Here is a 119,500-nt window from a genome sequence, read left to right as displayed (position 1 = left end):
GCTTTTTTTCAGGGCTTCGTTGTACAGTGGCGCTGCGTTGTGGAATATGTCTTCGTTTGAAGACAATGTCGATATTTGCGAAATCGGAAATACCATCACTAATCATCCGAGAGGAAAAAGAAATAGAAAATACCTCTTAGAAGGGAGACACTGCATTTGTTGTTGTATAAGGCAACCGTCAAGCATGACAACGAGGAAAAGTGCTACTACGGGCTGGCGGGGGGTACCTTCAAAGACAGATATAGGAATCATGTTAAATCCATCAAGAATGAGAAATACAAAAACGAAACCCAACTCTCAAAATACATCTGGAGCCTGAAAGAAAAACGCGTAAACTTCACACTGACATGGGACATCCAAAAAAAGTCAAACTTAACTCTAAGAAGGAGCGGCCTGTGCAACCTCTGCCTCGATGAGAAGGCCATCATCATCCGAAACAAAAACGCACTCAATAAAAGGTCCGAGCTCATATCCAAATGCAGACACCGGAAAAGAAAAATCATCCAAGCGTCAAACCGATCCACCGCGCCACATGAGCACAGAAACACACCACTTTGTCAGTCTGCCTGAGGATCGCGACAGCGTGAAACCGCCGGTAGCAGACAAGGCACCAAAACACAGGTACGCCTATATATATATATATATATATAATAGTGCGATCTCAGATTGTTCCTTCCTAAACGTACGCGGTGCCTCATTGTGGGTCATAGCATATAGCGAAAGAAATTAGACTTGAGGTGGACGTTGCTCTCGATCTTGTTCTCCTTGTTAATCGAGCTTTCGGCCTGTCATCAGGCCTTCATCAGGATCTACCAACAGATCATACATTGCAATTGTCTAAATGGCATAATGTGCCTGATATGTAGCACAATATATTTATTCATTTATTTATTTATTTATTCAGTTTTCTTTTAGCAGGGTAGCCCTTTCAGCTCACTCGGAACTGCTCTGCCAAGGGGCCCTGCATCACGGACAAAATACAATTTGAGTAAAAAAACACAAAGTTACCAACACGGTAACAAAGAGGGAACATAAAACACAAGATATAAGTTCATATAGAGCGTACACGAAAAAAAAAATGACTGTACACAAGCCAATGAAACAAAATGAAAAAAAAAAAATACAATGAAATCCGGGAAAGAAAATAATCATGGTATAAGAAAAGACCTCACTTACACACACACCAACACGCACACACACACACAAACACACACTTTCACCTCTACACCTTGACACCGGCACGCACCCAAACCCGTACACGCACACATACATACACACACATGCACACACACACCCGCACGCACACATACCTACACACACCACATCCATGCCGCCATGCGCACAAAAGTACACAACTATATTAGACTAGTGTGATTTTCGAAAAATGTGACTGTGGAGAAATTTTAGAGTAAATGTTGGTAACAGGACCTTTTTTTTTTTAACAATAATTTGAGTATGCTGAATTAAAAAAAAAAGAAGAAAGTTCCGGAGCGAAAATCATAGTAAAAGACCGTTTAAGTTGCATAAACAAATCGGCTGCCAAATCATCACCTTCTTTCATTGTCACCACGTAACCATGCACGTAGTAATCCCTCGTCAACGTGTTCCCCAAACAATTCAACTGCAGAAGAACAGAAGCTTGTCCTGTTTCACTTTTCTTTTCTTTTCTTTTTTTTATAGTTATTCTGCGAAATCGGAAATACCATCACTAATCATCCGAGAGGAAAAAGAAATAGAAAATACCTCTTAGAAGGGAGACACTGCATTTGTTGTTGTTGTTGAGGGCGGGGGGGGGGGGGCAGGAGGAATTATTTCCAAATCGCCATTCTACTACCACTTCCTCCCAGGGTATCCTGAATCCGTCCTACCCATTTCCCCGATGATGTTTGTTTGTTTGTTTGATTCATTTATTTATTGATGTCGTACCTCGTTGCTCTCTCTCCCTCTCCCTTTCTCTCTTTCTCTCTCTCTCTCTCTCTCTCTCTCTCTCTCTTAGCATTAAAGAAAATCCTGAAGTGGAGAAGACTTTAGAAAAAAATATATATATACATACATTGCGAGTTTGAACCAGGAACATCAACTGCACTGCATAAAATGTGTTGCCTTATTGTTTACGATGAGTCTTGACAAAGATTTTCTTTATCATCATTCTGCCAGTGTCATCTTTTAAAAAAAGAATATAAGGGCCCATATCCCACCGAATTGTAGTTGCCATGGAACTTGATGAGTTTAGGAATAAAAACGAAACGAAGCGGGAACGATATTAAGATCAAAATGAATCAGAGATATCCAAGAGGAGGAGGATGTGTCAACCCTGGTACCAAAAAAAAAATAAAATAAAATAAAATAAAAAATCATGTACTTAATCCACACCCTTCCATCAATAATAGTATCACATCAACGAGTCTGAAGTGAACAAAAACAAGGAACTAGCTGTATATGTTATCATTATTCGTGTTTGTAGTACACTACCGAAAGAGGGGAAAAGTATCTTGCTATTCGCTTGCATTATTATTTGTTGTCCTTTTTCCTCTGAAGGAAGTATGAAGTGAAAGTGACATTATGGTTTCATTGGAGGGAGCTTACATAATTATTTCAAAATATGCAATACCCGTAACTTAGCGTGTCATCCCGGATAAATCAAATGTGTCTATAAATTGGCGAGACTAGTTGTAGTCCTCTATAGTGCAGAGGACAACTCATCGGGGTCACATATTTTTCCCGTCAACTTCTGATCCCGTTACCCAACAACCTTCTCAAGGGTCTCTTCAGCTGTTGCACGTCGCCCAAAATTTGCAATGGCAGGTAAGTGTTCAACAGAGTGGTTTTAATTGAAATGTTTTACTTCCGCCAACAAGTGGATTTCATATATGTGACCATGCATCATAAAACCAACAAAAAGTCGCACCCCCCCTTTTTTTTTTGACGTGAGGTCTCAAAAAAGGTGAAACTGGTCATCCAAGCCAATATTGGGTTTTTTCATATTTTCTGAAAGAGCTACCCTTCTTCTACATTACCCATAAGTTTGGGATCGTGAAATGAATGGAAAAGTGCATTTTCAGCAGGTTTTCTACAACCTTTTTTTTGTAGAGAAGCGAGATCAGGTATAATCTTACGTCTTAGAGGCCCCTTTTCATGTCTTGATAACCCTTTGCACACTATTCTCTTTCAAGTCTAGTAACTTTTGAAAGGATATAGCTACTGCCTTGAAAGTTGGCAGTGATCATAACCAGAATGTGTTAGAGCATGTTTAATTTCAGCCTAATGTGATAATCTCTTCATTGCTTGCTCCGGTGGTTTACACCCTGTTTTTGTCCCATTCATCACACAGCTAGCTCGGTTTGGTGAAGATTAACCGCTTGAACAGACCCTGTACTTCAGAGCCTCTTTTCTCGTTTCACACTCCTTTTCCAGAGTGTGTGCATTCTTTCCAATATTTAGCTAAGTTAGGAGTGTCCATTTCACTTGAGTTATACAACATTTTAAAGCTTAGAGTCTGCTCTTTCAGAATCTGCCCTTAAATAAAAATCTGTGTCTGGCGACTTTTCGTTGGTTTTGTGATGCAGGGTCACATATATGCGGTACTCCTAGAACTTCAGCCTCGTTCAAGTCCTTATTACATTGCACGATTCAAGAAGGACAGGGGTTTTTAGTTCTTCGGCTTGATTAATAGATACAAAACATATGTTTTCATTTCTGTTGCCTGTTTTTGTTAAGTTCCAACTTTTAAACAACAATCATAGGTAGATTGTGTAGACATTAAAAAAGTGTGTGTGTGTGTGGGGGGGGGGGACTTTGTTTGACTGAATGAAAAGATTGTTTTTTAATGTTCTTTTGTTAGATTTTGCATGGTAGGTAGTAATAGTATAAGTAGATTCTATTTCAATGATGACTGTAAGTTCAATTAATGCAGGCAGTTAATATTAGACACATCAGTGAATTCAGCTTGAGAGAAAATTAGACAATCCGTCTAAAATGTAGCTAGAATAATCTCATTCAATGCATTTTACGTTGCAGTCATTTATACAGCTATATACCATCATTGCTGTATTAACGCTTACAACAACGCGTAATGTCACCATGGTCACAGGAATATGACTGTCATAGATCACTGTGTTGTCACTATTCTAACTTTTCTTAACTGTACTATCGTTGTAAATAATATCCTTTCCTCTGTCGTAGATATTTTATTTTATTGAAGAACGCATGGGAACACAAATTTAAGTCGAATACAAAATATATTGCAGTGATGATAATTAGAGTGAGAAAGTCATACGTTCAAGTGTATAAAATATATGTAATTCTTTACAACCGGAGGTTGCTAACAAACTAAAGATAAGTCATGCAATAGAAAAGGTAGGAATAATACTTTTCAAGAAAAGGTAAAATCAAAGATAAATCATTGTATTGGTTTCAGCCAAGAGCGTGGGGTATAGATCTACGTGATTATCCATAGCTTTTTAACACATTGCAAATCCAACTGAGACAAAATTACTTTGTAAGCAATGTATCAACAGTGTGTGTATAAATGTACAACGATAATGTAAAAACCAATACAATCAAATCAAATCAGATCAGATCAAATCAAATCAAATCATATCAAATCAAATCGAATCGAATCAATAAATCAGATCAATAACACTCCGCAAAATGGATTTTCTTCTTTCATGTAATGAGCATTGTTAGTGAGGCTAAGTGATTATGAAAATGCCCTAACAAAAAAGTCCTGTGGTACTTCCTGTGGTACTTGTCGGTACCACACAATGTACCACATACTTGTAACGTTACCACAGGAACTGTGTGGTACTGTACCACAGGCTTGTACGGTACTCCCTGTAGTACTTGTCAGTACCACACAATGTACCAAATAAATAAATGTTACCACAGGAACTGTGTGGTACTGTTTTACAGGCTCATGTGGTACTCCCTGTGGTACTGGTTGGTACCACACAATGTACCACACAAACACAGGAACTGTGTGGTACTGTGTCACAGGCTCGTGTGGTACTCTGGGATGTACCACAGGGCAGTACCACAGGACAATACCACAGGAAAGAACCTCAGGACAGTACCACAAGACAGTATACATACAAATTGTCCTGTGGTATTTTGGGACGTATACCACACGACAGTACCACTGGACAGTACCACATGAATTGTCCTGTGGTATTTTGGGACGTACCACAGGAGAGTACAACAGGAAAGTACCACAGGATAGTACCACAGGACAGTACCACACGACTTGTTCTGTGGTATTTTAGGACGTACCACAGGACAGTACCACAGGGCAGTTCCACAGGACAGTAACACAGGAAAGTATCACAGGATAGTACCACAGGACAGTACCACAGGAATTGTCCTGTGGTATTTTCGGACGTACCACAGGACAGTACCACAGGACAGTACCACAGGATAGTACCACAGGACAGTACCTCACGACTTGTCCTGTGGTATTTTGGGATGTACGTGTACCACAGGACAGTACCACAGGACAGTACCACAGAGCAGTACCACTGGACAGTACCACAGGAAAGTACCACAGGATAGTACCACAGGACAGTACCCCACGACTTGTCCTGTGGTATTTTGGGACGTACCACAGGGCAGTACCACAGGACAGTACCACAGGAAAGTACCACAGGATAGTACCACAGGACAGTACCACACGACTTGTCCTGTGGTATTTTGGGACGTACCACAGGACAGTACCACAGGGTAGTACCACAGGAAAGTACCACAGGATAGTACCACAGGACAATACCACACGACTTGTCCTGTGGTATTTTGGGACATACCACAGGACAGTACCACAGGAATTGTCCTGTGGTATTTTGGGACGTACCATAGGACAGTACCACAGGATATTACCACAGGACAGTACCTCACGACTTGTCCTGTGGTATTTTGGGACGTACCACAGGGCAGTACCACAGGACAATACCACAGGGCAGTACCACAGGACAGTACCACAGGAAAGTACCACAGCATAGTACCACAGGACAGTACCACACGACTTGTCCTGTGGTATTTTGGGACGTACCACAGGGCAGTACCACAGGACAGTACCACAGGATAGTACCACAGGACAGTACCACACGACCTGTCCTGTGGTATTTTGGGACGTACCACAGGACAGTACCACAGGGCAGTACCACAGGACAGTACCACAGGAAAGTACCACAGGATAGTACCACAGGACAGTACCACATGACTTGTCCTGTGGAATTTTGGGACGTACCACAGGACAGTACCACACGAATTGTCCTGTGGAATTTTGGGACGTACCACAGGACAGTACAACAGGAATTCCTGCGGTAATTTTTGATGTATACCACAGGAGAGTACCACAGGAACTGTCCAAAATCCCACAGGAAAATCATAATATGGTGATATTCCACACAGAAGTACCACACAGCAAATTAAATTCGTAAGTACCACAGAAAAATGCTACAGGATATTCTTTTTTTTCTTTACATTTTATACCAGAGGACTATCACATCAGGAGAATATCAAACAGCAGTACCACACAGGAGTACCACACAGGAAAATTGTAAGGCAGAATCAACTGAAATTTATAGCAAAAATGCATACAAAAAAAGCACATATTAATATTCCTCAATTAATTGATAGATGAGTTGTGCTGTGAATTATAGCCATTGATTTGCCATTACTTATCCTGTCCTATACTCCTACAGTACAAGCTGTATTACCTATTTAGTGAAAGTGCTGATGTAAAGCATGAGAAATTTCATAAGGACTTCTGTGGTACTCCCGTGGTACTCCTGTGGTACTCCTGTGGTACAAATTTTTACATAGCTCATGAATATTCATAAAAAGCACTCTAGATTTTAGAAAATACATATATGACTTAAAAAGTCAAAGTATTAATGATGGAACTTACTTTGAACTTTAGGAAAGATTGTCTTGTTATGTTATTCCCAATATCATAGATATTGTTATGAAAGTGTAATTTCATATCTTGATAATAAAGCACAATCGAGTTAGTAACCATGTCTTAATGCTTTACGGATAGACGGCCATATTATATATATATGTACTGATAGGGTCGATGGCTACCTAGGAATAGAATATGACTATATAGATCTATTATATGACTAGATTGGCATTTTGCCATTAGACTCTCGTTTGAGGTTATATGTTAGGAGTAGGACAGGTTATTAAGTAGGGCCATGTTTGTCCTGAAATCCATCACTCACCTATCAGTAATATTCCTTGATATGTGGCTAAAATTCTCCCAGATTTTTTTTTTCGATCTATCCTGTGTGGTACTCTCCTGTGGTACCATGGAAATGCTGTGTGGTACTGCCCTGTGGTAATGCTGTGTGGTAATGATCGACCTGTGGTACTGTCCTGTGGTACTGTCCCAAAATACCACAGGACAGTTCCTGTGGTACTGTTCTGTGGTACTAGTCCTGTGGTACTGCCCTGTGGTACGTCCCAAAATACCACAGGAATTCCTGTGGTACTGCCCTGTGGTATGTCCCAAAATACCACAGGAATTCCTGTGGTACTGTGCTGTGGTACTGTTCTGTGGTACTAGTCCTGTGGTACTGCCCTGTGGTACGTCCCAAAATACCACAGGAATTCCTGTGGTACTGCCCTGTGGTACGTCCCAAAATACCACAGGAATTCCTGTGGTACTGTGCTGTGGTACTGTTCTGTGGTACCGGTCCTGTGGTACTTTCCTGTGGTACTGCCCTGTGGTACATCCCAAAATACCACAGGAATTCCTGTGGTACTGTCCTGTGGTATGTCCCAAAATACCACAGGACAGTACCACAGGAATTGTCCTGTGGTACTTTCCTGTGGTACTGTCCTGTGGTACCGTCCTGTGGTAATTACCACAGGAGTACCACAAGACTTTTTTGTAAGGGTGACAAAGAGAGAATGGAAAAGACTGTTATAAGCATAAAAATAACTCTGAAATGTACTCTTTCTGTATGACAAGATACTTCAATAACCATGGAAACGATGACCGCAAAGTCCGAACACGTGATAGGCACAGTCGGGACAGCCCCTGCCCAGTACCCTCTACAACAGACCACTCTGAGTTCAGCCTACCCGGTCTGCACTGGTACAGCACCAAGTTATGTTCCCGCTAGCACGGCGGCACCTCCTGCGTATCTCGGTCCCTCGCAATTTGGTGATGCTCAGGTAAAGAACACATTGACTTAATTGTTTAATCCGTAAACCTTCTTTGACTTTCTTGCTCTCTCTCTCTCTCTCTCTCTCTCTCCATCAAGCTCTCTCACACACTCACGGTCTCCTACCCATGTAATTTTATATGACAAGTAAAACGCCCATGGACAGATCTCATTTAAATTTTGATTCATATTTAAATGAATTACAATCAACATTTACATTTCTCCAGAGATTTGATATGATATCACTATAATTTATTCATTCTATCACAAATGGAAGCAAGAGAAAATCACTTGTCTCAGTATGAGTAGACTTTAATTTTCTGGCGAAACAGAATTGCCTATTAATTATTACACATGAGGGGTAAAGAGATTATGACACACAAACACACCCACCGGCTGCCCACATGATTATACGCACAATATTATGTATAATACCTCACAATGGTCACATTATACCAAAGTATTACTCGTATTCACTTTATTCTATTATCCTGTTTTGTTGCAAGTGAGATTAGATTTTGACATACGGTCATTATATGTGTATAACTTATCTGAAACAGTGTTCCACTGTCTCACGTATCCTTACCAATACTTTGCTTTCTGCAGAGCGTTCCTTATAGTACCACAATATCCCGTCAAGCATACCCAGAAATCAAGGACTACACTATTCTAGCAACCATTGTCACGGTGTTATGCTGTTTTCCTTTCGGAGTCGCCAGCATGCTGAAGGCGATAGAGGTAAGTTTTAGTGCTCGTGTATACCCACATTATCAACATTTCCCTTTCACCAAGGCCTTGATTGGCAACCATTGCCAACCAAAGTCTTGAAGAAGGGGGAGGCCCTTGAAATTTCGACAACAGAAATAACTTAGCTAAACGCAGTAATGTCTTTTAAAACGCAATAATACATTTTATCTATGAAAATATCCGTCCGTCAACTTTCTTCAACTTTCATGTTATGTACAACTATAAATTCATGTTATTCTCTTTATGTTCCTCTGCGCCTCAGGCCACTAGATTGATGGCGCATTACAAATGTATGTATATATATATATATATATATATATATATGGTGTATGTGTGTGTGTGTGTGTGTGTGTTCGTGAGTGTGTGTAATGATATTCTTCATTGGCTCTGAAATTACATGAATTTGAAGCTATGAAGATGAAAACATGCTTGAAAAATATACGCTAGACACCTACGGGAAAACACAAAACACTGCAGATATATCCAGACCACACATAAACCCCATAAACATAGTAGTGTTTGATTATAAACCATTTCGTAAACCGTTTTATTAGGATTGTGATATTTATTCCTTAGTCCGTTATTAGTGACAGTTTCTCTGTCATGTACCCTACAGGCAAGATACAAGCAGCAGATTGGCGATACCGAAGCTGCCTATAAGGCATCCCGTCAGGCATTCGACTGGTCCATTGCCGGTATAATCTGTGGCATCATCCTTACTATCATCGGGATTATTGTTTATATCATTTACGCGTAGTCGTCAGCTTTCCGGAGGGATGTTTTAAACGCGTTTGTTTATTTTGTGGCCTCTAGAGAACTGTAAAAACCTGTATATATTTGTCTTTTATTTTTCAAATCACGAACAGAAGTGATATATCAACTACTTGCAATGATAAAAAGAAAGAAAACGCAAATCGACCTATTCCTTGCTGTTACTTCTGGAAGTGCAAGAGATATGTTGATTTGTATTTATATAAATATATATATATATATACATATATAATATAGTTATAAGAAGAATGAGTCTCAAATACGCCATCTGTAGATCCAATAAGAAGGTTTTTATGTGAATAAGAACTTCTTGGTATATCTATACAGATGGCGTATTTGAGACTCATTCTTCTTATAAATAACATTCGAAGTCCAACACGAGGAAAATTCCAAGACATATATACATATATATATATATATATATATATATATATATATATATACGGGAATGCATTACATGAGGGCTCACATGCCTAAGGGCAATAGTAAAATAATTACTTTTGTGAGCCCTAGCCCATGTATTGCTTCCCAATTTTGTTTCAGACGTAAACAGTGTATGTGTGTTACTGTATCAATATCTTATTTTCATGTGATTATATTTATGTTATCGTTTATTGTCATTGTCATTTGGCTAAATAGATAATAATAATAAATAATATGTATATATATATATATATATATATATATATATATATATATAGTTGAGACCAAGTAGATAATGCATATATATATATATACATATATATATATATATATATATATATATATATATATATATATATATATATATTATACATGTATATAAGAGCGCGCGTCTCTGAGACACAATCATGAGCGTCGTATGGTTCGAGCCCAATTAAGCCCGACACGTTTGCCCTTCAGCAAGGCACTTTGACTGTCCACATTGCTGCTGTCTATACCTATTCAAGAGAATAAATGCGTATCTAGATGAGAATGTTGGTCTCTTGCTTGTAATGTATGAAATTTGGAAAAATTGTTATCATTAGCTAATACAGGACGGTAAAAGCATTTTCCCATATATCAGACTTAACATTTTGTTCTTTTTTATTTTGGGTGATTTTAAGGCAAGTGTTATATATATACAGCTGAAATATGAGATTTTTGTCATTTCTGTAAAAGAAATGAATAAGGCATTGTGAGAGTTTGACATCATCAACTTTTTGATTTGACTATTCATAACAAATGGTCAAGAATATTTTTTTTCTCGAAAAATTTTTGCATTTTCAAAATGTCATAACTTTCTTACTTCTTATCCGACTTTGATCATTTCGCACTATTTTGCAAGGAGATTTTTTTTCTTATTTACGAAAATTTACGAAAGTTTGGAGTGGATTACTTCTTTAAGCCACCATCACATCCAAACCCTGCCAGACACGCACCACTGCACATACCATCCTTCCCTGTATATCACATGATTCCCCCTCATACCGCCACAGAAAGCCACAACACAACACACACGTCTGCCCAGCAGGTAACTATACACTTAAGTATAGTTTATAGTCATGTTTACTTATTTCTGTTTGCCGTTTTCCCATTATATGATAATGTTCGTGTACAGTATAATAAAGACATGCCCATTATAATTATTCATGTGTTTGAATTTACAGTAACTGTTCTATCTTCCATCGTTTTATGTTTTGTTATTGCCAGATATGTTGCCAAATATGTCCCGAAGTCGTTAGTTTATGCTGAAATCACACTCAATTGATTATGTTTATTACCCCATAAACAGTATAACTTTTTATTCTCAAGACTTCTATTCCATCTATGTTTGTATGAATAGTCAATAAAGCTTAGAAAGACCTAGCATCATGCGACATTCATTGTCTTCAATTGCCACAAAATACTATTACATAGGTCTCCATATATATATATATATATATATATATGTATATATACACAGCGTATATGTATTTATAAAACACTTTATGTATGCATATTATATGTAATGTAATTTCGTAAGGTATGTATTACGGAATAGGCTACTGATTGATAGAAATGAAAGCCCTTGTAATTTACGTGTATATATCAGTGATACATTGTGCAGTGTGTCTACCGCAACATTAATGTAAATTGTCTGGACTCCTGAGTGACGAATCAAAAATCGCATCGTGTTAATCTTCCACTGCACACGTACTTCCTCTCATGGCTACAACACGTCACTACTCGCTACAGTTCACCGACACAGGTCATATCCCCGCCAATAGGTGTGTGAAATAAAAGTTGAAAAACATTTTTTCGCGTGTTCATACATGAATCGGCTGTCATTTAATGAAGACAATACTTCAAGGTATATACATACAATACAATACATACAATCACATCGGGGGGGGGGGGGGGGATTGGAGCGATTACAAAGTGACGGGAAGTTTCAAGAAAAGACAAGTGCAGAGTGCACGACCATCTGAAAAGTGTGGCTAGTCGTATGAACGTGCCATCACACACAAACTATCTATGGATGTGATTATGAATATAGCATGATTGTATTGACAAGAGACATTATGTGCGTGAGAGACAGAGACATCACCAAAGACGGATACATAATGAGGTTAGAGTGAATCACAAACCTTTGATGGGCGGACGTAAATGTTGAGTGAAATGATTTTGGTGTAAATATGTGCGCGTAAACTAAATGAATTGAAATTAAAGCATGAAGACGAATTTTGCTAGAGTGTGATACGACGAATACATCTTACATATCACGTGAATGATTTGATCTTGGTAGAGGCAAATAGAGAAAGATACATCTAATAGTTTATGGATAGCAATGATAAGCAGATGAGAAATAGAGAAAGGGGAAAGAAGATTGTCTCTTTTTTTCCTAATTGCAAGACAGACTGATGACGAGATAGCCATGTAGAAAAATTAAGGGAAAAAGACTAAGAAAGAGAGAAAGACGGTTTCTTTTGAAAGAAAATATTTTGAGTTCCATGATCCACACTTATTGACATGAAGTATACTTTATATACACACATACATTGTTCGTAGTTTTAACGAGTAGAACGAGTTGGGCGAAAAGTAAAATGTACAGTTTGTTCACAGGATATACCTTCTTTAGTTTTCGAATAGAGTAAAGGACGTTGGCCCTATATACTAGAACAGTGTTACACAAATAAGCTGGCCAATTTACTGGTATATTTCTGCGATGGATGTATTTTCGGTTATCGTGACTAAAATTATGTCTTCGTTAGTTTCAAAGTGTATTTTGAAGCCACTGTTGTCTTTCTTGAATTAAATCGATGTAGAACTTTCCTGTGCAGGGGTTTACACAAAGCTGGCGACTCGCGTGCAAAAAGTTAATTTGACTCTAACCATGATTGCTAATATTTTTGTACGATTTCAGGGTTATAATAGTGCTGCATTAAAGGGGTAAACCTTATCGGGCAAAGCGTCATATAACAGACATGCAGTGTTGATTCTATTACAGATGTCGAACCACGGGTCTTCAATGCCACGCAGAAGTCCATGTATTTTAGAACATCCGTCACAACGACAATAAATATTATACTTATGCCTGTCCAAGGCTAATTTTTTTTTTAATACTATTGTGAAAGAGAGTCCTATTAACGTTAACTTGGCTGGCACTTTGATGAAAATGAAGACAGGGTGTCTTTTTTTGCCACGTCAGCATTGCCGTTACATTGTGTCTGTAACTTCTCCGAAGCAACTGTTATTCCATGTCATGAGACGTTAAAAATAATTCAGACGAAATTTTGAAGAGTAAAATACATCGGCAAGACTATGAGAGGTGATACGATGTAAATTTGTCGTTCTTCAATTTACGGATTTGATTATCAAGTGACATTAACACAATTGTACATGACATCTACGTATATTTTTATAGAGTTTCCAGAGTCGGTACTATCAGAGTCATTCATAAATGTGTAGGGGGCTCGGTATTCACTTTAATATGACATGTTTGATACATGCGATACAATTTAGACACAAATGTATCAGTTACACAGCATGACAATGAATGAGCTTTAATAATAAGGTACACATCAAATGAGTTTTCAGTCTGATAATTTCTACTAACACGATGAGGCACAAATAATAAAAACATTACCTATACCAGTCAATGTAATTTACAACCTGCAGATAGGACAGCAAATAAAGAGAGAATAAAATAAAGAAAACAGCATGAAGAAATAGTAAAATAATGAACTACTCGTTCATCAATAAATGCAACAATAGAAAAGAAGTTATCAGTGACGCAAGAAATGATAGTTCGCTAATCATTCTATTCATTTCTTGCTACCTGAACGTAATAAACGACCTCTCCCCTCCCCCTCCAAACTAAAAATTTGAGTAAATAACCTCCTCCCACCTAAAGATACTGTAACCTTCTTATCTCTAGCATATTTCATAATGTAACCGCCTTGATGCAAACTATGTGGTTAAGAAAGCTCAGTTACCTAAAGAATTTAATTATTGGCATTTTGCTAACGTATTCATCACAATGATAAAGACACTGCCTCTTTTCTTCTTCCTGTGATCGATTTTGACTACATTTTTGTGGATAAATGTTCCTAGGAAGGAGAGAAAGAGAAAGAAAAAAAAAGGAGAGATAGAAGAAAGAAATGGGAGAGAGCAAATGAGGGATATATATACAGAAAGAAAAAGGAAGGCGGCTCTCGTGTGTGACAGAATGAGAAGTAGGAAAATTAGTATGTGTGCATGTGTGTGGTTTATTGAAATGTAACACAAAATGCCCTTTTGGAGGTTGCACTGAGCATGCGCAATGAGAAAGGATAATTTGAACCATTTATGCCCTCTTTCTGTCTTCATTTGCAGAAAATGTTCATTTCCGTTGGTATGACATCAGGAATGATACTTTTAGTTAAGAATGGGAGGCAATATTCCTATACTCCCTTTCTGACTTCATTGATCAATGCTGCATACAATGCGCTATGAATGCCGGGACTGCATATTCCTGTCTTATTGTAAGGAAGGGGGTAGGGGATGTTAGATGACCACCCGTGGTCTATGGGCTTCTCTTATTTCTGCTCCCTTTAGGCGGGGAGGGGGGGGGGGGGAGGTTTCAAGTGCAGAATGCGGGATTTAGTGGGAGTGTATTTTCAAAGACAACATATGTATTTCTGTTTATTTTCTGTAGCAAGAAGTGGGAGTTAAGTCTGAAACCAAATAAACATACATGTAAACCCAAATTCATGCGGCCTATGTATTTTCAATGTCGACTATAAAACTTGCATAACAACATTTACTTTTATATGTCATCAATAAGTACTCTGGGAAAGGGTGATTTTTGTCTTCAGTTGGCAATGACATAATAATATACAAAATGCTTCTGATCGTGTTTTCCCATCTCTGACTGGTATTTTAACTATAACTCAGGGACAGGCGATGAACTCAGGAATACACGATCCATTCAATTTTGTTTTACGAAGGAAGAATTCTTCAAAATAGATTAAAAAAAAAACTGTTAAAAGAAGAAATCTTGTGCTATTCCAAGTGTTTCGTGGATAGGCAAGTAACAGGTAAGAGTATTGAATACTAATTCATAGAGCTATAACTCGTGGACGTCGAACGAGCTATTATGGGCTTCAGCTAGTCGGGTTCCCCGCTTTACCTTAACAAGGTGACGGCCCTCATCAGATCTGGGAGAGGCATTCCGGGAAGGTGAACCATCGCTTTGTTGCAGTTCTCCGTACCTAGGTGACGAAGCACGTCCAGCGTCGGCGACGTCGACATCTGCATGAGATTCCTCTGGATGTTGTACGCGTACTGAAGGCGGAACAACCCTGAGAGGCGGAAGCTCGCGTGGTGTCGTTACTTGTACTTGTGGCGCAAAATGTTCGCTGGCGCTCCTCGAGTCGTCATGTTCAGACGTGCGCTCCGTTTCAATTTGTTCGTGCGCGCGTAGGTTAGATTCGGTGAGAGGTACAGACGAGCACGGCTGCGCCTCCGCGACGTGTCGTCTCTGATCCGTCTTTTGCTTCGCTTCGTCGTACAGGAACGTGCTCTCCGTAACGCTCCCGCCCCTCAGCGCTGCTTTCAACGGTGGGTCGTTCAGGCGCACGTAGTGACGTAGATAGGACCGCACTGCACGTTCGCCTTGCTGCATGGTATAACATTCGAAAAGGAGGAAACATCAACTCCAATGCACAGTCCATTGGTGATTTAGCTGTCATAACCAAAGCTAGCTGAACATCGTTATTGATAATGTCCACAGGAAAACTTTGGGGTTATGATAAATGAGGATGTTTGTTTAAGGTTAAAAATCTTTAATATCATTGTTCGCTCTCCAGCACTAACATATTTGTTTCTCTCTCATTTTATTTATTTTTTTTCATGTGAATGGAGGGGGATCGGTGAAGATTTCTTTGTCTGAGGGACATTTTATTCGACAATTTCCAAACGAGGACAAGCAGATCATCATTCAAAGTGAATAAAGACAATGTGATGGAATTTAGTCGATATAGTAACAAGATCATGGCGCAAAAAACAGATTATACGTTCATATTTTGAAAAAAAAAATGTCACTGTTGATGTACTGTTCTCAGATCTAGTCGTGTACGCAGCATTCAAGCTGTAGTTATACCAAATTAGGATATTTGATAAGTCGGAATTATTGGTACTTTATAATAAAAAGAATAATAATTCTGAAACGCTCAAAGGGACTTGTTGCCTCGTTGCTGTCCTCATACTAAATCTTGCGTGATTAATTCCCATGGCAAAGATGGCAAATTCAAAATCCATATTGCAAAACTAAAAAAGAGAGAAAGACAGAGAGATAGTTGAAGATATATCATTTTATACAGTATATATATGTATATTTGATTATATTATATATTATATATACATATATATATATATTATATGTTATATGTTATATATTATATATTATATATACATATATATATTATATATATTATATGTTATATATTATATATATATAATACATCGTATTAAAAAAGACAAAGAGAGAGATGAAGATGACTTTACTTGAATTAGAAACTGTTTGTCTCCGTCCTCGAGTTTAAAATCCGTCGTTCCAATGTAGACTGTGTCGATCCCAATGGTGCGCTCAATGTCATCGTCCTTCGTGGACGAAACAAAGTGAAACAAAACTGATTACATCGAAATTTGAGTTAACACACTACATGCATTCCAGGCATGTCTTGAACGATGTATGTTGCTCACATGGGAACAAACGCATCCATAATCTCATGTATTACAGATTCATCATGTGTGTGCTTGTATTTCTGGCAAGGCGATTTTAGTTGTAGGATAAATTTTAAGTAAGCAGACGTAATTTCATTGATTCTGACAACCGCAAAAAACACACACAAGAAACTTGATATTTCCTTTATTCTGTTTTTGCGCATATCAATTCTCTCAGATTGTCCATTTTGGTACTGTTGCTTCAATTCCGTCCAATCGCACTACGCAAAGCTTCTCCAATCACAATTATGCTACCAACAATCAGTTTTTTGGATTACATTAATAGTACAGGAACGATCTGTCATTTTAACAGGGGATTGAAGGGACCGGAAACGTCCTGTAAGTCTCTTAGTAGTAGTTTAATGGTAAACTCCAACATATGTCCAAGAAAGGGAAAACAATTATTGAGACAAGCTTACCGAGTTAAACAATCGCTTTACGTTGACCAACAGCGTGTCCGTGAGAGCTGCGAAGAAATCCGAAACCTTGTTGATGTCGCGGCGAGAGTAGCCCTGAAAGTTTGTCTGGATGGCCACGCCGTTCTGCTCTGCGAACGTCATCAGCTCATTGAAAGAAATCTGAATTTTAGGGCAGGGAGACGAAAGACAGAAAGGGAGATAGAAACGTAAAGAAAGAGAGGGGGATCGATGAATGCTTCCGTTCTCTAGCCTTCTCTATAAGAACGCTTTTTCGTCATTTTCATTCAAACAGTGGGATTCTCAACAGCTATTAGAAACTACCGACCTAGAGTTCATTTGTATGTATCAATTTTATTATGTAAGTGTCACAAGTATTATAATCAAGGTGAATCTACAAGTACTACGGCAAAGTTTTTTTTTTTTTTCTGTAAAAAGTATTAAGGACACTACCTTCGTGTCTACTTTTAAAATTACTTCTAAAATTATGCGTTTGTTGGTTCGTTTTGCATTCATGTGAGTGAACTTATGGTAAGAGTATCTCCATTCGCAAGAACGCCTTGCACTGGTTTATAACAGTGTATCTTCCTCTATATGTAATTATAATCATATCTGTACCTTTCAAAGATTGAATCTCCACAGTAATATAGGACTTTGATCTTTTCTACTATAATGTAGTCGTAACTGAGTTGAGGTTTCATAACGCTAGATGGCCCTCCAGCAAATGATGATGATGATGATTATCATTATTATAATAATGACAACAATGACATTGATAATAACAATGATAATAATAATGACAATGATAATAATGATAACAATAATATTATTCGGCAGCAATTAAAGAATAACAGTGCACACTTAAAGCAAATAGAAAATTGAGGTGAATGTTGTACAGTAGTGGCAGTAAGAGGTAAGTAACATTTGCATCTTCCATACCTCGTCGTCCTCGTCACAGTTCAGAAAGTCGAAGATGTCGTCGACCTCATAGTTGGCCCCGAAGAGGTCCCGCCTCTGGTCCTCGTTAAAGACGTCGCCGCCCTTGGCGAAGGCGTCCTTCAGCTCCTGCCTCGTGATCGTGCCGCTCCGGTCGAGGTCGCAGTCGCGCAGGAGTTGGAGGAAACTGGACATCGCAGCCGTGACGATGTGGTGTTCGCGAAATGCCGCGTCTCTCATCTCCTTCATCTTCATCCGTTGTCTGTTCAATGAGCAACAATGATAGCATTCAATTTCAATTTATTTTCATATTTCTCACAAATAGCACAGGAAAAAATCAAATGAAACAATACAAAAATTGTACAAGACATAAATTAGATGAAACTTCACCGGAATGTACAACAGTTTGTCTCGGTATAAACACAAAAGTCTGTATACATCTGAGCTGAGCTATGGTCATAATGCGAGAAATGTGACCGGGGCCTGCGTAAAAGCAAGCTTGTACAGCCGCAGGTCCCGTGATAAATCAGATAAGGGGAATTATGAAATACGGATATTTTTAGACCATACCATGACTGGGGGAACCGATTAAAACAAAGACAAAAGATGATCAAATAATAATGTTACTAAATAAAACACAGATATTCATCTATTCGTTTAGAAAAATCATTTATTATGAAACCTTTTTTGGTTTATCTCGTTTTAAATCACGGATGGAAGACTGTTTTCAGCTCTAAGCTGGCTTCAAACAAGGCTTTGATTTTTTTTTAAAACAAAGCGAATGTTTACAAAATAATTTACATAGAATGAAAAGTATTTAAAACTCATCTAAGATCAATAGTAACATGGAAAATGTTTACAAAAGAAATTGAAGTAAGAATTGACCCAGAAAACACACACTTACACGAGTAATTCATAACAAAAAAGTTAGAAAACATTTAAAAATGTATCACAGTGCAAATGATGCTCTTCTACAGAAGAAGAAGAAATAAGAGGTAACGAATTTAAGTGATACACGAAAGGGACACATGGTACGACAAAGTAGTAATGGACCGAGTTAACTGTGAGCGAGTATTTCAGTAAACAAAAAAAGCTGACTTTAAGATGGAAGTTGTTCGAATAAAAGCTGTAAGTAAGCATGTAGTGTTACGCACATTGATTCCTAGTATTCAAAATGCTAATGTAAGTACAATTGTAGTAATGACAGAAGTAGTGGAAATGATCACTTAAAATCACACCACAATTAACAAGATTTGTTCATTATATCAAATTTATAAAGAATATTTATGAAATGACCATGCAGAAGTCTGAAGTGCTTTATTGTCAGCAGAAAGTTAGATCTTTTCTTTATTGTGGCTTTGTAGCTACCGGGAACAGAAAAAAAAAAAAACCCCGGAAAGATTGATGTGCGTAGTGCCTAAAAGAGCAGTATATTATATAATCCCATGTCATAAACAAAGACATAGTGAAGAAATTAAAGAGCTATAAGGTTAAAAGGAAGGAAAAAAGTAAAGCAGGAAAAAAGACTCTGAGACGGAAATATGAAAAACCGTGCAGAAAATAAAAACGTGATAGCACCAATGTCCTGGTAATGAATGCCGCACTTACTTGGACAACTTTGTGGTTGGTCGCATGGATTTGCGCACCTTGCGCTTGAGGAGTTTCGCCACCATAATGTCGGGTTCATCGCTGCTGTACTGGAAATGCAAAAAACGAGAAGATTCCATAATTACTTTGTAATGTGTATATATATCTATATATCTATATATCTATATATATATATCTATATATATATATATATATATATATATATATATATATATATATATATATATATATATATATAATTTTTAAACTGTACATCGTATCGTACTTTACTCTGCATTACTTCTCCAATTATGTCGAAAGTTCATCGCGTTTATATTCGGCTTTTCTATTGTAACGTCTTGCGAAATAGATCAGTGGCATGTTGGTAAGATTTCGGACACTCCCCTTATTCTTTTCTGCATGGTATCGTCGCTTTAATGTTTTATATCTCTCATGTCTGTATGACAATATTATACATCTGCTCTCCCATTGATGGTATAATGAAGGCTATGAATATCGCAGGGTTTATAGACATGCAATGATGTCGGTCCACATTAACTTTGCGATCTTCTGCGCCACTATCAGAAATGATATGATTTTTTTTTTAACATCATGGTAGCTTCTTCGGGTTTTTTCTTCATCAACAATTTTTTTTTCTTTCAAACACTCTATTCTCTACTGCAATAGTGTGAAACGGTTCGTTACTACTTGTTTCTTTCACCTTTTTTTTTTTTTTTTTTTTGCATAGAAAGTTCCTTATGAGGTTCAGAGTCACGGGACTCGATCTTACCAGCAGTAGACCTATGGTCTTCGGGTTCTTGGTGCCGAATCTCTCCTTCTTATCCCAGAGTCGCCCAATGTCTTCCAGGGGACAGAGCCTCCTCAGCATGCTGTCCTCGGGATCCATAGACAGCCACCAGCCTTTATCGAGACAAAAATAATAGAGATCAGGATGCAAGGATTTTAGTAGCTTATAACAGTTTGTCAGAAAAATATCCGACCAAATCGCTTCATGAAATGCCCCCAGAAGAACAGTCTACTTTTCACTTTGATATATCAACGACTCAAAAGCTAATAGTAAGTTGATATTTGAAACACATCACAAAATGTCATGAATCAAAACAGAACGAGTTAAATCATTTTGTCCCGGTAGTACATTTCTTTTTCACAGAATACAGCTGAATAAGACAATGCTCACTACGACTGAACTGCAATTTTTCTCTTATTTGCTAGCCTTATATTATCAAATCAATGGAGCCCCATTTAGCATCATACCGTACACGTATTATATACAATACATCATACTTACCGTCAAAAGCATGGATTGGGTAATTGCAAAGGACGCCACCATCGACGTAATAATCAGATGAGCCGGACTGCCTGCTTCTAACAGCACCGAACAGACCTATACACAGTATGAGTGGAAGAAACAATAACATTTTCCTTCAGACATCCCAAAGCACTATAGGACACACATACACACATACACATGCTTACATACTCACTTACATACATACTATTCTAAAAAAAATCAGGGATTCACGATATATTTTTGTCTAATGATAGAAGGAAAATTAAGTATACTGGGTGTAGGCCTACAACTGTACATTCATGAAACTGGACACAAAGTAGTATTGTATGTGTTGCAGGTGAACAGTCAATGCTTGATCGTTAGTGCCGTTAGGCACCACAGAAAAACCTGTTAGAGAGATATCTTCGTCGCGACGATGTCGCATTGTGCATGTTTGATGATTTGCATATGAACAGGCGTCACGTGCATATGAATAAGCAACCGTGCATATGAATACACGTACTTTCTATTCATACCTTTGTTTATTCGTCCCGACGATAAGCGACGATAGAGAAAGGATTCCCTTTCACTAATCGTCGCTCTTCGTCCCGACTTACTAGCTATTTTCAAAGTTCGGCTTCTATTGTGCCTTGCGTTTCTTTTTGTTAAAAACGTCGCATATCGTTCCCGACGAATCATTGTTCAACCGTCGGGAAACGTCCTGACTATATGGCTTCATTTCAATGCCGTTCGTGTTCAAGTTTATGTTTTGTTCAGCTTTACTTGTCACAGCATAAAGCCCGTTATCCGTGTGATCTAAAACGTCGCATATCGTCCCGACGAATTACCATTACTGGCATAACAGGCTGACATTCCGTCTTTTGTGCAAATGGTAGTTACGGCGATGTGAAAGGAGACTTGACCGCAGTCGATAGACATTGAATTTGTATTATCTTGTCTTTACGCGTAGGAAACACGGCGGAGAGATTTTGTCCGGTTTACAAACGAAAACTTGACCATCGTTGCAAAACTTATTTGATGGTCGCCGTTCGTTGTCAAACTCCGACAACTTCTGTCGTATTTTTTGCTGTAGAATACATTGATTTTTTTTTTTGGTATTTGACACAACATTGAATCAAATATTTGTATTTTAACAACGTGTTTACCTATTTATTCTGTTGCGGCATTTACTTCCGCTGGTCGTTGGCCTTCGCGTGGTTGTAATCATTGTTAACGTTTATGTCGTCTTGTAAAATTTTAGAGCGGGCGGAGAGATTCTGTCCAGCGTTCAAACGGGAATTCGACTGCAGAACTTGTTTCAGCTGTCAATCCCTGCTGACTGTTCTCATTGTTTGTTATGCTAAAAAAGGGATATTGATTTCATGTTGTCAACATACCAAAAAATGTCAGCTGCATTCGCCTTTTAACCTTACTGTAAAGGCGGATTTTTTTTCACCCACTTTGCGCAACCAGAAACTAGCGCAAAAAGAAAATTATGCGAATGTTTTCACTTGTCATTATGTTTCAGGAGATGATGTCTTGATTTCGGTAAAATACGAAACTCTCTTTCACGGCCGAGTGCGAAGAATTGGTCACTAAGATGGTTGATGGTAGCTACGACGACTTGTAAGGAAACTTGACTGTTATCGAATTAATTGTTAAGCTTCAGGTGGAGAGATTTTGTCCGACTTCCAAACGGGAACTAGACTAACATTCTTATACTTATTTCAGCTGGTTGTCTTTCTTTGTTAAACTCCGTTAACTTCTGTCATTTTTGTAGCTGCATAGCATACATTGATTTCTGTGTTCTTTGACACATCATTGAATCAAATCTGTGTATTTTAATACCAGGTTTACCTTTTTACTTTGTTGCGGCATTTACTTCAACTGGTCGTCAGCCTTCGTCATGGTTGCAATATAATTGTTAAAATTTATGTCGTCCTGTAAAATTTTAGAGCGGGAAGAGAGATTCCGTCCAGCTTTCGAACGGGAATGCGACTGAAGAACTTGTTTCAGCTGTCCATCCCGCTTTTGTCGATCCCTGTTAACTGTTCTTATTGTTTGTTATTCTTAGAAAAAGAAACAAAACAAAGAAAAAATTGATTTCATGTTGTCAACATACCATAGAATGTCATCTGCGTTCGCCTTTTAACTTTACTGTAAAGGCGGATTTTTTTTTTTCGCCCACTTTCCGCAACCAGAAACTAGCACCAAAGGAAAATTATGCAAATGTTTTCACTTGCCATTATGTTTCGGGAGATGATGTCGTAATTTCGGGAACACACACACACACACATACAAAATAAACCCCGCACACACACACACACACAAACACACACACGCACACATACACACACACACACACACGGAACTCTTTTTTTCACGGCCGAGTGCGAAGAATTGGTCGCTATAAGCCCCTTTTACACTTTCACGGATTGCATCACGGTCCGCCGAAAAAAAAAATGAGCTTGCTTAATTTTTCATCCCGGACATCACGGATGGAAATCAATACAAACTCTTCCTTGTCGGCACCATCTACTCCGTGTTGCATCCGTATTCCTTTCTTGTAGGCACCGGCTACTCCGTGTTGCCTCCGTGAAGACATCGGAAAGTCCGTATTAGCATCGGCTCCATCCGGGATGAGAAACTCGTGTATACTTTGCGAATACAAGCTCAGAAAGTCAATGAAATTTGCTCACATCTTCACCCATCAGTACAGCCAATCGACTCCTCTATAGTAGGTTTATATCGCATGAGAATCTTCAGTGACCCACACACATCTTCTTGCTGTTTTTTTTTTCTGGGGGGGGGGGGGTTGATTTGTCTTAGTTTGTTTTGCTTTGTTTATGTTGTTATGTTCCCGCAAAATGAGATTTAGCAACAAAGAGATATGCCTTTATGATGTCGACAAGCAGATGCGTATGTAATCTGCTGTAGATTTTCTGGTGTGCTTGTTACATATTACTTAGCTCTGGAAGCATGTCGCCCAAGAATGATAAAGTATCAAAAGAAAAAGTAAATGTAATGTGTCAACTTTTTGGGGATATCCGCGTAAACACCGCGAAGGGACCCAGTTGCATCCGTGCTCTTCCTTGATATCCGTGTTAGCTCCGTATCGTTTCCGCTGTGGTCCGCGTTCATTCCTTGTCTGTCCGTGTAGGCACCGTACTTGTCCATGTAGCTTCCGTACTTGTCCGTGTAGACAACCAGTTGGGACCGCATTCACACCGACATTGAAAGGAAAATTGATATTTTGCATGCCGGAACACCACGGATGACGATCCGTGGTCATCCGTGAAGCAATCCGTGAAAGTGTAAAAAGGGGCTTGTGATGATATTAAAAGATGGTAGCTACGAGTTGTAAGGAAACTTGACTGTTATTGATATAATATTGTTTGGCATCAGGTGGTGAGATTTTGTCCGACTTCCAAACGGGAACTAGACTAACATTCTAATACTTATTTCAGCTGGTCGTCGTTCTTTGTCAAACTCCGTTAACTTCTGTCATTTTTGTTGCTGTAGAATACATTGATATTTGTGTTCTTTGACACGCCATTGAATCAAATCTTTGCATTTTAACACCGGGTTTACCTTTTTATTCTGTTGCGGCATTTACTTCAACTGGTCGTCGGCCTTCGTGATGGTTGTAATATAATTGCTAAAATTTATGTCGTCCTGTAATACTTAAGAGCTGGAGGAGAGATTCTGTCCAGCTTTCAAACGGGAATTCGACTGCAGAACTTGTTTCAGCTGTCCTTTTCCGGCTGAGTGCGAAGAAATGGTCGCCAAGAAGGTTGATGGTAGCTACGACGAGTTGTAAAGAAACTTGACTGTTATTGATATAACAATACATTGTTAAGCTTCAGGTGGAGAGATTTCTCCGATTTCCAATGGTTTGTTTCATTTAACACATTAAAGATATTTTCTTTCAGTTACATGCATTCTTTCAAATGTTGGGGTAAGTTTACAATTATGAATGAGTATCTTATGCTTTGAATTGCACCATGTGCCCATTTCTATGCAAGAGCCAAATTTTCCTTTTCTTGAAGTTGTTGGACACCTCAGTGTCTATATAGAATAGTTATTTCAGGTTAGAGAGGCGCATCAATTTTGAACTTTGTGTTTGATAGGCTATTGTCATCTTAAAGACGACTTATAATGTCGCTCAAATCGACTGAATGGAGCAAGCCCTCTTACGATGCATGCTCGGATCTACAAAGACTTTATGGTCTAGTGCTCCGACATACCCAACAAAGAGACGGGACGAAAAGCATCGGTGTCTGTTTTCTCTGTTCTGTCCTCACCCTTTCCTCTATTCTTCTATCATCCCTCCTCTTCCATCATGTCCTCGCCTATCATATTATAGGCTAACACTAGAGGCGCCTGCCCCCGGGAAAGGCCGAGACCTCACCGGCGTCGGCGGGCGGGTCCTCTACCTGCTTGCCGACGGGAACGGCGTAACCCTGCATGTCGGTGCAGGAGTATAGGCAGGCGATATCTTTTTTATCTTTTTCTTTCTCTGTAAATATCTCGTTTGTAAATATTGATACATACATATATATATAATTATATTATAATAATAATAATAATAATAATTATTATTATTATTATCATATTATTATTATTATTATTATTATTATTATTATTATTATTATTATTATTATTATTATTATTATTATTATATTTTGTAAATAATTAGAAGTAGTGTAGGTTTTTATAATTGAATTTAAGTGTATATTTAAATTGAATATATTTTTTGGAGTAAATTGCCCACCCGGCACACCCGGCAGAGAGCTCCACAAAACTAAAAGAACAACAACAACTACATGGGTGGTACACAGGATGTGGTTGCTTAGGCGACGCTTTCTATTGTCGGGATGGGGATGATGATGTAGGCGACGCTTTCTATTGTCCGGATGGGGATGAAGAAGGTTCTTTTATAACGTGAAACGTTCAGCGTAGCAAACTTAATCTCCTGAAAGTAGATAGCGGCAGTCCATTCAAAAAGAAACTGCCGCGTACTGTTGACGTGCTTGTACATTATACGAAAAAGCTATTCTTGCTTTTTGTGATGACTACACGCTGGCACAGCGGTATTCACACTGTTGCTGATCACTTGATGATCTGACAATTAACCTACATGTTGCATAATATTCCAAATGGGCCATTGGAAGTTTGACGGAAATTTGTATACATTGCTAACCATTCTCCTTTCGTCCGTGTATATGAATTCGTCAACATAGAATGAAATTTGAAGATTTGGCACCTAATATATTTGAACCGAATTTTGGAATATGCTTCAGGTTCTCTTCCTGCAGATGTTAATCACACAATGTCGATCAAATTATAAGACAGTTAATCTTTCTGAAGTGGTGGACGTACAAAATTTTCATGTCAGTGATCATCCTAAGAATGATGTGTAAAGAAGACGAAGTTTACCCTTGCCTTTGGTTTTGTATTGTTTTACCGCTTAAGTTGCAACATGCGAACACAAGGTTTTACTGTAATAATACTGTAATAATTGCGTGCATGATAATTTTGCAAATTTCCCGAGAACCAAGAGATTAGCATGCGAGTGGAAGTTCTTGCCTACACTATATGCATTGAATGCCAGCGACAATAATCATAATTTATTATTCCACGGATACTTTAATGATATTAAGAATCGCAAATCTTCAGTATTGCAGGGATGAGCCATAAAAATCAAGCATAATCATGACTGTTTTATGCCAAATACCATTGTTTGTTTGTTGTTGTTTTTTTTTTTGGGGGGGGGTTGTGTTTTTTTGTGTTTTTTTTTGTGTTTTTTTTTTTTTGGGGGGGGGGGGGGGGGGCGAGGGCGCCGTGGCACGGTGGATATTTAAGCTTCACGACTCCAGTCGAAGGACCCGAGTTCAATTCCTCCCGCAGCGATTACGTCTATTCCGTCCTATAGGTACTCTATATAGGGCAATAATGTCAGGCGGGCCCTCTTATAGCTAGAGCACTGATAGCATTGAAGAGGCTACTCTAAATAGAGAATACTTTTTTGCAATTATCATCATTAATATCGTTATTGTTATTGTTATGATTATTGCGTGTTTTTTGTTTTTTTGTGGGGGGGGGGGGCTACTATTGCTAAAATATCATTAGTCTTGCATGAATGCGGTTAGGATATGTTCTACCTCCTATCTCTTTGTAACATTCATCTATCATCTTCACAACAAATTTCAAGACATCATTATGTTTCTGTCATGTACTACTGTAAAAGTTGATATTTTCGCGCGACTAATACTTTCGCGTTTGGCCGGGTAAGAAGAGATTCGCGTATTTTTAATTCCGCGGAATAAAGACATCACGCACAGGAACATACAGCAAGCAAAAAATATTCACGTGCTTTTATTTTCACGCTAGTTTCTGGTTGCGCGAAATTCGCGGAAATTTCAACACAGCGAAAATTTCCACTTTTACAGGTAGTAACTAATTAGTAGGGATATTCATTTCACTTTGAAATACTGCGATAGTAATTGACATAATCAGACAATGATTTTTTTTTTTTAGTATGACAGGAAGGGCTCATCGTGAATCCAAAACCCACAGAGAAGTGCGATTTGAAATGGCTGAGATATAGGTGCCCGCCTTTTACAAGGATCGCTATGTTTCACTTTGTTTCTGGATATCTCTACCATTTCAGAACCGATCTTCACCAAATGAAATTTGATTTCCTGTCAGAATTGTATGCTCTTTAATATTTCTTTCTTTTCAAAGTACGTTGTGTCTGTAAAAAGGCTAATAGCTGAATCCTCATCTCAACCAATTATACTATTTCATGCTTAACACCAGTCCTTGAATATACTTCTCTGCCCCTCGAAAAAAAAAAATGCGGACAGTTTATCAGCATGTAGCACATTGATTTGATGAAACTGCAATACTGAGGCTGTACTTTTTTACATGTTTAGATTAGTTTCTTTTTGATAGCAGCGGAATAGTGTGCGATGAAAGCCGACTTATGGATGTTATCATAATACGTTATCGAGTCTTATACGATACACTGTTACCTGTAATCTTTAATTATAATTTTGCGATTTTCGTCTTTTACGTTAACTTTCAGTATATATAATTATTATGTATCAAAATGGACATGCGCCATTTTAGATGTTAAATAGAGTTATTCTTGACTTTAGATATTAAATAGAGTTATTCTTGACAACGGATTGTTACATTAAACATATTCAAAGTGCTTTTTTTTTCAGTACCATGCATTCTATCAAATGTCTAGTAAGTTTACAACTAAGAATTAGTATGCTTAGAATTGCACCATTTGCCCATTTTTATGCAAGAGCCAAATTTCCCTCTTTTTTGTACGCGGTGGACACCTACCTCAGTGTCTATATAGAATATGAGAATGATAGTTATTTCAGGCTAGAGGGGCGCATCAATTTTGAACTTTGTGTTTGAAAGGCTATTGTCATCTTAAAGACGACTAATGATGTCGCTCAAATCGACTGGAGCAAGCCCTCTTATGATTCATGCTCGGATCTATAAAGACTTTATGGTCTAGACATTTCCAGTAGTATACGCGAAAGAGACGGGACGAAAAGCATCGGTGGTACACAGGATGTGGTTGCTTAGGCGACGCTTTCTATTGTCGGGATGGGGATGAAGAAGGTTCTTTTATTATGTGAAACGTTAAGCGCGTGGCCATCTTAATCTCCTGAAAGTAGCTAGTATTATAATAGGAGTCCATTCAGAAAGAAACTACCGCGTACCATTGAATTGTATATCAGAAAAGCCTACAACCTGTTTCTTTTCTCGGACGAAACGCTATAGCAGTCCTGCTTAGCGACGGCGTTCACGCTCCATCTCACGCACTACCATGAGAAGGAATAGCGATACCACGCATGATACATGAAAACATGTTTAAAAGGCAAGAAAACTAATGAAGTTTAAAGTTGACTTCTCCTTCCTCTTTCAATGAAAACAGAATAATTGAATAGATCTATTGAAGCGGATTGTCACTGCTGCGAACGATCGCCACAGCATCGTTAGCCTTGCGAGCAAATCAAAATCCTAATACTTTTATTTTTGCCTGATAATATGAGTAGTAACCCTTTAAAGGACTCGCAAATTCGACGTTTCAAACAGTATAGTAAAACAATAATATGTATTTCAAAAACATTTGGATGCGTTGGGTGTTAGCATTTAATAGCATCCATCTGCATTTTATTTTCCATCCGTATTGCACACAGAAACGCAAGCAAACATTATACTGTGAATACGCTGTAAAGCATCGTATCATGATTAAAAGTGTATTCATTCTTCTTTTATTTTCAGCCTGCTTGAAGTAGTAGTCAAACCATGTGATCAGTCAGGCAGCCAATGTATAAAGATAGTCGTTACTCAATATTCGTTTGATTTGTTATTGTGTGGTTACGATTACGAACGTTGGTTATGAGTCCGAAACACTCGTTCATATTGAACTACATGTATAAAGGTCAAAGCTGTTTCGATAGTATAGCTCGGTACGAGTTCAAAACGCAATCGAAATCATCAGAATGCTATCATAGGCGGAAATTATAGCTGTGGAAAACTTGTATTAAATATAGGTCAATAAAGATTGCCATATCCAATCTCCGTAAAAAGTTTTGATTCATGCCATCTTCTGAGCATTTTGAGATATTTTGCTTGTGTTTTGATTATGTTACGATTTAGGTTTGAACTATGAAAATTGAAAGGTGTGGTTACCTCAACGATGTCGCAGTTCCATTAACCATGATGGGTAAAGGGAACTCATGACTTTATAAGACTAATCCTTGCTAAATTGAAGATCAGTTCTTTAAACCATCACTTACGTCTTGTAAATAGATACGTCTGTAATCATAACCAAAATGCCTTAGGAGACAAAAATCATCAAACGTTTATAAGCGTCATCCGACAAATTTACAATTGACAATGCGAATGTATGATTGCCCCATTTGCATGTAGCTGTAAGCTATCTTTAAGTTGAAGTTAACTTCCCACCTTGAGAAAAAGAAAAAAAGTCGGGTTTTCGCTAGAGGTACTTATTAGGAAACGGTATAAAAACAATTGTCTACTATACATCAAGAGATAACCTATACAAACATGAAACACACGCATATTCTGTTCGTTATATGCATGGATCTGTTTATTTGTTTGTTTGGTCATTATTTTAATGGCAATGATCTTGTTTTCTTAATGGCATCGGTCTTGGTCGGGGGAAAGATAACAAAAAAAAAACAAACAAACGTATCACTCTGTTATCAGATCAGGATGATTGCGAGAAGGGTGTACATGTATTCCCGCCTTTTTTATACAGCAAACAATAAAAGCTTTGTATGCTATTATAAAAGCCTGGAGGCAAAAGGCAGTTTCAACGTTCAACTTATAGTAACCATAGTTTATCCAGGGCTCGACACTAACGGTGGCCCGGTGGCCGGGGCCACCAAAAACGCGCATCGGGCCACCAAAATTTCAGAAAGGAAGACTTTGGTGGCCCGATCGGGCCACCAAAAAGGACGGATGTTTGCCTTTGGGCCACCAAAAATAAAAGTTAGTGTGGAGCCCTGGTTTATAGGACATAAAGTAAGTTAGCGTCTCACTGACTGTGGTTCTTTTGTTTGGCAAAACATGAACACAAAGGGGGTCTGAATTTTTTTGTACATAGTACTTGTAGCAGACATTTATGCCGATTCTCCAACAGCATCGCTCCATTACGTCACTTCCTGCTATCAATGGCGAAGAAAGGATGATGGCTGCTTGATTATCCATTCCTTGAGATTGCAGGAAGCTCACCCTTTCTTGTGTGTGTGTTTCGTTGTGTGTGGTTCTGTGGTACTCAGTTACAAGGCGTGAAGGTCCGAGTCTTTTCATTCTGATCACACATTTCAATACAGGCAACTGATTCGAGTTTCGCAAAGCTGTTGAGGCAAATTCTTTGCACACTTGATCTCTGAACTGTCAGGTACACGTATATACTACACGAAAAACATTCTTATGAACAAACACATTTGTGTAGCGACAAAGCTTTCTGTCATTTTCTCAAATAGGCCCTATACTTCTAAAAGTGTTCAGATGAAGAGATTTCACAAAGAGAACACGAGTTAAAATGGGCATCAGTTATTGTTCCGATTTCTCTCCCTGCCGGCAATAATTTATTTAATAAGTCTTTGGACTGGGAAAGTACACATATATATTTATTTGGCGAATCAGCGGAGAGTTGTCGTAAGTTCGCTATTTTGTGTTTTAGCTGTTATAAAATATCTCACATTATATATATATATATATATATATATATATATATATATATATATATATATATACTGAGTATATCCATAATTATATATATATACATATCGTACTTTGTGTCTACACTTTTCGAACGCCATTGTGCGTCATGCCAATCACCACTTCATGAAATGTGGCGCGTGTATATCGCCGATCAGAGTCTTGCTCAGCTCATCAGTATTGCGCAATTCTAAAGCCCTCGCCGCCGCACGCTCTATGCCTTTTGTCTTCAATGGGGTCAAGAGCAATGCTCATTAGCATCTTATGCTCTACAACGGAAGCGGAGCCTCGATCGGGCTAACCTTTTGTCAAGGCCCTCTCGCTGTATGGTGAAGAAAGCCCAAATGTAGCTGAGTGGGGTTGCGCGCTGGCGCGGTCGGCTGGGCTCGCTTCGCTTGCCCATTACAGCGAGAGGGCCTTGACAAAAGGCTACGATCGGGCAAGAACAATAGGTGCAAAGCGCACCGTAAAGTTGATGGTTGGAAAAAAAAAATGTCTCAAAGCAACCGTGATTTGGGACACTTTGCTAATTTTTCACACTGAAATTTTCCGAACAGATAAATAAAACACCAAGGAATCATTATCCGTCATAAAATAACTTCCTATTATTTTGACCCCCCCTTCATTTGGCTCATTACAGGAAAACTCCACGTGCGACATAGTACTCATTTTGAGAGAGCGCCATGTGCACCGAATAGACGTCACCTACTAGGTTGCAGCGTGAAAAGCTTAAACTTCTTTAGACGAGTATGGGATCATTTTCTTTCTTTCTTTCGTTCTTTCTCTACATATGTAAAATAACAGAGAATGTGCGGAATCAAACACAAAATCCTTACGTTTTGTTTTCCGTTACCCGACTATTGCAATAATGTCGAAAGATAACTTTTCAACGAGAAATGACAGTGTTTGAGACAGAAAAAACAACACAAAAAACGGGAAATAAAGATTTGTTGGATTTTTTTTTCATCACTGGGTAATACTGTTCCGTAGAATCTTTGGTTAGAGGGATTTAGCATTGCATGCTGGCCAACGCGGCTCTAGCTGAAAGTCAGGGATCGCGGTGATCGAACAGCAATTACTCGTTTACCTTCCTGTATATCAAAACATCCTTTGAACTACTGCGTATTGAAAGTAACTTGTAAAGGATGGAGAAAAAGACAGTTTGTTTTGAACAAAACAAGCACAAGTGTGATGATGGCACAATACCAATATACACACCGTCTCGAATAAAGAGAATCAGGCGCTAGTGTGGGGCCTATTTTCATACCCATGGGGACTTATCAAATTAAACAATGTACCAACTTGCACCAAAATAACAAGAACGCTAAATATAGAATTTCCGATCACCTTCGTAAATTTGAACCGAACCCGTTATCGCGAATTACGGCAAATTGCATGGAATCGATCAAAACAACTCGTGACTAGCTGTTCGATCTGAAATTGAAATTAGCCTCCTACACTCTTAAAAAGAAAAGGGTAAATCAACATTTAAAAGGGCTGAGGAGTGACAGCGTTTTTAAGGTAATGTTGCATTCACCCTATATAAAAATCCAGCTGAATCCAACGTTAGATGTGCTAGATACAGCTAGAAAAAGGGTGAATACAACATTTTGAAAACGCTGTCACTCCTCGCCCCTTTTAAAACGCTGTTTTATACCCTTTTCTTTTTAAGAGCGTAATGCTACGTATTTTGGTTGAGCAACCGCCTCGACAGACCAACGGACATTATGCGCAATATGTAATCATACAGCCAACCTCACTTTCAGATTGTGTACGTGGCGGTCGTCGCAAAGCGAATAACTTTGGAGCTGTATTTGTTTATTTATTATCTATCTTTTTATGGCATTCAGTTACATATATAAACCATCCATTCAATCCTAGATTTGAACTACTTTCTCGATGTTTTCCTCTCTATCTGTCTTTCGGTGTATGCAATGCTGAATTTCGTGTAGGATATTATTTTCTGCTATTACTTTTCGAACAAGAATCCGCCTTAGGGCTGGGTTCCACTGCCGATCAAATCTGCTTGTTATGATCTATAGTCCGACAGAGTGTTAAAAAATATCGTGTATAGGAGGAAGCCAAAACCAATGTCGATCAAGGGAGATCGATCACATCCAGATCGATTCCGATCGCGTCCTTGTCGAGAGAGATTTGATTGGCAGTGGAAATCCATCGTTTCCATACTTGACTATTAAAAGTCGTCATGTATAGTGGCTATTACAGGGCCTACAGTTCGGGACCTGGAGTCAAACTTTCGTTTTATAGGCCTATACTGATGGTGTTACGCGTGCATTGATACATAATAAAAGCATTTCCTTCCTTTGTACGTTAGCGTGGGGACGATTAGTGAAGTTCACCACGATAATAATGAAAGGCTTGACCGTCAAAAGAAAGATGACCCTTTCCCAGGAACAATGAAAGCAGTGACCAGCTGTCTTGAAAGACACCATCCTGGCGGAACAATACAAGAAGAATCGAATAAGACACGCTGATTCAACACCACACACAACGAGACATGTTTTAGACACAGCTCGCAGAGGGTGCGCTCGCTTGTGAGTTGGGGTATCCCTCTTGCCAACTAGCTAAGAAATCATGTAAGCCATTTTAATAGTGTAAAATTTGTATGAATTTTACATACTAATTTTGGTGCAAACACCACACATCACGGACAGCTTCTTAGTGTAACTGATTAGGCCTATGATAACACAAGCAGTTGTATGGGCATAGTATTCGCGCTGTTACGTCACTGATAGGTAATCACGGGACGGAGACACTGATTTGGTCTATCAACAAACATCAATAAGAAAAGCTATCTTTTTCGATTCTCTTATTAGATAGAATGATGTGGAATCGGGTTCTTTAGTGTGATCACTGTAAAGGTAACATGCCTAACTAAGACTTGACTCATTTCAAAAGAGCGCGTACCCTATTATGTGATCCCCAAAATTCATAAAGAAAGGGGGAATGGAGTAGGGGATATAATAGGCTTTACCAAACATGCCAAATGGAGCAGCATCGCGCTGTCGACGATGCTTTTAACACATGTCCGAAATCATTAATTTTCCTTCAAAATATATGCAGCTGAGAGTGATCAATTTCACTAACATAAAAGTCTTAATCTCATTTCGTTCTGTCCCTTCTTTTTCATTAATAGAAACCATAATGATGAACGAGGATTCAAATCCTTAGGTTGTGGCATTTCTATTGCGTTTGACGGTAAAATTGCGGTATTGTGAAGGTTTCCAATTGGTGGGACATATAATTCGCTGTAATTTAGATCAGCTGTAGAACGCGGGCATCCAATATTGATCATTATTTTAAGAAATATTTGTGAAAGATCGTGAAGATATCTTACGATACTCAAATTTACATAATCATACTACCAAATACCCAACGTCGAAGAGCTCTGCAAACTTCATAGTTGTGTTGATGATATTAAGCGATGGTCTCGCGATAATCATTTGAAATTGAAATTGAATTCTGTTAAATCAGAATTGTCAGGCGGGCTAGTTTTCTCACAAAAATTTATCTCCCAGTCCGTCAGAGATCTAGGAGTTATGGTAGATAAGCATCTGAACTATAAAAAAAAAAAAAAAACAACCGAACAAATAGAGTAACACACACATCAAGAACTCATGTCGTTCTGCTGCTTCAGGGGTATTTGTAAAAAATAAATTATTAATATCCGTAAGTTATCGGAGCAGTCTTCCACCGAACGTCTAATTCACGCATTTGTTACTTCTCATCTTGACTACTGCAATTTCCTTCTTGTTGGTCTCCCTGCTTCGAGTATTGCACCAAATTCAAAATTCAAAAGACAGCTGCAAGGCTTGTAACCCTGACAAAAACATCTGTCCAAATTACTCCAGTTATCCAATCCCTCCACTGGCTCCCCATACATCAACTATCACCTTTAAAATTGTCCTTATTGTTTACAATATAAATATTATGGATTAATCCTACCTCCCTTCCGCTCCTCCACTTCAGCCTGTTCTCTCTCTTCTCTCCAATTATCACGTGGTCCCGCACATACCCGCTATGGTAATATAGGACCTTTTCTGTATTTCCCCACCCCTTTGGAATAAACTCCCTCTCTATATTCGTATAGCTGAAAGTGTTGATAAATTATGTTCAAATCATTGTTGAAAACTTGTCTGCTTACTCAATCCTAATTTTGTTGTTGTTGTTGTTGTTGCTGTTATGTACATAATGCTGTATCTTAATTATACCTCAATATTTTTAATGTATATATCGGGCATCCTTTCTGTTTATAAGATTATTGGTGCTATTCGTTATTCCCAGGTTCGCTATTCCGAAGGGTCATTAATCTGAAACACACAAATTTCCTATACCGAGGTTCGTTAATCCGAAAATGAAAAAGGGTTCGTTAATCCGAACATTGTGGCGTTATTCCGACGGTTCGTTATTCCGGAGATTCGTTAATTCGAAAATGAAATTCGGAATAACGAAGCTTCGGAAAAACGAATCTTCGGACTAAAGAGTCTTGTGAATAACGAATCTTCGGACTAAAGAGTCTTGTGAATAACGAACCTTCGGAATAACGAGCTGTTACCAAGATTATTGGACATTGGCAGGCTATTATGTGCGATGCGTTGTAATGTGCTGGATTGTAAGCAAGAGTAAATATGTTAATTTTTCTTAATTGAACGACTTCACGTACATTAAAGTGTAGAGAGTTATATATGCCTACGCATGATCATCTTGATCTCAGTGGCCTCAAAATATAATTTAGAAGACATCCCAGTGCATCTGTACCAAATCTGTTAATCCAAAAATTACACGAAGGTTCGTCATTCAAAAAGGCGAATTATCTATTTATGCCGAAAAATAAACGTATGGCTCATCCTGCATGATTTAGAAAATGAAATAAAGTCTCATCCACAGTTACAAAATAAGGAGATGTAGTTGAAAAATAAACAAAATGACCGGATTTCACAGCACACTCACCCGAAAGAGGAATACGTATCACACACGAAACCGCTTTCATCAATATTGGAGCATTGTACTATGCATGGTGAATGTATGCTTTGCGTGAATCCAGTTTCCGAACACAAAAGCTATACTCTTGATAGCTTAGTCAGGGGAGCACAATTGACTGAAAAAAAAAAATCATATCAATGAGATACTTCAACAGACTAAATAGAGAAACCACAGGCCTGCTTCTTAAAGAGTTAGTATTGATATTATACGCCCGATTTATTTAGTGCTCCACTGTGAATCGAGCGTAAAATACAGTTTTGGTTATTGCTGAAAGCAAAACAGAAGAACACTTCGAATCGCAGCGTTTATTATTATATAATTATGCTTTACTTTAATGTAGCTTGTAGATACATGTATAGTACTTCCCGTGTCCGAGGCACTCGGATAGAGGTCATGAACTTCATGTCCAGTGTTATCATTTTTAGTATGTCGGTGTAGTTCATTCTTTTAATGCTAGATTTCATCAGCCCCACCCCCCCCCCCCCCATGCTGACTATGATATCAATACCCACCTTCACATGTGCAAAATAGCGCGTTATTGAACATGCTCCAATACTCGAGGTTTTTTCCAACTTCTCAGACAAAAGAGCGTACACGCGAGGATTGTACACTTTTTGGTTCAGACGCTCCAGCCACCCTCGGAAACTTGAGTTTTTTTTTTTTTTTTTTTTTTTTTTTGCAACCGTTCACACGTACAGAAAATAACCCGCTAATTGCCAATCGTTGAAACTATTGTTTCCGTGCCTCACAGTGGTGTGGAGAGCACGCTGTTGTTAATGATGGGAATAAAAGAACTCAATGAAGTTTCTAAACCCGACCGTTCAAGTACTGCCGGGGCAAATACCGCGCTCGTTCAGAAATATCAGCAAGATTTCTGAGGTTATGCATCGCGCTACTGGTTCGCACTAATTTTCTGTTGTGTGTGTGTGTGTGTGTGTGTGTGTGTGTGTGTGTGTGTGTGTGTCCACATGTGCAAAAGACTGGAGTTTGCTAAAGGGTAACAAAAATTGAGTTCTGTAATTAATTTGTGTACGTGTGAACCCCCTATTACAGGTATGTTGTAAGACTTTTGTTGGACTTTCCTACAAAAAGAGGTTTGATTCTAGCCTGCTCGCTTGCTGTGTTCTATCATTTACTTTGCAGTAACGTGTCTGTTTGTATTGCTGGTATGCCATACGGAATATTGTACCATGAATCCACCTTCCTGGGGACCGTTTCATGAAACTTTATGTCAGTGATTTACACTGACAACTGTTAAAAGCTACTGAAATCCTTGCGTCTGATTGGCTGATAGCAAATTTGTCGGTGAAAACCTCCGACGAACTCGTTGATGAAACCCCCCCCCCCCCCCCCCGGTTGATCTACTTTGCGATTCGTTTGCTTTGTATACGCCCTTGAACGGGTGGCGGTTTTTTCCTCTCTCTCTCTCTCTCTCTCTCTCTCTCTCTCATGTCAAAAAAATAATGATAATATAAAAAAGGTCCCGAATGCCGAAGAAAATATCGCTTTCCTAGATGCCGCTGCAACAAGCCGAAGTTTATAGTGTAAGAGCTATACCTACCCAATTACACAACAGTAGGCTTACATAATATCATGGCAACATTATTGAAACTTCTTTCGATCTCACACTCATAAAATCTGCGTACCACTGCGTGTGAAAATTAGAATGAACATAACGGACATATCAACTGAGAAGTTCCTCTAGATACTGTCTTCTTCCCGACTTGGCGATCATCATACAGTAAAAGACGTGACTTTATTTGTATCGAATGTAAACTGTTTACTGTAAACGAAAAACACTATACGGAGTGCCTCCTCCGTTTATTGTCTTTGCCGTAACCATGGAGCTACTACGAAACCAAACAAGAAGCACGCATGGACGGCGCGTTTCATTGAACTTGATAACCACGTGTTTCGCACTTCGGCACATATTGCACTGCGCGAAACGTAGCGATTACCGTACTTGTGGCGGACTTACTGACTTTGGTCAAGGAATGAAAATGGAATACATTAAGAAAAATATTATGATATTGAAATACCGACATCATGAAAATGTTTGGAAACAACGAATGATGGTGGAGTATAGAAATGAAAATGCCAAACAAAGATTTTCATTCGCTCATAGGGAAGCTCTCTAGAAGAGATGAAAGCATCTCCCCTCGTATGGCAGTATAAGTTTCCCCAACAAGCTGAGGTTAGTGAGGTATACACCAGGGCTCGACACTAACGGTGGCTCGGTGGACCGGGGCCACCAAAAACGCACGTCGGGCCACCAAAAAAAGTCGGATGTTTGCCTTTACTTTTGGAAATGGACAGCGGTAACAGTCGACTCCGTATAAGATGCTAAAATAAATGTCAGATGTTGTTTTTATTTTTGGAAATGAATAACGGTAATATTCGACTCCGTACGGTACTAAAATAAATGTCGGATGTTTGCTTATACCAAGGATGCTTATACTTTTGGATTTGAATAACGGTAAGATTCAGCTCCGTACGGTGCTAAAATTAATGTCAGAAATTCGATTTTGCGTTCGGAAATGAATAACAGTAATATTCGACTCCGTACGGTGATTAAATAAATATCGCATGTTTGCTTTGACGTTCGGAAATGACTACTAATGATATACAACTCCGTACGATGATCTAAATGCCGGATATTTGCTTATGCGTTCGAAAGTAAATAGCAATAACATTCAGCTCTGAAAGATGTTAATATAAGTGTCGGAAATTTGCTTTGACGTTCGGAAATGAATAACAATGATATTCAACTCCGTACGATGATGAAATAAATGCTGGATGTTTTCTTTCAAGCTCTGGACTTGTAAACAGATAATAATGTACGTTCATCACTTTTTTTTTTCATGATTCATTCAAGAATTTCGGGAGTCTGACAGCCATCGGATCTCGTTACGATGTTTTTGTATTGTCTACAGACAAGTATGGCAAACATAAGAACAAGGCTTCATAGAAGATGAATTACCCTGGTGGCAATCATTGAACGACAATTTCAATTCAATGGGCAATCGTCGGGACCACTCGCGATGTTAGAAAAAATAAACACCTCAGCATCGAGCAATTTCTATTATTGAATGAGCAATCGTCGGGACGATGTGCGACGTTTCAAACTCATACCAAACGGTGATTTAAGTTCAATGGGCAAGCCTAGGGACGATGCGCGACGCTTTAACAATTACTAAACGCGTCTCTGACCAGTGATTCAAGTTGAATGGACAATCGTCGGGACGATAAGTGCGACGTTTGAACAATTATGGATTAACAAACTCGCCGCGGAACGGTGATTAAAATTCAATGGTCAATTGTCGGGACGATGAGCGACGCGAAACCATCACCAAAACCTTTACAAAACGGTTAGTCAAGTTGAATACGCAGTCGCCGGGGACGATGTGCGACGTTTGAACAATCACTGAAACGCTTCGCCGATCGACAAAAGACCTCCTTAATTGATTTGTCGCGACGAAAAGAGACGACTTCGTTCCGACTCGTCGGAACCATCTTTTGTTGATATCTATAATGAGCCAAAAATAGCGCAGTAATGAGCACATGAGGCCCAAAATTTGGATCGTCGGGGACGATTGGCGACGATCTTTTGTCTCATATCGTCGCGACGAAGATATCTCCCTAACACAGTTTTTCTCTTGTGCCTTAGTGCAACGAAAACTGGATGTACAACAATAACATTTACTTTTGTAGCTCAAAATCCATGACAATAAAGAACTTTTTTTTCAAGTTTGAATTGTACGGCTGTAATTACTCATCGCTACTTAACTCTGTTTTGCTACTATCATTATCATTGTATTATCGTAATCTTGTTCATGATTAATGTTATCATTATCTTTGCTTCGCATGCCACGCTTTTGTTGACACACAAAATCGTGTTTGTAGACTGAACAGTTTGATTTACGCATTACATGTCATGACATTACGATGGCTTGTGTACACAGAAACAGACAAGCATTAAAGCACACATACACAAATGCATAATGTACACCAATGCACAAAATTTAATAAGGTTCGTCGAGAGGTCCTATTTACCTTTAGGAGTAGTGATTTCCAAAATGTTCAAGATATCACATTTGATGCATATGTGTAGGTTGTTGTGTCACAAAACATCCTACCATATAAAATTATCGCAATTAAGCCTAGAATATAAGGAGGGTGTTTTTCTCAATAAACCGTAACTGTAGACGGCTTAGTCTGGAAACATTATTATTATAACTATTGTTCACATTTTGTGTATGTAACAACACTTAACATCGATTATATGGATTAAAATCTTTACATTGGTTGTTTCTATCCCTGACTCACATTCTATAACTATTTTACAGCACTAATGGTGGGTTTTTGTTTCATCTGCATTATGGTAAATTATGCCTTCAAAGCTAAAACATAGTACTTGCAAGGACTCAAAATCCATCTCCCATCATTTGGAATTTACTTGCAATGTAAAAAAAGTTCTATCAAGGAACTTGTCTGGCAGACGCGATTTGCCGTGATAATGAGTTATTTTGTAGTATTTTCAGAAATAATAGTAAAAGTCGGTATACCGACTTTCATTGCTGAAGCGCCCTCCCCGCTCAGTTGTGGATAAGTAGAAGGCTGCTAAAGTACGTGATGATCGAATCATTATTCACTCTCGCGCGCAGTGGATACTGCTATGGGACGATGTATTGTAATCGATGTAATCGAATATAAAATATGACGCACACGCAGTAAACACGATCGGATAAGCTCTGAGATTGTAATACTTCCGGCGAAGCTTTTTGGTTGATATTTCGTATTTTGTCGTTACTCACCTGGTGTTACATTACAGCGTTATATCGTACATTTCTTATGCATTTATGTACATTTTAGAGCAAAAATCGACAAATTCTGCAGCCATACGGGAACTTTGTTTTCACTTTAAATCCCTGATAGATTGTAAGGAAGGTACCAGGTTCCCGTAATCAATATTAATTGGTATAAGTCAGTAGTCTAAAAGCAGTGGCTGTCAGTCGGATCGACAGTCGCACGGTCAAAATGATTAAAACATTTAGAAAACACATACACACACGCGCGCGCGCGCGCACACGTACACACGCACACACACTCAACTATTACAGTGATCTCACCCGGGATCGCCAGTGACATCCGTACTGCAGTCCTTATTGGCATGTTGGGTACGGTCTTCACGTGGCAGTATTCGGCGCTCATCAGAGAGAGGTTCGTCACAACTATACACAGCTCTATGTTCTTCGCTTTGTACAAATCACGGAACGTGGCGTCCGCATCGCCAAGCATCTCCTCCAGTCGGTCGCCGAACCATTCGAACAGCGCCCTCGCTGGATGCCAGCCGAAGTGGCGTAGAAGGTTCGGCAAAAGACTACAGGAACCACACTGCGCATCTGGCAGACAAGAATAGCAATACAATACTGTCAGCCTTGAGAAAAATAATTGCGTCGTGTATAAGAACATCCCTATAGAGAGCGCGAGGGGCATATCAGTGAGTCTGAGGCACACGAATACCAAATGAAAATTTTACCCCGAAAGCACAGCTCATCTAACGAATCCTATACTCGAGAAACGGGGCTTTTACTCTGATTGTAGTTAAACAACAGGTCATAATATTATGTTTATCCGCCAGCGGAGCGACCTAAAATAAATGTCCTCATATCTGGTCACACAACTATAAATTATAAATTGTTGTTATTGTTATTATTATTATTATTATTATTATTACTGTTATTACCATTATTGTTATTATTATTGTTATTATTATTATTATTATGTTATTATCATCATTATTATTATTATCATTATTACTATTATTATTATAATCATCATCATCATCATCATAATCGTCATTATTATAATGATGATGATGATTATCATTATTATTATTATTATTATCATCATTATTATTATTATCATTATTACTATTATTATTATAATCATCATCATCATCATAATCGTCATTATTATAATGATAGTAATAATAATGCTCTTCTTTATCGGGGGTAGCCTTTACAATGTTGCCATTATAGCACTGCTCTACCAGAGCCCCTGCCAGTATTATTATACCCTAGCGTTGTCCGATACTCATTCATACACCTGGGTCGAAAGAGACCTGTTGGACGTTATTTTTGCCCAAGGATGTACAGGCACTTGACGGGATTCGAAATAGGGGCCTCTATTGAAACACATGAGTGCTACCCACCATGTCACAGTGCCCCCCCCCCCCCTCCCCCCCCCCCCCCCCAGGTGGTGTGTGCATGAGTATGAACATTGTAACTTCGCAGTTGGATGCTTTCATTAAAATGCAATATGCATTGTAGTCATACTGTGTCATTTCGACTTAATCTTTCCCGCCCTACCAGTTTAAATTCACCGTCAATGATAATGGATACAAAATGAGACACAAACATGAATAACTAGGCATTACCTAAAGACAGAACGGCCTTTCCGGTGGGTTTGAGATATTTGGGAGTGTTTTGTATACAAAACTCGAAGCCTACATGTACAAGTAGCTAACATGTGCTGGATATGAAGAGGTAGAGAATATATATGTGAGACGCATACGTCAAGAGTATCCACTCATTGTTGTACTCTGCGAAAATGACTTGAGTTATTACTCACCAAGAAAAACTTTTCTCAAGTTCAGACCCAGAAACGCCTCGATCTCGTAGGAGTCGTAGCCAATCGCAAGGAGAGTTGCCCACATGGCACCCGCACTGGCTCCGCACAGCCGTCGAATGTTCTTCCAAATTCCCACCCTTTCAAACTCCTGTCAGATGAAAATAACAACTTGATCATGTTGCAAACTTTGAATTCGACCAATAGACAGCGGAGAAATATGAAAATTGCTGTTTATCTTTTTGTCTATTTTGCCATTAAACTTGCTGTGGTTTTCAATACCATGACATCGTCTGCAAAATATTTATCTAGTCCGTTTGAATCTCATTATAAGAAAAGACGGATGAAGCTCGACTGAAATTAGAATCCATTTGTCTGGTCAATCGACGACAATAGCTTATAGAAAAATAGAACATTGTAGATATCATAGAGAATATTTGGGGGTGCATGAATGGACGACTATTTATTTCGTTAAGTTTCCATACTAGTACAATGCAGAGATCTGCGAAACATCTCACTAAATAAGTGCTAAAAAGTTTATGTTATTTCTATCTAAGCATCAACCAAGCAGCACGTCAATTTACTCGGATACGATCACCAAGGGCATAATTTTGTCTCATAATTATCTCTAATAAGTTTCCACTTTGAAATAAAATTATGAATGGATAAATAGTGTTCATTTAGGAAGAAGGACAAGAAGGTAAAGACAGAGTAGAAGAAGAAGAAGAAAGCCACGAGGAGGAGGAGGAGGAGGAGGAGGAGGAGGAGGAGGAAGAGGTTGAGGAGGAGGAGGAGGAGAAGGAGGAGGAAGAAGAAAATAGGGAAATATGAGGAGAAAAGTTGCAAACTTACCCTAACAGCTCCTGCATACGCGAGGCCCTTGTTACCTCCTCCTTCGAACACGACGTTCTCGAAGGGATATTCGAAATCCTCGTACTGGATGAGCTCGATAGAGCTGTTGTCAGTATACCAGCTGGCATCGGAGACGGACGCATTCGACCTCAGCGACTTCAGCGATGGAGAAAGATTGTTCCTGAGGTCGAGGGAGCTGTTTTTTAGTTTCTCCTCCATCTTCGTCTTGTTGGTGAAATCGAAGCCCTCGTACAACTGGGGGTCGAGAGTCTTCCTTCGCTTCTTCTTCCCCTTGTCATTGTTGGTCGCGCCAGGCCGCGACGCCGAGGCGCCCTGCTTCGGCACTTCGCGGTGATCCCCGCCAGGTTTGCTGTCTGTGGTCGGGGTGCTTTCAACCTTGGAATGTTTCGAGCCCATTCCGTGGTGATTTCTAGCCTTGGTCTACCGCTGAAGGAGAAACATCCTGCTTCTTAAAATTTTGTCCGTTCTCTTATTATATGTCAGCAAGAAGAAGTTGTTACTTCTTATCTGTGTACATGAGGCAAGTCTGACGAAATGATTTGAAGGAAAACGCACAAAGATTCAAGAACGTTGTTTACACCGTACAGGCATGGGACTGAAAGCGTATCCAAGGCGCTGTCCTAGATTACATGCCGTCACAGTTAGTGGCCGCTTCTCTCCTTTATGGAGTATTGTCCCTTGGGGTTAACGGAAGAAGGGACTGTAAGAATAGCCGGGGGATCGATATATCCTCGACCGCCTCTTTTTCGGCAATACAATGAATATTCATGAAAAGGGCAGGACAGAGTCCATTGTACTCTCTCTCGAATCAATTCATGCGAAGGGGTTGTCGTAGAGAAGGCCTTTGTGTTCTAGGTAAATGAGAAGGGACTTTCGTTCCGGTGAGATAGGTAGACCTACATACAAATGGCAGGTGGATGCAGTTAAATGCAAGTTCTCATACCATCCTCATAAGATCAACTAAGTGCTGCGCCTCACTATGTTCATCACTCTTCGATATCAGAGTGGTGTCTCCTCACAGTGCGCATGTTATGATATTGCAGTCTTCTTTCAAACTGATATTGAGTGAGGAATATTATTGTACTGACATTATATAATTATGTGCAAGTCTGTAATTTAGGGTGCTTTTTAGATAGAATAACGGATGCATAATTAAATAATATGGCTTATGGAGCATCTCGATTTGTCACACAAACAGCTAGGTTTCCTTATATATATATATATATATATATATATATATATATATATATATATATAACGAAGAAATAAATAAACTAGTAATGCATTATTTCGCCAATAAGAATGAGTTTATGAGTTTATTGAGCAACTCAAATTTTCGGTGGCCTCCACCTTCTTCAGGAGTCTCGACGGAGAATGACATTGACATTGACATTCCCCGTCGAGACTCCTGAAGAAGGTGAAGGCCACCGAAAATTTGAGTAGCTCAATAAACTCATTCTTATTGGCGAAATAATGCATTACTAGTTTATTTCTTATTTCTTCGTTATATTGGAGCCAATACGTGAATTCGCAACATGTTTATATATATATATATATATATATATATATATATATATATATATATGCATATATATATGTGTGTGTGTGTGTGCGTATAAATATATGCGTGTGAGTGTGTGTGTATTCTATATCATGAAGGCGCACACATATATGTAACATATACATACACACACATACAAACAAACACACTCGCACAGTACGTTTGTATAAGAAATCCGTGTCTACGACGATAAATGACCATAATCTCGTCTTGCTGGCTAAGGTTTAATGACAAGACTTCCTCACACAGTCACCCACGACAAAGAGCCCATTCCCAAATAGAGATAAAAAGATTAAATGGGGCGGACAAACGAATAAGTGGAACAAACAGAAAAAACACTGTGTTTGTTCTTCCCTGTAAACAATAATATTAGATTGTAAATGGATCTGTTAACTTTTAACATTTAACTTGCTCTTCATGAAGAACGGAGTTATAGCAGTTTCCTAGAAAGGTGAAATAGTTCATTTGCAAACTGTTTCAGATGAAGGCACTAAGGAACGTTATACTTGTGTAGGATCTCCGTTGCCATAGCGACCAGTCTCCAAAACACCGTACATCTTTAGATCTCTTCTCTTACTCATGATCACAACGTACATTCTCTTAGTTAAAACGCCAAATTCACGTGATTCAAAGCTAAAATAGGAAGTATTTTCCTTCTTTTATTCAAATTATCAACCTGTTCATTCAAAATTACAACTTTCAGTAAGACCGTATAGAGAAAAAAAAAACGGTTTGATCTTATCAAATGGCATAATCCATATACAATAATCACACTACATGCTTGTTTGTGTTTTGCATTTTCAGAGTAATGTTATCTAGCACAAAGACTATACAAGTCATAATTATTTTTCTCTTTTAATTCTTAACTAGAAAAAGGGATCTCAAATGTTTTACCGAGCAACATTGAACAATACATACTGTTGCCCGACTGACGATGTTATACCTGGTATACATTCCACCTGTTCTGAATTGCATTGAGCCCAAGCATGCATTGTAATTGTATGGATGCAATCGATCTTTGCCATTTAATACCCCGCCTCATTTCTACTCCATTAGGCTGCTTGTAGTGATTGGGTTACTCTACACCATCGACACGGTAACTTTGGTGAGCACCTACGGCAATAAATACAACCGCTGACGTTGTTTGTTATCTAAATTGCAAAGGTATAGCAACATTTTGCTGTGTGAGGTGTATTGAAATACAGTACACGTGCGAAAAGATAGAAACCATGTATCAATAAAAAAATATCTGATCACAGTGAAGTGATAAACATGACCTGTGTACTATTTTAGCAAGTTGAATCAAGACCTAGTTTTATCAACAATCTGAACACACTCTGTTTACCGTTTCGAATGGAGAATTTGTTTTATTCACCCGTTGCTCATTGTTATAACGATGTTTATGAATATACTTTTAATATCGAAATTAGAAGTAAACATGCATGAAGAATTGACTTGTGTATAGACCTTAAAACGTTATTTTTATTGGAATTTTAAGGGCAGATGATATTTACTTAAGAATTACCATTGATTGTCATACTTTGTAATATATATATACTTATGATTGAATTTGTGATTTACTTTGTGTTATGTTTTGTTGAATGAAAGAAAAAAAATGAAAATGAAAATGAAAATGAAATAAATAAATCAAATCAAGAACCATGGGCCAAGCATGGCGTCAAGTCGTGTTCTATTACACTGTTTACCAGTGCTTCCAAGTCACGATTTGGTTCAAAACATCAATGTCCTGTTTTCTTTCCCTTTGTAATCTCCAAAATTGTTGATTTTTGTTTGTTTGTTAGTGTGCCCACAGTGTTTGTTAGTGTTAGAGGGGCCCACACACTACAAGCAGAGGGGCCCACACACTACAAGCTCTGTCTTTTTAGTGGGTCCCTCCATTTTTCGCACGGTATACATGTACTTCACTTCGATCACTTCTGTTGCTTTTTTACTATACAATGTATGATTACTATATAGGTCCTCAATTATTGTACAGTCTATTCATTTCACTATGTTCTATTTACCTTGTTCTCTGTTATCAAAAGAAGTGAAACATATGTTATGTCGAAAAATGAAATAAACTTTGAATTTGAATTTGAATTTGCATGCTGATTATATGGTTTCCTCACAAAACATCCCTCGACCCGTCGCTTTACATAATCATTATTAACCTCAAACAAAGAACACTCTTAAATATGAACTTTACAGTACACCTATGTTGATATGGTAATTTTCCATGTATATACATTATATATATATATATATATATATATATATATATATATATATATATATATATATATATATATATATATATATATATATCATTAGATATCTGGGTCCCGTTTTATCAAAAAATATAATCAATTATGATTTTCCTTAACACACGAGCTGCCATAGGCTTATGGTAGAAATCAACTACTGTACATAATCAATCATAACTCTTCATAAAACAGGGCCCTGGTTTATCAGTTTATAGTATGAGGTAGAGTGTCATGCAAACGTAACGATTTTATTATCATGGTCATTGTCGGTATTGTTTTCTACGATGGCCGTAAGTAATCACTCTCTTAGGTGTCACTAGCATTATTGCAACCACAGTTGTTTTCATCATGACAGCATATCTGCGGTGTTAATATTGCAGAAGCATTTTGCTCGATTGACTCCCTTGACGCCTGTGCATCCTTTTGGTGAAAATTCATTTCATTTCTACCTATTTCAACTCAACTGAAACAGATAGATATTTTGAGACTCAAAGAAAAACAAAGTGAATTCCTTTGTCACATGGTTGCTTGGCAACAGTGTGTCCTAATCCAGTGTATCCCGATCGTCGCTCGGCTGAGGTTGATTCCAATGGCTGGCGCCAAGTCGGAGCACAAATCGTGATGGCAGCGGAAAATATCTGACCCGGAAGGACTTTGGCAGAAGTCACCGATCATCCACTGTCGCTGACCCATGTCGGGAAACTGCAAAGGGAAAAGGGACATAATCGACTAGAGTCTATGACCCCGTTTACAGTGCGAGGCTCGGCCGCGGCCGAGCCGCGGCCGAGCCCAGCCCCGCTTCAGTGTAAACGCGCAAAAGGCCAAATGCGAGGCCAAAATTGGCCTCGCATTTGGCCTCGCTCTGGAGGTGGTCTCGGCCGCGGCCGAGCCGCGGCCGAGCCCTGCCGCTTCTTGGTGTAAACGCAAACTGGGCCAATTGCGCGGCCAATTGCGCGGCCAATTTTAGTCTGGCTTCCAAACCCTCTGCCTGTATCTTTCGCTATGCAGGATATTAACCCCCTCAACGTCGAAAACTAGTATAGTTTAAGGTGGTTTTGTCCTGCAAAGGATTTTTTCCTTCGGCAAAGGCCTTTGCCCGAACGGCGACTTCGTCGCCACGGAATTCATTTGGCAAAGGGTCTGAAAACCAGACAATACCAAATTGCGTTTGTTTACAAGCAGAGCACCACTACGACAAAATATTGAAAGGTTTGAATCAAAAGCGCGGCCGAGCCCAGCAGTGTAAACGGACAAAATTGCGAGGCTCGGCCGCGCAATTGAGGCCGGACTCGGCCGCGGCCGAGCCGCGGCCGAGCCCGGCCCCGCACTGTAAACGGGGTCTATCTCATCGAGTACACACTTCCTAGAAGGTTATTGCTGTCATCTCATTCTTGTTCTTGTTCAGGACATTTTATACACTACGAGAATAATGTAAGATGCAGATGGAACTATAATGGCTCATACAGTGAACTCCCATCATAATGAACACGGTTATGACGAAATTCCGGTTTTAACGAAATGAAAATCCGGGTTGTAACATTATCGGTTCTATGTTTTCTATTGTTTATTTGTTCGGTTATAACGATATTTCGATATAACAAAATAAAACTGCCGGTCCCGATGACTTCGTTATAATGGGAGTCCACTGAAACAAGGGGTCTGTTATTCCCGCGCAACAACTGCAATGTTCCCATATGATTGGTTGTTATCTATAGCTATCTTACGATTGTCATGGCGATTGCAACCATCAAAGGACCGTATGTTGCAAGCGATAAAGGTGAGCTGGTTTTTGAATGGCAATAGGAACATAAAGAAAATCACTATACGTGCAGGTGCACGTTAACAAGTTAAAGTTGGCCAGATTACAAATGTATTTATGCGCTTTTCTCTGCCTAATTTCCCCGGCAACGAGCAAAAACTCTCTCGAGATCTTGCCAGATTTACTCCGATCTAGAAACAAAAAATACTGCTGCAATGAATCTCACATACAAACGTACAGAAAAGCTATTAACCAAGGGAGTACAATGCACCAACTTTGAACATCATCAGTATTCTAGTCTACGGACAATTTGACGTGACCCGACCTGGAACAACTGAATGATGTCGGAGTGACGATCTATTCCGAGCCATGGTGACCAGTAGATCGTCTGAGATCGGCATATTTCGGTGGTAATCGGCGAACTGAGGTACACGGTCATCGGAATTCCGTTGGGAATGCGAGGGAGGTCCGATTCACTTCGGTGAAGAGTTCGGAAGCGATCTAAGATGACCAATTCCTGCTCGGCTGTGACGTTCACTACCTTTCTCTGGTAGGTAGTGTCGGTTAGGAGATGCGGATTTTCTTGTAACCTGCGAAATGCAATTTTGGTAATCTACTACGCTAATTGCTGAATTATATTCAATCTGTTTTGGTTGATGTTCAGTGCTATCAAGATTGCATTATGATGCATTTATGACTGCAATATGATAATGATTTCACTGCTCTCGCACCAAATTTACTTACAAGTACATGTAACTACGTTGACTATGCCAGACTTAACACCTATGACTGGCAATAAATGATTGTAAGTCGGCCTATACGTAGTGGAAGAACAATCTTTCTCCTTCCCCTGCTTTAAACAAGGTTGGTAGTCTAGTATACATAAACAAAACATAATCTTATACTGATGGCCAAAATTGAAAACAAGATTTCAGGATTATAGAAAGGAAATCGGTACCAATGAGGAAATTATCATCTTCTATGTTCTATAATGTTATTTGGTATGTAGGATCATAATCAATATTCTTCTTGGCTTCTGTAATGCTAACGTTACACGATTAACACAAACCTTTGTAATAATTCCTGAGTTTGATAATCGGCAATCTTAGCCCTTTGTTCAGGTGACAATGTGGGAAATCCTTCCTCGTCGCAGGAGAGGCACCGATCGACCGCGAAGCACTGCGGACACGACCGGCAGCAGGCGATCACGATGGTGGTCAATGACGAGATCGACGAGTAGACTCCAATAAGGGTGACGAGTCTCACCGGCGATATCCAAACCATTTCACAAAAGTCTCTGAGGAGGACACACGCTCTGTTTCAGCGCAGCATGAACAGCTAGATGTCAGGACATGACGATGATTTTGAGCACGATATCCTCTGATGTGTATGATAGACCTGCAAAACGATTATGCTCATGTTCCTTTCTCATCGTCAGTTCAACTTCATTTTGTTGAGCCAGTCATACAACGCTCACCTACAGTCATAATCCATGGACACCAAGCGCTTTGTCAATGTCGAGCAGACTGCAGGCTTGTCCGAAATTTTAACCCTGGATGTTTTCTCCGATAGCGTTTTTTCTTTGAATATATCGCAGAGAAATACAAAAATGAACACTTGCAACCTACGCCAGGAAGAACTGACATCCGTTTGTGTTTCTTCAGTATCTGTAATTTTGGTAAATCTTCGTGAATGGCCGCTTGTCCCCGCACTGTTTAAAATTTTTAGTTTGCCTGACTGAGCTACCTAACGCAGAATATTCATGTTACCGTAAGAAATCGTCGAGTAGGTCTCTTCAACCGGGATACAACATCAGCAGTTGTATTGGTTATGGGCCAAATAGACAGCTTACAGAAACTATTACTCATATTACTCAGTCTATACTTATGTCGATACCGTGTATCCATCAGCGAAAGGCTATAAAAGCAAATTATAATTTTAGACCCAACATTTTGCTTCAATAATACAATATTCGCTTCTGTTCAAAGTACAACAATACAGCTGTTTATATACCTCTCCACACTGAGTGTACGCACAACACACAATTTCGAAGATGCACGACTATTTACCGGAATACTCTTATTGTCGGCATGCTAGAAAATGTAAAATTTTACTACGGCTGGTTGCATTTCGATTCATTCCACTGAAAAAAAAAATCTCCGAAAAACCATCAACAACAACAACAACAACAACAACAAACCAAACACAATTTGCTCGTTCATTTCAAGTATCGATTTTCATAAGATTGAGAACAAAGACCGCACCTGTCAATAATATGATTGCACAACAGGTGGTAGTGTGTGACGTCAGGCCGTTCTCCGGAACCTCCGTTGTATTCAAAGCATTATAGTTAAACTATTATGACACACAAACATACACCCTTACACGTAAATACACAAACACACTCACACACATTTTATTATACGCTGTATAGGCTTACTTCCGTTCTGTTTATCAGCGCAAAACTGATGTGATTTATCATAGCAGTGATAACGTAACACCTTAATAAAAGCGTCTCCTTTGCTTTTAAGAACCATAACGATATCATAATTTACATGTACCATGTTAAAGAAAAAATGCACTGTGCAATATCAATACTGTTGTTTTCGGGTACTCCTTAGATCCCGGTAGGGTACCGCTCTCAAAAATTATTATTATTTCTCGCATCACACAATGACAGGACTGAAGTTAGCCTAGAAAGTTAGTCCAGTAAAACAACAGCTTTCAGCCCTTGTTAGTATTATACATGTATGGCTTTAGTAATAGAAAATGTTATTATCATTCCTTAGGCCTATATCATAATTTCACACAAATTGTCACCAAATTTTCTCGTTTAAAGTGAGTGAAAAGTAACAACAAAAATATGTGCGCATTAACGAATGTTATGTTTAATAAGCAATTATCACTTTTGAAAGCATTGTCAAGGTTGCTACGCCACAACGAAAACTATTTCGTCTTTGTTTTGAATATGTGCAGACCAATGGGAGGAGGATAAACTGTGTGGTGGTAATGATTTTATAACCGACTTTGTGGTTATTACCCTACCATTGCTTCTCGAAAGCTTGTTTAAACTGTCAAATTCAACGACTTTTGTTTTTGTTTCTTTGGTCCGATCTCATGAAAATCTCATTCTTCTGCAATCTAATACTGTCTATCTAAATTCAGCTGTTCAGATTGACTTTTTAACCATAAAGTGGACTTTCCGTCGTACACGCATGATACTCGTGTCTTTAAGCTTTCCTTTGTTGCCACCAAATCTCAGTCCCGCGTGCTTGCAGGCGCCCGTAAACGCGCCACAACCGATTCCAACGCAAATTTTGTGAGTTTTGTTGCTTTCAGCACTTTGTGCGTATTACCTAACAACCATCCTACTTTGCAGGTTATGCCTGTGTGAACCCATTGTTTCGGAACAAAAGCAACGCTCTAGTTTGGTTTGGTGATGACACCCTCTATATAATCAGCCTCTTTATGTTACCATGACGGTTAATCCTCATCCTATATGAGAGAATCGCCTCGGACTCCCACCAACCACGACCATCAGAGCGTGAAGAGAGATATTATAGAGGTTGCTTTTCCGAAGCTTTTCCTTTTAATAATCCAGTCTATGGGTTGCATCTGATTGACAAGTTGCCTTTCATCGACATTTTAAAGCATTGAGTATTAAGTGTTTTTTGTAGTGGCCTATGATATAAAAAGCATGGGCTATGGGCTTGTATACTCACGTCGGACACGAACCAACGATCTCCAGATTACTAAACAAGCGTCTTATCCCCTAGACTACCGAGCTTCCGCCAGATAGCCAGTGTTGGTTCTCATCCCTCACAGCAGGCGGTAATGCGTAATTTCATTTAAATCAGTGGATTCTTGCGTCGAGTTGTTAATTGTATTGCAACTGATTGAAAAATTACTCTTCATTGACGTGTATAATTATAAGGACCGAAAAATTAATGTTTCAGAAGTAGCCATGAAGAAAAATAACATTTTTGTTAAATCTTGTTGTTGTTCTTAGACTTCTTGTTGTCTTGACTTTTACATAGGTAATGCCAAACAAAATACCTCCACGCACAAAAAATCACTCACACATACACACTCACTTACTCGCGCGCGCGCACACAGACAGACACACATACATATATATATATATATATACACACACACACACAAACACACATACACTGGATACGCCACAATGACAGTCAAAACTTAAATCACAAAGCAACACCGCTGCGCGACCTGTATAATGTGATATTAATAGCCATTTAATTTCACTTTCCTTCGCACATCCACTTACAACAGGAAATTGTTAAGCATTTTGTAAAATTATTTCTATTTCCTCTCTGAAAGGTATCCTGAAGAGATACCCCGGAAGTTTCTACAGCGTTGTTGTTTGTTTGTTTGTTTTTTTGTGCAAGAATATTTTGTGTTTGACATCAAAGTTTGTGTGATCTTGACGCGTAACTCCACGTATAATAGATTTGAGAGAACATTGATTTTTAAGATAGTTATATTTGGATGATAAAGGACACGTATCAGTGAAGACGCATCCAATAGCAGTGCAATAAATTTCATTTGTGCAGGATGAAAATGAAACAACCAGAAATAGAGAAAAAATGATACAATCCCTTCTTCATCAAACTTCATATCGTCAGGGTTGGTTTGTTTGTTTGTTTTTTTTTAATTACAATTCATTATCAATTGCAAAAAAAAAAAGACCGAAAGAAAAAAGCAAACAAACAAACCACAAAACAAACAAATGACAAAAAGAACCCCGGACTTGGTTGTTGTATTACCGGTATTCTGAGTGAAAGGTAACCAAAACTTTGTGTTCTATGCGGGTATAATTACCATTAGTTCTAAAGCATGATGAGACTTGATCCTTCTCCAGTTACCTTGTCCAGATTTGCAATAAAATTCCTTGTAGTTGTAACTCTCTATCTTGAATGCCATTGATCTATAGAGGTATTCATCCTGGCCATAGAGGGTTACTTTAGTGGACAACAGTAACGAAGGAGATTCCTAGTGACAAGATAACCGTTCAAGGACTGTGAAGATAACATGACGTCACTACGCTCTGAGGCGAATTACGAGCGTGAACTTAACCGCAAACCGTAGACACAAAAGCAACGTCTAATTACGCAACAATTCGCCCTTGTCACTCGTCATCACATAGGAATGATTGGCACTTGAACTCGTCAATAAAATCGATCGAAACGCTATTTACAGTAGATTGACTTCAAACTAACAATGAATAAACAGTCTGGTCAGAGAAGCGGGGAAGGGGAGGAGCAGGGGGCTAAGCTTCATTGATTAACTGCTAATTAGATTCTTGTTCTTTGTATTGTTTGTAATGAAGACAATACCTGTGCTGGTTGCTGAGGGCGATCGTACTTGACTTTTCTTGCACAACATAAACACTCCGCGACATAGCGAAGACTGACCAAAATGACTTTACCACGGCAACTTAGTCATGTTGAATTGGAAGTAATGGCAAGCATTTATACAGTAGATAGCCCACACCTGTTGACGATGTCTGCCAAAGTTAGTGAAATATACATTCTCAAAACTCAAGAGAATTAAGAATACAACATTTTTTTTCTCTCTCATTGCAGGGCCTTACAGAGCAGAGTGCACAAGCCCCTCCCCTGAGAGTTCAAATTCAAATTAAAAATTCAAATGATTTGAAGTAATACAAAGTAATATACATAATGCTTACATGAGTAATTTTCCAAGTAGTTCGGGACCTCTTTACACAACAACCTCATACGCTTTTTGGAAGTTGCCTTTTAATTTGACAAAAGGTAATGACGAATGAAAAGGAAACATGAAGAAAGATACAGAAGAATTGTTATCATTCATGGCAAAGTAGATACTACCAATAGCTTACTGGCCTCCTATATGAAATATGTAGGGCGTACGACTTGTTTCAACGTATCGTAAAAACTAACGCGATGCTTTGAGCAGAACTGCCTAGTGTTTACACTGGGGAGAGAATTTGCTAGAAGAAAACGAACCTGTTTCGAAGTTAGGAGGTTTCAGAAACGGTGTAGCCGAGATGACAAGTATGGATCTCCCATGCCAAAACATTCGAAATTATTACTGCTGGACATTTTCATAGTTACTTGTACTCACTTGGACCGAAGCAGAGCCAATAAGCCAGTTCGGAGTTCCACTTTGCGCATGAGCAGAAAAAAAAAGATTGTTCGTACCAACAGACAAGTTGGTTTTTAAATTCACTGGGAGAAGCATCTGTGACGTAATGATTACTCACGTAATCCTTAAAAAAAAAAATGCTGCTTGCCAGCACATCCATCTGACAGCAAAAGTAGTATTTTTCAATGCCCATAAGAGATTGCTAATACATTCAATGCAAAATAATGACATGGACTCTTTACCAAGTGTTTCGGATCGTTCTGGTCATCTGGTCTACATTGGTCTACGCAAGTTCATTCTTTAATAGAACAGGATTGATGAATCTCATAGATTGTTAAGTAACATGTTTGTCGCACTGAAAATGAGTGAAGTTCCCCTAACTGACCGAGAAAAAAAAGAAAGGTCATTCGTATCAATGTTCCTGTGAGTTAACTCTGAACTGGCTTATTTCTTTCAAATCTTTATGTGACGTGTGTGGGGTGCCGATTAGTCAGAACCCCCCATAAAGCGTTGTGCTCACTGTCCACAAAGTCCCTAGCGCAGAAAAGGTTGAATAACATTATTGTCATACTCTTTAACTTCCGAGGACACAGCACAGTCCAGCATGCCAGGGCTAGAATAATATGATATGCGGTGATGAAAATGAAAGGTTTGCGGGCTAAATATCTGGATTTCTGGTTACTTGAATAAAAATCAAATCAATTTGATTAAGCAAGTATAGCACCTTGTTTGCAATCAAATTCATAGAGTTACAAAGTTATCCTTTTCCCCTTTGAAGGAATTGCCTATGGCTGTTAGGTTTGCGGGCTAAATATCTGGATTTCTGGTTACTTGAATAAAAATCAAATCAATTTGATTAAGCAAGTATAGCACCTTGTTTGCAATCAAATTCATAGAGTTACAAAGTTATCCTTTTCGCCTTTGAAGGAATTGCCTATGGCTGTTATAGGCTCTGCGAACTCTCATCGTAGATGGCGTAGTGCCTCCATATTCATCGACACCCCGAGGGGCGAGGATGATTCTTTCTAAATACTATCAGTCAAAGTTACTAGGCACAGACGAATTAGAAAATGGACGTTCTTGCCTAAGAAAGATGTGTTATGTAATCTATCGGATGCTTTGTTGTTTGTTCGCGTATTCATACACATTTTTCTTTTTGACCATCAAGTCTGGTCTGTATTCCCCACACAACTTTCATTAGATATTGTTTGAAGTAAAGATGTACAAGTGAAATCAATAACCACTTATCACTTCTCAGTGAAAGTGAATAAGCCAGACCTTGTCCGACCAAGGCACTTGTAGGGGGTATCGAACGTTACCATTAGATAGTTGTCAAATGCTCTTTCAGTAAGCGTGCAAAGCTTTGTCCAAACTACTAAAGTAGATGTCACGAAAATCAGCAATGTCTTTATTTGGTTAAAGGGCTATGGTCAAGTCACAAATGGGTGTGCGACACGATCCGTGGTCATTTGCGATGTCTTGCATGACTTAAAAGATGGATTAGTAGTCGGACATCTCGGTGAGATTGAATTGGGTCCTCGTTTGTCGGTAGGTGACATCTCAGGTACGTATCCGGGCAATTACCCCATAGGGCAATTACCCCAGCTAAATACTGGTTAGTGGTATAAGGTTACAGTACAGATTAGGGTTAGGGTTAGGTTTAGGATTATGTTCAGGCTTAGGGCCAGGGGAAGGGTCCGGGGTAATCGCCCATGGGGTAATTGCCCTAGACCCCTCTTGTATCATGTACATCCAACACCTCTTGCCTTGTAGTCCAGTTGCTGAAGTCACACAAAAAATAGTCGAGTTGAATTTTTTTTTTTTTTTGCAGTCGTCACTTTGAATACATGTATAAAAATTAATCTTTTAAACTTTATCGTCCGCAGCTGCTTTTTAGTCCACGAAGTCCTTGAACGAGCGACAGAAAAATGTGTTCATCAGAGAGCTAGATCGAAGGCTAGTATAGTTCATCGACCCGGTCAAAGGACCGTGACTTTCATGGCGATCTCCTCTCCGTTGTGGGTCGTCGTACCACGGAGCTCAAGGTGGGTTTCGCCCAGCGACATCGGGAATCGACTGGACTCCCTCCATCGGGAGTAGCCTGAATCCGGAGAAATTCACAAGATAGGTTGATTGTGTAAGCCTTTCATACGTAAGTTTTGGTTCATCTTCTCAATTCATCTTGTTACGCAAGTGGCAATGATGATGTACATAGATGATTTGAATGCATTAATAACGACTGTAAAAGAATAAGGACATTAATAAGAGAATTGATGTTAACAGTGAAAGGAAAAGTTCTGCAGTAACAATAATGATGAAGTTGATGAAAGCAGTTATGATAAAACTATTACTATTACTATCCTACTTTTACTATTACTACTACTACTACGCCTTCTTCTTCTTCTCCTTCTTATCATTATCATCTTTATTATCATTATTACAATCATCACCATTATTGTAGTGGTAATGATGTTTCCTGCTATAATCATGAGAATTAGGCGTTGCTTATCAGAGTTAGTATCTTTAGAGTAAGCAATATTTTCAGAGACGACCGCACCTCATCAGATGTATTATTTTATTAGTCAATAAATTGTATAAGTAAGTATAATATATATTAAAAAAAAAAGCATCTTGCAGAAGGATGTATGCCCCGCAAGGTGTTCTATTCAGGTATCCCTTGCAAATGAAGCTACAGCTTTGTTCTCCACATTACAGTGTTTCTTATCCATTTAGAAATCTTTGGAAATTTTCTTGATATTTTTAGTATCGTAATATGCCTCATGTGGCTTTCCTGGTTAATAATTGTTCACACGTTCACACGGTGATCCTTAACTTCGAGGATAAGCTAACTTCGAGGATAAGCTCTATGGGGCGCCAAGTGTCGCATGGACGATTTCGTTACGAAATCAGTCATTTTGTCGACGAAATGGATCATTTCGTAACAAAATCGCTCGTACGACACTTGGCGCCCCATAGAGCTTATCCTCGATGTTTAACAGTAGAGTTATCTTCGAGGTTAAGGATCACCGTCTAAACTTAATTAATATTAATGACTGAAGCATGGCATCTTCTGTCTCCAAACAGTTAATGTTCGTTAATTCTTTACCTATGAAACAATTTTGCAGACCACACGCGACGACCAGAAACCTCAAGCACCGCGCATAACCCTCTCTGTACTGGCGGCTGAGCACGCAGTAGACCAGTGGATTGAGAAGGCCGTTCAGCGTGGTGCTCATTAAGGCATAGACTGCTATTAGCTCGCTCACTCGTACCCCGCACTGCGTGACCGTAAGTACCACCTGGAAATCGAATTAAAAGCAGCAGGTCAAAATTGTCTTCAAAATTAGACATAAGTGCATTGAAATATATAATGAAAAAAAAAATGAATGAATGAATGTGTGAATAAATAAATAAATACATGAATGAATAAATGAACAAATAAATAAATAAACAGATAAATGAATAAATAAATAAGAAGAAATCAATGAATACATACATAACATACATACATGTATACATAGAAAAGTCTCCCTAATTTTCATTTCTTTTATTTGCTGAGATTGTACACCACTCCATCTTGCTTCGATGCATTATGCAAATGCACTACTAGAGTATCCTTCTTTCCATATTTCTTTGCATCTTTATACCACAGTAATTAGAGAGTTAAATTTCACAAGGCCAGTAGAATTCTGCACAAAGAAAGATTGAAGATGTTAAATGCTCGGGAACCCGATGCAGGTTAATGCGAAGAAGACGCACGCTGATGGATGCCCTAGATATGTTCTCTTTTACTTTTTTACTAAATTCACAGCACGACGTCTATTACCTTCTTTTTCTCAAAATGTTAACCGCGATTACCCAGCTTTACTTTGCTCATGATGCAACATGGTTATCCTCATAGACTTCAGGTGATGCGGGCGACCAGGATTACCTCAGAGCGAGTTGATAGATAGAGTTGCGACACTGGGGTACAAAGGTCACGTCAAATAGTTCCCCCTGGTCGTCGATGTCGACTAATTATTTCTACAGGGTTTTCACATAGGCGCGCAGTACCATACGGACCCAGCGGCAGTGTGAGATACATTGTTGCTTGCGACGGGAGTGTGACTTGTTGAGAAAAATGTCGTGTTTTTACGCCAATCATGTAAACTTAATGAAGTAGAGAAAGGAGTACTTACTGTCGAGGTCAAGGAAACGGAAGCAAACAACCTGAAAGGATGAAATATTTTCAGAGTTGTTTTAACGCTCCTGGCTGATGTTGATGGGCGCACGTCAAAGTGTAAGGACGGAGTTATCATGTAGTCCCACTCCTTTACAATTGTTGTTGTAATTCAAAATCCCGGGCTGTGGGTCTTTACTGTTGTTATGACGACGAGGGGAAGCTATTTTGCACTCTCGCGCAAAACCCATGCGCGGAGCGCGTAACTCTACTTTGCGCAAGCCACGGAGCAAAATAACAATAAATGCATTGTTTGCGTCATAATAGGGTACGCGGTTTTCTAAAGTCTTATCGACATCATACGACCAGGGGGAACTATTTTTAGGGATTGACCAATCAGCGCGAACTTCCGGTGTCGCAACTCTATCTATCAACACGCTCTGGATTACCTGGCATGTCGCCCTCTATAGAGCATACAATTGCAGGTAGAACATCACGACGGTAGTGAATCCTAAGAACTCTACTGTGTAGAGTTCTGTGAGTGAATCTCCCTCGCTATACAATTTTGTCGGTGGACGCTTTCCTCAAATATCAGCTGAATCAATGGTTATCAAAGAGCGGACTCTCTTCCAGACGTCAACACAATGAGCCTTATAGTCAAATTGCTTAAAAAAATGTTCACATTGCTCAAATTGCTAAAAATCAGTATTTTCACATGACAGCTGGAATGTCAAGGACACCACGGGGCAATTTTTCTGAGATATGCATCGATTTAAATGTTTTATGTATTACACATTTGTACAATGTGAACAAACACACACGGCTCAATTCTAAGATATTACATATAGGTTCACATAAAAATAGAAAGAAGTGGATATTGATAAAGGTGAGACTTTTTATAATTTTCCACTCTCTCTATATACACAACCTGCAATACCACTACCGTGAAACTTACAACTATCACTGAACCCGTTCCATACGGGAACCTGTTGGGCTGTGTATTAAATTTATGGGGATTTCAGAAATCAGTATGGAACGGGTTAACCCTTCCTACGCCAATGAGTCAAATGTGCCCAAATTTCACCCACAAACCTATGGACAGGAATTTAACATGGCACACAGACGGTTAAGTAACTCGAGGCAAGCGATCTCGACAGCGACAAGACCCATTTAGAATCAAGCTACCAGCAGTATGCTTACAAGCCTCTTTTTCCAAACTCTTAGTGATGACGTCATATAGATCTAGACAGCGATTTCGCACCATCACTACAACAGACTAAACTCTCTGCACGGCCCCAGAGTTGCCATGGCAATCGATGTTTATCTGGGAGGGTTTTTAGAATGTACCGCTCGAAGCCTAAATTTACATCTTCCCTTGCGCTTTTTTTTTTTTTTGGTCTTGCTTATCTGCTCGTGTTTAGAGAGACGTAAAACAATAAAGAAGACGAAGTAACAGAAGGTGGTGGAGAAGAACAGACTTAGGAGGAAGAGAAGGAGTAAGAGGAGTCATAAGACGAGGGAAAGGGGAAGGAAGAAGAGGATGAAGAAGAATAACAGGATAGATAATCTCAGTATTTTAATGTCCCATGTCACGCCAGCCGTTGCAGTCAGTCTTGATGTAACACTTTGGGGCCTTGCTCGAATTGATCACAGAAGCTCGGCAATGTTAACTAAACAGCAGCACTATGCAGCCTCGGGGACTACAGGCAATCATGATAAATATCGGTTGACAAGGGAACAAACACACATCTTTTTCTGTTGTTGTTCGAAGGAGCAGGAAAATGTGTAAAAAAGAAAAGGATTTATTGGTATATTTAATCCTATGTCAGAGTATTTTCTATATTAATGATTGGTAGACACTTTTCCAGAGCGATATAATAACTACACAGCCTTTCAAAGCGAATTTTGTTGCATTCGAATTAATTCTCCGACTGCTGTTGCCTGACTCGTCGCAAGTTGTTCGCCAAATTCACTGTGAATTCGCAGCATATACGCGTACATCTACAACGAGAGGTCCAGTCGCGCTTCTGTCCATATAGCCAAACGAACGGTGTTGTTGTGAGGCGCAGATGTTGCACGTGATGCCCCCTGCAGGCGTCCAATGTCGCCAGAGTTAAGGCTAATGCGTAAACATCCTAACTTTGCCGTGACTTCATCTCTACAAATGTTTACCCAACATTCTCCCGAAGGCTCCACGGGACGACGAGGGGACGAGAGTCGATTTCCGCTGCGTCCTAATTACACGACACGTGACCTCATAATGCCGTCCTACTAGGCGGTTAGTATTGTTGACTAGATCATGTTGACGCTTAAAGATCGCGGATACACCATGAAGTTTTAAATATCAATGAAACAGCAAAACAAAGTAATAATTTCGGTATATATTTTCAGAATTTTGCAGGCGTATTGAATACCTGTTTCTGTGCAAGAGTTTATTACATTAGATTTTTGCATGTATACTACAGTGTACAGAAATCATGGAAATAGACCAAACTAAACAAACCAAACCAACCAACAAACAAACATGGCATATACTGAAACGCAATTCTACGTAATTGTGCATTGTTACAGTACATTTTTTTGATGAATGAATGTGATCTGAATCATCGATGTCAACAATGGTGCTTGTACACCAAACCTAGATGACATCAAGTAAATCATTCGCAATTCATGTCATATTAATTGGGAGAAAATAAATTCATATTACCACTACTAAAGGAAACCAAAACCTAAAGAGAAATAGATATGGATTAAGTGAGAGCAGCAACATTAGTAGAACATATCAATGACAGTTTGAGGAAAATCGGACAATCGATGCAAAAGTTATGAATTTTTAAACTTTTGGTGTTGGAAAAGCTGGATGAAGAGACTACTTGAGTTAAAGACATCATGTGTGGACAACAATAAAAAATATAAAGAAAATTCAACATGCTTTCACTTTTCTAGCATAGTGAAAGAACACTTGACTACCCGCTTTCAGAAAGCAGGGGAAATAATACTACCCTTATGTCAGTATCAAGTTGATGGAATGTGTAATCTCATGAAAAAATGAATTTTTTATAACTCCTTTTATATTGTTGTCCACACATGACGTCATGATCTCTAGTAGTCTCCTCATCCAGCGGTTCCACAACTTTCACTGATGTGTTCTACAAATGTTGCTGCTTTCACTTCAGCCACATTTCTCTTGGGGTTTTGGTTTCCTTTAAGGTGGTGTTCCTTTAAGTTGAATTCATAATTCACTGAATTTCGGCGCAAGACTCTACAGACACTACGTTGACATCGCAATAATGATGTCTACATTGTCACTTTATAAATTAATGGAAGTGATTTGAATCATTGATGTCAGTTAAACAATGGCGCTTGCACGTAAAACCCAAATCGGATCTAGTGTATCAATCACCCCCCCCCCCCCCCCCCCAACTAAGGTGGCCATCCGTAGGCTACCGCATGCGCATTCCCAATTTTTCGGGAAAGGGGTATATTTTCGAGGCTCAGCTCGGGGGAAAAATCCCCGAAAAATCCTCAAATTGGGGGGCCTTTTATCTTTTCCCCGAAATATTTCTGATAAGGGGTAGTTTACAAATCTTTCCCAAACAATTCTGAAATATCTAGATCAAGAAAAAAGAGAGAAAAAAAAATCTGAAACAGGGGTGCATGTTTTGATGTAAAGCATGCCAGGCTCCAGCTTGCCTTCTCGTTCCCTTCCAAAAACATGTGATAGGGGGCAATTCTGCTGCGTCTCCCTTCCAAAACCCTAAAACAGGGGGGTAATTTTGGTGGCTTCCCTTCCGAAAGCCTGTGGCAGGGGTGGAACAAGCATAAATGTGTATGTATGACCGCGTGAGTGGGGGGGGGGGGGGGGGGATCAATCCAATTCATGTCAGATTAAAAAAGGATAACACAAACTTCATTGCGCCACAACTTCATTGCGCCACTCCACAATGATGTTCCTTTAAGCTGGAAATTAATTCACTGAATTTTGGTTCCTTTAAGCTGGAAAATAATTCACTGAATTTTGGCGTCAGACTCTGTATAACTGGCACTGGGTTGGAATTGCGATCATATTTCACTGCTATACCGGTGTCATCCAAACATCCGAAGGATCATGTTGAGATCGGTCGATGCTTATCAAAATGGGAAGCCTACAGTCTTTGGCGGATATGGAACCGTGGAAAGAGGGAGTCGAGTCGGTGTCTCCTGCAAATCGAATACCACACGCAGCTTGAAAGATACAACGATGACGGCTGAGACCCAGTTCACACTAACAAAATACGCCGGGCGTTCCAGGGGTATTCTTTGTTTGTCTTTCTTCGTTACGACACATGTGGACATCTTGCTCTTAAAGGTAGACGCCGTCGACTTCATCGGGTCTTGAAGATACTCAACCCCTAAAAAGGTGACATTCCATTGGATTTTCCTGAAGTATCTTGCACTCTTGTTTACACGCGGTCTTACTTTCCAACTACATCTTGTCTTTCTAAAGAATATGAATGGGGTCTTACATGTGGATTCGACTTGATCCTGTAAAGAAGAAGAATAAGTCTGATGTATAATAATATGGAAAGAGAGAGAAAGGTTGGCGGAGAAAGTGACGGAGAGAATAAGAAAGGGCATGAAGGAGGAAATAGTAACAGATTATAAGGTAAAGTATGAAAAATATCAATTTCAAAGGCATTCTACGAATAATATCTGTTATTTCTTAGTCGTTACTAAGTTTGCTGTAAATCAAGTCAATTAGCCAGGAGGCCAGTAATCTGTCTCAAAAGTGATGTGCCAACAACTGGACGCCTGTGTATCATCTTCCGATTTGGTTTATCTTGATAGCGATGTCATTAGAGTGATAAATATTATGAATTAATGTTATCCTCATCATCTATCAACGTCAACCAAACCAGTTAATGGCTACAAATTTCGACAGATTTCGACTGTAATGGTATAAAATGGATCAAATCTCATGAATACTTTATTCGCAAGTACAGGATAATCAGGCAATTACACTTTACACGCAGAACTTAACATTAAAGGACATAATGATAGCTGGCATAGTAACGGGGTGGCTCTGCAAATGATGGCAGAAGCAAAGAGCGGAGGACCTCATCTATGGCAATATACGGGAAGGTGATGTGAGCTGAATCGCTATTGTACATCATTCCCCTCTCCAAACTACCACCACAACAACAAGAGGGGTTCATGTCACATGCACGGTTCATTTTGTTGTTTCTGATTGGTGAACATGTGCACAGTTGACTACATAATATCTTCTTCTTCTTCTTCTTCTTTTCTTCTTCTTCTTCTCTACCGCCACCACAACCCCATTTCCCCACCCTCCTCCCTTTTTCTTCTTGATCATGGGACAATCACAGACTGTTTAGAAAAGTGAAATTGGTAGGGGAAATCCATTTTCGAGTCCTGATAATAAAATGTTCAAAATAATACACAACCACAAAAAGCTGTTATCATCCTGATTTCTGATTAACAGCATGCCTCTTCTTTTCAATGGTGCAAGTTAACTTTTACTAAATGCGCCTTTCTAATCCAAACTCTGTCTGCCTATAGATACTTGTGGAGATGGAGGGGGGGGGGGGGGAGACCGCCCCCGTAGCAAACGTACTTTGCACTGTCAGCCCGTTAGTTATTTTGCTGCGCTACTTCTGTCGCGCCCTGTCCATTACCTCTCGGGGCTTACAGACGGCCGGCGAATGCAAGATTAAACGCGGATGGCTGCCCGTCGGAGGGAATTTCAAATCACCAGGGATACAGGCCTTCGTCGCCTCCAAGGAAAATACGACCGAGAAAGCGAACTCAATTACAGAATGGAAAATGTTATATATTCCCTACCCCATCCTGTCGATCAAGAAAGCGCCAAAAGACTTCTGGGCAAGAATTCACCACGTGTAACTTGTCATCTTCAGTAGATAGCAAATGGCTCGAAAACATGATCATTCTTTAAGGTGACGGAAAGGTTGACAATGGTTTTTTCCCCATTTTCTCACTTTGTCTATTTCATCTTATTTTACTTTGTAATTCTAATTTCTATTGTTTCGTTATTATTATTATCATTATTATTATTATTATTGTTATTATTGTTATTATTATTATTATTATTATTATTATTATTATCATCATCATCATCATTATTACTATTACTATTATCATCACCATTATTATTATTGTTGCTATTATTATCACTATTACTGCAAGAATAAAACCTGTGGTACAATATAGACATCATAAACGGAAACACTGATTTACTTACTGCCAAACATTCGAGCTTTTGTGTTTATTAGCATCTCTTTCCTTTCTACTTTCCACTGATTTTTAGATAATCAAATTTTCGAATGTAATGAGCACTTTCATCCCTACCGCCTTGCTGCCTAATTAAGATGTAAGAAGTTCTGCTTTTGCTCAAAATGTCGCTGGGATGTTTGCCTTCTCATATTGCTAATTTGTAAATTTCCCTAATGTACTCGAAATGCCACGCTGGCTATTAGAAGTCTTTGTAATCAGGTAGTATAGATCTTCTCTCTCTCTCTCTCTCTCTCTCTTTCTCTCTCTCTCTCTCTCTCTCTCTCTCTCTCTCTCTCTATATATATATATATACATATATACATTAATAATACCAACTACATGTATGTATATTACTAGTATGTAAGCTGTACGCTGGAGGAAGCCGTAAATATCCAACCAAAGTGAGAATATATTTGACGTCAACAACCTAGACAACACACAATAAAATTTTATCATTCTCACATTGCGATACAAACTCGAGAAACCCGTGTACAATTTATGAAGAGCTTTAGATGACGATTACAATAATCTATAATCCTCCTTTTCCATGAGCCATGGCTGCTTCCATAGTTACAACTAGATTGAACGTATCTCATACTCCCCCCTCCCCCTTCATTTTAAAACTCAAGAGGCATTCAGGAATAGTATCGCACTTTGTTACAAATGACCCTTTTCCTTCTGATCATGTGCAAACCTTCAAAGCAGCCTGAGAAGTCGCGTATTGGTTTCCAGCTCACGTCTCCATCGGTCGAGTGGACCCGGAGTTACATATAGCTCTCTGGTTGTTACGGGGATTTGGATCTTTACATTCCCGCAGTTCGAGAAAGTACAGCGTTGCCACATGGCCTGTGTTTCGATGCGAATAATAAGGTGATCAGGGCAAGGAGTTTCATGTGTGTGTGTGTGTGTGTGTCGGGGGGGGGGGGTTGGGGTCGGGGTGGCAGATAAAGAAGAAAGGGGAAGAGTGGTGAGAGGAATTGTGAGGGGTTGGGAAGAAGGGTATAGGGTTATCTTATCCGGAAGCGAGGGTTAGGTGCCATCTGCTTGTCAATGAGCTTGTGGATCTTGGTCTGCATAAGGGCTGAGACAGGTTATTAAATAGCTACATCATGAATGATTCTTATATCTTATGACCTTTACATTTTGTTTTTGTGATGACAATTAGTTTTTATTGAAAAGAGGGGAAAATGGCCGAAGCTTTATCATTTTCGTCAATCAAGGCAATGGCAAGTAACTGTGTTATAATGTTTTTCATTGCAAAGATGAAATCGTAACAAAAAATACCTGCTTGTGCAAATAAACCAAATAACAGACTTTAAGACGGCAAAATACATAAACACACAAACGCACGCACGCGCGCGCGCACACACACACACGCAAATAAGCAAAAAAAAAAAAAAAAAAAAAGAAGATATACACTCACACCACACATAAAGAGATGAACGGGCAGGTTGTTATGGAAACCTACCCGGAGAAGGTTTTCAGTGTGTGTCTGTTAAGACGTCACCCGGCACTCTCTCCTGCGGTTTTATTACCCGAAGCGATGAATTTTGTTCTCCGGACGTTGTCCCGAGCTTGTCTGGGTAAGGCCTGTAAGAGTCAGAGATGCTCTACTAACCTAGGGATTCGTTCTTCCTCATTTATGATAATCATTATGGTGATAAGAAACACTAACTATGATGATAACGATAATATGATAATGATAACAGTATGACACTCCTAGCACATGCACCAAACCCTTCTCTGTACTTTTTACTAACTTGAGAGGCTCAAATGAATTACATTTTGATAGTATCCAAAAATTTCTGAACCGGGAAAGATGCCCAGTGTGTCGGTTTGGATTATGGAAAGTCAACGGGTCTTCAAGCCTACCAGACGGCTGGCTAATTTGCACAGGGTGCCTGCTTTCCATAATGAAAACAGTAAACAGGGAGAACCAAAACAAGGAGAAGGAATCGTCTAGGCACGTACGAATTCGCAAGTCGACAGTTCAGCGCACTTTGCGCAACGATGCATCGTATTCCGCGGCACTGTCCGATGCTGCCGATAGCGAAGGGATCTTTTTTATGTTGGCCGCCTCCCCTTCGCTTCCTTCTACCGCCCCCGACCCACCCCTCCCCTCCCGTGGATATGAAATAGCGCCACTTCATCGATTGTCGAGCAACATTTAATCGCGTAAAAAGGAGCGGGCAATGAGTTCCGGGCCGATGGGGGAAGATTAGGGAGTATATGGGTCACCAGATCCGCGGGTTGCGAAAAGTCAGATGTCTTTTGCGAAATTGCCTTCAGGAATCTCAATCCACCCGAGAAAGATGTCTTAAGTTTGACAGTCAAGCAATTAGAGAGCCTGACTTCGATATTAATTTGAGGAAAGTCGCTCAACTCCTACTGTGTCACATTACATTCTCACCTGCATAAGATGTCAAAGGCGATGTATGCAGAGTTTAATTAATCTTTATTCTATTTCGCTCACTTATATCAGTTTTTCTTAGGCATTTGATCGCCACTTTGTGCATCAACGCCTGTTTCCTTTTGGGTATAGTTCGGTATCTGACCCAAACAGCAACTTTGGCTAAACAATACTTTGCAATGATAAAATATCATTTGCTTCATTTTAACGTGTCGTCCTTGTCGAAACATTATGACATTTTCGTCACTTCATACTATTAATAAACATTTTATGAAATATCAAACAAACCCCCAAAAGAAAGGAACGACAATTATGATAACCACCTATGAATTCTAAGAGGCAGAGAAAGAAAGGGGGCAAAGAGACAGACAGAGTGTATCCTTATATATCATATGCAATAGCAGTTTCATTACGTATAGCTGGTGCGATGATTCTAATATGTTCTGCTTATGTCGGGCGTTAGTCATTTAATGAGCACGATACCCATTTCTTAGTGCTCACTGGGTTGATTGATCGCCTCCCTTCGCACATCTCAGGGGGGCGTTTTTTGTCCGTTAAGAGAGTTTGCTGCGCTGACGATGCTCAAATTTGCCGAGTACAGCCCTGGTGTTTGAGCGAGAGAGGCGTTTCCTGAAAGACGGCATCTATGCAAATAACCAATCCCTCGGAAGCAGCCGCTCTCGTGCAGTCTCATACCACTCCGTCCTAATTTCAATATTGTATATTCACGCGTTTCACAGAGTGCGTGATGTGTTGTTGGATATCACCGCCCCCCCTCTCTCAATCTTCGTGGAAAGAAGGACGTGAATTCTACAGATATAATAAATACACCTGCTCATTTCGCTGCAAAGTTGATGTGCTATCTTGCTTACTTGATGGTATGATTTTCACACTTAATCTTGACACTTACAAAATTGCTTTCCTTTAGATTGATCAATTACTACGAAACAGTGAGAGTCTCATGAGTTCGAGAAATAACCTAGAAAATACAGTAATACATTTCCAGAAGGAATCAAAAGTAAAAGAAGCATCAACGACACTTTAGTTCATAAGATGATCCTCCTACCAGAATATCCCCCGAATGCTGCTTGACCCTATTGATATAACTATATTTATAGCGCAAATGATTTCTGTCGTAACTGTTAATGTTTACAAGTCGCCGCTTGCATTTTGAAGGACTGAGATAACATAATTTTTTTTTACACGTCTTAAATTCTAATCTCCGCATAAAAGAGAAAAAAAAGTGCAGCAGCAGGAATTGCTGCAGTGTCGCTCAAAATGATGTGTATAGTCTGCGGCGAATTCAGTGAATGACAAATACAATACTATTTTACTTGTATTTCTAGTTCATCGTATCAATATTGTCTCTATAGAAAGTACTCAATGTGTAAACAAATAGAATTCTTATCCTGTGGCGATTTCACCTTTTTAAACAGTCCAAGATAATAACTACCCAGAGAGGTGACAGGCAGTAGCCCCTAATGACGGGCTATTGAAAGTTCACGTTTTTATCAATAAAGAGAAAATGTAATGTGAAGTCAAAATGTACAGTGGAAAATACTCTTCACTGAATGTGAAGGACGATAGATTATCTCAAAACAACTGCGGAATCTCAGTATACTTAAAATGGACTGAATATTGTCTAGTTGACCGATCTGACATTAATACATACAGGTCCTTTGCCATCTTGTCTTCCCGATGAGATGTCATTTTGTTATACACTTGATCTTTTGTCTGTATGTCTGTCTGTCTGTCTCAGACTAGTAAAGGTGGTCTTTCCTTTAAATTGATTTTGTTCAGATTAATTCGTGGAGAAATAATACTGAAATTGTGATAATGACACATATCTATTCATCCGAAGCCGGAAAAATGTTTGACATTTTTCAACGAGACAACTCATTCAGAATGAATTCAACTTGAAGAATATTTCAGATCTGCAAAATAATGTCAAACGGGATATGTCTAATATCTTCAAGCTTCCTGCCAGCCTGCCGGTGGTTGCTTCTGCGGTGATTCGAATACTGACAAGGTTGTATAAGATAACATGAACCAAGCTGTCGAATTTGTATGTATGTTTTACTCCGTTGGCGTTCACCCTAAGTGAGCTACATTTTAACTAAACGGATGTGGCAAACAAGGATCATGACACCCTTTCAATCTGACAAGTTTCTTTGGTTTTAGGCTTTATCGACCATTCCTGCAGATAGAAGAGTATTGCACACATTTGCGCAGTCGATGATATAGAAAGAATGAGAGAGAGATAGAGAGCGATAGATAGATAAATATATAGATAGATAGATAGATAGAGAGATAGATAGATAATAAGATTGGTTGGTTGATAGATTGAGATAGATGCATTGATGTATAAGAATAGAGAAAGAGAGATAGAGAGATGGCATTAAACAGTACCGTAAGTTGAACGTGTGAGTGGACATTTTACAAGGTAAGTGGTTTATCATTCTGAAACACACGAGGCGAAGCAAACTCTGTCTCAGACTTCTCTTTGCACTGGCTCATTACTGATGCGTGATTGTGTTGTATGCACCCTTTCCTTTTTCCAACAATATATCATACATACCGCTTTACATTCTTTTCATTGCAACTGATTGACAAATTGCCCTACATCGACGTAAATAAGCACTGACTTGATCAGTGTTTTAGTAGTAGCCATGATAAAAAAAAAATCACGGGCGTACATACTCGAGCAGGATTCGAACCTACGACCTCCTGATCACCGGACAGGCGTCATCTCCACCAGACCACCGAGCTTTCGCCTATCTCGACGGAAGAATTTCACTAATTTGAATAATAAATACATTCTTGATTTAAATGATTCATGCCTCCATTGATTTTGTATGGGCAATTGTGGTAAACTCGCCTGAGAAAGCAACGTAGTCATGCTTTGAAAAACACATTACGTTCTTTTTTTTTCCTCATCAATATAACTTTGATAGATTTCTGTTACTCTGGACATGTAATGACCAAAGTGTAGAGAATATGCCAAGCTTTGCTTTGATGTAACTTGTATGATGTAGTCTATGATTTGTTATCTTTCAAATGACCAGTAGTTACATTATAGTTAAGGTATGACCTTTGCATAAAAAAACAGTGAAAGAAACTTAGAATTTACTTGCAAATCCAATAGGAAGCCCCACTTGATAGTCAATCACCACATACAATGCAACCTACATGACTTGTGACAGGAATGAAATTGCAACAAACGTTGTCACTATTCTGTGTTTTTTGGCGATTTATCGATCGGTTTCGGCAGGTTTGTGGGTTTGAGGAAAATATGCGAAGTTTTCTTCTTTTTTTTTCAGATCTCGTTTCTCTGTATCTTTATTCAATCTTGATCAATAGGGCAATTCATACAATAACAAAAGGAGGGATTACTGTATGTAGCTAGCCCTATACATGAAATTAAATTACGTGCAGTGAAAAACAGAAAAATGAGGAACGGACTGAGTGCACTGATGTGGGTATAGTATGGCTAATGACAAAGAGATATCGCTATTTTTGGGAGTAAAACTCGTAAATTAAAACAAAATAACCAGGTGATTTTTGTCAAGTGAATGGCTTCGTATTACTTCACACTCTTGAAAGAAGGATCGTGGAGAGGGTCCTTTTCACTCACTCTAAACAAGGGTTCGATTACTAAACGCACTTCGCAGTGGATAATTCACTCATTCCAACGAAATGCGACATATTGCAGGTGTGTGAATGGATTTGATTATCTTGATTTACTAATATTCGCCAAAGATTCACAAATTAGTGACGTCTGTATGGTCTGGAGAAATTTTGACTATACTTGTATATTTCGTATTTCAATTTGATGTGAGCTTCTACCTTTCTTTTGATTTGTTCTTACGCTGCACCGGTTTCAATGAATATCTTATATCAACAACACTTTGAGCGGATATTTTGACAGTGGCCGTGGACCCTTTTCTTTTCACCTGTCGGTTGAATTGTGCTTCGCCAAAAGTTTAAAGAAAGATCTAAAAAACAACAACAAACAAAACACCCGGCACTATATCATAAAATAGAAAAGCAAGAAAGCTCATCATTCATCCCAAACACACACTAACAGTCAGGAGACATTTCATGAAGAAATTCGAGAGGAAAATCATCAGTTTTGTTTGGACTTACTGCAGTGAATCGATAGCTGCGAACGTGCCAATTTCGCCGAACTGAAAGCTCGGGAACAGATAGCTATTCAAACAGGTATAACTCTGCTATATCGGTTGCGTTTCAGGTCGTGAGAATTTTGCCGATCCCGCACTGTCACGACTCACGCAGGCACAAACACGGTTCATCTAATACCTGTCGTGACGCCGGACAATAATCTGCGGTGTATACTCGCACGCAATTCATTTTGGACAGTGAGCACTGAGCGGACGCAAATCCCTTTCGTCCTTGATGATTGTATACGTTATGGCAGCTTCAACCTTGCCAAGTAATAGCATTGGTGATCCATCTAGTGATACCTGCTTTAAATCAATATGTAATTACATTGATTACCACGAAGCGGCAGTGAAATAGCATGGTGTGTATCGTGACGTGATTTCATTTCAAGAACCGGCCCTTCAAGAGCAATACAATGTAGTACATTGCTCAGTGCATGTGAGAAGATTCCAGCTCAGTTGAGTACACATTGATAAGCAATAAGCCGGTTTACTCTCAAATTTCTAATTTTGAACGTTCTATCCTTGATAACGTGGTGACGGCCGTTGAAATGATCTGCTCCTGCCAAACATTTGATTGCTTTGAATTACATTTCCGTGAGCGTCTTGCTTTATTTATTTTTTTTTTTTGGCAACGTTCATCAAACTCCAGAAAGTCTTCTGAGTGACTGCAGTCACCTTTGTTTTTAAGGTAGGAGTAATACTTGACTCCCAATATTAATTCAGTAGGTACTGACGATCACACGAACCGGCTTAGCACTTCATAGAGCTCTTTCTATGTATACCATCTGTTCACACGAGTGACGCACTTTCTAGTTCCAGATTGTGTCATCAATGACTCACATCACGCCAAATCTAAAGCCGATTTGTGTGTTTAAACAAAATATGATTAAAAGAAAAATGAATGAAATCCAAACAGTGTGCTGACAGCAAAACATATCTTATCCATGAATTGCAAAGAATATCACTATTATTCTTTTCCACCCAATCCCTTCCGGATTCTGATATGACCACACATTTTATATAAGATCAACCAGATTCTAGTTGGGAAAGGGGTATGTTCTCAGAATCAGAAAAATAAGAGGAACAGGCTGGTGAAAATTTGACCAAATGTTACTTCTGATTTAAAAAAAAAAGAAATACAAAAAAGTAATGACACACCAATCAAACAGAAATTGACAACTTCATAATGTATCATTGCCACCCCACCTTCCATTTGCCCTGTATATAAAACTCCTAAACTATTTTTTTTTTCATTTAGCGTTTAAAAGAAAAAAATACAATGATTGGACACTTACAAATTTACTTTGTTGGAAAATTAAAACTTCTCATCTTATATAGTACAGAGCAAAATATGGTAATGAGCTGGTGTATGCCATCATGGAATTGACAATCGTTTTGTTCGCTTAGTCACAGCTTCCAAAAAGGAGTCAAAAGGGGCCTCAGCTGTTGATCCTAGCAGAATCTTCGTCAGAGGCAAAAGTACACCACTGGCTCGCCACTTTGAGATAAACAGTTTTCAGCAGGGTTTTTTTTTTTTGTGCTACATTTAGCTTACAAAAACATAACTTTTTTATATGCAGGCCCTATATATTCTATCAGAATTTCCTCAAATTTTCTTCGTCCTGTTCCGGTCACTTTTCTGCTTTTATTTACACAGCTTATCATCTTCAAGGGGCACTAATTCTCCTTCAGGTGTCTTACTGGTATACGAATTTCAGCGCTCTCAGTGATACCAATAACGTGGTTTTTTTTTTTTCCCCTTGAAACTTTCAAAAGTCATGATTTTTAACTTTCATCTCGATTTTACAAACCTTTATTATTCATTACTCACCGTCGGGCACATTATTGTCTCGGCCCTAAACTCCTTCCGTATTTACCAAAATCGTCAATATTATCCCATCCCCTCTGTCTTCTACATACCATTGATTACTAGCACGACTGTATCAAATTAACGACTCTATGCATGCTAGAGCACACGACACCCACAACAGTAGCGTATAATGCGAAACTCGATGTTTTAATTTACATCACTTCGCGACACGCACCGAGATTTACAACAGGATGCCGTTTGTATCAAAATGGATTTCCAGGTAATTTCAATCAACGCTGCTATTTCGAATAAGCAGGAAGAGGCTTGTATCTTAAGATTTTGTCAAATAGACGAAACGTCACAGTAGATTGAAGGTGCATTGGGATTTCGATTGAATTTCCTCCATCAGAAATTGCATGTTGCGCTTGATAACTCAGTCGTTTCTTTTCTTCTTTTTTTTTTGTTTTTGTTTTGCATATTGCCAAATGTGTGTGTTAATTTTGCTGATTATCAATGCAGTCGAAAGGTAGTGAAAATACTGCTATCTAGTTCTGAAAGACGAATTTAGTACTGCTTCAAGCCACGTTAACATGAGCAAGAGTGATTTTCCCAAAGTTGATGCACTAGGGCGATCATTCTCTGTTTGGGAAATGCTTCTATTGATCAGAAGAGACCCGAATAGGAGGATACATGTGATTAGTGTTTTAAAGGATGAAGCAGCGAAGAAAAAAAAATAGATAAATAAATAAATAAATAAATAAATGCCCCTAAACTGATTTTTTTTCTTTCGATGGTAGTATTTCATGCATCCATTAATTATTTCTTTCCTATTGTTCTTTTTCGTTTTTAGACTAATTTTACACTCACAACCATGAGCAATACCTGACAAAATGAAGTGTACACGTGCATGGTTATGCGTAAGAAAACACCATTTTTATCTTGAAAGAATATAAACCAAGATAAGATATCATCGACAATTGTATATCACCTACACAGTTAAAAATAGATAAGCAAATAAATAAGTAAACAAATAAATGATTATATATATATATATATATATATATATATATATATATATATATATACATAATATAATATAATATAATATAGCAGCAAACGATCGAGTTCTGGCTTATGTTGGCCGTTTGCCCAAAGCATGGTTGTCGATGGTCACCATAATACTCGTTGTTGTTGCTGCTCGTGTCTGTTTTGGGGAGTTATGTGGTGGCCAGCGATCATTCTCCACTTATTTGGGACTCGACAGCGGCTCTTTATTGTTATTTTCTATCTTCACAATCATATTCGATCATTATCTAGATACAGTAGAATGAAATGCTTAAATCAGAGTTGAACATTCACCGGAATATTCTGTTACTTCATAGACTTGGGAGAACATTTAGAATTTAGTGTAGAGTTGTATGCTCAGCCTGAAATATGCACTGCTTGCTTTTCAAGCGGTGATTGCAAAATGCGCTCATCGATCTAACCCGCTGTCAAGAGGAGATCACCTGCAGATAACTCAAGTTACGGGGTGGGGAGGGGGCCTTTGCGCTGTCTCCATTAGCAAAAAGATTTCTAGCGTCACGTATAGATCAACAGGTATCTGAAAGATGAATGAGAGTGCATGGAATGAAGAGAAACGTCAGAAAGATGGAACCCCTGAAAGGGATGCTTGTGAAAGGTGCTAGTGGAAAAAAAGTACCTCCCCCAACCAAAAATTCGCAGAAATACGTGAAGCAGACAGTTTCATCAAATTCGGTGGGATTAGTTCCCTGAAGATACTGGCGCCAGGGAGTTGAATAACTCTGACGGAAGTGATGTGTTCTATTTTATCAATAACTTTACGAGAAACCAAAAGAACCCTCACTGGTCTTGTTCTGGTCAGCATGAATATTTCATAGATTTATTGAAACGGAAATGTCCTTTTCGGCATATGGATAGGATCAGCATTTGCTCTTAAAATGAACATGATATGTTCGCATTGATGTATTCACATTAACCTAGCCGGGAGGAATGCAACCACTTCATTGGAAAGATGTAGAAGAAGAAAGGACAAAATAACATGTTGATGCGATTGTTTTCGTTACCCATCTAAACATGAATCAGTCTGTTTCACCTAGGAGTGTTCCGCACAAAAATAACCAAATGAATATAGAGCATATAATAACAATTGCAACATTTGCATAGTCTTATACTAACATATTTACAAGGACTCGACGGAAGCGGAAGAGAGGTAACATGGCGCCGTAAAGGCGGGAAAACAAGAAGGCAATCCTGTAACCCATTAACCTTTCTTTTTCTTGCCTTTTGAATCCGAGCCCTGTAATTACTGGAGATGATCATTATTGGTATCAGGTGTCGCCCCGAAATCTCGGAAAGCGTGGAGAATGGAGCAAAAAAGAAGGACAGAAAGTAACGGAAAGGAAGAAGAAGGCGACGAAGAATAAAGAGAAGAGATTGGACACAATAGGAGAGAGGTTAAGAAGACAAATGGTTTTTTACTGAAGAGGAAATAATGGAAGGGCGATGTTAAAGAAATTAAACAGTAGTGCTACAAGGAAGGCAGGGAGGGCCTAGATGATAGACAGAGATTACAACATTGTGGAATATATCGTCGTAAGAATAGCAACAGAATTAGCCTTTTGTCAAGCCTAGGCCCTCTCGCTGTATGGGGGTGAGCGAATGATGGGACGAACGAAGTGAGTTTGTTCGCCCGTTATAGCTATCATACAACGAGAGGGCCTTGGCAAAAGGCTACAGCAGAATTAGTAGCATTGGTTTGCATAGTAAGTAAAAAATAAAGAAGAAGAAAAAGAAGAAGAGGAGGAGAAGGGGGAGGAAGAGAAGGAGGAGAAGAAGAACTGATAATGCGGGAGGATGGAGACGAAATACGTCACAATATATATTCGTTTTTAACTATGTGGGGCTGTCAATTACCTTGCCAGTGAGGTATTATTGGACAATGTCGATTTAATGCTCTCATCCACACCCCCGATCGTCAAAATCACCAGACCATCAACAGCATGCTTATTGCTGCAAGAGCGAGATTGACCCCCTCACACGGTTTGAGATAATTGGATGGGCAATAAGCACATCACGCATAAAAGTGGCAGCATATTGCAAAAATGGCAGACGCTGTGTAACCCCCCTGAAGGGCAGAATGGGAGACAGAGTACATTATGTTGGTCAGAATTTCACCTGAAGCTCGGAGAAAACTCTCCAGTTGGAAGAAATTACCCGATCGAGCGGCCGCTCTATTTCACTCCGCCCCCTCCCCTCCTGTGGTTATAGCCGTCAGTCAAGCCCCTGGTCATTTACACATCTCTCTCAACGGAAGATCCAACCTGACGACCCGGTGGCGGTTAAATTACAAACCTACTCTCAAGTCAATATGAATATTAAGCTAGAGTGTTTTATAACGGATCGGCTTGGGGTCCATTGAGGTACTATATATCGCATGTTAATCAATGTAAGGGATAGCTGCGATAACAGAGACAACAGGGTCGAAAAGATTTAGTTCTATACATAATTGGTAGACTGCGTTAAGTGCAAAGAAAATTACAACTTCGGCACAGATTATATATGCTGTGTGTATGCTAATCTTGGAACTGACAAAATGTCAGACTTTTGCTTACTACATAACGGGGAATGCAACAAGAGCAAAGAAAAAAAAATAATACGATGACTGCGGTATTGAAAGTACTTTTGATGAATTCGGTACAATTCGGCGAAGTTTTTACTCTCGTAATATTAAAAATGGACTAATCTAACAACAGTATATAAATAATGACTGCTATGAGAGCACAGTTAAAATTATGGGCCCAAGGTGATGTGAAAACCATAACTATGCCCTCAGCTTCGCTTCGGGCATCACCGAGGGCCTACATAATTTTAACTGTGCCCCGAATATCAAGCTGTCATTATTTGTTTTATATACCGAAAATATAGATTCCGAAATATAGATACCGTAGCATTCGTAATCAACGCTGATCGACAGCGCGGCGGTCGTATCATTGGTGCGTATTGTGATCTATGTGTACGGGGTACGTCTCCAAACGTATTTACAGGCTACAGTAAATCATGACGTCATTTTGATCAACAATGGGGCACAGCTATTTTCATGACTCCCCTTTTAACCAATCAGATGAGAGGATTCTATACATGAGGTATATAATAGACGATGTGCCATAGCTAAAACAAACATCAGAAGTGCATTCATTGCTACTGAAGAAGAGATTAATTTACTTCGAATTAGCCTTACTGTGATATTCTTCGAAAGAAAGGTGGCACAGAACGCTACTATATACCAGTACCCAGCTTAGAAACCATCACTTGAAAGGCATATTCTAGTTTTTAAAAGGCAAGGACCATCGCATTTTCGAGTTTGAGAAGCCTGCCTAACTATCGTGAATGTGAATGAACAGCAACCACCCGCCGCGGCCGTGCGTCTGAATGCATAACTAAAACAATAGCAAGGCCAAGCGAATGCTGACAATGGGCCGAATGCATAAAACAAGCAATCGCTTGTAAGCAATTGCTTCAAGCAAAAGCACAAGCTCGTCTAGCAAAAGGTCTAGCTCAAGCAATTGCTTAATTCCATATGCATAACCTTCTGCTCATGCTAATACCTTTTGCTTGTCCCGCACAAGCAATTGCTGCGTTTTGAACAAAAGGGACGTCACGCCTGTGCGAACACAAGAACAAAGGCGAGTGTGGCAGCATGTACTAGTATTTGAAAGGGCATGTGTGTGCAGAAACATTTCCTGACATAGCAGAAGAGCTTTGAAATGCACACACACACAAATACACACACATCTATACACACATACATAGTACTGGCTGATTCTCCTCACTGCAACTTACAGTAGCTCGGATCTGCCAGATCGCACGCGGAGAGAAGTCTCCTTGCTCTCCACCGAAGTCAGACATCCTACCTGTTTTTCATCACATTTTGCGTGCTAACCACTGGAAATTCCTGTTGTTGAAATGAAAAAGTTTCTTACACTACTTAAGAGTAATTTCTTGTAGATTTATACGACTCCTTCACAAGTGTGGCCTTTCTTTCATAAATATGAAAAGGATAGTTAAAAGGGTACGTTCCGCTTAAGCAAAAGCTCAAGCTCATTTTACAGAGCTTGGAAAATCGTAAGCAATTGCTAGCAACAACTAGCAAAAGGTCCGTTTTATGCATACGTTTTTAAGCAAATGCTTGGTCTCTAAGCAATTGCTTGCGGGCAGCAAGCAATTGCTTGTGCTTGCTAGCAAAAGCTTCTGCTCGCAAGCAATTGCTTGTTTTTATGCATACGGATTGGAGTAAAAGGCTAGCACAAGCAATTGCTAGCGTTTATGCATTCGGCCCAATGACTCTGGTCAAAGTGTTCAGGGTGGGCAAGTGCACGAGAGATATGGAATTTTATCTTTTATACAACGTCCAAGTAGATCCTTGTAATTTGATTGGAGGATTGTTGGTGACGTGATATTCAATAAGTACTCCATTCAACGCGCCGTGCAATTTTGGTTCTATTTTTGCGTGCAACTTGGTTCGATTTTTTCGTTCTATTCCACGGTTCGAGAAATTGTACGGCACTGCATGTACTGTGTGTTGCATAATTGAGGATCGCATGCAGCTAGCGCAGTATACGTGTGCGGAACATGCATGCGCGTATGTAGGCCTACGTAGTGCTAGTCTAGTGTAAGGTGAGCGCTAGCTGTGACCTGTATCTACACTGACTGCACAAGCCAGAAAGAGAATCGCAGTGGATCCACATGTAAGTATGGCTATATTTTTCACACATATATGGACTTCTAGGCCTACTTATACCTACCCAACAATCATCCAACCAATTACAAAGATCTACTTGGACGTTGTATAAAACAAATAGTGTATGGTCTTTACTCGTGTAATGGAACGAGATTTCGCACTCGGTGAAAGATGAGGCGCACTATTCAACTCGGCTTCGCCTCGTTGAATAGAGCGCCTCTATCTTTCACCTCGTGCGAAATCTCGTACCATTGCACTCGTGACCATTCACTATTTGTATACTATTTGATAGAATTGTCGTTATCATTGATGTTTTTAAAGCAGATGATTCAGATGACATGGAAAACCGTTAGATCACTTTGCATTGGTACGGCATTTACCCCTGCTAAGTATCAATACGCCGCTCACCTAGGGAAACAGTTACACCTTTGAATCTGTGCATTGTCTATAGGACATAGTCTGCTTTTGCTTGCCGATTCCATTCAGTGACGTCACAAATATCAGGCGTGTTCTTCGAGTTTCAGTAGGTTTTCGAAATAGAAAGGAGAATGGTATTCTTCTCACTTTATGTTGCACAATTTGTTTCCATGACGTCAGGAATTGCAATAACTGGGGCTGGCTTAAACTCTATATTTGCAGTTTCTATGAAGTATTATTCATATTTTAGATATCTGAAATCAATGTACTTTTTAAAGAGATGACGATAAAACTCTGCAAGAGAAATTAAAAAAAATCCTTTGTCAATTAATAATTATAGGCAGATGTCTCACATGAAAAGATGACTTCAATAACTTCATCACTTCTTCTACGCTAACGCAGAGTTAATTTTCCTACCGGTAGACAAAATAAACAATGCCTAATCTAATCTATCGACTGTAAAGGAATAGTCACTATTCCTATGCAGTCGATAGATTAGATTAGACATTTTAATTTTTGTCTAGGTGTAGAGACGACACTACATGCCAAGAAGCCTCACTCGTTCTACATGGAGATTCTGCAGCATCTTAATACGTGGGTCTTCTCTCTTTCCGTTTTAGTGAGAATGTGATATGGGCACAGCTGTCATCAAAAAGCAATTTCCCTCTCATGCTCTTTCACGTCACAAAGAGAAAGAGGAATGGAGAAAGGACAGGGATAGAACGAGAAAATGAGACATATCTAAGGCCTATACATCCTATTATGTGTTTGTTTGTTTGTTTGTTCATTTCCATCTGAGAAGATAACTGGATAGCCCATATTCAGCTACGTTAAGCTGGTCTTCCATGGGGTCCAGTTGGATGTGAGGTGGGACCACTTCACAGGGTTAAACACCCTGCTCTTTGCGATGAATGAATGAAGCGGGATCTTTTACGTGCATGAGTTGTTACTCTCTCATACACGGGACATCCATTTTGTGTCCTAACCGAGGGGCAGAGTGTTTTGCCTCTTGCTAGAGGGGACGGTATGCTTACACACGACATTGCTCAGTCCAGACTCGGTTTCGAACCTGGGTCCTTAAGATCGTGAGGCAGACGCGCTACCGACTGAGCCAACTCACGGCCCTAAATGTGTGTAATCTCGTGATTGTGTATGTATACCTATTTGTAATCATACACATAATATTATCATGCATATGATTACTTGTTTATATAGATATAATGTGAGTGTACACACACACACACATAATTATATAAATATACGTGCGTGTGTGTGTGTGTGTGTCTGTCTGTCTGTGTGTGTGCAATTCAGAAAGGCAACATGAGAGAAGAAAGGGGGGGGGGGAGAGAGAGAGAGAGAGAGAGAGCACACCTGTTGAAAGTATCCAAGTCACGATCCACAAAATGTAAAATACCATTTTAAATGATACTGTTAAGCCATTACAATGAACATGACATGCATGGGATACACTTTCATTCGTCGTATTAATTGTAACGTCGAACCCTTCTCGAAATGACTACACTATGAGCTTTTTTCCATTAATGTCCATAGGGAGTAGGCCTATATTTCAAGTAGCATGGTCTGCTTTTCTTCAGTCTCTTCCAACTTCATCTTTAATACTGACAACTAATGCATCCCATCCCACATTATGATTTGATTTGAGGAAACCACATCAATGTGACCACTTCTTGGGCTTGAAACTTATCAATATCGATTCGCTATTCCTTTTTTTTTAATGATTTTGAATTAAAATTGATTCTGTCTATCCAGATAAATATACACAATATCATACACAACAAAGCGACAACAGACGAGCAGAATAGGCTTACACAGTACACACGCACACACACACAACCACACACACACGCACGAACTACACACTATGTAAGCCTGCTCATTCTGCTTTAATGTGCTAAACGGCAGTGATGTTTCTTTAGCAATTAATTTGTGTATGGATGGGGAATATCAGTGTTTCACGTACACTTTGAATACCTTTTACTTAATGCATATAGTAATGTCATCTTTTATAGTGATGCCATACATCATAACAAGTGGTGCATGCTGTGCGATCGTAGACTAAATGCGCTCCAAATGAGCAGACGCCACTCAAATATAATTATTTCACAGCGTTACTTTGAGCCATTCAACAAATTACTGTGCATGGCTAGCCATTGTAATTGGCCTGCGTATAATAGTCTGGCATTGTGCATGCGACATTATGTACTTATTCATTAAGGCACATTCTGGTAATGCCAACATCGAAAACAAAAATCTCGTTACACGTTATGATTACAAAAACAACAACAACAGCAACTAACACACACACAAAAAAAACCCCCGCAAAACCAGGGCACTCGGACAAATTGTTGGCATGCTTTATGGGATAAAATGATCAATCCACGTAACACATTGACAAACATGTTTGCTCGTCATGAGTAAATAAAATACAGTTTTAAATAGTCATAATAATATCTTGAAATATTTTTTTCATGACTTTTCCATCAGAGTTGGGTAAATTTGTGTAGAATTAAATCTTCAGACGATGAAGTAGAACTGAACAAAATATCGAAGACTTAACCTATAAGAATATCCCTGAAGAAAGTCTCTTTACAAGTTAACGAACCAATAACTCTCTCGAACACATTCAATGGGGATGTAAGCAGTTAATCTTCAAGATGCGCAACTATAGATAACTGATAGACATACATTATAAGTAAAACATGATGTATCGACACACCAGTGGTATTTCCTCGTTTTTGTAGTTCATTGCTCACCTGGGGGAGGGGGGGGGGGGGAGTAGGATAAGGTAGTCGCAAAGTGGAAAACCTCACATGGAAGACGGATGGATCTACGACAAAAGTCCCTTTTCCTGACAGTCGTTAAGTGAATAATTGATCAAACGATCCGGGCTATCAATAATGCACTCTGATCTCAGAGAGAACCACGACGGCGTCATCAATATTTGAGCTGAAATGTGATCATCCGTCTAGGGATAAAAATATTGACAGATTTCAGAGATTTTCGACATCGCTCTTTCTCTGCTAACCCTGATTCACTAGACGAAAAGTAGATAGAAAAAAGGAGAAAAATACTGGGATCATCGAGATTTCTGCTATAGTAGTTTCACTTTGCAGTATCACACTAGCCACACGAAGTGAAAGAAATGTCCTGCTTTCTTTTGTGAAAATCAAAAAGAAATTGATGATGTGCGAGAGAAAGAGAAGGGGGGGGGAGGGGAGGCGATGACTCTTGCCATCATTTAGGAGTCTTCTCCAAGAGATTTCAACACAAAATCTAAAGGACTGAACGCCATCATCATGCGATTCACATGGTGATTTGTACGGCCTCATTTTGAAACCTCCAAAAACATTTTGAATGGAGTAATGAGGGTTAATTATTAGAAGTCAACGACCCATAATCACATCAGCATTCTTAAAGGGAAAATCCATCCGGATTAGTAGAACACATCAGTGAAATCTGAGAAAAAAAATCGACAATCCAGATTATGAAGTTTTGAGTTTCTATAGTTCATTTTCTAGCGTAATAAAAAACACCTGACTTTCTTCTTTCTGAAGGCAGCTCTCTAAACATGCTAAATTCCTTAGATTTAGGTGGAGGGACAAATCCAAAATTAGATTGAAAATCTCAATCTGATAGATTTAGAAGTCAATCTAATTTTAACTCTAATTTTGGATTTGTCCAAATTAGAGTTTGTCCTTAGATTTCCAATCTAAGGAATTCAGAGAGAGGGGGAACAAGATTGCCCCTATGATAATATTATGTCACGAACAAGTAGAAGGAGTGTGTACTTTTTCACTTCTATATCTGACTTCACTCAATCGAAATATAAAATGAATATTTGATATTCATTCCCCTCCACCCAAACTATGTCAAGAATTGGAATATTGAAATTAATAAGCATTATTTTAATATAACCACGATGTTTATCGTCATTTCTATATCTGTGAATGTGAATTATCATCCGATTTCTAGGACTTGACGATGCACTTGAATGGGCCATAATAGGTTTGTCCTCGCCTTGTTTGTTTTGTTTTTGTCAGTTCGGGGCTAGTAACCTTAAAATTGGGGAAACTGGATGATTTTTTTTTTTCATTTTTTTGTTGTTGTTGCTCAAACGAGAAATTTCCTAAAAATATCATAACATCGAATTCTACACATTGAAAATTATTCGAGCGTTTGAAATGTTAATTTACACTCTAATATTAGGACTACAGGGACCATTACAAGCCTGTGCAGTACCTCAGATGCACAACTATACACCCTGGCTCTCGGCTATGTAGTGACGGAAGCAAAGACATTGAGGAATACCAAACTCGGAAGTAGTCTTACCGGAAAAAATCTTGTTATGGAGAAAGGACAACGTCCTTTTAAAATGTGATTGAGAGTATGAGGAAAGCGCGGCAGGTATCAAAGGAACATTTACCCACCGGAGTAAGTCTTTTCTCTCTCTTTATCATTATTATTCCGCATGCTCCAAAAGCAATGAAATCACATTACCATTTGATTGAAAGGTCAGACGAAAATCCAAGAGTATGACTGAAATATCAGTATACCTCAGTTCAAAAGCAACCGTCAAGTTTTCTTCAATTTAGTTTGTCTTGTGACATGCCCATTATACTCCACAATAGACATTATGATATGACAAATTTAGCAAGTTTAAACAAAATGCAAAGTATTTCACAAAACTGTGCAATACTGTGCTTCGTTTTTCCCCTGGTTGCAATACTGTGTATACTTCTCAATGTAAAGTGCCCGGTTTACTATGATTTATCATGCAATGCAATTTGATTTTCATCATTTCCATTCACTATTATCATATTATTTTATTGCGCTGTATCATTAATTGAGTTTACTTATGTTCATTTGCTTCAATTTATATTTCCGTAATCAATTTGTCCCTCTACCAGTGGGTGTAGACTTTCATAAGTCTCATAGTAGTATCACATTGCATGCATTTCACGATTATATCATACTATAGTTTCACATTGCTATGATCTTTGTGCAATACTGTGCTTCGTTTTTTCTTCTTCTTTTGTTTGCCATTCTGAGTATAATTCCTAATGTATTATTACCTTATTTATTATAATTTATCACTAACAAACTTGATACAATATGAATTTTAGCATCTCCTCTTTAATTTTAGTTTATTGTGCCGTATCATTAACTGAGTTTGCATATTTATTTGCCTCATTTTACATTTCCGTATTTATTTGTCTCATCATCAATGGGTGCAGACATCAATAGTGCCACAATAGTATTTCATCGCATGCATTTTACGTATTTTACATTATGTTATTAGTTCACATTATTATGATCATTGTGCAATACATTGCTTTGAATTCACGTGCCATCATATGATTTCTTCCGATTTGACTCTGCAACAAAAATCAACGTTTCCCATCTACACCTCCTTTTTATCTGGCAAATTATGGTATGAAATACTGACTAATTGTTTTTTTTACATGTATAGTAAGCATGCTTTAAAAAAAACTGACATTATATTTCATTTGTATAATTATGTTCGAATAATTATCTACTTTTAATGTTTTGCGTGCTATATTGTTCTTTTATGTTACTGTTCAAAGTTCATTTTAATCATTATAACTGGATGTTAGTGTTGATTAACATTAGTATTGATTATTTTTCTATAAAAATCAAAGGAATTATACCATTGACGCTTATAATATATTTCGAACGCTGATTGACTATTAATTCAATGATGTTTTTACTGTTTACTTGGCCTCTGTTTAACTTATCCAATCTGATATTTCACATCTTTTGAGTCAACGTACGTTTCAACCAACACTACTTTTTTTTGATGCCTCACTTACCCGATATCCATTATTTTTTTTTATTTGTTGTCTTTGTGAATGTATTTTGTATGTATGTACGCATGTATGCTTTTTTTATTTTTAGTCGCTTTTATGTTGTATATTATATCATTATTGATGTTTATTATACAGTTGCAATAGGGTGCACCTAATACCCGACAAGCGTTTGCTTCTTATAGGTGTCACCCAAATGAATCCTTGTAATATTTACCTTGTTTTATATCCGAAATAAATGTGAATTGAATATGTACTGCTCGGGAGTCTGTCCGTCTTTTTTTTTTTCAATTTGAGACCATTTTAGACCAATGAGATTGTGCAAGCGTTATGTATATTACTTTGTATTACTTTATATGGAAATAAAATCATTTGAATTGAATTGAATTGAATTGAATTTAAAAGGAAATATACTTGAAGATTTGGCAAGGCTAAACTATGTGCTTTCTTTCAAGTTTGCGTTTGAATTTTGCTTATTGTTTTTTTCTGCCTTTTTTAAGACATCTTTTTTTTATACAGAACAGGACATCTATAAGAGCACGACATATGGGAAGCGCAACTGAATACAAACTACAGTATGATACAATACAACATAACGAAAATATATTAAATGCATAACCACTATAGTAATGTATGACTTACAAATGGTAATAAATGAAAAATGTTTTTATGTAATCATGTCATTAATCTCTTGGAATTGCATAAAAAGCACAACAATGTTAGAACAACTTTTTCGTATCGTCGGTTAAGTGAACAGGTGTGATACATTGACAATACAATTTCAGTAAAGGGAGAAAAAAAGTAATTGTATCAAAATGAATCTTTTGTTTGCGGAAAAATGAGCAAAGGAAATGGGATTCCAACGGGATTCGAACCCGAGACTTCCGGATGCTAGGCCGGTGCTCTACCGACTGAACTATAAAAAGCCCTAGAATATATACAAATTTGCATAGTAAATGAATATGAAAGCCCTGGAAATGAATATTTGTCAAGTTTGCGGGACTCCGCATTTAATTTGGATCATTCACGAATTATTTCGTGTCAACGTGTTAAGATATCGCTCTCTATCATCAATGCCTGTATCGTACTGTAAAGCAATTACGCGCATCGAATTCTTTACTACGTTCTATTTTTTTTTTTTTTTGATGCCCCTAAAGATGTTTGGAATACTTGAAAGTATGAATGTCGGGCGGTAATTGGTTATTTCGTGTGTCACATGGCACATTTAGCTAAAATTGAGCTGGCAGTCAATGATCACGCTGATTATGTGCTTTTTCTTGATGTAGGTGGAACTAGAAGATCTATCAATTTTATAGGGGAAAGGGAGGAAAAAAGAACGACAGGGAGAAATGAAGGGGGAAACGACTGGGGAATTTACGGAGAGAAGGAGGGAAGGAAGGAAGGAAAGAAAAAAAAAAAGAAAAAAAAAAAAAGAAGACCAATCTCCTCCTGCACGATCGATCTGATGAAATGTGGAATAGGTTCCGGCAGGTGGCGAGGCGGGGAACACGTGAAATCGTTCCCTCCATTTGGTAATTGCTTCCAATGTGATCGCTAATCATCTTCGCATCCATGCAAGCGACCGAAGACGACTTACGCACCTGCAAGGGGGCGAATGATTGCAATCCAAGGCTTAAGGTACACCTCATCATTGGCTCGTATAGTGGCATGCATGCCGTCGTTAGGGTTACAGATATTTCATATCATGAGTTCTTGGAGGAATTAGCATTAGTATTTACATATCATTGAACCATGTAACGCCGTTTCCTGATTTTTAACCACATTACTTGCAGCAATTTAAATTGTTCTGATTTTATTGTATTGCGTTGCTAAAATAAAAACAGGACAAATTATCTGAAATTCATAGCCAAAAAGAAATCGAGTAAACAGACTAACAGACAACAAATACATCAATAAAATAACTCGAAGTCAGGTCATTTAATTACTGAAAGGAAACATATTTCATATTGTTGTGCTAATTATTCATACGTGATTTAAAGAGTTTTCTGAAGCAAACGCTCAACACCATAACAGTGCACATTTCTTGAAGACCAGACTACATTCCTCAGTTTTCTACCCCCTTCTCTTAACAGAAACAAACAAACAAACAAACAAACAAACAAACGAAAAACAGCTGCTAGTATAAGAAAAAACAAGAAAATTGCGTCAGAGGAAAAATCCTCCGTCTAAATAATGTGTTTATAACTAAAAGCGCACTATCGCTATGCTTGCTTGTGTAACAAGTGCACTTTGTATCACCACCCATACGCTCTTAAAGCTGTTACCTATATATTAGGCAAGTCTTATATAATATGTTCCATATTCGTTCCTTCGCGAGTCGCTGATGGACACAGGAACAAAAGGATCTATACAACCAAATAAATGAGCAGCCTGTATGAAAATATTGAGGGCTCGTGAAACCAAACGAATAGGAAGGAGAGACTCTTTGCAAACATACTGGTATAATAATTATCTTCCAAAAAATGTCCATAATCACCATTACTTAAATTCCAGATAATAGGTGGAAAACATACAAAAAGAAAATGGTCGAGGGTAGATATCCTGCCAATTTTGAAACCTGCCATGGGGAATTAATGGTTTAACATTATCTGCACTTCATAGAAATAAACATCATTCAAGGACCATTTTCATTCCCATTCTTCGCACGCAATCCTGATGCGAGGCCACTCGTTGCAGCTAATATTACACGGGTATTCAGCAGAGGTCTTTCAAAAGGAAGGCTAACATCTTGAAGAATCCAAATGACATTACTTGTCTATGCACGCTCCACCCACCGCCGGTATGGTATTGACTGCGCGGCGGGAAAGCAGTGTTACGCATCGTCAGATTCCCCCAAGTTCACTCTCGCGGCACAACGATTTTGTATCATATGTGTTTCAAAATTAGTGCTGGAACGTCAGTAGTTCCTCCAATTAGGATGCCATTACAAATGCGTTTCACTCTATCTCTCTGCTCTCTCCTTCAAGCTTTGCAACATCGTAGAATATCAGAAGGCACGCAGTGACGTCCAAATGGCTTGGTGTTTGGGTTCATGGGTGGCTTTCAGCTTGGCGCCATGCACTCACATATCCGTGACTCAATTTGACGAGATCAGATAACCCAAACGCTCACAAGCTTGTGCATTTGTGTATGATTGTGTGTGTATGTGTGTGCGTGCGTGTGTGTGTGTGTGTGTGTGTGTGTGTGTCAGTGCGGGTGTGGTTAAATGATTTCATATTCTCTAAAGATTACTCTTTCCGTCCATTATTGTCCAGTGTACACTTCACATGAAACGTGATCAATATTGCATCATACTGATGAGAGAGAAAACAAATGTTAGAATCAATTCTTAAGATATTGACAATCACACAAAAAACACGATATTCTGCTAACAGTGCTGTGGTCTAAACTCCATCATTATTTCCCGAGTCAGCCTCCAAGATTGATATGAAAATATTCAAATGTCCAGATGGATTTTTCCAGTTCAAGAACTATATCATTTTTTAATCTTTACAAATGAGAGTGAAACATCAAGTAAGGCCTAGTGTCAAATCTTGTAGATATAAGACATCAAAAGGGATACGTGTGATTGCTCTCAAACAAGAGTATTTACTCGGTATACCATAATTATTATAACATCTCTCTAGGAATACACATTTAAATTGTTTGTATTGAACGGCACACAACTGAATATGTTGAATACTACGAAAGTAAAACGTATGCATACATGATAATTATGTTAAATCCCAAATTCTAGCCCAGTCTCTTTGTTAACTAATTTTGTTCCAGAAGTAATACAATCGAATGTCTACAAAAAAAAAAAAAAAATCAATACTACACTTTACCATACCATTCCTAAGTTCGCAAACGTTATCAATCTATAATTGGAAACAATGTCTTTTTATTGACTGTTGTAATCGTTCTTTGTCTATTAGACTTCCCTTTATCATTGTATAATCATGTGCATACATGTACATGTAATTGTACATGTATATACATTGCTGGTGCCATACATAATATTACACATAAACATAAGTTGTTAACAAAGTAATTTTTCTTCATTGCCTTTACAATCTACAACAAAACGTATGGTAAAATTATGTGCAACTGTGGCACATTTAACCTATTCTATTCTTCTTCTATCGAAGAACGCTGTAAGAGTCTTTACTATGTTCTCTCATAATCATGACCCATATCATACTTTACTTTTGCTTTATCAAGAGAACAATTTTCTTCAATTGCAATAGTCATGTTCCACCAGACGAAAGATGTAGGCCTTACTTCCACACGCATTTCGAAATTTAATTTTATAATAGTTCCACCCTTACGCTATATACGTACTCGTAATAATATTCATTTGACTTATCACAAACTCTTGATATCTCATAAATCCCTTAGATATCATTGTTCTGAACCCTTTAAAAGAATCTAATTAGACCTTAACCAATACTCTAACGATGAGTTATAAGATAGAACAGCAAATTCAAGATCGAGGACAAAATTCAGATTCAGCTGCTTCACCACTACCAGTGACCACTAGACGACAGAGAAAATCGACCACCGTGACCAAGCATCGTTTTTGTTCTTATTGTCTTCAAAGAAGATCAAAACTTACGTTTACAGAATCTTCACATTAATTTATCATCATGTTATCACTATCATTGTTGTTGTCGTTATTTCTATTACAAGATTTCCCAAACCATTAACCTAGAGTGAAGTGTATGCTATACCATGTCTTGTGCATGGCGTGCAAATTATCTTAGACTCTGCATTTCCATATTGAACGCTAGTTGATTTTTCGATTTCCAACCCCACTTATTCCCAGCGACCGAAGTGACTTTCGAAAGACGACTCCCACTGGGTTCAATTATGTGTGCCTCTTTTCTATCGAAGACTGGTGTACTTTCTCCCCCGATCTTCGTTAGAAGCCTCGAGCCAAAGTCGATATAGCCTTGATGGTGCTCAGGATAGGCACTCTCGTGCCCAATTACCCATCGAATTCATATCATCTCTCCAGAGAACGGGGGTGTGGTAAAGTCGGGAGAAGGGAGGGGTGAAATGGGTTGAAGAGGAAACTGCGGCTATTTGCACGAACGTATAACACCATCAAGACTCGACCTTTAAAGAAGGTCATGAAGAACGCATAAGAGAAAGCTAAATCAAAAAAAAAAAATCTGCACTTTTTAACAGTCTGCTTTAGAATAAAGGTGATAAAGCAAGAATTGGGAGAAAATATAAATAAACAGAATATCTTTACAACTAAAACAAGAATGGGGATGCTCTTTTGTTATAACTTTCTCTATTTTCTTTCAAGAATCAGCAGAATTGGAGGGAAAAGCCTAAAATATCATTACGTCATATCTTTCGAAATAGTTTATAGCTAAAACAATCAATGTTTTGACAGTAGACAACGATAACAAAATGGTTCTCTAAAAAGTTCCTACCACACCAGTGAAGAATTGATAGATTCGTAAGGTAAAGAAGACGTTATTGTCAAACTTTGATCAATGCCAATGTGAGACTTTTAACAAAGATCATTATTGGCACTTGCAAATGGGGCTTTTTTTGCTTTATGAATGTAGCTGACGCATAAACATTTTATATCTAAAGTAACTCGTCTTCTGTCCGATTCTGATTGCACTTTCAGTGTCGTATTAATCTAAATTGATTTGCTTCATACGCCAAAGTTGATAAGAATTGACATGGGGTTATAGGACTGGTATATCTCATAAAAGTATATTTCACACCCTGTTCAAGTTGCGTCTAATAAATGATTATGTAAAATCCAATGAACAGAATGATAAGAATTATAATAGTTCCATCATATTTGCTATTAATCCTTTTGAACCAAACAAAACAGTTCAATACTTCTGTTGACCTGTACATAAATCTCTATTCTCAATGTTTCCTTTTGGACATGACAGCAGTGAGAGTAAGACTTGTTCCCTTTACATCAAATTATTACGGTTTTAATATGATAACTTGCAGCAACGGTAAGAGGGCTTTGGACTGAAACATGATTCTAATGTTGCGCCTGTGTATAAACAGATAGACAGAGAAGTCGCCGACGCCAAAGAGCGAATATATTTGGGACTAAAATCTTTTTTTCAGATGAAAAACCTGTGAACATATGGGACTGTAAAAAAGTCTTTACCCCTGCTATAAAATTGGTCCGACAGAGATATTTCTTTCATTTCTTTTTTTTTACACTCTACATTGGCAAATTCAACATGAACATGATATGAAATGCCACTTTAAGAGAATCGTCTGCGTGGTGTGGAATACATTTTCTATCGCTCCTAAAAATAGCGACCTTAAAACATATCAGGGAATCCAATAACAATGGACGATCATTAAAATGGCGATGCTCCCATGGGCCGCGGAGCGCCTCAAGGTTTACCCGTCTGAACGGAACCACATGTTCCACGGTTTGGCTCATGTTGAGTTGGTAAGCGCTTGAGCGTTAGTAGGCGAGTTCATCGTGTGTGTGTGTGTGTGTGTGTGTGTGTGTGTGTGTGTGTGTGTGTGCGTGTGTGCGTGTGTGCGTCTGGGTGTATTTGGAAGGGTTTAGCGGAGGCGTGGGTGACTTGCGCTGCACCTGCGCTAATGTGCTAATTAGGAATCGTGCTTAGAGGAGAATGTCCCCAGCAGTAATCGGTACCATCAATCGCTTGTGCCATCAACAGTGTGCGCGGAAGCAGGAGGAAGTCATCTTGGATGCATTTTAGATCTTTCTGAGGATATTTTCACCCTCCTCTCGCTCCCTCTCTTCTAACTCTACTTTCATGCCCTACAAAAGTGGGAGTCTAACGACATGCCAGTCGCTAGTCCCACTTCTGCTACGTGTCATACGTGACTACATTCATTAGCGTCTGCAGTTTCCAGGTCATATAATCATTACGCCAATCCCTGCTCCGAAGATGTGTATTGAGAAGGCTTTCAGACAATATTCCCTGCAGACAGTGTATGCGTGTGCGAGAGAGTTACAAACAGACAGACAGACAGACAGACAGACGGAGAGAAATACGGGGGTGAAGGTTGATATTCCTGCTTCTGATGAAACAGTGCACTCCCCCTAAAAGGAACACTGTTACAACGAAATTCCCTGTAGAACGAAGTAAAATGTAGGGTACCAAAACCATAAATATTTTCTGCTAGGCCATAACGAGATGTCAATTATATACATCGAAATAGAATAAATCGATATATCTGTGTGCGTGTGTGTGTGTGTGTGTGTGTGTGTGTGTGTGTGTGTGTTTGTCGTATCTCATTCTAAGCAATGCTTGATGACACTGAGAGATCCTTGGTGTGGATTTTAATAATGGATTGCTATCATGGGGTATGCTCTCCTAATGACAGAATCTGAAAGTGGAACCACCTGAATAGAAAAATCAATGTACAGTGAACTGCCCGTTTAGTCGAAGTCGCATGAGTCGAATTTCGGATAATTCGAAGGAAATTTCAAAGTCCAATTATTGCAGATATGGAGTCTATTTCTCCCTATTAAACGTCATGTTTTTTCTCCCTTTTTTGGGAGGGGGGGGGGGGGGAGGTCCCATCAGATTCGGCTTTAACAGGCGAAATTCACTGCACTTTTGATGTCAAAGTTCAAAGTATCATAGCATTTTGACATTATATTGGTATGGGGAGGGTCAAAATAATGTAAGTGGTCCTCGTAATATACCTAACATACAGAAGTCTCTTTGTAGCTCAGAATGATTCACCGTGTTTATATACCAAACATCTGTTAACAGCCAAGTTATCATGGTTATGTTGATCAGCAGATTATAATGGTATCAATTGTATGGAGTAGATTTTTTTTTTTTTTTTTCGAATCAGAAAATGCGGGGATTCAATCACTCAAAAAATGGGAAATCTCGGGAAAAGTTTTGAGTCTCGCTACTTGTCCAGTGTTGGGGGTTGTTTTAGCCGGAAAGTGACATGTCGTCTTTATTATACATCCACTCGAGGAAAGTCCGGAAATCTCGGGAGAAGCTTTAGAGTCTTGCTACTTGTCCAGTGTTGGGGTGGTTTTAGCCGGAATGTGACACGTGGTCTCACATCCACTCGAGGAAAGTCCGGAAATATCGGGAGAAGCTAAAGAGTCTCACTACTTGTCCAGTGTTTAGGGGTTGTTTTAGCCGGAAAGTGACACATGATTTCACAACCACTCGAGGAAAATCCGGAAATCTCGGGATAAGCTTTAGAGTCTTGCTACTTGTCCAGTGTTGGGGTGGTTTTAGCCGGAATGTGACACGTGGTCTCATATCCACTCGAGGAAAGTCCGGAAATTTCGGGATAAGCTTTAGAGTCTCGTTACTTGTCCAGTGTTGGGGGTTGTTTTAGCCGGAAAGTGACACGTGGTTTCACATCCACTCGAGGAGAGTCCGGAAATCTCGGGAGAAGCTTTAGAGTCTCGCTACTTGTCCAGTGTTTGGGGTTGTTTTAGCCGGAATGTGACTCGTGGTTTCATATCCACTCGCGGAAAGTCCGGAAATCTCTGGAGAAGCTGACACGTGGTCTCACATCCACTCGAGGAGAGTCCGGAAATCTCGGGAGAAGCTTTAGAGTCTCGCTACTTGTCCAGTGTTTGGGGCTGTTTTAGCCGGAATGTGACACGTAGTCTCACATCCACTCGAGGAAAATCCGGAAATCTCGGGGGAAGCTTTAGTGTCTCGCTACTTGTCCAATAATGGGGGGTTGTCTTAGGCGGAAAGTGACACGTGGTTTCACATCCACTCGAGGGAAGTTCGGAAATCTCGGGAGAAGCTAATACGTGGTTTCACATCCACTCGAGGAGAGTCCAGAAATCTCGGGAGAAGGTTTAGAGTTTCGCTACTTGTCCAGTGTTTGGGGTTGTTTAGCCGGAATGTGCCACGTAGTCTCACATCCACTCGAGGAAAATCCGGAAATCTCGGGGGAAGCTTTAGTGTCTCGCTACTTGTCCAATCACGGGCGTAACTACGGGGGGGCATGGGGGGGCACGTGCCCCCCCCCCCCAATCCGCTGGTAAAAAAAAAAAGAAAAAAAAATAAAAAAAGAAAAAAAACCCCTACCAAAATGGTAATTCAAGGGTTAGTAAACTGCTTTTGAAATCGACATGAAAGGATGATCAAGAAAAAAAGATATTTTTCTAAGATTTCTTTTAACCATATAATTAAAGAGGTATTATAGTGAAACATTGTTCAAAAAGCCCGGAGACGACAAAAGATTGTGATTCAGTGTGATTCCTGGTTGGCATTTTGAATACAAGCAGGATGTGCGCAGTGTACTCAGAACATCGGAATGGCAAAAAGAGTCGTTGCAATGTTGCGCAATGTGATGTTTGATATAGGTTGTACACATTTTGCTATCAAAGCTTGATCATTGATTTTGCAGTGTTGCTTTACATACTAGTCTATATTAAAATACCTTGCACTGCCAATAATAAGACTTGACCTTGGCTATTTCCTTACTTTTCCATCTATATGAAACACACACACTCACAAACACAAACAAATTAGGGGATGCTCTACTAAAGTGCAGATTTTGGACATCCTTCTCCCGCTTGGTCACTTCGACGCCCCCTCGCTGGTCATACCTCCCCCAATCATGAACATAAACCGACACCCTTGACTACCAGTGGCGGATCCAGGGGGCGCACCGGGCGCCCCCTCCCTCCAAAGCGAAAAAATATATATGTAGCTACAAACGACAGTTTTTGGACTGTACAATGACAAAATTTTCAAGCTCGCTCGCTTCGCTCGCTCGCATTTAATCGTTATGCAATTCTCCTGATGCTGCTGTCAGTATTGCCAGCAGTTGCGCCCGGTGCGTCCCCTCCCCTTAATTTCCAAAGCGAAAAAATATAGCTACAAACGGCAGTTTGGGGACTGTAAAATGTCAAAATTTTCAAGCTCGCTCGCTTGCATTTAATCGTTATGGAATTCTCCTGATGTTGCTGTAAGTAATTGCCAGCAGTTGCGCCCGGTGCGCCCCCTCCCCTTAATTTCCAAAGCGAAAAAAATAATAGCTACAAACGGCAGTTTTGGGACTGTAAAATGCCAAAATTTTCAAGCTCGCTCGCTTCGCTCGCTCGCATTTAATTGCTATGCAATTCTCCTGATGTTGCTGTCAATAATTGCCAACAGTTGCGCCCGGTGCGCCCCCTCCCCTTAATTTCCAAAGCGAAAAAAATAATAGCTACAAACGGCAGTTTGGGGACTGTAAAATGTCAAAATTTTCAAGCTCGCTCGCTTGCATTTAATCGTTATGGAATTCTCCTGATGTTGCCGTAAGTAATTGCCAGCAGTTGCGCCCGGTGCGCCCCCTCCCCTTAATTTCCAAAGCGAAAAAAATAATAGCTACAAACGGCAGTTTTGGGACTGTAAAATGCCAAAATTTTCCAGCTCGCTCGCTTCGCTCGCTCACATTATTTTAATTGCTATGCAATTCTCCTGATGTTGCTGTCAATAATTGCCAACAGTTGCGCCCGGTGCGCCCCCTCCCCTTAATTTCCAAAGCGAAAAAAATAATAGCTACAAACGGCAGTTTTGGGACTGTAAAATGTCAAAATTTTCAAGCTCGCTCGCTCGCATTTAATCGCTATGCAATTCTCCTGATGTTGCTGTCAGTAATTGCCAGCAGTTGCGCCCGATGTGCCCCCTCCCCTTAATTTCCAAAGCGAAAAAAATAATAGCTACAAACGGCAGTTTTGGGACTGTAAAATGTCAAAATTTTCAAGCTCGCTCGCTCGCATTTAATCGCTATGTAATTCTCCTGATGTTGCTGTCAGTAATTGCCAGCAGTTGCGCCCGATGTGCCCCCTCCCCTTAATTTCCAAAGCGAAAAAATATACCTAAAAACGGCAGTTTTGGGAACATAAAATGTAAAAAATTTTCAAGCTCGCTCGCTTTGCTCGCTCGCATTTAACCGTTATATGCCATTCTCCTGATATTACTGCCAGTAATTGACAGCAGTTGCACCCGGTGCGCCCCCCCCCCCCCGAATTTCCAAAGCGAAAAAATACAGCTACAAACGGCAGTTTGGGGACTGTAAAATGTCAAAATTTTCAAGTCGCTCGCTTCGCTCGCTCGCATTAACCGTTATGCCATTCTCGTGATGTTACTGCCAGCAGTTGCGCCCGGTGCAACCCCCTTAATTTCCAAATATATATATATATGTATATATATATATGAAGAGTTTGTTTGCAAAAACCGATAAGTCCATATTTGTCAAATGGAGATATTTGCCATTAAAGGTCAAGAAAAATAATGAGAATAATAAGAAAATTTTTGCTTCTTTTGACCATAACTTCAAAAATGTAACTTTATATGTAGTGACCAATATATCATTTAAAAGGTATTAGTTTGTACTTTATGACAGAGACCGTACTTCAAAATCTTCAAAAATGGACTTATCGGTTTTTGCAAACAAACTCTTCATATATATATATATATATATATATGTTATATATGTATATATATACATACATATATTATTATATATAGCTACAAACGGCAGTTTGGGGACTGTAAAATGTCAAAATTTTCAAGCTCGCTCGCTCCGCTCGCTCGCATTGTTACGTTATGCAATTCTGATGTTGCTGCCATGAGGTGCCCCCCCAATGTCTTGACCCACGGTACGCCACTGTGTCCAATGATGGGGGTTGTTTTAGCCGGAAAGTGACACGTGGTTTCACATCACGCTCGAGGGAAGTCCGGAAATCTCAGGAGAAGCTTTAGAGACTTGCTACTTGTCCAGTGTTTGGGGTTGTTTTAGCCGGAAGGTGACACGCTATGGTCTCACATCCACTCGAGGAAAGTCCGGAAATCTCGGGAGAAGCTTTAGAATCTCGCTACTTGTCCAGTGTTTGGGGTTGTTTAGCCGGAATGTGACACGTGGTGTCACATTCACTCGAAGAAATTTCTAGTCTGATCTATACGAAGATTTTAGAAAAGAGCCGATCCCTTTTGGCTATCCCGGAAACCGCAGAGGTAGAACCCAAGTCATTCTTCCAATTTCTACTGCCAAACTTATTGGGACAATCTAATTCATTCTCAAGTTTCACCAACAAGTTGAGCCACCTAAACCAAAAAAAAAAAAAAAAAAAAAAAAAAAAGAAAATACACACACACGCACACACACACACACTCACAGAAAATGCAAATAAGAGTTGTTGTTTCTCCTGATAACAACAACAACAACAGCAGCACCAGCACCAGCAACAAAATCTGGTATAGGCCCAAGAAAAATAAGGGGTCGTACATCCACACGTTTGTCTCAGACGTATCCCATTCGTCTGCCGCGACATTACAAGGAAAACAATACCGAGGGAATTGAATCTGCAGCAGTGAGGGTATAGCTCCGTTTGTGACGTAATCCCTTGAGGCAGACTTTAATCTTATAGACTAAATTTAGAAAAGGAAAACGTTGGCAGAGAGACGCCGTTCTTTGTCCAATCATTCGTCGCGACAAAGCATGTCTCCGGTGGTGGAAGAGGGGATATTTTGTTTTTCTTCGGCGTGCAGCGGGCCGTCGACGGCGTGGTCGACGAAGCTTCGATACCGTGCGGCCACATTCATTACCAGCTGGTGGCGACAGATGAGCGTCACTGTACTAGTAACCTCTGGTTTCCTCGTGCGGAGATGCTCGCGCGCAGAGACATATTATGATTTCAGTCGCAATGCCGCCGTTGTCTTGTTGTAAAGATGGCAGAAAAAATCCTATATTGGTTGATGAGACACTCATCGTACATTTGTTGCAAAGGTGTGTGTGTGTGTTTGTGTGTTTGTGTGTGTTTACATGCTTACTGTGACGCATCATTCGTTCGTTTAATAAATGCAGCAAGCAGACACAATTCGATTGAATTATGATCGAAGAATTGAGCCCATTGCAGGCTTTTGTGTAATGCTGTGTTTTCATTTTGTGAAATAAAGTAGATATTGGTGAGTTTGATCATGATGGATTTTCTGGCTTTCTGATTTAGAATGTTGTATTACTTTCGCATATATGGTATGAATTTGCGTAAAATATTTATCTCAATGTAAAGAAAAAAAATGTGATAGACCATCACACTTGAGAAAATTACTATATAGGTGCCTAGTTTTGCTGATATTCGTTTTATTGCGAATATGATGGTGATATCGAAGGAAAATAAAGAACATCAGTAAATAAAAAAAAGACCCCCCAAAAAAAAACGTGTACACAAAATAAAATCGCTAATGCTTCCATATAGGATCACATCTATACTAATAGGCCTTTACACGGCATGCTTCAACATCCAGAAACAGGTAGCTGTGCCACGTCAGAGTAAGAAGTGTACGTACTTTCTATTTCTCTTAAACTCTTGTCATTGTGATACTGCATATAGAAAGTCTAAGCGATCTGATGTTTTTCCATTTAAAATATAAAGACAAAAACAAAACCACTCGGTTCTGGTATGGATTTTGGAATCCAGCAAGTATCTCTTTTATATCTTTACCTCAGTTTCTGTGATAGGAAACGTGCATTTCATTTCAAGAATCTCTCCTGCAAGATTCATTGTTTTTTTCTTCCTCCTTCAGCTTTCCTTCATGGACATTCTTGCGATGAATTTCTTTGAGCCCTGGATGATTATGCACTGTCTTACGATAGCTATCACTCATTTTTACCAGCACAAACTGTCAGAAAGGGGTTATGTATACAGTAGAACCTTTCTTTCAGTTTTTCTTTAAGTCTACGCCGGAGAAAAGCCAAAGATTTGGATGCTTATCAAAATGATCGATTGAGCGGAATTCCGAAGCGCGTGGCTCCATCAGACGCTCTTTCATCATCTTTTTCCAGTAGTAGACACACGCTCAACATCATTGCTGCCTGTATGTCTTTGTACTATCTGTTTTAAAGACCCAGTTGTTATACAGCGTGAGGATAGCATGCACGGTGATGCAGTGGGAAGGCTGGTCCAACTCGGATGTATTCGAGAATTCCCGTCACGTGCTGTGTATAGATTTATAACAGATCTCAGTACATATACACACACATAGCCGAAGAATCTCGATTAGAGTCGAGGGTTACCGATGAACGTATATTACGCTTCGATGTACATATTCGCTGACGGGCAATTCTTTTTAAACAGGCTTGGGCAAGTCGTGGTTTTCGCAAGTACACCGATGTGCAGCGAAAGAACATTCATTCTATCCCAACGTCACCGGGTCGTTATGTGTTTCATCTTCACTATCTTCAGTCCGAATTTCAAGCCGTAAGGAAATGATGAAATTAGAACATTCATCAAGTCACTACAGCATTTGTAACGTTAATTGTGTTTAAATGCGATGCTTATTCACAATCCCAGCAGCCGATTTTCTGAACACTACACGTATTTATATATGGCGGCCGGCTTTCTTGAGACTGTTTGTATGGTGCAACTTTACAGAAATAGTGGGATATATCATCGTTGCAAGGAACAGGGTCGGCAGAATTCAATGATATAAAAATCAGAAAAAAAACCCTCCTGATCGGTAACATACACAATTGTAACTACGACTTAATCAAAATAATGTAACTTTGTATTAAATAGGTTTTACACAAAATTATTTGGCAGGGGCATTTGTACTTTTTCTATCAAAGTGTGGGTGAAATAAAAGTGATATGTTGAGACATACCACATGAGTGAGCACATATCAAAGACAGACATGCCACTGTGAAACAGTTTATTTCTGGTGAATATTGAAGTGTTGTTGTGGTGTTAACGACTATTCCCGTTATAGCGAATCCTCGAGACCGCCAGTCCTCTTTCGGTATTATCGACATTTATAACCGAACATAAATCAATAAACATATATCTGGGTATTTATTTTGGGACCTGAATTTTTGCTTTGTTGCAACGTGTTTGTTCTAACGAAAAAGCACTGTGCATCATCAATTATTTGACCCCCTTACGCCATATATGAATAATGGGTTTCTCCCTCTTTTACTTGTTGATATGATGTCAATTACTTCAATAACTGACAAATTTTCCAGGGTTTTTTTTAGGGTTCAACAGAATAGCCACTTTCTGAAAAGTGCCATTTTGCCTAAAATGTGTGCTCACTCATCTATGACTGAACGAACCATTTCTTCTTTTTTCACACACAAGTTATTCATTACGTTTAGAATTACTCTTGGCAAATTATTTTACTTAATTTTTTTTCCTTGAAAAGTTACAAAATTTTGATGGGGTTGGTACTTCTTGTTGCGCATGTGTAAATTGGCCTAGTATCTGAATATGTCAGTATGATGTATATTATTTTATGGGTAAACATGTGTAAAATATACATATGATTATTATCATAAATCGCGCTCGTGTGTGTTTTTGTGAGTGCATCTACACACAAGTATATCGTGTTACGATGTGGTATTCACTAGGAGCGTTTGGTGCCTTTAATGTGTGTACAAACGAGTATGTACGGACGTAATACTCTTTCTCTAACGGTGCTTACTGAGATATAATTTAACTTTTTTATGGAAGTTTATCAAAGGTTTCTGCTTTCAGCTCTTAGCTACATTCTACACCAAATTGACTGAACGTAACAATTTCAGAAAAAACTACAACAAAACCCATCTGCTCCATTCATGACACTACTTTCTAACCACTATCCCAAAGTTTTTCGATACTATCTTCAGACTCCAGAACAGGTGCACTACTATACACTAAAAGAAAGGAGATGAAAAGGAGAAGAGTTCTAGGGCGAGGAAGAGGAAAACGTGAGGAGGAGGAGAAAACGGAGACAGGCATGTAATCACTGGTAATAGCAGGCATGAATGCAATAGAAAGAAGTGTGAATTATGGACAGACTTTGATGGTGCCACTGACGTGTCAGACACGAGTAAAAAGCTCATGCAGTTTTCACCAAGAAAGTCATGCCCTGATGTGCAAATTTCGCTTTCCTGCGTTTCTCACCCGACCCGAATCAATTTGAGTGTCACGATTGGCGCGCAATAATTGGGTGAAGATTGAGCTAAGGCAAAGTTGAAGGAACATGTCATCCGCGCCGTGAAAGTGGTTTGCTTCCATGACAGTGTTTGCAGAAGCTAGGGGGGCGGCAATCACCCTTAGCAAACAACACTCGCAATCCCGTGTCTGCTCCGTCAATTTTTTTTCTCATATTTTTCGTGTGTGTGTGTATGTGTTTTTTTTTTTCTTCTTTCCAGTGGCGTCATGGCCTACGTGGATTTGATTCAACATACGCGTGCTCTATAATGTTAGAAGACACGCTTTCGATATAGTCGTACTCTCTCGATATTTGCAATTAGGCCCCTACATCGCCTCTAAACATCCTCATGTTTGATTTGCGCATGTAAGATTACATTAAGCCTACTCATATATATATATATATATATATATATATATATATATATATATATATATATATATATAAAAGTTATACAATCATTAAACAATTAAGTCTCTATAATGGCGGTAGCGCATTCGCGCGAATGCGCGGTGGCTCGAGGTTACCAGAAATAAATGTCGCTCCACCACATTTTACGAAATTAGGTCTATATGTTTTTTCTTTTCTTTTCTTTTCTTTTCTTTGTTCTCTGGTGGCCCAAAAGAGAAATGTAGTTGGCCGAAATAAATGGAATCATCAAAAAATTTTAATCTTTAAGTGCCCGATCAGGCCTCCAAAAAATGATAGCCTTTATTTGCAAATTTGATAGCCCGACATCATTCTTAAAGGCCCCAGGCCATCGGGCCACCGCTAATGTCTATAGTCCTGATTGTTAGACTTCTAATAACTTAAGTGAGAGAAAGAATTTGAATTGTAACGAAACAGAGTAGATTAAAATGCAAAAGATTAACACAATATGCACAATGCGGATTCCAATAAAGGACAAGTTTCGTTAATATGATGGGGGGGGGGGGGAGGTGAGACGCGAACTGCTATCGTTGATATAAAGACTGTGAAAATTCTCGCCTAGATGAATGGACTAGTGCGGCACTATGCCATTCAGGCGATAGCAAGACTTCTGATACGTGCTAATCTCTCGGGAAAGTGCAAACACTTTAACACAGCAGGCAAGAATAAAACATCTGGCAGCTAGAGTGCAAAACGAAAATTGAAAGAAAATGGTCTCAAGAAAAAGTCACAGTGGGAGAAGACAGAAAGCAACAAGGGCAAAACTAAAAAAAAAAAACTAAAAAAAACCTTAGAAACCGTAGGAGGCACGAACTATTATACGACAGAGAAACTACAGAGAAACCTACTACTATACGTTTACTACTAAACCTTACTACTTCAGAAAAACGTAGGTCTGAGCTGACCTTTGTGATAACCTTGTGTAATCATTATCATGCTTCTTTTATTAAAACTATATCGTTATTGTTTTATATAAAAATCATACCATCAACACACATGATAGTGACTGTATACATAAATAGGTATATATGTAAGATGTATTATTTATAATATGATGTTTATATTATAATATAAAATACAGTATAGAATCACCTCTGAATAGATCCAAATTCCATGCAAACATGGGGCTAACACTATTCTTCTTTTTCCTTTTGTTTTTCTTCCTAAGTTAATTTTATGTCAGTTGACATTGGTTTCTTTGATTTTGTGTACGTATTTCCGAGGGTCCCATACCTCACAAGCTTTGCTTTTTAGTGGGACCCTCCATTTCCATTCTAATCTTTGTATTATGTATATGTATATACCTTAGAAAGGAATTTCTGTTGTTACTCGTGACCACTTGTACGTTTACTTTGAAATTGTTACAAATATATTCTGTAAATGTATTGTATATGATTTTTCCTGTTTATTCAATGGAAATGGAAATAAAATTGAAATTGAAATTGAAATTGAAATTGAATTGATACATGATGCTACAAAATCCACCTTACAACAAGAGCACCACAATATTTGATGATTTGTAGATACGAAAAGGATTTATGTTTTTTTTTGTATAGAAAAACAACATCAACAATAAAAACAAAAATCCATGGGATGAGATAACAAGATGGTGAATGATATAGATACTGACAGCTTGCACATCCATCGAGTCAACAGAATGAAAAAGAAAGAGAAATGAAAAAGAAGACAGACAGAGAGAGAGGGAGAGAGAGATCTAGAGAGAGCGAGAAAGTGTTCGTTGGTAATCCGCGCGGATTTGCTCAAGCGGACGTAGCTGCAACCTCTAATGCTCCAAAGTCTCTTGCCTCCTTCTTAAACTCATAACCCGAAGCGCGCCAAATATCACCACAGATATCTGAAGTGACAAAAATGTTTTCTGAAGGATTTCCACCAGCTGCCTAGGGCTATCTATATCTGCCTGTTGGAAACGCTAGAGAAGCCTTCAATTTTGTGCACCATGTCTTATTCATTTATTGCATTCAGGAAAACAGCGTTCAGAATATAGTTAGTGGCCCATGAAAAGGGTAACGTGGTTATTTGAAACTCGTCAAAAATGTCTCTCAATATACAGTAAAAACTTTGGGTTGATGTACTGCACCCCCATAGGATGTATACGTCTGCTATAGTGTTGATACGTCTCGCCTAACACGGCATTTTGTCTCACAAACCATTGGGTAACATGAGGCTCAGATATGTATTGCTCAAGGTGGCTGGCCAACATTCAAACTTTTTTTTGTTGAATTGAATTAAATTGAATTGAATTGAATTGAATTGAATTGAATTGAATTGAATTGAATTGAATTGATAAGACTCTCGACTCCCGGTCGGAGTTCTATTCCCGCACAGTGCTTACGTCCTTGGACAAGGTGTTTTTACCCACCATGCCCCTCTCAACCCACGTGTATAAATGGGTACCTGACAATGCTAGAGTAATAATAATGACAGGGTCCTGTGGTAAAGCAATGGCAACACTGAAGAAGCTAGCCTTGGTAAAGAAGACCTTGTTATTATTATTATCATCATCATACACCAGCTCATGGCACATGATTATTTAAATTATACAGTTTGACTGTTGTTCTGTAGAAGGTATCTCATTCATTTCAATAGGTTCCACTATAATAGCTTCCAATGCAAGTAAAGTAAATTTGCGCTTGATGTGAAAAACCAGATTCCTATTCCACCCCCCCCCCCCCAAAAAAAAAGAAAACCAACCCTCTGAACGTTAACGTCAGATGACGACATGCAATATCTGAACGTCACACTAAGTTCAGATCTACTCTGGATACAACACACCTTTCAAACACAGGAATCCGCACCAAAAACAAAAAGAAGCATAATGCAAACAACAAAATAAAAAGCACCCAACTTGGGCCCTCATTGAGTCAGTACAAGCTCATGAAGTCTTGATATGATCAATAGGCACTCCATGGCGGAGATGGGGCTAGACATGTTAAGAGTTGGAATGTCCTCATTTCATACCTGTAGTGATAAAAAAAGAGACTTTGTAACAAAAGAGACGTCGTTGAATATTCTTAATATTGTTCTAAACTCTTAATGTGATTTGCACTAACGTCAGCACAAAAGCAGCTAACTACTAAATATATGTTATTGTTAACGGGAAATTTATCCAAATACCCCTACGATGTACATTAAACTTATTATACATACCTGTATATGTATATATATATATATATATATATATATATATATATATATATGTATTTATATATATATATATATATATATATATATATATATAAATTTATACATAATATTATACATGATTATTTATATATTTATAATATATTTAATAGCCATGTCAGCAGAACACATCACTAAGTTCGAGCGAAATCGGACAATCGGTTCAAAATTTATTACTTTGTAAAGTTTCAGTGCCGCAAATAGCTGGGAGAGAAGACTGATTAAAACAGTCCGTGACGTCACTGCAGTATGAAAATATAAAAAGATCTAAAGATTCTGAAAGAGGTTACCAAACTATGGTGAATCCTCTTTAGATTTTAGTCTATTCATGTGACTTTGTGCATAATCAGCACGAACTACCCATATCAGTAAACATTTATACCCAGGCACCAAAATGGGTGCTATCCTTGCGTGGCGAGCTGGATCAAGGGATTATGAGAATCGAGGTTTCGGGTGTTTTCCAACACCCTCCCCCCCCCCCCCAAAAAAAAAAAAAAACACACAAAAAAAAACACAAAAAACAATATATAGCGATGTGGTTTGCGGATAGTTACCTTGCTTGGGTTAATTGTTTTGGTGTTGTAGTTATTTTTATATGTGTGTGTGTTTTTGGTTATTTTTATATGGCATTTGCCAAAAAAAAAGATTTCTGGAAAAAAAAAGATTGAGTGTGTGTGAACGGGACTATAACTCCCGTACAGTCCCGTGCGAGTCCCGTTCACATACACAATCGAAAGGTAGTACGTGTAACTATTCCTTTCCTCACCCACACTCGGGCAAGGAAGTAACCTGTAACAAAATTGAATTCTCCGCCTTGTCTTTTCTTCTTATGGCTGGTAGAAACAAGAGGAGGAAGGATATGTGACACGCGATTGCTTCTTCACGCAGTAACTTTCCCATTCTTATGTCCCCTTTCAGCGCAATGCCCATGCTCCCCCTACCCCCCCCCCCATGCTCTATGAGAAATTTCGACGCCAAATGCTACTCGTGATTGACTCCACGCATGAGCGCACTTTTCAAGATGAACGCATCAGCGGCTAGGCTGCCGACTTGTATGAGGTTATCCAGTGAGGTACTAGAAACTCGTCTCGTATCTCCTAGGATTACCCACTCGACACTGCACTGTCTTGCTGTTCATCTACCGTAGATGGCAACTTGTTAGATCACCGCGTTTGCATATATCTGCCATTATGCCGCAGAGAGATTTTCGAAATTCTACAGGTGTACTCACTGCAGATGGAATGTTTGCTGTTGCTGTCTTTGCATTGCCTCTCGTCAGTCTTTTTTTTTTAAATCGCAAATTCCCTCATTAACATTAAGTCATTTCTTCTTTTAAATTTGTTAATGTGAAAGAAAATTTTGTAAGTAGTCTTGAACACTATGGGTTTAGCGGCAACTTAACGCCCTTATCATTCTCAACAGACGATAATAAATTACTTGAATTTGTAGTCACAAGTACCACTTGCTGAACCTAGGGAAAAAAACACACACAATCTTGTCTTCCTTTTTTTCTCTATTTGTATACGAAAAGAAATGAAGATGGAAACTTACAAAATCCATATCAAAATTGTATGATATCTTAAAGCTCCAGTCGGCCCATATAATCGTGTTATATCCACATGAATATTCTCAGTAAGAAATCGCGGACTAAAAGAAACTTATTTCTATCTCATTGTTTGTTTTTATTTCAAAATACATGCCTATGGAATATATGTAGAATTGCTGTGAGTTCTGTAAAGTGAAAAACAAAGAAAAAAATATATGACGCCGACGGAAGTCATCGAGTATATAATTCCGTTCACAACTGTCATCTATTTTTTAATGATACACTGTAAAAACATCGGTGTTAGATTTAACACCATGGGTGTTAAATCTAACACCGATCAAGTGTCAATAGAGGACCACACCGACAGATGTTGAAAGTATTTTGTGATGGTGTTGAAAAGTGTTCACCTGGCACTTCGTGGTATAATTTGACACTGTAGCTGGTGATATTCTGACACTGCGTTGGTGTTAATTCAACATTGACACCACATGGTGTTGAATTGATATTGCTGGTGTTAATTTCAATGGTCTAACACCCGCCCAGCTTCAATAAGGGACCACACCAACTGGTGTTACTGTGGTGTAAATGTTTTCACACCTTTTTTTCCAAAATCAAGTACTTACATATCTGAAAGTTCTTGATCGTTTTGTTAAAGTTCAAAATCAACAAGAAAAACAGTAACCAAGTAACTAGTCAAAAAACATTTTCACACATTGAAGTGACACCAGGTGGTGTTAATTTAACACCAAAAATGAGCACCGAAAATTTAACACCAGCTCGGTGTTTCATATTTAACACCGGACTTTTTGCAGTGTATATGCATGGATAATACGTCCAATGCTTACCTGTTTTGAAACCATCAAGTCCACTGTATCGAAAGTTGTATCGGGCATAATTTTTGTCAGCGTAGGTATAAACTACGTAGCTATTTATTAGTGGTATTGTTTTGGTAACTGTACATGTCAATCTACGGTACATCGGTTAAATCGAGTAATGTACAAACTTATTGTATACAAAGCCTCATTCTGGCAAAGGTTTGCGCAGTCTATCTGTTGGATCGGTGGGAACTTTTGAGATGAAACGTTGTGATATATGTTTATAAGTTGGTGTTATTTCAGTGCCCAAAAGAAGATTGTAACCTTTAAAGGGAGGACTTGAATTTTTCTCTTTTCCTGTAATTGGAGACATGGACTGCCCTATATATACAGCAGACTGCTCACGTGCATGCGTCCATCATTCACGTACCTCGTACACGAGACTCTCAGCGAGGCAAACCGTCAAGCGATATGTTTATTTATGTCACGCCAGCCAGAACGAATCTTCATAAACACTGAACCTCGTGTTTCTCTTCATACATCGACTAGACTATAAATGTACAGTATAGGTGGGGATGGATGGTGATTGTCAAGCTTGTTTGTTGTATTGTTATTTTAATGCTGGTTCAAAACTTGTAGCCACACTGCTTTAAACATTTGATATGCTTCATTGACAGTATGCTAAGTGTTTTGTATCTTCTTTCATAATGCTTCTGGTGACATCTATAGCAAAGTATAAACAATCAATAATTAAAGTGCCACCGAAGATAAAAGTGACCGTTAAAGCAGGAAGGATGGTGCTAAACAGCTTAAGACAGATTATAAGAATGAAAGAAATAAAAAGAATACGAAGCCACATAAATATACTCCAACCTGGAATGAAAATCAGTAATCGGTGTAAAAGGGCCTACGCATCAAGCACAATAGATATTAACCTACTTTTACTATTCTTTAAATGTGAAAGCTATTCTTTGGAACGCGGCGTCTATCTTGAACTTGTTGCCGTTGTTAGCACAGGTGTTTTTGTCTGTACTTTTCCAGATCGAAACTACAGGTGTAAAGTGAATTACTTTACGTGTGCATGCATGTACAAACTGCGGCGTGGGAGTTCTGTATAATGCAAATTCCTGTTCTGTGACGTCACAAGCATATGGAACTTGAATACTGCCCCTAGGAGAAAACCTGACCTGATGGCTTAGTCCTTAGAATATAGCTTTATGGACAATTTGTTGTTTTACTCCACCATAGATTACTCGTTTGCAGTTCTCGAACAATAGATACAAAGTTGCGGTATAAAAACAAACAAACGAACATGCAAGGGATAGGCTCGTTAATACCCTTTAGACCTTCATAACACTGAAAACTGGAAGTCAGGTAAGGCAAATCAATAATATATTAAAGTATCAATGACTCTTTGCAACTGATTGACAAATTGAACTACATCGACAGTGTTGTAGTAGCAGTCATGATAAAAAATCATGGGCGTACATACTTGAGCAGGATTCGAACCTACGACCTCCTGATCTCCGGAAGGCGTCATCTCCACTAGACCATCGAGCTTCCGCCCGACAGCAAGTGTTGGTTCTAATCCTTAAAGCATGCAGCGGGTACTGCGTAACTTTTTTAAATTCATGAATTTCTTCCGTCGAGATGTTTTCATTGCAACTGATTGACAAACTGCCCTCCATCGACTTAAATAAGCGATGAATTGATCAGTGTTTTAGTAGTAGCCATGATGAAATATGTACGGCCATGATTTTTGTGTGTCATATGGTTTACCATCAAGTGAAACTTCATTTCATATAATGAATAAACATGCAAAATATAGCCGAAATAAATTCTAGCTTTCAAATTGAATCTTCAGATTGCTCAGAAAGACGGCGGCATCGAATCTCGATCATCAAAGGCACAAATGCACATATAAGATTCTTTTGTCCATTCATAGAAAAACTGACAGCTGCGTGAATAATCCACCTAACATCACTGGCTGTTTAGAATATGCTATTAAATGATGTGGACGGGTAGCACATGACGGGTGCATGCAGACATTGTCAAGCCAGTTGGAACTTAATAGTATTACAGTATGTGACTGCAATAGACCCATACCAGCCGTAAGAAAGAGAACAGAATATACCTATTATTACTTCAAAGTATCATTTCAATTTTAAGATCACGCAAGCAATCTTTAACAAATTGCCCATCACTATCTCAAATACAATACAACAAAACTGTACAAGTTCTGAATCTCATAACTAAATGTTAATGATACTTACAGGTTTTTTCATCTCTCTAGATAGTACGGGCTATGTTCACAGTGTTGAAATGATAATGATGATCCAGTGTCACACACACAAGGTTATCACATCAGGAGTTTTTGTGCCTGATTTGGGAGCCTCGCTATTAAACCACATGGGGGGGGGGGCGCTCTGTGGCTTAGTGGATAAGACTCCCGACTCCACATCGGAGGACCCGAGTTCGATTCCCGTCCACTGTTTCTATACGTCTTTGGACAAGACGATTTTACTCATTATGTCCCTCTCGACCCAGGTGTATAAATGAGTAACTCGCAACGCTATAGGGTGATAATAATGACAGGGCCCTCAGGTAGAGCAGAAGCAACACCTGAAGGCATAATTTACCATTAATTTGCAGATGAAACAAAAACCCAGCATTAGTGTTGTAAAATAGTTCTAAAATGTGAGTTAGGGATAGAAACAACCACTGTAAAAATTTGAATCCGTATAATCGATGTTAAGTGTTGTTAAATACACAAAATGTGAACAGTAGTTATGATAAAAATGTTTCCAGACTAAACCGTCTACAGTTACGGTTTATTTAGACAAACACTGACATCTCCTTATATTTTAGGCTTTATTGCGAAAATTTTATATGGTAGGATGTTTTGTGATACAACAGACCTACACCTATGCATCAAATGTGAAATCTTGAACATTTTTCAAATCACGGCTCCCAAAGGTAAACAGACCTTTAAGAGGCTACCCTGGGTAAAGAAGACCTTATTATTATTAGTGTTATTACTCTCATTATTATTATTTCTGTCATTATTATTATTACTATTATTATTATTATTATCATTATCATTATTATTATCATCGTCATCATCATCATTATTTACATTGCAATCGAGAATTGGAAGAGCATGAGAAACCATGCCTCCAATGCATCCATACATCTGAGAGACAATGAATATTCATAAGCTGACGTCAGAGGCGAACATGTTGCATGAATGGCGATCAGCACTTACACATAATTACAAGTTTTATTTTGTATCGTGTACGAACAAGTGATTTAAACCAAATCGAAGCAAGTCGGATCAAATCACAATCATGCCACTTGCAAGATGGCCACATACTTTAGGTGTTTCTCTGAGCTTACGCAAATGTTGTTTGAAGTAGCGTAAATAATGTATTTTATATATGCATGACATATCACTGCGGGTTATTGCCCGAGGAGGATAATTATACCATGACTGAGTCTGTGCATCCACGCGCTCGGTACATAATACCATGATAATTCCAACCTCCGTCCTTGTGACAAAGTGCAATACCACACAATGTGCAATCAGTTGAGCAATCGCAGTAGAACTAAATATGTTTTTGTAATACTTTTATTTCAGGTGAGATACAAACGTTTTTGGTTAGGTTTGCTCAACTTGTTACCTGAATAATTGAGCAAACTTATTATAGCTCTAATAGATGTTCGTAGTTCCATCAAAGTAGGAAATAAATCAATATCATTTTCAGGTGGCATACTATTGACTTGGTGTGTGTGTGTGTGTGTGGTGTGTATGCGCGCGCGTAGGTCATCGGAAGACCTATTGTCAGGCCTTACATCATCACCATGCCATTAAAGTTGTATATGTGATGGTTGGTATTAAGATCAGCAGCTTGATCAAAGCACGTTAATTTGGAGAATTAAATAACATCGCAATTTAAGGTCGGATTTGGATGATGTATACGTCTACATCCTGTTCTTTTACCTTACTCAGTTACGTAATAAATTCATCCGAAATGCATTTACTATAAATTAAACTGTATACGTGCCCTATAGCTGCGCGGCCCATAAAACATACCAGCAATCTCTGAAACTCTCTGCAAGTCAAAATCTCGCAATCACCTCCAGATTGACTTCAGCCTATGTCGTCCATAAGCATTATTTTAATAGAGTGTTGCTCGTTGCCTCTTGGGTCACTAATTAATTGAAGTGGAAGCCTTCTTCTTTAGAATGGATTAACTAATATGGGTCTCTCTCAATATAAGATCATCTCACGTGGGGATATTCTGTTGATCTTATCTTTATTTCTATTTTTTTTTTGTTTTGTTCGGATACCTTTCATGCAGGATAAATAATCAGTAACTTAATCGAATCTGTGTTCATTTTCTTCTTTTTTTTGTGTTCATTTTCAATACAGCCGATTTCTTTATCAAACGTATTCTGACAAAGACGTACTCTCTGGGTAATTTTCTGATTGCACCGATGTAAGCACATGATTCAACAATATAACATCTCATCGCTTATGCAAACTGTGAAAATGTGAAAACTGTGGAAACAAAAAACTGCGTAGCCTCTAAAGACCACCACCAAAAAAAGAAAAAGAAAAGAAAAAAAATTATCAATTGACATTGTACACAGAGTCATGCAGGACTGAAGGAATTGATTATTATTTCAATCATTACATTATTATGAATTTTTCTAAACACTCTAGCATCTCACCTATTGACGTGGGCTATCGATATTGAACATCATTATTCTGCATTACGCTAAATTACCCAAGCATTTTATAGCTGTGCAATTTTAGCGTATTTTCGTCCGTAAAGCTGTTTTTTTTTTTTATCCAAAGATAATCATGTGCCTTGCCTCCTGATCGTCTCTGACATTTTCCTGTAACTATTTTCAGCCGACCTTGAATCGAATGATATGCTACAGCTAGCAAATGAGTAGGCGTTTCATGTCACTATCTGCTCATGACCCCACCCTCCTTTGCTCATGATACCGATAATGTTAAGAACATATGAGCGTTACTATAGTGAACGCAACAAAATTATACTATTGTGGCTCATCTAATATTACCTAGTCTAATTTATGACAGCATTCGAATATACAACGACGACGACAATGACGACGAAGTAGACTGAAGGACAAGAAGTAGAAGAACAACATGAAGAAGCTTGACAGAAGAGCGGGGGTGAGGGAGAGAAAAGGAGATTAAATTTTCTTTTTCGCGGGTAACTAAAACGATCTTGAAGGAGATATTCTCTTGTCAGTAATTTGAGTCTTTAGTTAAGTACGATTAAGAATAAATCTAAAGGAATTACAAATCAAAATTACTGCACAGTTGCGCAAGAAATTGAAACTTTCCTCTTTTTTCTGAATCAAAGTAGAATTACATTGCGTTTGTAATCAAAGGCGATGACGGGAAATTCAGGGCATTTTTTTTTTCTCAGTCAGGAATGGTACCGACAAGGTTTGTATCTGCGAACAAGGGGATGAGAGAATGTAAACACATTTGCGGCTTTTCACGATCACGCCACGTGTGTATCCAGTTCGTCAGAACAAATGTTGACCCAACCACTCAAAATAACCCCTTGACTAAACTGGAGATGGAAACAGATTTGCGGAGGTGACACACGCGCCCCCTGGGCCAGTCCAGGGGACCATCTATCCCGACGGGTGGCGGCGTGCGTTGACAAGTAACGTTGCTGTAAGGTTTACTAATAATTCATCTTACTGACATGTAAAAGCCAGGAATGTAAAGTTACTCAGTAGTACTTCATAACACTGAGCCAAAAGAACTACATGGATATAATAACTACTAATTCAAAATCATATGGCAACATGCAAACATTAAAAATGTCATTACAACATTGTCCATACACTGTTAAAAAAGGTAAGCCGACAGTTTGTTCAGTCCAGCCAGACAATGATTTCTCGAGTCGTTCGAACTCGTGAAATCTTCACCATTCTGTTTATATCTGAGACTGTCGTTCTGTTAGTCGAATGATCGGACATGTAAAAGAGCACATGAATCTTAAAAGGATAGGAATGCGTTGCAAACCGAGAAGATACACTCGTCAATACAACTTAGCTTTGTATTAATCATACGGATTAAAAAATAAATCACTGTCAAACGTCTTCTTCTTCTTTTTTTTTGGGGGGGGGGGGGGCATTCAATGAAAATGTTATGCAGATCCCTTTAGTTTAGTCATTGTGTAATACGTTATTCGCTTTATGTGTATTTTTGAAAGTTTCCGGATTCTTCGTTATAAAGTGAGATAAACGACTGCTTTTAATACAATTTCACATCCTGCTGCTTAAATTAATAAAATACACTTTGATAAACCAACTGGTAGAGTTTTCACCAAAATCGGACTTGAAATATGAAAGTTCATGGAACCTTACATTAATTGATTGTTTACTCACAAACAGCAGGTGTGTTTGTATTACCTCACAAGCTTCATAAAAACCTGTACTTTATACATTAGGCCGAATGCCGTCTTAAAAACAAGAAATTAATTCATAAGAATAATTTGGCTTGATATGGAATTCTAGCAACGAGGACTTTTACTGGGAAAGGAGTAAAACCCCGCAGTAACGCTACGCGTTCGGGCTGGTCGCAGTTACTGGAGTATCCGAATACAGTACGTTATGAGCCGAACACAAGGTTTGCATAGCATTCTGCGTGTGTGTGTGTGTGTGCGTGTGTGTGTGTCGTGTGTGTATGTGTGTGTATAAATCAATAGACAGTTGGGAGTGATGAATTTGAATGCCCATCTGCATCGTCTGCGTGAGTGGATGGTTTTGTCAGTTTTTGATGAAGCTTCTGCAATTCTGTTTGTCTGTTTCTTCTGTCTATTCAAGTCGACCTCAAGACACGTTTAACTGCGCTTTCCACTGTACTATGTATTTTACCGCACAGGTTGTGAACGGCAAAAAATGCTGGCATGCTGTTTAAAAACCAATCTCAGGGGGCATTTCATGAAGCGCTTTGTCATTCATATCTTTTTTTCTGACAAACTGTTATAAGCTACTGAAATCCTTGCATCTGATTGGCTGAGAGCAAATTCGGACAAAAATCGTTTCATGAAATGCTCCTCAGCTCTCATTATTTTTCCGTGTTATCAAATCGTAATCAAGACGCAATGCATGCGTCAACGTCGCTATCGTTCATACAAAAATGAAATCTGCTCAAAAGATAATCCGGTGTTTTGTTTTTCACAGTCAGTAGTACTCACCTCAATGAATGAGTATCATGTCTTTAAACGCCAATGATGACGTATTAGAAATGATTAACTAGTGTTATTCAACTTACCAGAACAGGTAACCAGGTACAATAGAAGAGGATAGCTACAACGAGTACTAGAACAGTAAATTCCCGTATGGATTTCCTTTCGGAAGGAACTTCACTTCTATCTGCTTTTAATCTCCTCCTGAACCGCGCCAGTTTCACCATAAGACAACATTTAAGACCAACACGAGTACCATGGTGACCCATCCTTGAGTTATGAGTACGATGGGGAATACGCTGTGATACCACATTTCAGGCTGGGTAGCGATCCACGACCGGCAGAATCGGCTGCCTTCTTCGACACGGCCGGCGGGGCGAGTCCCATGATCGGGAGGCAGGCGACGACGAAAGTCGATCCGAATATCACCACGACCATGACTCGGGCCCGTCCGTGGGTCGTCCAGGCCTTGTATCGGATCGGAAACGTCACTGCGAGCCACCGTTCTAGGGCCATGGCAGTCACGAGAAGCATGGCTGAATTTTGGAGCCAGTAGACGGAAAACTGGTAGAAAATGCAGGCGGCTTTGCCGCCTTGCCAGACGGACTCAGGTCCAGGAGCGATGAAGCTAGGAAGCGACACGGGTAACGGCAGTAACACTGAGAATATGTCGTTAAGAGAAAGAGTTCCTATAAGAATATCGGTGACCGTTCTCTCAGAGCGCGATTTGAATCGGAATACCACAAAAACGGGGAGAATGTTTCCAAGCAGCGTCAGTGCCTCGGCAGTGAGGCTAAGAGCCCGCTGAGATCTCTTTCGGGTCGGATCGGGCTCCGTTCTTGTTCCAGACCCTGTCCTTCCCTGTACGCCATCGTAGCCAACGAAGATGTCGTTGACGCTGCGAGATACCTGCGCAGTCTCCTGTTAAAAGTCTACCCTCACTTCTATTTCCCTGCGCATCTTACAAGCTGCGAAATAAAGCCTGCAAACTCAAAAACACACCGAAGAACGTTGTTCTGATGCTTTCATGGCGTGCGTGATGACTGCGATCTACTCATCTTAGCAGCAACTCGAATCCCTAAGTTTCGTCAGTCAAGTTCGCCTGTATTTGACGAACTGTAGAAAGAGCCGCGCATTCGCGATTTACCAAAAACGATTTCGTATGCTAGGCTTTGATAAGACGAGCGAACGAACGAGCCGCAACGCACCGATCTGTTGCGGCGTGTGTGAGCGCAATTGGGTTTTAATGCATTGCAGGCGACATGCACGTATCGCAAATCCCGACACAATTTGCCGCTCATTCTAGTAAAGTGACATGGATGCACATGTCCTTGGATGACAGTTAATCAATCGAATCACAACATGATTGCCACCGCGCGTAATCTCTAAATTGTGTTATGTCGGCGTAAAGTGCAACGAAGAGAAAAGGACTCAGTAACACCTTAGTAATCAGCTGTGTCAAGATGGATTTATTGATTGCAAGCGTAGTTGATGTATATGGTATAGGTTGAGAGCAATGTTGTCTAAGATCTTATCAATGAAAGAATTTCATGCGAGGAAAAAAAGATGCACCTTTCTACTTGACTGCACATGATGTTAGATATATAAGCAATCCTTTAGGGACTGTCAGAACTTATTTAGTTTTACCATGTATAGACCCTTGCTTTTAACAGGGTTTACAGGGTTCTCACCTGAGTGTTTTTGTTTGTTTGTTGTTGTTGTGTTTCCTTTTCGTACCTGTACGTAACACAATAGGGCCACTATGACACCCATGCTGCTGCGAGGTCTACGAGGGCATCGATTTGATTATCGTTCTGCAAAGGGTACAAATATTGCGGCTGTTGAGCTATCACAACTATGCCCCCTGGTGCAATATTTCTATATTCACAGCGTATTATGCCAAACGGAGAGTGGAAGAACTCACAATATGACTGCAAATATCTGCTAAGAATTTGCAGGTCTGTGTCATTGCATATTCAGCATTATTGCATTGGAATCAAGCAGTATTCAGCCCCAACTCTATAGCCATAAGCCTACAACTGGCTCTTCCTAAACAAGCAGTCTGCCTCTCGAGCTTCCCGTGTATTATTGGCAAACATCATTTCTTAATTCAATCTATAAACTTACGAGTGAAGAAGATGGCGGGGGGGGGGGCAATGATAAAAAAAAAAATCGTTGTATTTTTTTTTTCAACCGACTGTTTGCGCAGTAAAATTTCAGTAGGTGATTGCGAGCTCTCACAAACAATTTAAAGTTTACTAGATTTCTGGCCGTAGCTTTGTTCACACGAAGAATTTCCCGACATGCCATCCACTGAATCCCATGGAAATTATATCAGGCATGTTGATTATAAAGAGTAAAACATCAGAACATGACCGTCGCGACCCTATAATAGGGAGCTTCAGATTTGCGACACGGACGTTTGGATGACGATTGCGTTGGCGTTCTCCTCTCTCCCTGCGTTGTGTTACAAAGTATAATTTTAATAGATTACGTGAGAACGCATCCAATACAGGTAAAATGGCGCCACATAATATTTCATTAGTAGACCTGTATGTATCATTATTCATCATTGCGTCCTGTAGCTCTTTGAGTCGTAGATTTGAGCGGACGGGAATTATGGCCCAGAACCGACCGTGAAATCTCAGACGACGCGAGATCGAGTGTGAATAAGCAAGTTTGCGCATCCGCAGAAAAGTTCCCCCCTCCCCCCCCCCCCGGACCGTCCGCGTCGAGAAAATCGAAAGCTCCCTACTAACAACACTAACCTTCGTTGAATTTTCCCCTCCTCCTTCTCCCCCCCCCCCCCCCCTCTTCCCCTCTTTCTCCTCCGCCATCACTGTACAGTAGCACGTCGCACGTCACACCTTGCTTTGATTTGGGTTACATGAATAAATAGTCCATGACGGCAAAGGACCCTGGAACTTTTTTTTTTGGGGGGGGGGGGGAGGGGTTCTTTCTTTTGTTTCGTTGTTGCTGTTGCTTTATTATTGTTTTTTTTTATCAGGAAGGCTGATAATCGGAGAGAGCTCATCCGCAGTTACAATGCATCGCATGTTTGATTTCGTCAAACGTATCACTGATTTTATTGATGTTGATCGATCTTGCTACTACTTATACATTGCAATGTCTTCGTGTCTTCGTCGTCTTTTTCTCGTCCTTCTCCTCCCGGACCTCTTCTTCTTTCTCCTCCTCCTCCTTCTCCTCCTCCTCCTCCTCCTCATCTTCTTGTTGTTATATCATCACTGATATGATTTGTTATGGTATTGTGGAATAGTGGCAATATAGTCTTATATACTAGGATTATTATCATAGTCATCATCGTAGTCGTGTGCATGAAAATATCATCAGCGAGACCTCGTCAGCGACGAAATGTTGTATGTTTGACAAGATGTTGAAGATTATGTCATCAAACCTCGAACACTACATTTACCGTGTGATGAGATTTTCCAGGAAAAACACCTCAATGATCCGAGTAGCCGCAAACGAATCCGGAATATTTGCACACCGGTGATTCGCTATCGGCTAATGACAATTCGCAAATAGTCGGCACACGTAAGATACAACACGTGTGTTGACAATCATTCTGATTGTTCACAATCCCATTCACAAATATCACGGAATTGTTCTTTTTTCTTTCACTCTGTGCAGAGAACTCTTGTATCCCATATAATATGCGCAAACGACGGGTGAAAGATGGGTGTTCAGTTACAATTGCTGACAAAATATACACAATGTGCAAAGTGTTTTCGAATAAGCGGAACAGGTAAGAGAATGCGCGATAGAGATTGGAAACATAGGAGAGAATAATATA

General features: G+C 39.0%; 1 protein-coding gene and 1 pseudogene across 1 annotated transcript; both read right to left on the bottom strand.

Annotated features, from left to right (window-relative positions):
• Positions 1–15,231: 15,231 nt before the first annotated feature.
• LOC140243591 (uncharacterized) lies at positions 15,232–44,306 on the bottom strand. Its single transcript, XM_072323257.1, has 10 exons — positions 43,890–44,306; positions 43,041–43,188; positions 41,537–41,809; positions 21,138–21,233; positions 20,619–20,749; positions 19,850–19,938; positions 18,245–18,503; positions 17,309–17,467; positions 16,671–16,766; positions 15,232–15,783 (listed from the first exon to the last, which is right to left on the bottom strand). The coding sequence occupies exons 1-10, from the start codon at positions 44,304–44,306 to the stop codon at positions 15,232–15,234; spliced, it is 2,220 nt and encodes a 739-aa protein (XP_072179358.1).
• A 13,317-nt stretch (positions 44,307–57,623) lies between these two features.
• LOC140243590 (nociceptin receptor-like) lies at positions 57,624–116,558 on the bottom strand (annotated as a pseudogene).
• Between the last annotated feature and the right edge of the window lie 2,942 nt (positions 116,559–119,500).

Source organism: Diadema setosum, chromosome 20 (genome assembly GCF_964275005.1).
Source record: "Diadema setosum chromosome 20, eeDiaSeto1, whole genome shotgun sequence".
Classification (NCBI taxonomy): domain Eukaryota; kingdom Metazoa; phylum Echinodermata; class Echinoidea; order Diadematoida; family Diadematidae; genus Diadema; species Diadema setosum.
The sequence above is the reverse complement of the archived record's forward strand: the minus strand, read 5'-3'. Positions and strand labels throughout refer to the sequence as shown.

Bases quoted from the DNA above. Each gene is read 5' to 3' on its own strand.
- LOC140243591 (XM_072323257.1), bottom strand. From the start codon at position 44,306: ATGGGCTCGAAACATTCCAAGGTTGAAAGCACCCCGACCACAGACAGC. The intron at 21,234-41,536 runs GTGAGATCACTG...TACTGTGTATAG, and splicing joins GATGTCACTGGCGATCCCGG to GTCTGTTCGGTGCTGTTAGA. The intron at 20,750-21,137 runs GTAAGTATGATG...GTCTCGATAAAG, and splicing joins CCCAATCCATGCTTTTGACG to GCTGGTGGCTGTCTATGGAT.